The sequence below is a fragment of the Muscardinus avellanarius genome (assembly GCF_963383645.1).
Source record: "Muscardinus avellanarius genome assembly, chromosome: 20".
Taxonomy (NCBI): domain Eukaryota; kingdom Metazoa; phylum Chordata; class Mammalia; order Rodentia; family Gliridae; genus Muscardinus; species Muscardinus avellanarius.
In genome coordinates this window covers 46,136-190,314 of record NC_137806.1, presented here as the reverse complement: position 1 = coordinate 190,314, position 144,179 = coordinate 46,136, and the positions used below count along the sequence as shown (strand labels likewise).

The following is a 144,179-nucleotide window of genomic DNA, read 5'->3' as shown; positions in this document are numbered from 1 at the left end:
CAGCCAACATGGCTGAAGCCAGGTCAAGTTGGGCCCCTAGAGAGCCTTGGGCATCATGTGTGCATGTATGTATGAACGTATTACTTTGAATCTCACTATGTTGTATAATTACAATGCACCAATAAGAGTATAAGAAGGCAGTGGATTCAAAAAATTTTCATAAACGAGAAGAGGTGAACAAGATGAATCCAGAAAAGAAGGGGAAGTTCTTCTCTACATGGTGTGATAAAAATTATGATACATACTTTTGACATAATTTTGTGAAGTTTCTACCTAGAGAGTCCTGGGTATATTCTTGTATTTTTATATGTTAAAAGATAAAATGTTCCCAGTATTCGGGAGGCTGAGACAGGAAGATCACAGTTCACGGTCACCCTCAGCTATTTAGTAAAGCCCTTTGCAACCCAGTGAGACCCTGTTTCAAAATAAAGAACAAAAAATAGGGCTGGGATAAAGGTCTAGCTTGGAGGCAGAATGCCCCTGGGTTCCATTTCCAGTACTGCAAAAAAAAAAAAAAAAAAAAAAAGAAAAGAAAAAAAGAAAAAGAAAAGAAAAGACATAATGTGCCAGACACAGGGATGTGTGCCTACAATCCTAGTACTTAGGAGACTGAGACAGGAGGACCACATGTTGGAGGGCAGCCTCAGCAACTTAGCGAGATCTTGTTTCAAAACAAAAACAAATAAAATAAAAAAGGGCTGGAGAGTGTGGCTCAGAGGTAGATGTTTCTGAGTTCAATCAGAGAGAGAGAGAGAGAGAGAGAGAGAGAGAGAGAGAGAGAGAGAGAGAGAGAAGAATGAAGATGAAGATGGTGGGAGAGAAATCCAAAAGAGGAGAGAGAGCATATTGCTTTGAATCATAATGGGTTTATACATGGGAAGAAATCTCTTCTCTATGACGGTGGTAGTGAGAAGTTACTTAAAGGTTGTCTGAGTGGCATTTCCATTGTTGGCATCTGTAGCACAAACATCACCGAGAGTCTGGGTTTGACTTACTCTTGAATACCTTGTCCAAATGCCAAAGGCTTCCCTCCCTCACAAAGATAGCCAGGCAGACCATTCTCTGTAAGCACATTCCCTAGAAGATGCCCTTGTATGTGACCACTAACCCCAGCTCTAAATCTTTTCTTAGCCAGAGAAGACTGTGATCCCTCCCCTAAGGAACATTGGAAATATTTGCAGATAATTTGGTTGTCATAACTAGTAGGGCAGAGAGTACTACCACAGCGTCTAGGAGGTAGAGAACAGGGATAGTGCTAAACATCCTCTTCTCCAAAGAAGGACTGGCCCAAAAAGTTAGTAATACTGTGATTGAGAAACCTCGCTCAAAATGAGGTCATGCAAGATGTTACTCATTCTCAGAAACACCATGCCTGCAACTCAGCTCAAAACACCCCACCCAGTGACTGGGATGGGCACACCCCGAAGCACACTTGAGCATCCTGGGCAGATTATGGGCCAGGTGACACTGCCACTCCAAGCAGTGCCACTCCCCACTTTCCCACTGACTTCCATTTTAGAGTCTTACAATATGCGCCACTAAGAAATTATTTGCCACCAAGTTCAACTTCTCCTAGTCTTTCTCCTCTTTTCCTTCCAGTTTACCTGCTCAGCACCCACACCTGTTCCGTATCTAGCCTCCACTGCCATGGAGAACGGCCTCCTGAAGCTCCTCCAAGATCTTGTTCTACCAGTTATTCACTCTTCTGACGGCAGTCTCTCAGAATCTTTGGCTCCTTCCCTTGGTGTATAAATTATACATTTAGACTGCATTCTTTTAAAAAATTAAAGAGCAGAATGTTTTAATATTAATAAAGTCCAGCTTATCCTTACATGGTTTATGACTTTTGGTGTTGCATCTAAAATGTCATCACCAAACCCAAAGTCATCTAGATTTTCTCCTACATTATCTTCTAAAAGATAGTTTTGTATTTTATGTTTAGGTCTGTGATTTTTTAATAATTTTTATGAAGGGCATAAAACCTGTGGTTAGGTTCTGATTTTCATTTTGCACATAAACGTAGAGTCGCTTAGCACCATCTGTTTAAAAGACTATCTTTTCTCTATTGTAGTACCTGCATTCCTTTGCCACGAGAATGTCCACTGCCAAGGTGGCATTGTAAATGAGTATAACCACTGTAGAGATTGATCTGATGGCTCCATTTCTAGCTTTTGAGGAACCTCCATACTGATCTCCATAGTGTTTTGTTAATTTACAGTCTCACCTTGACAGTGGACATTCTGTGACAAGGGAGAATCTATCCTACTTCCTTAGTATCTTTCCAAAAAAATTAAAGTCAGAATACTATAGTGATACATGCATACCCTTGTGTATAGCAGCACCATTCACAGTAGCCAAATTAAGAAACCAACCCAGGTGTCCATCAACAAATGAACAGAAAACAAAAATGTGCTATATATACACAATGAAATTTTACTCAGCCACACAAAAAATGAAATATGTTATAAATGAATAGAATGCATAGAAAAGAAATGAGTAGAATAGGAAATAATAGAGCTAGAAATTATTATGCTAAGTGAGATCAGCCAGTTTCAGAAAGTCAAGGGTAGGGTGTTAAGTTTTCTCCCATATGAAAAAGCTAGGTAGAAAATAGAAAACAAAAGGGACTTCAGGTAAATAAGAAGAAATACCAGTAGTATAGTGGAAGAGGCTTGGGGAGATTGGTAGGGGAGTGAAAAAGGAGGACTGAAGAAGAAAATTTAAATAATGTTATGTCCATATATGAAGGTATCACCACCAACCTTACTAACAGGGAAGGGAAGGGAAAAAGGGCCAGTGGGGTGGAGTGCAAAGGGAACCAAACATGCATGTGTGTTTGTGTCACTCTGGTGTATAATTACAATGCACCACTAAAAGTATTAAAACAGAGAAGGGGAAGACATGCCACCAACTGGATATATTGGCAAAAGACATTTCATAGAAAGACAGGGCCTAATAACACACCAGGAGTTATTAAGGAAAGCAAAAATCACTATTCCTCTTATTTGGGAACTTCTCATAAACTCCACATAACAATTTTCTACCACAACCCTCCTAGGGTCTTTTATATTGAATGGTCAAATGACAGTTTGCTTTACATGGCCTGGAGCCCTTGAAGAGCCCTTCTGTGCTGAAAACAAAGCCACCACCTTCTGCGCATGTGACTGGAACATGTAGAGAGGTGCGGAATGTGAAAAAGCCCAAGACAATGAGACTTAGCACTTTTCTCCTTGTGTCAGAGGTGCAGGAGGCACCAATTAGTCTTTTAATATAGAAGGAAGGCTTTGGTATAAGCCAATGCCTGGACACCCCACATTTTTACCCCTGGATCTTTACAAAGGCTGGATCTTCACAAATGTTCAAGAGTTGGGAGCCAGCGCACCATGGAGTGTATCTTTGACAGCTGTGTCAGTGGTTTCGTGTGTCAAAACTCTGCTTGAGCTGGGCATAGTGCATACACTTGTAATCCCAGCATTTGGGAGGCTGAGACAGGAGGATTGTGGTTCATGGACAGCCTCAGCTACTTAGGCCCTCTGCAACTCAGTGAGACCCTGTTTCAAAAGAAGGAATAAAAAATAGGCTGGGGGGTGTAGCTCAGGGGTAGAATGCCCCTGTGTTCCGTCCCCAGTACCCACCTTCAAAAAAACCAAGAGGTGAAAAAGGAATAGTCGGAAGTCAAGAGCACCTCATCTGACTTCAGATATGATGGGAGAGAGACATTAGAAAAGCAAAGGAGAGCTCAAAGAGTGACCTGTGGGCCCACCCTCCTCCTCCAGCTTCTGGATGGGAAAGATAAATATCTTCTCTAAGAAACAGACAACTAGGCTGCACGCGGGTAGCAGAAAGAAACCATCAAGAAGTGGAGGGCTGCTGGTGCTTGACAAGTAGATGAACTTGTGCCTCTTGACAGCTGAGAGAGGCTGTGCTGGGAATGCCCTGCAGGGGTCCTGCCTCTCACCTGCAGCTCCACAAGCACACAAGTTTCTCTCATTATCTCTTTTTTTGTAGTTTATCACACTTTCAGCCAATTCATTTTTGACAAAGGGGCCAAAAACATACACCAGAAAAAAGATAGCCTGCTCAACAAATGGTGTTGGCAAAACTGGTTAACCATATGCAGAAAATTGGAAATTAATCCCACTTTCTCACCCTGTACAAAAGTCAACTCAAGATGGATTAAAGACTTGGAAATCAAACCAGAGACCTTGAACCTCCTTAAAGAGGGCATAGGTCCAACACTGCAACACATAGGCACAGATAAACAGTTTCTCAACAAGACCCCAAAGGCACAACAAATTAAAAGGCGAATCAATACATAGGATTGCATGAAACTGAAGAGCTTCTGTTCAGCAAAGGAAACTGTCAAGAACCTCAATCGAGAGCCAACAGAATGGGAGAAGATTTTTGCCACCTACCCCTCCGATAGAGGACTAATATCTAGAATATACAGAGAACTCAAGAAACTCAGCACTAAGAAAACAAAGCATCCAATAACAAAATGGGCAAGCGAACTAAATAGACACTTCACAAAAGAAGAAATTCAAATGGCCAATAAATGCATGAAAAAATGCTCAACATCACTGGCAATCAGAGAGATGCAAATCAAAACTACCCTGAGATTTCACCTAACTCCAACTAGAATGGCCATCATTCAAAACACAAACAACAACAGATGCTGGCGAGGATGTGGAGAAGTGGGAACTCTAAGACATTGTTGGTGGGATTGCAAATTAGTGCAACCACTTTGGAAAACAGTATGGAGAATCCTCAGAAGAATGGGAACAAACCTACCATTTGATCCAGCAATACCACTGTTGGGTATCTACCCAAAAGAAAAGAAACCAAACTACCAAACTAATGCATGTGTATCTATGTTCATAGCTGCACAATTCACCATAGCCAAACTATGGAACCAGCCAAGATGTCCATCAACAGATGAATGGATTACAAAACTGTGGGATATGTACATAGTGGAATTTTACTCAGCCATCAAAAAAACCCAACTCAATTACATCATCTTCAGGGAAATGGATGGAACTGGAGGACATTATGCTAAGTGGATTAGTCAGTCACAAAAAATAAGAAATCAGATGCTTTCCCTAATATGTGAGAGTTAGGGAGAAATGGGTCATAGGAGGAACTCTAGATGAAAAAGGAAATCCTATAGAGGAGCAAACAAGGCAACCTAAAGGAAGAGAAAGGAGGGGGGTGGGATCTCTAAAACACACAATGTACTTAAACATATCAAAGTCAACCACTAAGCCAAGCAGGGGAAAGAGGGACGGGGAGGGAAGGGGGTGGGAATTGGGTAGGGGTTAAATCAGTGATGTGTACATGTCTGTACACACAAGTTTTTTACCCCAATATGATGTATGAATATAATGCACCAATAAAAATTTTAAAAAAGTATTAATAGTTTAACAAATAAATACTTTAAGATATAAAATTGACTCTTTATCCTTTTTATTTATTTATTTTTTTATTTTTTGTACTAAGGATTGAACTTAAAGACATTCTACCTCTGAGCTATACCCACAGCCCTACTTTCTATTTATTTTGAAACAGGGTCTCACTAAGTTACTGAAGCTGGCCTCAAACCTGCAATCTTTCTGTCTCAGCCTCCTAAGTACTGGGATTATAGGCATGCGCCACTACACCAGCTGACCCCTCATGTTTTATAATTAAGTCACAAAAATCGGTAAATATGAAGAAAATAAATAAAAGACTAAAAGAATGCGTAGTCAGCTAAAACAAAGAAAACAAAGCAACACCCTTATCTCAAATGCGATTCCCTCTTTGAGTCATTTTCTGTTTCTCGAGGAGGACCCCAGCTGCTCTCTTTCCTGTTTCTAGACATCCCTTTGCTGACCACACAGCACACTGCCGAGTCACACTCGTGAAAATAATACAAATCTTATAGTTACAATTCAGATGCGGAGCTTTATATTATACAACCAAACTCGACTCATGACTGAACCACATATCTACACACAGAAGGGAACGCATATCGTGGTTACTTCGGAATCACTTCTGGACTAAAACAGTCCCTTCAGTAAATCCCTGCACCATTTTAAGCCCCTTTCCTTTTGCTCCTACCAGCCTTCTCTCTGTCTGCCCTCGGTTTCTGGGTGACTTCGCAATTCCCTGACACTGCGAGGCAGAGTCCTGAGCCTGTGCCTTTCTCCAGGGCTCACTGGCCTCTGATGCGGAGGGACACTTCCTCCTGGCTTTAGGTCCCGTATGAACACACGCTCTTGGCTGTGGCCTTTGTCAAAACCCCGGGGCTCACTCATTCTGTCTTCACCTAAGCGCCTGTGCTCTGCGCGCACCCTTCCTCTCAGCATCCGTCCTCCCGTCTCCACCGGCACAGGTGCTCTGCTCTCCATCAAGAGCGGGGTGCAGGATGACGCTACGAGGCCGCTCTCAGGCTCCTGTACCCGGATGGCACCTCGACCCTGGCTCATCTGCTGCTTTGCCACCCCTGTTCAGTGTGGGGCAGCCCTAGAGACTTGTCATCACCTGGAATGAAGAGCACGGACGTCCCCCCCAGGGTCCTCTTGAGTGCTGCTGCTGCTTCCCCAGGGGCTATAATCGTGGGGAGCACAGGTTTAACGAGGGTGGGGAGGTGCTTCTGCTCACCTGGCTTCCTCTAGCTTTAGCATTTTTATCTACATTTATCTCATTCTGCTTATGAAGACCTATTTTTTCTACCCTCATGATCAAGTTGATTTTTAATAAAACCCATTTTCCTGTCTTCCAGACTCTAGATCTCTGGTTTTCTAAGGCATGCATTTCTCCCTAAACCATCTCTACCTCTAGGAAATCAAAAGAGATTGGCTTGCAGCCAAGGAGTTTAAAATTCATATTTTGAAACTCAAAGCTAAATAATGATAGCTTTGTGTTGGTCTATTTCCACCCTTCTCCTGGGAATAGTGCTTTTTTTTTTTTTTTTTTTTTTTATTCGTAGAAAGATGGTAAAGTAGCCGGGCGTGGTGGCGCACGCTTGTAATCCCTGTGCTTGGGAGGCTGAGACAGGAGGATCGCGCAGGTTCGAAGCCAGACATGCTGGCTTAATAGACCCTGTTTCCAAATAAAAATATAAAATAGGTCTGGGAGTGTAGCCCGGAAGTAGAAGGGCTTCCAGGAACCCCAGTACCACAAAAAAAAAAAAAAAAAAAAGATGGTAAAGTAAAAGAATAGAAAAACATGATTGAAAAATAAGATTTCCTTTCAAAAAAAGATGGTAAAGTAAAAGAATAGAAAAACATGATTGAAAAATAAGATTTCCTTTCCATGCTTGTTTTCCCCACAAAACTACGTTTTCTGTGGCAAGGCCACATGCATAGAGCTGGAATGTTTGCAGGAGCTAGAAAGTAGCATATCTCTGGGGTGACTGATAACAAGAGTCAGAGTGTCAAAGTAGTGATAAGGCCCTGACCTATGAATAGCTGTGGGAAACCCACATACCATTTCCAAAAGCCTTCTCCTCTGCTCTCTACATAGAGACTGGAGATTTTAAATAAGTGATTTCCTAGCTTCCTTTGCTGCTAGAGGTGGGTGGCAAGATTATGGCAATAAGACATGAAGTGACATTATGCCAAATGAGATTAGCCAGTCACAGAAAGTGAAGGGTCATATGTTTTCTCTCATATGTGAAATCTAGGGAGAAATCAGGATGCCACAGGGACTCCAGATAAGGGAGGAGAAACCCCAGTGGAGCGACGGAGGGGCAGGGGCGTTAGAGGAGTGGGGCAAGAAGAATTGATAAGGAAACATTGTCCATGATGCTGTGTCCATACATGAAAACTATCAATGGCAACCATGTGCATGCACATGTTACTGGTGATTGAGCCTAGCAGAATTCTACCTCTGAGCTACACTCCCAGCTCCATTTTGTTTTATTTTATTTTTATTTTAAAACAGCATCTCACTAGGTTGCCGAGAGTCTCACTACATTGCTGAGGCTGACCACAGACTTGTGATCCTCCCGTTTCAGCCTCCCACGTACTTGGATTAAAGGCATGCACCGCCATGCCTGCTGCAATGCCGTTTTATGATCATGTTTGGGGAAGGGAAGGAAACTCACCGTGTATGTGTATAAGTGTGTCCCTGTCACTCAGAACTTCATTAAGATGCAAGGTTACAACATACCAGCCAAAGTATATTAAAAAGAAAAATTAAAAATTAAAAAAGAATGAATTATATTTTAACAAAACCATGGTGTGAAACTTGCTAAAAAGTGTCTGAACAAGTATTTTTTTAATTGAGGAGATAGATGTAGTTCATAACAAATCCTATCTCTTAGTCCTGCCATTAGCAATTGCGAAAATTCCCCATCACTTCTTGACCTGTAGAGTAAGAATAATTGTGATGAGAAGGGCCAAAAGGAAACCCTAGTCCTTCCTAACTGCTAAAAGATTAAATAAGCCGGGCGTGGTGGCACACACTTGTAATCCCAGCACTTGGGAGGCTGAGACAGGAGGATCACACAGGTTCAAAGCCAGCCTCAGTAACTTAGTGAGACCCTGTTTCCAAATAAAGTATAAAATAGGTCTGGGAGTATAGCCCGGAGGTAGAAAAGCCCCTGGGTTCCACCCTCAGTACCACAAAACAAAGATTAAATAAAAAGTAATAGCACACTCCTGAAGAACTGTAGAATAAACTTATTTTCCATAGTTTTGAAGATGAAGAGATGATTATTTCTATTAAAGCCCCACTGAATTCCTCCACAGAACATTTGAGAAAAAAGGATAGGTCTTGGAAAATGACAATAATTCATCTGAAGCCTAATGTGTAAGTGATCTGAATGGCAGCTGCCCTTCTGGATATGAGCTCTTTATTTGTAGCAAGGCAGCATGGGTACAGATACCTACTGTGCTGCTATTCATCTGACCCAATAAACAGAGAAAACCAAACACACCACCTAAAATTTTTCTTCTCTGGCCTATCCAAGGGAATCTTTTGGAAACTTGGTATTCTTATCATCTACACAATATCCTGTTTGACCACTATTTTTTTTTTTTTTTTTTTTTGGTGGTACTGGGGATGGAACCCACGGGCCATCTACCTCCGGGCTACACTCCCAGACCTATTTTATATTTTTTACTTGGAAACAGGGTCTCTTACACCAGGGAGGCTGGCTTCGAACCTGCGCGATCCTCCTGTCTCAGCCTCCCACGCGCGGGGATTACAAGCGTGCACCACCACTATTTTGATAACATTTATATGGATGAACTGAAATTATAAAATTCCTTGGGTACCTAAGACAATACCTCTGAAAGTATGAAAAGAAAATCCTTTGGAGAGATGAACCTCCTCCCATTAAGAAAGAAGCACAACACTCAATGGGCCTTCGTGTCTAGGGAGGCGAGGTGTTTCACATTTAGATCTTTTTCTGGAGAACATATATTGAATAAACAAAGGTTGCTGGTTGCCATCTTTAAGCGGGACTCAGAGAAAGAGAAGGCTGTATGGAACTGAAACTAGTTTTGATTTAAGATTAAGGTTTTAGAGCAAAATTATGCTGCACTATGTCAGTAACATCCATTTTTGAGAAAGAGTTCTTGGCTTGCTCCTGAACAGGATACCTGACAATGGGACCAGAGCCAACCACAGGACGGAGATGCCCAAGACAAAGATGACTGTTGTGTGACTCGCTTCTTCACACAGTTGAGGTACCCAGAAGTAATCCATTATCAAAATGAAGTACTGGATGCCTAATCCAGACTAAGTACATCCTGAAAGCACAAGAGAATTGCATGAGCTGATGGCACATTCTCCTAACAGGCTTACTTCTGCCCATTGTCCCTTCAATCTCAAACACTTATAGCCTTATGGGAAATACTTGAACTTGGATCACAGATGAGTCTGCATGGTGTGTTAGCAACAGCTGAGTAAGCACTGATATCACATTACAGCCCTATAGGAATTGGGTATAGACACTAAGCTAACAATCAGAATATGGTATTGGTGCTCCCAAAGCCAAAATATTTAGTCAATCCTCATCATTCAAGGATTCCAATTTGCAAATTTACATACTTGTTAACCTTTGTTGATATCCCCACATCAATACTTAGAGTACTCTCATCATCTGAGACATGTGCAAAGCTGCCCTGTGCACAAGTACATGTGTATGTTCAGATACAGCGGGCCATGATTTACCTTCTTGTTTCAGATCTCACGCTATAAATAAATCACTTTCATGGTCCACTTAGTGCCATGCTTTCCACATTTCTGTTTTCTGTTTTATGATTTTTGCTCTTTCAAATGCCCCCACGCAAAGGGCTGAAGTAATGGATGTTCCCCAGCACAAGAAGGCTGTGATGAGCCTTATGGAGAAATATGTGTTAGACAAGCTTTGTTCAGGCATGAGCTACAATGCTGTTGGTCATGAGTTAATGAATCAATAACAGAGTACAACCAGAAAAAGCATTCAGAAATCCAGTCATCTGAACATCAGACTGCTCCAGAAACACAAGGGTGGTCACATAACCTAGTGTATGAGTGCTCTCCAAAGAAAGACAACCAATAGGAAATATCTACACATCAGCTATCTACCTATCATCTACCTATCATCCGTATTATCTGACTTTTCCCTTTTGTTTATCTCTTGCTTCTGATTCAATATTCCAGCAGCATCTACCTCCAAACCTACAATCCCGGGAGCCCAGCCTGAAGCAGGTGAGAGAGGAGAGTGTCATGGACCCGTTCAAGCTTCTATAATCTCAGATTTGTGATGTTGGACATAAGAGATCATTTCTCCCTCACAACATTTATATAAAGTCCCAGAGAAGCGTCTGGATTTCGATCATTTGTCCATTATTTTAATAAGTCAGATGTAAAGAATGTCAAAAAAAAAAAACACCCTGCCTTTGTATGGAGTGGAGGCTGGTGGCCATGGCAATTTTGTTTTCTATACAGACAAGGACACGGAAGTAACTGACTCCTCCATTAATTATTATGACTCCAACACCACAAATTTTGAGGATTTCCTAGAATAGGTATTATATAGAATTTGCAAAGAAATGGAGCTCCCAGGGCTCTGAAAACACTCTATTAAATCTCGGTGAGTTCCTGGGTCTGGTAGAAATTTTTCATCTTTTTTGGTTTGTTTTTCTAACCTCTGGATGTTTCTAGCTCTGAGCTCTTTAGATTGGTAGGGCACTAAGATACATATATATTCAAATGCGTTCTGATCTTTGAGTTTTTTTATGTAACTGCTTTCAAATGCATGAGAAAACCTGGAGTGAGAGAATTAAACAGTGAGACGCAGACTAAGAGTAAAGCTGGGGTTCACTTCTGACCCATGTTGTATCTCTGAACACTCACATTATTTCCAATTAATCACATTCATCAAAACTCACATGTTTTTATTTAGCCTTTCTACAAAAAAAGATAATCACCTGGAAAATTTTCATTGGAATTTTAATTTAACTGAAATTTACCTGGAATTTCTTCATTGGAATTTTGATTTCCCAAAACAAAATCAAACAAAGAAAATCTCTCTCACAGGGGCAGAGAAAGACATTCTTATCATTCATGTTCTTCTTTTGAAAAACCAGCAGAGGGCGAACAAGATGGCAAATAAAATACGTGGAACCCACATAGCTGACTAGGGAGCTGAAAAGTTGATTCCCACTCCTCAAGGTCCAATGCGCAATTCCTAACTCAGGAACATAGAAGTGAGGCTTGACTTAACCCTGCCATTCCAAGTGGTTTCCATAATGTTGTAGTTTGTGATAGAGTTGTTTAGTGGATTCAGTTTTGTATGATAAAAGAGTTCTAGAGATTGATTGCACATAATATGTACTTAACACTACTGAACTGCACAGTTATAAGATGGTTAAGATTAGTATAATGCAATTTTATGCTATATTTACTTTATCACAATTAAAAATTAAAATTGTTCTTGCCGTTGTGCAGAGAAGTGTGTAGGCTACAAAGAGTAGATGCAGGCTGACCAGCTAGAAGGCTCCTGGGAAGCTTCCACTGAGGAGACCGTGACTTGGATCAGTGTGGCAATGGAGGTGGCAGTATCTGGATAGAGATATTTGGGGTCTGTTTTTAAGGTACAGATAAGACTCACTGACACTAGATCTTGGGCATGAATAAAAAGAAAGAAATGACGGAGGACTGCTGTGATCTTAGCCTGGTCAACTGAGCAACTGGCTATGCCAGTCAATGGCAGGAGGGAGCTGGGGGAGGGCCATCTGCAGGCAGCAGGTGGATGACACCAGACGGCTCCCGTCATGGTGGGCACAGTGATTTGTTTCCATTGGCACAGGTGCTTACTGTGGGTTTGGACTTGGTTTCCTTGGCTGTCACCATGCTGCTGCCAGCTCTCTGTCTCTCTGGACTTACTCAGTGGATGCTTATTCTTTATCATGGTCTCCCACACAGCGTTACTTCTGACAGAAATCCATTTTACAGAGAAAAAGGTAAGCCAATGAGCTCATTCCATGGGATTCCCTGATTTCCTTGCAGCATCCTGTCAGCGGAAGCAGGTGGCTCTGGAGAAAAGAGGGACAGTCAATTGGCAGCCGGTTCCTGGGCCAGCTGGAGAGACACCTTGCAGTGATGTAGCACATTCTCTGGCCAGTGCTGCTCCTTCTCCCCCAGCCAAGGTTCATTTGGCCTAGAATGTGAATCCAAAGGGTAGGAGTGATGGTAAATGGGGTGGGACAATCTTAAAATTGTACATACCGATTTACTCCAATTCATTTTTCTTCCTTTGCCCTAGAACCTCTTAGAGAAATGTGGATACACAGAATAGAAATGCTTTTACCTAGAGACAGTCTTCCAAAAATGACTGACTAGGATATGCTGCTAGTTAAGCTAATGAACACTGTGCCAGATACAATTTCATTGAAAGTGAAGAAATGGATGTTCTTGCACGTGGTTACTGTGGTGCTCTTCACGCCTGTCACATGCAGCCTGAGTTTTCAGGTCTCAGTGTCTTCCATGTGTATCCAGAAGCCCACCAAGCACTAGTTCCCATGGTTGCCAGGGCTCAGTCTTCCTGCCACCATGTTCTTCCTTCTGCCCCTCACTCTTTTTTGATATCTACTGCTTGTGAGGCTGCTTGGAGGAGGCTGTCTATTTCCTGAGCACCTGATCACCAGTGTGTCTGACAATCACCCTTTGACACAACACCTCCATGGTGCCAGAGAGGCACCGGATCCCCTCTCATACTGTCACCTGGGCTCACAGTGACATTGCCCGTTCCTAGGGTCTTCAGAGTCTCTCTCAAAGGCAGATACTCGCATGTTTCTCTTTTATTTGGGCCCCAAAACAACAGTCAAAACACGAATAAAACTTTTTTCTAGGGGAATGACCATTTTCCTCACTCACATAGCACCTCAACAGCTGCTTGGAATGTCTCTTCACCTACCTGGAGGCTATGATTAGACAGTTTAGAGTGTGGAGCTACAAGTGGCTGCCTTTTTAAAAAAAAAAAAAAGAGAGAGAGAGAGAGAGAATATGATTCAAGTGGACTCCTCACCCAGTGCCAGCCCTGTCTTCTACACCTCTTTGTCTCCCTCTTAGCCTTGGTTGTCTAGCATGACGAGGACGCCACAGTCAGGTTCAGCCCCACTCCTGCAGTTTGTACAGTTCTGTCCGGTTCAGATGCTTTCTGCACCCACTTAGCTTGCATGTGATGATCCACTACCACAGGTTCCATTTCCCACCGACCCACATGAGGGCATAGAAAGTATTTGCTCTACCTGAAATTCTCAGCAGTATCTCAAACACAAAACAAAGGCCTCATCCCTTCAGCATGGGAGGACTTCTCCCATCTGACCATGAAAACTTGAGCTTCCCTCCAAATCACAGCAACTCTGCAGTCACTCAAGAACCTCATGGCAGGTAAGGTCTAGGTTCTGTCCACCTGGATGGTCGGGGATGGGGTCTTTGACATGGAATCCAAAATTTTCCCTTTACGAAGTATATTTCACTCAGGAAGTTATGAAACAGCTTTTAAATTCTTCTTTCTCCTAATTGTTCTCCTTTTGCTAAGCGTCCTGTGTGTGTGTGTGTGTGTGTGTGTGTGTGTGTGTGTACACCCAGAAAACATTTTTTTTCAAATGCTGCTATACCAGAGCTACTAACATTTCAAAATCAACAAGAATTTCTGCTCATCTTTGCACAGTTTTCTCATGCCCTGGAGGGAGCTACCAAAAGTTTCACTCTAGGGTCTATCGTTGGTCTACAGGTCTCAGACTGGCATACTTTTAGCTTGGACACCTTTTCTTTCCTCTGTGACTTAGATTTCTTCTATAAGAGTTATAAGAGTGGACAGACAACAGTATCTATAATTAAGATAACAGAGCCCCACAGTAAGCAGTCAATCAATATCATCATTGCTATCATCATCGTCATCATCAATCTCACAAGTTTCTCCAGGCAGCAGGGGTGAGCATTAGGTCACAACTCAAGACATGCAAAATATTATTATGAAAAATAAAACACATTATATTTTATTTTCTATTTTGTCGGCCGGTTACACCGAGTGACAGAAACTTTTATTTCAGTGAATGCAGGGTAATCTCACTCAACAGAATATCTGCTTTCCTCGGTGCTGTGTCCAACTCCTGGACCTCTGAGGTAACTAAGGATCAGGATGGGCAGCTGGTCAGCTGTTGGCTAGAGTCATCCCAGATGGTCCTAGGACAGAAACCTACCCAGATCTTGCACACAGAGTTGGCCTTCCAAGGCTTCATTTGTTTATTTGGTACTGGGGATTGAACCATGGATGCTCTATCTCCAAGTGACACCCCTGTCCCTTTTAGTTTTTATCTGAAAATAAGTTCTTGCCAAGTTGCTGAGGGTGTCACTAAGTTGCTTAGGCAGGCCTCAAACTTGCAATCCTACTGTCTCAGTCTCCCACATCCTAGGATCACAGCTGTGTACTACCACACCTGGTCCTCGGCATCTTGCTTACAGTTAAGACTCAGTTCCCACCTCCTGGGAAGTGCAGTAACAAAGAATACTTAGTGAGGACTAAACTTTCTTTTAAGGGCAGTAGGAGAAACTGGGAGGTGAGCAATAGGATAAATATTTTTTGTTTGTTTAGGTTCTGGAGATTGAAACCAGGACCTCCTGCATGCAGAGCACAAAGTCTACAACTGAGCTACACCTGCAGCCCCAGGATAAGTTTTAAACTCCTGAGAAACATACTTTTCATTAGTGGTCATTTGTTTTCACCTCATGGCCCTTTAGCAGTCAGAGTAGACTATGAGGCATTCATTACACATCCCAGGAAAGGTGCGCCCCACTGAAAAAGCAGAAGAAAAAGCAGAAGAAAAGTGCGTGGAATTTCAAACTTCGGGGTATTTTTAATATTAAATGTCTGGCATCATAAGAGTCACAGCATTAATTTTGTTAAATAAACACTAGATCTGAAAGAGCAGAACCAAATGTGGTGGCGCACGCTTGTAACTCCAGCATTGGGAGGCTGAGACCAGAGGATCGCGGTTCACGGACAGCCGCAGCGACTTAGTGAGGCCCTCTGCAACTCAGTGAGACCCTGCTTCAAAATAAAAGAATAAAAACTAGGGCAGGGAGTGTAGCTCAGAGGTCAAATGCCCCTGGGTTCCATCCCCAGATCTGCAGAAGGAAAGAAAGAAAGAAAGAAAGAAAGAAAGAAAGAAAGGAAGGAAGGAAGGAAGGAAGGAAGGAAGGAAGGAAGGAAGAAAGGAAGGAAGGAAGGAAGGAAGGAAGAAAAGGAGTTTGATAGTAAACGTCAAGTTTTCAAAGCTGAAATGAGATACAGTTTCTCAAGGTTGGAAGAGAAAAGACTTAGAAAGGAAACACGTAAAACTAGATTCTGCATGGGTATAGGGAACTTACAGTTAACTGTTTAAACTGGGACACTGAAAGTAAAAGGTGGCACTATAGATAATTGTGTTTGGACCACAGGCATGACGAGCACTAACATGTTCACTCGAAATGTGAGTCCCCTTGCACACTCCCAGACCTGCCCCAAGACCAAGTGAAGCTGTGGGTTTGAACAAATCCTGGAAATCAGATGCCGGGGCTTCTGAGGTGACAGCTCCAGTCCCTTCGTGCTTGTGCGAAGCTCTGGCCTTGAGAGGGCTCTCAGACCCCCTAACCAGCTCTGAGATGCAGTGTGGGGTGGGAGGAGCCCAATGCAACTCCCTGCACACCCACCTGCCAAGAGGAAGTGTGGCCAAATGCTTTTGCAGCCTCCAACAGGTCACAGGCAGACCAGAAAGAGCCAGGCCTGGCAAGGCTATGCACTAGCGATGGATGGTGCAACAAGGGACAGATGGGAGGGTATGTGTCCTGCGGGGTGCAGGAGAGAAGCTTGCTGAAAGAACAAACCCACCCTCACCCCACTCCTGACTAGCGCCTCTCTGATTTCCATCACAACCGAGCAGCAATCCTCTGGGTGTAAGGGGGCCCCACACTAAGCAACACATGGAATTCACTGAAGTCCCCTGATTTGACTGAGCTTTTACTTCAAGTTCCAGATAGGTGGGAACATGACATACAAATGAAATGGTTATGAATATGGAAATATACATTTTTTGTTTGTTTAGCTTGGATTTTGGTACAGGAGACTAAAGCCAAAGTCCTTCTACCTCCAAGCTATATCCCTAACTCTTTTATCTTATTTTATTTTTTGTGGTACAGGAGGTTGAACCCAGGGGCATTCTATCTCTGAGCTACACCCTGAGCCCTATTTTTTATTTTTATTTAGAAATAAGGTCTCACTAGACTGATGAGAGTCTATCTCACTAGTTGCTGTGGCTGTCCTCAAATCTGTCTCAGGAGGAATAAAACATTTTAAAAACTTTATTTTGAAACAGAATCTTGCTAAGTTGACGAGAGCCTTGCAAAGTTGCTGAGGCTGGCTTGAACCTGCAGTCCTCCTGTGTCAGCTTCCCAAGTATTGGGACTACAGGCATGTGCATTACACTTAACTTGGTGTGATATTGTGAGGGCATGTTCCCACCAGTGGGAGCATGGCACAGAAGCCCTGAGTGGGAATACAATGCCCAACAAGTTTCCTCCATGTTCTTCCTGAACGCCTGACTTACTGGTGGCAGAATCCCTTTGTTTTTAGTTTATTTTTATTGTTGCTTCAATATCTTTGATTGCTATTAGTTGGTTTAAATTTTCTATATCTTCTTGACTCAATTTAGGAAGGTTATATGGATCTAGAAGTTTGTCAACTTTTATATTTTTCATTTTGTTGGAGTGTAGTCTTTTAAAGCAGTTTCTTATGATATTCTAGATTTTAATGCTGTCACTGATCATATCTCCTGTTTCATCTCTTATCTTTGTAATTTGAATTGATTCTCTTTTTATTTTGTTTAGGTTGGCTAGTGGCTTATCTAGTTTTTTTTTTTTTTTTACCCAAGAAACTAGCTAGGGGTGTAGTTCTGAGGTAGAATGTCCCCTGGTTCAATCTACAGCACCACATACACAAAAAAGTGACATAATCACCTGTGTCTTTTTAGACCACCATGGAATGAAACTAGAAATCAACTATAAGAAGACCCAGAGTAAACACATAAACACTTGGAGACTCAACGCCACCTGCTGAACGAGGAATGGGTCATAAAAGAAGAGGTAAAATTAAGAAATTCCTAGAAATAAAAAGAAATAGAGACCCAATATATCAAAACCTCTGGGACACCTTGAAGGCAGTATTAAGAGGAAAATTTATAGCACTGAGTGCTCACATAGAACAGAAAATCATCAAATAAATAACCTAATGACACAACTCAAAGCCCTTGAAAAACAGGAACAGTTTATCTAACCCCAAAGCCTTTAGAAAACAGGAAATTATTAAAATCTGAGCAGAAATCATTGAAGCAGAGAACTGAAAACAATGCAGAGACCCTGTTTCAAGATAAAGAATAAAAAATAGGGTGGAGGGGCAGTTCCAAGGTAAAATGCCCTGGGTTTATCTTATTTGTTTGTTTGTTTGTTTTTTGGTACTGGGGTTCCTGGAAGCCCTTCTACCTCCGGGCTACACTCCCTGACCTATTTTACATTTTTAAACGGGGTCTCTTAAACCATCGTGACTGGCTAGAACCTGCGCGATCCTCCTGTCTCCGCCTCCCAAGCTCAGGGATTACAAGCATGCGCCACCACGCCCGGCTTGCCCTGGGTTTTTTTTTTTTTTTTAAGGCTCTCACTAAGTAGCTGAGGCTGGCCTTGAACTTGGATCCTCCTGTCTCAGCCTCCCAAGTACTGGGATTACAAGCATGCACCATCATGCCCTGCTTATGTCACATTTTTTAAATTTGCTAATACTTGCTTTGTGGTCCGGGATGTGGTCTATTTTGGAGAAGTTTCTGTGAGCAGCTGAGAAAAATGAGAACTCAGTTGAGGTTGGGCGAGTAGTCTAATAGGTCCATTTAGTTTATGGTGTTCTTTAGGTCTGAGGCATCTTTACTGACCTTTTGTCTAAAAGATTGGTTTAGCACTGTGAAAGGAGTGTTGAAGTCTCCCAATATTATTATATTGGTATCTATGTGTGAATTAATGTCACAAGGCTTTCTCTGAACTGTTTTATGAAACTGGCTGCATCTATGTTTGGGGCATAAATGTTGACTATGGTTATTCTTGTATTGTTCCTTTTACAGGTATAAAATGTTCTGCTTTATCTCTTCTGATAAGCTTAGGCTTGAAGTCTAATTTTTCTGATATCATAGTTGCTATTCCTGCTTTTCTTCTTCAATTTTCATTGCATTGATTACCTCGCTCCAGCCCTTCATCTTTAGTTTGCTTATTTATATTTTCTAATCTTTCTATAATACTTATTGATTTAAATTTTGAAAAGCTATGCCCAATTGAGAAATTGTAAGTACTCAAGTGATTTCTGGAAATATGAACAAGAAGCACTGAGGTGGAGCTACTTTTGATGAAAGGGTACAGAAAAGGGAACGGAATTGAAAAGGGAAAGGAATTGATCAGCCGAGGTAGGAAAGTGTCTCAACCAAGTCTTCTGTTTGATAAGAAGAAGCAACAGGCCTTGGGAAAGACTAGTTTTTATAATAAGCATGCTGGCATAATTGACTATTCATATGGTGAGACATAAAATTGGACCCCCACCACATCAAACTAGATGAAAAATAAGTTTCTGGTGTATCAATGGCTAAAATGTGAACATTAAAACACTAAAAGAAGCCCAGAATTATGTCACACAACTGTAATCCTATTACTAGGGAAGCTTAGGTAGGAGGATCATAGATTCAAGGCCAGGATCAGCAACCTAGTGTCACCTTATTTCAAAATTAAAAAGTAAAACAGGGCTGGGGGTGTGGCTCAGAGGTAAAACTTCACAGGTTCAATCTCCCATTCCACCAAAACCAACCAGCCAAAGAAAAAACACTAAAAAATATTGTGAAATTCAAGATTTGGAGGTGATTGATGGTCAGAATTGCCCGAGCCAGCTGGGCATGATGACACATGCTTGTAATCCCAGCATTTGGGAGGCTGAGACAGGAGGATCATGGTTTGAGGACAGTCTCAGCTACTACTTAGTGAGGCTCTTTGAAACTCAGTGAGACCCTGTTTCAAAATAAAGAATAAAAAATAGGGCTGGGAGTGTATCTTGAGGGTAGAATGCCCCTGAGTTCTATCCCCAGTACTGCAAAAAAAAAAAAAAAAAAAAAAAAAAAAAATTGCCCAAGCCAGATAAGGATCACCAGAGAGCTCCAGGGTGGATATGGTATTCAGGCAGGAGGGACAAGGAGTGGGAGCAGAAAGACGCTGGGGTACGAACTGGTTAAGGCATAAGCTTTGATTCAGATCTTGATTCAAAGTCTGACTCCTCCTCTATGATGATGCCTGGATGTGTTAGTCAGTCTCTGTATCTGTCAGCATCCTTGAAGCCATAATTCAAAGACCTAACCATGTAACTTAGAGGAAAGAAGGCTTATTTTCTTATAGTTTCGGGTTAGTACGTGTAAAGCCGGGAACCATGAATTTCAAGGCATGGCAGCAGGAAGCAGAGAGGAGAGACATGAGCTCCCATCATGAAGGAGCAAGAGGAGAAGCCATGTTTTAATCCCAGGGCTGAACCTCCAGGGCCCCCCTCTAGCCACACCCTACCGGCCTAGGCCACCACCCAGATAAAGCCATTGTAATAGATCTATCCGCCACTGGGATTACAATTCTTATGATCAAGTACATAAATTCAAACACCAGTCGATGAGCTCTCCAATGAGTGATTCTATAGCTAACTAGATCAGTCTCCACGACAGCAGTTCTTCTTGGCTAGGATGGTGACCTTCCTCCCTCCCACCCAGGGAATATTTGACAATATCTAGAGACATTTTTGGTTGTCTGAACTGGGTGTTGGGAGAGTGAGGAGCTACTGACACCTGAGGGGAAGAGGCCAGGGGTATGACTCAATGTCTCACAAGGCACAGGACTGCTCTACAGCAGATACCCAGTGGTGTGCATTAATAGTGCCAAGACTGGGAAACTTGCTCCAAGACTTGTCTGTAAAGAGTTTTAATAATATCGGCCTTTTAGTGTATACAAAGCACCAACCCCTTTGTATATGAGCAAAAGAAAAACTAAAAAAAAAAAAAGGAGAGAGAGAGAAATGAAAAGGAATACTAAGATGGATAGAGGGAGGTGCTAAGGATAAATTTTTCTCTGCAGCTTTGGACCAAGCACTTATTTTCAGGGCATGGAAACTCATCTTTTGCTTCCATTGTTTATACTTACAGTATCCTGTCATACTGGGACTGGGTGCTGAGTTTGCTATATATCTGAATATAACCTTCCAGGAAAGACTGGTGTATTTAGGAATGTAGCTAAATTTCTAAAATCACCAGTGTTGTAAAGCTTTGCCTGGATAGCAGAAAAAGGAAACACTTTGAATGTTCCAGTTGGAAGAGACTTGGGGTTGTGGTGAGACCAACTCTGCCTGGATTTAGCACTGTAGTGTCTGTCTGCACTTAATGTGGGGGTGGGGAAAAGAGGAGGGACTTTTAGTTTTTTTCACTCTCTCATTTTATTTATTTATTTATTTATTTATTTATTTATTTATTTATTTATTTATTTTGGGCGGTACTGGGGTTCCTGGAAGCCCTTCTACCTCTGGGCTACACTCCCAGACCTATTTTATATTTTATTTGGAAACAGGGTCTCTTAAGCCAGCGCGGCTGGCTTCGAACCTGCGCGATCCTCCTGTCTCTGCCTCCCAAGCACGGGGATTACAAGTGTGCACCACCACGCCCGGCTTCACTCTCTCATTTTAATAGCTGTAAAATATTATAAACTCAAATCTGAAGAGAAGGAAACTGAATGTACTTATTGGCCAAAACAAAGTGCTTGAATATTTATCTTTTCAGTCAGTATGCAAGTCATTCCATGTTTATTATAGGAGAATAATTCTGAGAAACAAAAAGAAAAAAAACCTATAATCCTAGATAGAAATTCTTCTGGTATGCATTCTCTCCCAGCCCAGCCATAGGTAGCATTTAAATATACTTTGTAAAAATAAAAATGGAGCCTGGCACAATGTTGCTTATCTATTGCCTAGCTACTATAGAGGTTGAGGCAGGAGAGTTTGAGCCTCAGGTTGAGGGTCAACCTGAGCAACATAATGAGACTGTCTTTAAAAAAAGAAGAGAAAAGAAAAAAGCCTCAAACATTTCATTTCCTAGCACCAAAAATATAGAGAAACAAGATAAAATGAAGTTGGAGTAATTGCTTTCAAATTTTTATAACGTGTGTGTGTGTGTGTGTGTGTGTGTGTGTGTGTGTGTGTGTGTGTGTGTTATTGGGGGTTGGGGATTGATCCCAGGGACATTCTTCTATTGAGCGATACCCTCAGCCCCTTTTATTTTTTATTTTGAAACAGGGTCTCACTAGGTCACTGTGGCTGGCCTTGACCTCTGATCTTCCTGTAACAGCCTCCCAGCTACTGGATTACAGACATGCAGCACCATGCCCAGTTTATGGCCTTCTTTTAAATTTCATAACACCTCTTAAATAAGTTTCAGTGTTATTAAGTATCCTCCTGTGTTTACTTGTAGAATATAAACATCTTCAGCCAGTCCCAGTGGCTCTTGTCTGTAATCCCAGTACTTGAGAAGCTGAGACAGGAGGATCGCAGGCTTAGGGCCAGCCTCAGCAACTTAGCAAGCCCTTCTTTAAAATAAAAAATAATAAAAGAACTGGGGGTGAAACTAGGAAGTATATCACCCCTGGGTTCAATCCCTAGCATTTAAAATAAGAAATAAGAAAAGAAAAGAAAACTATCTTTTTTCAATGTATAGAAAGGGAAAGAAAAAAACCCACATTATTTAGGAGACCATGACTTTGGCTGGTATAAACAGTAAAATACCAGTAACAGTCACCAGGCCAGTGTGTGCGTGCATGCGTGTGTGTGTGTGTGTGTGTGTGTGTGTGTGTGCACGCACGTGTGCGTGTGTGTGTGTGTGGTATTAAGGATTGTACCCAGAAGCATTCTACCTCTGAGCTACACCCCCAGCCTCATATTATTTTATTTTATGCTTTTTTGGTTTTTGTTTTTTTGTTTTTGAGGAACTGAGGATTGAACCCAGAAGCATTCTACCTCTGAACTACACCTCCAGTCCTATTTTTTATTCTTATTTTGAAATGGGGTCTCACTAAGTAGCTGAGACTGGACATGAACCTGCAATCCTCCTGACTCAGCCTCCCAAGTACTGGGATTACAAGTGTGTCCCACCATGCCTGGTTTATGCTTTCTTTCTTTCTTTTTTTTTAATTTTTTTAAGAAAGTGTTGCTAAGTTGCTGAAACTAACCTCGGATATTTGTTTGTTTGTTTTTCTGTCTGTTTTATGATACTGGAGATTGAACCCAGGGGCATTCTACCTCCAAGCTATACTCCTAGCCCTATTATTTATTTATTTATTTATTTATTTATTTATTTATTTATTTATTTATTTATTTATTTATTGGCGGGTCTGGGGATGGAACCCAGGGGCATTTGACCTCCGAGCTACACCCCCTGCCCTATTTTTTATTCTTTATTTTGAAACTGGGTCTCACTGAGTTGCGGAGGGCCTCACTAAGTAGCTGAGGCTGTCCGTGAACTGCGATCCTCTGGTCTCAGCCTCCCGAATGCTGGGATTACTAGCGTGCGCCACCACGCCCGGCTTCTTTATTTTAAAACAAGGTCTCACTAAGTTGCGAGCACCTCACTAAGTAACTGGGGCTGGCCTCGAACCTGCGATCCTCCTGTCTCAGTCTCCCAAGTACTGGGATTACAAGCGTTCGCTACCAAGCCCAGCTAGCCCGAACCTCTGATCCTCCTGGCATTATAGATATGCACCATCACAACCAGAGGTTGTGCTGTTTACTCGTATTTACTGTGTTTACTGCTATTTGCTATGCTATTTACTGATAAGCTGGGACTGATCACTGTGCAGAATCTGGGGATGGAGTCTGCTCATTCTGAAGTGCATAGCTATGTGGAGGAAGGGCAGATGCCCAGATGCAGCAGGAATTCTGCTAGAACCCGGGGGCGGGGGGTGAGCAGTTAGCAATCAATAGCATCCATGTCTAGACGATGTGCCTATACCTGTCAATCAATAGCATCCACGGCTATACGATGTACCTATACCTGTCAGGGTTTAAATATGAGCATTCCCAGAAACTTCCATGGTCTGGCAACGCGACAGTGTTCAGAGGTGAAATCATTGAACCAGGGGGTGCTAACATCATCAGCGAATGGAAATGTTGATGGATTAATCATTTGAACAGATTGACTGAGTGGCAATGTAGGCAGGTGGGGCATGGCTGGAGGAAGCAGGAACAGCAGTGTGCCCTAGGGAGCAGTATCCCTCGTCCCTAACTCTCCTTCGCTCTGCCGCCTGGCTGCCATGGCCGAGCAGCTCTCCTCTGCACCTCTGGCACCATGATGCTTCTGCCTTGGAGCTGGCCAGCCGCAGACTGAACTGAAACCATGAACGAAAATGGACCTCCCCCTCTAAGTTGCTCTTGTCAGGTATTTTGGTCACAGCAAGGACAAGCTGACTAACACAGTAGCTTTCCCCCTGTATCTATTGAAAAACCATTCACAGCTTCATACATGTTCATAGCCCCTTCCTAAGAGAACAATGAGGCATCCCTTCCAACTCTTGAATACAGTGAAAGTCCTGGGTCTCTGGAACTGCTGTTGTCTGCATTCTTTTCTTTTGATCTTATGTCCCAATATATACATGTATGTACATATATAAGCTGGGGATACACGCGCACACACACACACACACACACACGCACACACACACACTGGGGATTGAGTTCCAGGGGGATTCTATCTCCTAGTTATACCCACAGCCCTTTTTTTGAAATGGAGTCTTCACTAGGTTGCTGACAGTCTCGCTAAATTGCTGCAGCTCGCCTCAAATCTACGCTCCTCCTACCTCAGTCTCCTAAGTACTGGGATTATAGGTGTGATCCACCACACAGGTTCACTTTATTCTAAGGTGAACTTTCTTTGTCCCGTATATTTTCTTTTTTCTTTTTTTGCAGTACTGGGAGTGAAACCCAGGGACATTCTACCTCCTAGCTACACTGCCAGTCCTATTTTTTATTCTTTATTTTGTAACCCAAATGCTGGATTACAAGTGTGTGCCACCAAGCCTGGCTTGTCCTATATGTTTTCAGCTTCTTCTTTGTTCTTTTTTGGGAAAAGGAAGCATAATTAGCGCATAGAAAACACACTGTATTCCTTATTGCTTAATCATTTTGAAATAGTGGCCTGGGCTTGCTACTCACTCCAAAATGATGCTTAAGAGTCTCTTTTTCTTATCTTCCTGTTCACCTGAGCAGGATCTGCATTTTCGCTATGGAATGTGAGCTATAGCTTGGATAAGCATTATTTGTGTCTATGGCCCCAAAGATATCTGAGAAGAGTAGAAGTAGAAGTGGTTCTATGAGCAATTAAAGCTGGGCACTCTACTGTTTGGGTTGTTTGGTATTTTTATTTTTCCTTTTATTTCTGATTTTGTCAAAAGCCTTGGCTGCAGGCCTGGTCCAATAAGCAGAGAATCTGCTTTTTTCCATGGATAGGTGGTAGGCCTGGAGATTTGGGGTTGTCTTTTCTCTGGCTGGTCAGATATGGAGTCAGCCAGGGCCGTGTGAAAGCCTTCTCTGTTGTGGCCACTTCTCTCCACCCAGATCACAGCTGCAAAGCTGTCCCTCAGAGACAATCGCTGCTAAAGCTTGTCCTGGCTCTTTCCCACCGCTGTGGCCTTGGACTGCCGTTTGGCTTTACAGTGGGGGGAAAGGGCCTCATGTGGAACATTCCAGATCTTTTCTCTTGCCAACTCAGGCCCCTATTTCCTGTCCCTCCAAAGAGAAAACTATTAGTGGGATTTTTCAGAAATTTAGCCTTTTCTTACTACAGTGTGGCTCACTCAAAAAAGGAGTAGATTGGCTCCCAGAATTTTACTTCAATTTGGCCTAATTGTTTTGTATTCAGATTTACTGGATGTTTTGTATTTGGAGTGGATTTCTTGAAATCTGTGGTATGAGGTTGGGAAAAGTTCCTGGTTTCACTGTTGGATGATATTTCCTTTGGTGTATCTTGCTTTATTCATTCCATTCGGTGTTGGAAAGAGATTTTAAACCTGCTAATACATTGCTACCCTTTCTGAATGTTCCAAACCTCTTTCAGTTTTTACATAGCAGCCTCTCAGATGGACAACACCTAATGGACTCAAACAATTTCTAACAGCATAGATCGAGATAATCTTTGTTGTCATTACAGAAGTGTTGCACCAGAAGTGGTGGTGCATGCCTATAATCTCAGTACTTAGGAGATAAGACAGGAAGATTGCAGGTTCGAGGAGAGCCTCGGCTACTTAGTGAGGCCCTTTGCAACTCAGTGAGACCCTGTTTCAAAACAAAAAAATTAAAAGGGCTTGGGGGTGTGGCTCAGAGGCAGAATGCTCCTGGGTTCAATCCCCAGTACCACACCAAAAATAAGATGCTGCAATAAATACTTATGCACATCTGTGATCATTTATTTAGTAAATCTTTATATTTTCAATTATGATAAGGAGTTCCTTGGTCCTTTACCCTTTTATTATCCCTGTCTTAGTTTTTCAGTTAACTGGTACTAAAAAAAAATCCAAAAAAATTTATTTGCCATATTGTGCATATTGTGGAACACTTTCAGCACCTTTTCTTTCCACCAGACCATATGTTGACCTAGATAAACTAATCGCTCTACTCAGTAACATGACCAGGAGTGTTCATTGCCTTCGTTTCTGTTCTTCCTGTGTACCCTTTCGTGGTTCTTGGGCCCTCCACAACTTCTTACACTGCACCTTCTACTTAATCTCTTTTGTTTCCAGCCACCTTTCTCCATGAGCCTCTGCAGTTTGGAATCTGTCTTCACCAAGGTTTTATCATAGGATGATCAGAGTGGTAGAAATATCAGCCATTTAATTCTCAGCAGTTTAGTTGTCGAAATAAAATCTCCCTCTCTCTCAAACTCTTTCTTTTTTGTTTATGCATTCATTCATTCATTCATTCATTCATTCATTATCTATTTATTCTCTGTATGTTATACTTGGGATTGAACCCAGAGGCATTTTACGTCTTAGCTGGCTACACCGCCAGCCCTAGTTATTTATTTTTATTCAATCATTCATTCGCTCATTTATTCATTCATTCATTTTTCATTCATTTATTTTTGAAACAGGGTCTCACTAGGTTACTGAGAGCCTTGCTAAATTGCTGAGGCTGATCTTGAACCTATGATCCTCTTGTCTCAGTGTCCCAAGTACTGGAACTACAAGTGTGCACCATGTCTGGTTTCTCTCTTTCCCTTACACACACACATAAACACACATTTGTAGAAACCCTAAGTGCCAATGTCAGAAGACAGAAGCCAATAGCATGTGTTTATTGAACCCTGAAGACCATGGCTGACACCCCCTCAGGTGCTTTTTAAAATTCAAATTCCTGAGCGGGGCGTGGTGGCGCACACTTGTAATCCCAGCGCTTGGGAGGCTGAGACAGGAGAATCACACAGGTTCAGAGCCAGCCTCAGCTACTGAGTGAGGCTCTCAGCAACTTAGTGAGACCCTGTTTCCAAATAAAGTATAAAATAGGTCTGGGAGTATAGCCTGGAGGTAGAAAATCCCCTGGTTTCCACCCGCAGTACCACCAATAAATAAATAAATTAATTAATTCCCAAGCCAGGCCTGGTAACACACTCATGTAATCCCAGTACTTGGGAGGCTGAGACAGGAGGATTGCAGATTCGAGGACAGCCTCAGCAACAAGTGAGATTCTCATTAACCTAGAGAGACTCTGTTTCTAAATAAAAAATAAAAATAGGCCTGAGAGTGTAGCTTAAAGGTAGAATTCCCCTGGCTTCGATTCCCAGTACCACAAATGCAATGCAATACAATACAAAACTTCAAACTCTCAAACTGCTCCTCAGAGTTCCTCCATTAAAATGCTTGGGACTAGAAACCTATTAATCTGTGCTTTACTGAGGTCTCTAATAATTCTGGTGCTCATAAAGCATAAACATTTGTATAGCTTTCACTAATTTTGTATCAAAGCTTAGCTCTGTACAAGCTGGCATTGCAGCTCCTTTTCATCATGTACTCTAAGCAAATCAATAGCAGTATTGATACAATGGGCACATAATGGATTCTTTCCCAGATAACATGGTGAGTGTAGATTACGAGAATCATCATATCTTGGATGCGTCTCTTTTGTAGCTCTTTGCTGATGGACTGGGGCCATGTGCTAGGTCTGGCCGCGGGGCTGTGAATAAGACTTAGTTTGTGAGCCTTTCACCCCTGAGCCATTTGCGGAGATGGTAGTATTACAAGATAGTGGATCCAGTGTCAGTTGGAATCTCTTATGGCCTGTGGAGCAAAACCCCTGTTAACTTTGAATGGACATGCAACACAAGCCACAAATAAGTCATGGAGAGTTCAAGGCTGTCATTGGAGCAGAACCTAGTCTAATTCTGACCAATCAACTGAAACCCCTATTTCTTATTTATGCATCAGTATATCTATGTATGCTATGTTAATTTAAAATTAAGTAAGAATAGATGTGTTTTTTATAAAGGGCTTTATTAAAATATTGATCTTCTAAAATCGGCTCTTTTTTAAAAATTATTTTTTATAATTTGCTCTTATTGGTACATTAGAGTCTCACATCATATGTAAATCGTGTTGACAGTGACGTAACATGCACACAAGCACTTGGTGCCCCACCTCCCCATTTCCTCCCTTCCCAACACAGAGCACTGAGGTCGATGTCGGTATATTCACATATGGTAGTATTTCTATTGATGAGCCTCGGTATTCCTCCACTCCTTCATTTGGACCACCTCCCTGGCTCCACTGAGGTTTCTCCTCCAATGTCTGGAGTCCCTCTGGTATCCCAATTACTCCCTGGCTTGCACATATTAAAGAACACATATGATCCTTCACTTTCTGTGACTGGCTAATCTCATTTAACATGATGTTCTCCAGGCCCTTCCATTTTCTTGCAAATGACATAATAATTTTGTTCTTTATTGCTGAGTAGTTTTATAATCCATTCATCTGTTCATAAACACCTAAGTTGGTTCCATAATTTGGCTATTGTGAATTGTGCTGCTATAAACGTAGGTATGCATATATTCTCAGAACTATATTCATAGTTCTCTGCTTTCGGCCCCTTTGGAAGTATACCCAGGAGTGGTATAGCTGGATCATATAGTGGATCTATTCCCAGATTTCTGAGGACTCTCTACACCGATCTCCATAGTGGCTGAACTGATTTACATTCCCACCAATAGGGTACACCAGGGAAATAGGAATTTCTATTTCCCCACATCCTCACCAACATTTATTGTTATTTGACTTCTTGATGATTGGGGTTAGATGGAATCTCAGTGTAGTTTTGATTTATCTCTCCCTGATGGCTAATGATACTGAACATTCTTTCATATATCTATTGGCCATTTGTACCTCTGCTTTTGTGAAATGTCAGTTGCCCATTTTTTGATTGGGTTATTTGATTTTTTAGTGTAATTTCTTTTAAGTTCTGTGTATATTCTAGATTGAGTCCTCTATTCTAAAATCATCTTTGTAATAATTTTGTCACATTTAAATTTGAGACAAAGTATTCTGTGTTTGAAGAAGAGTATTAGGAAACTTACAGTGACTCAGGTGGAGAAAGAACTTAGACCTTTCTCTGCTAACTGCTTCTACAAGAATAAACTTTTTTATTTATTCACATACCTGTCATGATAGAAAACCTGGAATTTCACTAAACTTCAAATCCCATACGTACTTCACATTTTATTATTATTTGGGGAAGGGTTGCTGATGATTGGACACTGAGCCTCATGAGTGGTAAGCGTGTATTCTACCACTGAGCTATACCACCAGCTCCCAAAAGCATATGTACTTTAAGCAAACTTGCTACACCGTTTATTACTGAGTCAGATGGAATGATCGTACTCAACTTTGGTGTGGCTCAGTCCCTCCACATTGGCTGTTCTAACTCTACGCAGATCTTAAGAATGGTGCTAGCAGTTCCACTGTCTGAGGTAGAAGAACCTTAACTAACATCTCAAATCTACTCCCAAGTCTGCAAGATGGAAAAGAAGGTCCCAGGTCTCTTTGGAATTTGGATATTACTTATTTGAGTCTCAAGGCTAGTAGGTGTTTTTTCAGCTCTGAGCTGACAAAAATGATGGGCAAAAAAGTGGAGACAATATTTAAAAAATAAATTAATTATGAAAGAAGCAGCAAGAACCACTTTGTTCTCCTTGGTTTCTTCTTCTACCTCTCTACCCACCCCCTTACTTTTGTTTCATTTGCCTTCCTTCCTTGTTTTCTCTGATTTCTACTTTCTGTCTGTTTTGCCTTCCATGCCTAATGACTTAGCACAAAAAATTAAACATTTTTGGTATCACAAACATCTTTCAAATTGGATGCAACCTATAAACTTTCTCCTTAGAAAATCGCACATAGGTTGTATTTGGGACCTCAAATTGCATATTCTTTTTAAGAATCCAATATTCTGTTCTCAACCAAAAGACTTCAGTTTCTTTCCCCTATGTATTCCTCTAAAATTCGGTTGCCCCACAAAAATATGACTGGCATTTTCTTTTATCTTTTTAATTCTCCCTTCTCAGCAACTAGTTCTTGATGTTTACACAGGAATCTCTTTTAGGAGTCAGGCTGGGGTGGTGGAAAGAACATGAACTCAGAGATCATGCCGGGCTGAGTTAGATACTGGCTTTCATGTCTGCTAGCTGCATGATAATGGAGACCAGATGGACTCGCTTGAGGATTTGTTAGTTCATCCGCCCATTGTTTCTTTTTTACAGTTAAGGTGAAATGTAGAGTAAGGATTTTAGCACTTGTATGTGTATGTAGCTGTATCTAAAGCATTCTCTTTAGAATAAATGAGCTTTTAACTGATTCCCTTTCTTTTTTATCTCTATTTCATACCATGCAGTGATTGTTCTGTGTACTTTTTTCTCTCTCATTATTTAAAAATTTCATTTAAGTTGGGCATGGTCACACATGCCTATAATCCCTATTTGGGAGGCTAACACAGGAGGATCCTAGGTTAGAAGCCAGCCTCAGGAACTTAAAGGAGGCTCTCAGCAATTTAACAAGACCCTGTTTCCAAACAAGAAATAAAATAAGACTGGGGTCTAGCTCAGAGCTAGAATGCCCCTGAGTCCAACTGCCAGCACCACAAAATAAATAAAATAAAAATTCCATTCAAAATAGAAGAAAACTTTCTGACTTCAACATTGTGTCTTGTATCTTACCAAAGGTCTATCAGCTACTCTAAATTTTGTATCTAATGCAATAAAGAATTTGAACTCTAACATTCAGCATCTTCTAACATGCTCATGCCAATTACTTGTCCATTGTACACAGAGAGCCCTATTTTATTCTAGTTAGACTAAAATGCCTGGCAGTGATTTATTGTTATTTGGTACACAAAACCAAAGATTTCAAGAAAAAGGTAAATGTAAAAGGTTCTTAAATCTAAACAAGTCACAGAATCTGACTTATGTTCTGATATGCATCTTTACAAAGCTAAACTCCAAAATAAAGCGTTGAAGGGAAAAATGAATATATTACCTGTCATACCATAAAAGGAGGTTATCACTCCTTTTATTTGAAAGTTTCTGCCTTATTCTTTGATTTATCTTTGTGGGTTTGACACAAATTATTCTATAATGTCAGAAGATGATATCAACTTTTGATATCTCACCTCCAAAAGCACACTAGAAGGAAATCCTTGAGACTTGTACTCCACTTAAAAGGTGTTGGGCTCAGGACCAAATGGCTACGGGGGAAGTAAAGGGAAATGGGCCGTATTTTCATATCATCACAGAAGGACAGTAAGTAAGACTTAACTATGAGCAAGAGAGAGGCTTTATTGGGTTGAAACTTGAGGGCAGGTATAAACTAGAAGATTATAAATGCTGGCATGATGTAGGGTTTGCTCAGTCCCAGCTGGAAAGCCAATTCTTTCTCTACTCTGAAGTGACTAGTGGGGTTATCTGAGTTCCAATCCAGAGACATCGAACGGTGATAGAGACTCGGAGGAGAGAGAAATGATCACAGACTTCCTTCTCAACTCTTTTTTCTCTGACTGCTACAGTCAGAGTTTGTCCATGGACAAGATGCGAGGTGCAAAGGTTTCTGTCTATGACACAAAGATGAATTTATCAGAATTTTGTGACTTCTCCCCTTTCAGGCTCACAGTTTTGTGTGTTCTGCTGGCAAAGGTCATTCTGATTGTGGTAGACATTGTACTCTACTGCCCAGAACCCCTTCTGGAATTAGGGCACTGTTTTAGTTAGCATTTTGTCACTGTGACTAAAATACCTGACAAGAACAACTTAGAGAAGAAAAAGTTTATTTGAATTCATGGTTTTAGAGGTTTAGTCCATGTTTGGCCAGCTCCAAGGCTGAAATACCATGGCAGCAGAGTGTGCAGAGAAAAGCTAGTTAGCTCATGAAAGCTGGGAAGCAGGGAGAGAGACAGAGAGACAGAGAGAGAGCAGAGACAGAGATTGTCCCTGAGGCCACACCCCCAGTGGCCTCCTCCAGCCACACCCCACTTGCCTCTAGTTACCATCCTGTGAGTCCATTAGAGTTCTTAATCCATCAGTGAACTTAGTCACTGATGAAATTAGATCCCTGAGTCAATCATTTAATCTCTGAACATTGCTACATTGCCGGTTTATGAACTTTTCCAGGAGGCATCCCATGTGAAAACCCTAACAGTCCCACAACTATGGGAGGCTGTAGGTGGATGGCTCCCAGCTCTTGGCTCCTTTGGGAATCTCCTCAGCTGAAAAGAAGCTCCTCACCCAAGATCATTCACCCTTTCCAAGTGGCCCATGTCCAGTGGCTAATTGACCTCACTTCTGACTCAACTGGGACAGCCCTGAAGTGACATTCTAGGTTTAGAGCGCTTTGTGGGGCTGATGGGAGCTTTTCTCAAAACCTTTTCCTTGCCCAACCTCTCCTTTTGCCTGATCCCAGGAGTACTCCTTAGTAAACATTCCATGAACTAGTGTTCATCTAAGTTTGTTTCCTGGGGGGGGGGGGAGCCCAACCTTAACAATAGTATTTGCCTCACTGTATTGAAAACAACTGTATACATTTTCAGAACTTTATTTCCATAGAAAAATCATGTATAGTGCAATTTCTTGATAGACTTCTGATTGTTGACTATGAACATAGAGCTAACATAAAATAAATGATAAATGGGTGATTATTGTTTGCTTTTGTTTTGAAAAAGGACAATCTTCTTATTTTTATTTTATTTTATTTTATTTTGGTACTGGGGTTCCTGGAAGCCCTTCTTCCTCCAGGCTACACTCCCAGACCTATTTTATATTTTTTTATTTGGAAACAGGGTCTCTTACACCAGTGAGGCTGGATCCGAACCAGCACGATCCTCCTGTCTCCGCCTCCCAAGGTTGGGGATTACAAGCGTGTGCCACCACGCCCGGCGAAAAAGGACAATCATTAAGAATCAAAAGCTCAGCATTTGGGAGGCTGGGAAAGAAAGACTCAGCTACTTAGTGAGGCTCTTTTATTTATTCATTCATTCATTTATTTATTTATTTTGAAATAAATGAATAAAAAATAGAGTTGGGGGTATAGCTCAGAGGTTGAATGCCCCTGGGTTCAATCTACAGTAACACACACACACACACACACACACACACACACACACACACGAATCAAAAGCTAAGCCAGGCATGATGTCACGCGCCTATAATCTGTAGTTTCAGTATTTGAGATGCTGTGACAGGAGGAGGTTTGAGGACAGTCTCAGCAAGCAGTGAGAATCTCATTATCCTAGCAATATCCTGTTTCAAAATAAAAATAAAAGAAGGTGCTGCAGTTAGCTCAGAGGTAGAATGCCCCAGTGTTAAATATGCAGGACCACAAAAGGTTAGAAGTATAGGAAAGTGCCAGGTGTGGTGGCACCTGGGATGCTGAGACAGGAGGGTCTCAGGTTTGAGGCCAGCCTCCGTACCTTAGTGAGACCCTGTTTCAAAATAAAAAATTAAAAGCCGGGCGTGGTGGTGCACACTTGTAATCCCAACATTTGGGAGGTTAAGATGGGAGGACTGCGGTTCAAGGACAGCTTCAACTACTTAATGAGGCCCTTTGCAACTCAGTGAAACTGGTTTCAAAATAGAATAAAAAATAGGACTGGGGGTGTAGCTTGGGAGTAGAATGTTCCTGGGTTCCATCCCCAGTACTACAAAAAAATTAAAAAATTAAAAATTAAAAATGGGCTGGAAATGTAGCTCAGAGGTAGAACGTCCCTGGGTTCAATCCTCAGTACAAACAAAAGAAGCCGGGCGTGGTGGCGCACGCTTGTAATCCCAGCATTTGGGAGACTGAAACAGGAGGATCACGGTTTGTGGACAGCTTCAGCTACTTAGTGAAGCCCTTTGCAACTCAATGAGACAGTTTCAAAATGAAGAATAAGAATAAAAAACAGGGCTGGGGGTGTAGCTCGAAGGCAGAATGCGCCTGGGTTTCATCCTCAGTACCAAAAAAAAAAAAAAAAAAAAGAATATAGGAAAGTAAATTTGGAGTCTGCAGGTTCCTTACTACAGGTCTCTCTCGTGCCAAGCAGGATCCTCTGCCTTGGCCTTCCCAGGAGCTGGCAGTTTTCATCTTTTATTTGTTTGTGGGTGCTGGAGATGGAACCCAGGACCGTAGGCATGCTAATGCACTCTGCCCGTGAGCATTCCCAGCCCTGCCAACAGTGAATTATAAACTTTCATTTGTTATTTATGTTAACTCCTATCTCCTCCTCCGCTAGAAAGGGAGTGAGAAAATACAGATAAGCAAACTTGCCTCAAATAAAACTCTTCCCAGCTGCCCCCACTCCTCCCGACCTAGAAGTACGTGCGCGTCCCTAGACATGGGAGGAGAAAGGAAGCTGCGTTTACTCCACAGCGAAACGCCCTTTGGTAGAATTAACGACCGCCACAGCTGGAAGTAAGAGCCTCAGTCCTTTAGCCCTGACAGAAAGAAGAACGGAGGGAGGGGAAGAAAAGGGAAGGAGAGGGAAGGAATCCCGAAAGAGAAGTGGTCCAAGAGAATATGCAATAGCAGGAGGCCCTGTAACAGCGACCTCAGCTTTGGTAAGTATTGGTGAACACATTCCTGGTGTGTGCCTGAAGTCAAATGGAGTACCCTCCATATATTATGCTCTTTTCTATACATACCTATGATAACATTTAGTTTATAAATTAGGCACAGTAAGAGATTAATAATAACTAATAATAAAGTAGAACAACTATAACTATAGACTGTAATAAATGTTTTATACATATGGTGTTTCTCCCGATCTTATTGTATCATAGCAAATTCAGCGTATGATTTTTTCCCTTTCCTTGCTAAGTCTAAAATTTTTCCTTTTCTTTTAAAGTACTTTGTGAATTCTCTTTGGCATATCCAAATTACCAGCATTACTAATGTTATGCTTCTGGAACTATTAATCAAAATAAGAATTATTTACACAAAAGTACTATAATACAGTGACTGTTATCTTAATAACCGAGGATGGACGGATGGATAGCATATATGCCATGGATACACTGCGCAAAAGGATGGCTCACATTCTGGGCAGGACAGGGAGGGGCAGTGCAATATTTCATCACACAGTTCAGGCCTGCAACTTGAAACTTGTGAATTACTTCTGAAATTTTCCATTTACTATATTCAGTCCACAAGTAACTAAAGCCACAGAAAATAAGACTGAAAATAAGGGAGGACTGTTTTATTTGTAATAAAGTATATATTAGGAAAAGAAAGCAGAATTAGATAGTAGCGTTTTGACATTTTCAAATTTCTTTTCAGGTACTTAAACCTCTGATAAGTTTCATAAAGACATTTCTAGATTATTTCTTTAAATGACCTTAATCCTCTACTTAGCAAGTTTCGTGGAGAGTTACCTTTTATTAATAAGCTTAATTGCTTTTTTATTTTTCCTGTTAAATTTTCTTTCCTCCAAAACTTGGGCCAGGAGATGCATAATACAGCAAGCAAGCCTTTGGTGGAGGGACGTACTGGAAACTTTAACCCAGGGGCACTCGACCTCCAAGCTATAGCTATCTTTTTTAATTTTTTATTTTGAAAAAGGACCTCTCTAAGTTGCTCTCATTAAATTGCTGTCTCATTAAATTGCTGAGGCTGGCCTCAAACCTTCAATCCTCCTGTCTCAGCCTTTGAAATACTGGATTACTTGGGAGGCATATGCTATCACAACTAAGCCTATGATTTTTAAGAAAAAAAAATTTAAAAGAGAAAACTTAAGGCTTTCTATTTAAGTTATCATTAAATTAAGTATATAGGGGAAATTATTACATTATTATATTTAAGACTAGATCATGGAAATTCAGGATGTAGGGCCAATTATACTGCTTTTATGTTTCATACATTTTACCTTTCTTCCTACCATGTAAAAAAATTATAGTAGTATAATCTGGTTATACTATAAGCTATCAGCCTGGCATGGTGGCACATACCTGTAATCCCAGTACTTAGGAGTCTGAGACAAGAGGATCATAGGTTCAAGGCCAGCCTCAGTAACTAGTGAGATGTAGCAACCTACTGAGCCTTGTTTCAAAACAAAAATAATAAAATAAAATAAAATGGGCTGGGAGTATATCACAGAGGTAGAATGCCTCCGAATTTAATTCCTTAGTAACACACACACACACACACACACACACACACACACACACACACGCACAATCACAATCATTGGGAATGCTGATGGGGAAAGAAATAGAGAAGATGAGCCGGGCGTGGTTGCCCATGCTTGTAATCCCCGCGCTTGGGAGGCGGAGACAGGAGGATCATGCTGGTTCAGAGCCAGCCTTGCTGGCTTAAGAGACCCTGTTTCCAAATAAAAAAATATAAAACAGGTCTGGGAGTGTAGCCCGGAGGTAGAAGGGCTTCCAGGAACCCCAGTACCACAAAAAGAAAAAAGAAAAAGAAATAGAAAAGATGAAAAAATTTTGAGTGATAAGCAGAGAGAAGACAGGCAGCATGGCTTCACAGAGACTGCGAATCCACAATGTAGGATGCCTTTATTTACATATGTGTATTGTAGCTTCAAGTCCTTTTGTAGTGAGTTGGCTAAGCCACACCCCTTCTCCCACGATGCTACCTTTAGGAGTCTCCCTGGGAGACTGGGATCTACAAGTTCAAGACACCATGTGATCTGATTCACTGAGAGGTAGCTCTGCACACAAGTGTTTTCTAGTAAGTCTGGCTTTTCCCAGGGCCTCTCTTACTGTCACCAATCACAAATCATGCTGATGGCTAGGACAGGGAATTGTATTTTAGTGAGATAGGAACCACTTAGTTTCTAGTTGTGTTATCATAGTCAAATCTCTTAATCCTGTGCTGAGTTTTCTTATTACTAAAACAAAGAGCTTGACTTGGTAGCATCCAGTTTCAAATGTTGTCTATATATCCTTTATTGGTAAGACAGGTGTCTACTAGAGGTTATTCTACTTGAAGCTATGCTGATGAAAATAATGCATAGCAGTGAGTACATTAAAAGATACCCCAACACCGGCGCAGTGGCACACACCTGTAAGTCCAGTACTTGGCAGGCTGAGACAGGAGGATTGCAGATTAGTTCAAGGACAGAACCGAGCAAGTAGTGAGCGACCTAGAGAGACCCTGTTTCCAAATAAAAACTAAAAAATGGGGCTGGAGGTGTAGCTTGGAGGTAGAAGCCCACTGGGTTCAATTCCCAGTACTACCACCGTAAAACACACACACACACACACACACACACACACACACACACACACACACACACACCTTAAACTGGGCATGGTGACTCACACTTATAATCCTAGTACTTGGGAGGCTAAGACAGGAGGGTCACAGGTTCAAGGACAGACTTAGTAAATAGTGAGACTCTCATCAACCTAGGGAGACCCTGTTTCAAAGTAAAAACTAAAAAATAGAGCTACGTCTGTAGCTCAAAAGTAGAATGCCCTGCATTCAATCCCCAGTACCACCACCACCAAAAAAAAAAAAAAAAAAAAAAAGATACCCTAAGCTAAGTGTAGTGGCATATGCCTATAATCCTTGTACTTGGCAGGCTGAGACAGGAGGATCTTAGGTTCATGGCCAGTCTCAGCAACTTGGCAAGGCCCTTCTCAACTTAGTGAGACCCTGTTTCAAAATAAAAACAGGGATGGGAATGTAGCTCAGAGGCAGAATGCCCAATCACCAGTACTACATACACACACACACACACACACACACACACACACACACACGTTAGGAGTTGATGCTTTAAATTTGAAGAGAGATAATAAGAATACTTCCATGGATTCATTTAAACTCAATTCAGAGCTCATATACTTTAATTCTATTCTGCCATTAGTTATTTTTTAATTCTATGAGCCATTTATGAAATGAATATGCAAAATCAGCTAACCTCTTCAGTTCTTTCATTTTTTTCTGTACTGGGGATAGAACCCAGGGGCATTCTACCTCTGAGATATACTCTCAGCCCTATTTTGTATCCTTTATTTTGAAACTGGGTCTCATTAGGCTGCAAAGGGCCTCACTAAGTAGCTGAGGCTGTCTTTGAACCGCGATTCTTCTATCTCAGCCCCCCAAATGCTGCAATTACAAGCGTGCGCCACTATATCTGGCTCCCAGATTATTGTTTTTTGATAGAGAATAAACTACCATAAATTGTAGGGGTGTGTGTGTGTGTGTGTGCGTGTGTGTGTGTGCGCGTGTGTGTGTGTGTGTTTTGCTGGAAATTGAACCCAGGGTCTTATAACCACTCTACCACTCAGCTGTACCCCCAGCCTCGGTGTCTGCTCTGTAATCAAGAGAAAATTCTTTTCCACCTGTATCTTCTGGTCTGCAATAACAGTGATGATGATGATGATGTTGGTGTATGAAGGCGATGACTAACATTTACTGAATTATATATAGTGCTAGGTATTAGAGTGGGACTTAGCATCCTTTTTCTGTTAAGGGACAGATAATAAATATTTTAGACTTTATTGTCATCTAGTCTTTGTCTCAACTACTCTGATGTTTTAGTACAAAGAAAGTGCAAGAGAAAACAAGAGTAAACTTGAAGCCTCAGCCCTTTTATAATATGCCTTAATCCACTTATAAGATTTTGCCCTCCGGAGCTAACACTTCCCACTGGGCTCTACTTCCTAACACTGTTGCGCTGGGGATTAAGTTTCCGACACAGGATTCTTGTGGGACGCATTCAAACCATAGCAACCTTGAAGCCTACATGTTTGCTAAAGCCTTGTAACAAATTTTGTTTGAGCAATAATAATTGGTATCTATTGTAATCCCAGCATTTGGGAGGCTGAGACAGGAGGATCTCAGTTCGAGGCAGCCTCTGCAACTACTTAGTGAGGCCTTTTGCAACTCAGTGAGACCCCGTTTCAAAATCAAGAATAAAAAATAGGGCTGGGGGTGTAGCTCAGAGGTAGAATGTCCTTGGGTTCCATTCCTAGGCATTGGCATCTACTGTTTAGTAATACAGTTTCATTTTGCTACATAACAAATCACTCCCCAAATATAGCAGTGATCAGTGATACACTCATAATTCTGGGAGTCAGGAATTTGAGGGTCTTCACCCCACACAGAGTCACAAGATGAGGCTCAGACTTATCTGGAGAGGCTGGATTGACTGTGATGGCTCTTTCACCCCTCGGAGACCAGCAGGGGTGGCAGAGTCCCCAGCTGCAAGAAAGACAAGCCCAGAACATGCGTTTGTCAAGCTTTCTCACATCTCATTTGCTAATGCCTGTTACAGAGAGGAAAATTTGGCAGTAACTTTTTACTGTCAACAAGATGGTGGCGTACCTGCCAAACTGAAAGGGGACAGAATGCACTGGAGCTGGGCAGGGTTTATTCCTTTATTAACAAATCTTTGTTGAGGACTCAGACCTGCAGAGCTCACACTCTGCTCCCAGGACAGTCATGAGTCCTGTTCTTTGCACTCTTTTATTCCAGATTTATTTAGGGTCCATATAGGGTGTACAAACTAGTTTACTGTAGTCCAGGCCAATCATTAGGAGCAAACTATGTACAAAGGAAGCCAATAAACATACATGTCACTTAAAGCTGTCTAACTCATCTTCCCACACAAATGACTTTTTAAATGGTTTCCAGTTTCTATTCTCCTTACTTCCTTCCTCTGAAAGGCTGAGACCACTGATATAGTTAACTTAGGCAGAAACCCTGCTTGCTACTGAGAAGGACCAAAAGCAGCTGCGGTGGTTCTTTTTCTCAGTTCCCTGGAGTACTAATGAAGTACATTCCTTTCCATTTGGGCCCTAAGTCTGACCTTTCAGTAAAAAAAAAAAAAAAGCATTTTCAATAGCCAAATAAACCCTTATCCATTTGAAGGCTCATTTTTAAAAATTTTTTTAAACTCCAGTTTTTTGTTTCATTTTAGAAATTCAGAGCCACACTTATCTGTGCTAGGCTGTTCTGCTTTAAAGTTCTTACATTCATAAAGAAAGCATGATTTCTCTGAAACCTAAAAGGACTTTGATTTCTCATCTCAACTTTTTATTTATTTGTGTGTGTGTGTGTGTGTGTGTGTGTGTGTGTGTGTGTGTGTGTGCTACTAGGGATGGAACCCAGGAACATTCTACCTCTGAGCTATCCCCCAGCCTGATTTTATTCTTTTATTTTGAAACAGGGTCCCACTAAGTTGCAGAGGGCCTCACTAAGATGCTGAGGCCAGCTGTGAACCTGTAATCCTCCTGTCTCAGCCTCCTGAGTGCTGGAATTACAAGTGTGCGCCACCGCGCCCGGCTCCCTTCTCAACGTTCACCAGGCACTCCCACAAAGCTCATATGATGATTTTCTTACAAATCATTGTCTTCTGTGCTAAACATTACTATATGCCTACTATACCCAACTGCTAGAATAGCTTCTAAGTATAGAACTGCTTTACTTTTATGCTGTTTTTCTAAAAAACTACATGCTATAAATGAAGCCTAAATTGACTTATTATTCTTCCTTAAGTCTTAGCCCTGAAGCACTTATTCCTTTTTTTTAACATTTTCTCTCTATATATATTATCCATAAAATATATAATATTCATAAAATATATATCATGATATATATATTAGAAAATATGTATATTTATTTATTTTTGGTATGCTAGGAATTGAACCCCAGGAACATTCGACCTCTAAGCTACATCCCCAGCCCTATTTTATTTTTTATTTTTTATTTATTTATTTATTTTTTATTGGTGCACTGTATTCATACATCATAATGGTATAAAGAAAATACATTTGTAGACATACATGCACACATCGCCCAGTTAGCCCCTACCCGATCCCCACCCCGTTCCCTCCCCATCCCTCCTTCCCATGCTTGGCTTAGTGGTTGACATCTAGTTTTATAGCAATTTATCCAATATTAACGATGATAATCTCACAAAACAGTTTCATTTGTCTGATACCAAGCTTTTGATGACTAAAAGATAACAGTTCAATATTTTTTTTTTTGCTTTCTTTCTTACCAGAGAATATTTTTTTCTTTTCTTTTTTTTTTTTTAGGTGAAGCTATCATACATTTATTTATTTATTTTTCAGAAAAAAATCTATCGTGATATGGAATATGGACTCTAGATACCCAAAACAATCTCAAAGAAGAACAAAGCTAGAAGATGTATATTTTCTGATTTCAAACCATATAAAGCTATAATAATTGAAAAAGTGTAGTACTGTTCCAGAGGGAGATATATAAACCATTGGAGTTAAATAAAAGCCTAGAGATAAATTCTTCCATATATTGTCAAGTTATTTTTGACAAGGTTTCCACGAACATTTGGTGGAGGAAATAATAATCTTTTAACTAAATATTGTTGAAAAATAATAATTACATGAAAAAGAATAAAATTGGACCCTTACCTAACATATTTACAAATATTAACTCAAAATAGATAAAAGACCTAAGTATAAATCTTAAGACTATAAACTTTTAGAAGAAAATCTGGGTCATAAAACCTCACAACATTGAAATTGGCAGTGATTTTTTGGATATGATTTCAATGGCACAGGCAACAAAAGGGTAAATAAACTCCCTAAAAAATAAAAAAATATTGTATATCCAAAGACAATGTAAACAGAGTTAAAAGTTACTGATAGAATGGGATAAAATATTTCCAAATGCTATATCTGAAGGTATATTAATATTCCAACTAGAAATCCTAAAAATTAACAACAATAAAAGCAAACAATACAATTTAGAGATAGGTAAAAGACTAACATAAATAATGAATCTCCACAGATAACCAATCTTAGTTGTCTGTTGGATTGAAAATCTTGTTTCTCTGTTTCTGGTGTGTGTTACCTATTTCTTCTTTGTAGTTAATCTCTTTGAGTATTTTCTCTAGCGCTGGTTTTGAAGACATAAATTCCTTCAGTTTCTGTTTGTCGTGGAAGCTTCTTATTTCCCCATCTAATTTGATAGAAAGTTTTGCTGGGTAGGAAATTTTTGGCTGGAACTTGTTTTCTTTCAGAGTTTGGAATATGTTACTCCAAGCCCTTCTAGCTCTCATGACTTGGTTTGGGAAGTCTGGAGTGATTCTAATTGGTTTGCCTCTGAATGTCACTTGGCCCTTTGTTTTTGTTGCCTTTAAGATTCTCTGCTTGGCTTCTACAGTGGTCATTTTGACAATTATGTGGTGTAGGGATCCTCTTCTCTGATCCTCTCTAATGGGAGTTCTATAAGTTTCCTGGACCTGTGTATCGACCTCTTGCTCTATGTTTGGAAATTTTTCTGCTATTATTTCCTTGAAAAGATTGTTAATCCCTTTGGTTTCACCTTCTTTTCTCTCCTCTATTCCAATTATTCTTAGGTTAGCTCTCTTAAAATGGGCCCATATTTCTTCAATGTCAGATTCCTGCTGTCAGATTTTTTTTTCTAAATTAGAAACTATGCGTTCATTTTTTGAATGATCATCTTCTAGGAGCGAAATTCTATTCTCCATGTGGTCTAATCGGTTGTTTGTGCTTTGAGTTGAAGCCTTTACTTCATTAATTGCATCCTTTATCTCTTTTTGGCTCTCTCTGAATTCTTTTCAAAACACCTCTATTATTTCTACAGTTATTTTCCTGATTTGATCTTCTATAAATCTCTGCATTTCTGTTTTATCAGGTTCTGATGTTGTGGGGTTGTGGGCATTCATTGCTCCATTGTTATTCCTCTTTCCCATGATTTTGGAAGTTTGTGCCTTCTCTGGGTTCTTCCCTGGGTCACTACAATTTCACATAAGGTGCTGTGGATCTCGAGACTATGGTATCTCAGTTCCCACTACTCCTCTACTGGGTTGTATCGCAGAGTCTCAGATCCAGGGAGTCAATCGAGGCTGCTTTAGACCTTGGGGGGTGCCAGGTTGGGCATTTTCCTATGGTGTAATATCTCTGCCACCACCACTCCCCCACTGGGTCAAGTCCCTGGGAGTACAGTACTGGGATTTCTCCTCTAGGGGCCCCAATTTGACTCACTGTTGAGTGTGCAGATGGAGCTGTCGTGGACTCGGTGAATTCGCTGCTGCTGCTGCCGGTAGCAATATGGCGCCACTGCCGCGCCCTCGGCCATGAGGCTGGCGTATTTCTTTTCTGTTTTTGAACTCCACTCTGGGTCCCTGCAGGGTGCACTGAGCCCAGTCCATGGGAGCTTTAGGTGCTCTCTGCGCCGAGAAATCTGCCAAATCCCGCCCGGCTGTTCCGCAGCGGCTCACCTCAGCTCGCTGTCCGCCGCTCCGCTCTGGAGCTTGGTAGGCTGTTGAGTGTGTTGGTCTGGTGCCGTCCGGTGAACTCGCCGCTGCCGCCAGCAGTAAGGCACTGCTGCCGCTTTCTCGGGCGTGAGGCCGGTGTATCTCCACTCTGGTTTCTGAGCTCTGTTATGAGTTCCCTTCCTCTCTGGAGTCTGGTGCTGCAAGGCAAAATGGCGCCCGTATTTTTTATTTTGAAACAGGGACCACAGGCTGGCCTGGAACTTGAGATCCCCTTGCTCCAGCCTCGCAAGTATTACAGGTGTGTACCACTGCATCCTGCCATGATTGCCATATTTATTTACTCATTCAGTGGTGTTGGGGATTAAACCCAGGGGCATGTACTTCTGAGCTGCAACCCTAGACCTATTTTATTTAATTACCAGTACCACAGACACAAAAACATTATTTACCAATAAAGAAAAACTTAGCCACAGTTGAGATACTATTTAACAAGAAAGAAGCTTAACAGAGTGACTCCTAAAGAAAGGAAAAAGAAAAATGTTAGTTTGAGAAAACCTGGAGTGGGAAGCTTTTTATCACAATCTATCAAAAATTATCAAAATCTTGCCGGGCGTGGTGGCACATGCTTGTAATCTCTGCGCTTGGGAGGCTGAGACAGGAGGATCACACAGGTTCGAAGCCAGCCTCAACTACTTAGTGAGGCTCTCAGCAACTTAGTGAGACCCTGTTTTCAAATAAAATAGAAATAGGTCTGGGAGTATAGCCTGGAGGTAGAAAGCCTCTGGGTTCCACCCTCAGTACCACCCAAAAAAAAAATTATCAAAATCTTAGATATGTATACAAATATGCTACTCCTAGAATTTGTTCTTTTGTCTAATAGTTACTCATTTTCAAAGTAAACTATAACATAGGGGCTATGTGGACTCTTCAAGATTTTACCCCGTGATTATGTTGCTGCAGGTTTTGAGTCAGAGTCCCTTTTGCTTAAGCTCATCAGAGAAAATTGTGAAAATGAATCAGCTAAACCTAAGATCCCGTTTCAAGCTGAGCATGAGGGAGATTGTGATGGATGATCACGAAGTACTTCTCAGCAGATGGGCTTTGGCAGCTTCCCAGGGGGTCACGGGCTGCCACTGGGGTGGTGACCGCTGGTTCCCTTTCCTGGGCTCCAATAGAAGTTGCTTTTTTTTTTTTTTTTGAGAAACTTGAGAGACTGCAGAAGAAAAAGTGAGTGGTCACTATTGTCACCTCTATCCAACAGGCTGCTGTTCAAGCCCACCCTTGCTGCTGCTGCGGGCACATAGCCTTGTAGAGCTCCTGCCGTGATGGCACCAGGGAAGCCGTAGCTAGTAGGAGTTAGTTCTCCTGGTTTCCTGGGATCTGAATGAACTCTTCAATCTATAAGGGGCTTAGAATAGTGTTTGTTCCCGGTTTACAGAGAACTCACTAGTACAGATATCAATGATGGTGAAAACAGGGGAAGAAGGGGGAAGGATGAGGAGAGCTACATGTGGCAAGTGAAGAGAGGCTGCAGTGAGAAGAAACAGCGCAAGGCGGGTGCCTGCCTTTCTTCTTACTTTCTCCCTTGTGGTCACATCTCTTCACGTTTTGTATTGTTTCTATCTATCTCTCCTTTTAACTATGCACAAATTCTTTTTATTTTCTTTATTGCACCTCCTTTAGTATAATCATCTTTGTGTGTGTGTGTGTGTGTGTGTGCGTGTGTGTGTGCTTATGTCTTACTGGTGATTGAACACAGGGACATTCTACCTCTGAACTACACCTCTAGCCCTATTTAATTTCTTATTTTGAAGCAAGGCCTCGCTATGTTACTGAGGGTTTTGCTAAGTTGCTAAGATGCAATTGCACGGCAGATTCTGAAGCTGAACTCTTGGGTTCAGATGCCAGTTTCTCCTTTTCACTAGCTGTGTAATCTGAGGTATTTTATATGAGCTTCCTGCTTCTTAGATTTCCTATTTGCACAAAGGAAATTAGAATATCTGCCTTCAGGGGGAATGTGAAGATGAAAGATGTAAGAAATGGTTAGCCTAATGATTCAGCCATCTGTCATGTGTGGGTCCTCTCCTGTGCATGTGTCGTGTATGTTAAATATGAAGCACACTGCCGCCAGTACTAAACATGGAGGGAAGGTTAATACCCAAGTCCATGGTTTTTCTCCCCTTGCCTTAAATCAGAATTTCTTAACTTGTTTCCCCCTCAAAGACCCTTTTGAGACCAAATATAGATATGAACCAACTAGGGGAAAAAATCACAAAAGGAGCTTCAATTTTTGTATACAATTTTATGAGTCTCAGATACCTGAAAGAACTCCTGCTTTCAGTCAGGTGGCTTCCTTTCAAGGGCTCCTAAAATGTTCTCCCTCAGTTCTGGGGCCTGAGATGATTCCTAGCTCCATGAAAGAGAAAGAGAAAGCATCAAGAACTTCACAGGCTTGGACTAATAGTATCATATGTCCCCCTCTTCAGTCCTGTTCACATGCACCCTGTAGAGGGGATGGATCATAGAAGTAGCTTTGACCAGAGAGGACTGAAGGAGAACTAAGGGGATCCACCAGACACAGTGGGTTCTGATTAGATGAAGGAACAAGTTGTGTGTGTGGCAGGGGAGAATCCTGGGGATTTAACCCAAGGATAATCTGCCTATGAACTGCATCCCTACCTCATTAAATTTTATTTACTTATTTTATCTATTTTATTTATTTGTGGTACCGGGGATTGAAACCAGGGACATTCTGCCTCCAAGCTACATTCCATCCCTATTTTTACTTTTATATTTTGAAACAAGGTCTTCCTAAGTTGCTGAGCACCTCAATAAGTTGCCAAGGTGACTTTGAACCTGTGATCCTCCTGTCTCACTCTCCCAAGTACTGGGACTACAAGCATTGTCACCATGCCTGGTCTTGTTTTTTATTTTGAACGGAGACTGGTCTCACTAAGTTGCTGAGTCTGGCCTTGAACCTGTGATCCTTCTGTTTCAGCCACGCAAGTAGTGGAATTACAGGTTTTCACTACCAAGCCCAGCCAGTCTTGTTTTTTGTTTTAATTCACTGATAAGTCAGGTTTGACTACTAAAGCAGAGAGCTTTGCTTTTCCCAACTAAGATATTTCCTTTACTGATATATAATTTTGAATAACCTGGATTAATCTGGACAGGGAAATATTAATTCAAATATATATGTTAACAATAATGGGTTTTGTAAAGTGCTTCTTCAAAGGTCTTTTGCATACCTCAGTGTATTTTTCAACTTTGTGAGACAGGAGAGCAGGGATAACTGCACATCTTTCACAGGCAGAATGAGCTAAAGCTCAGGGCTGTGTGCACCTCATGTAAGCATAGTAGCAGGCACCACAGCTTCTTCTACTGTTATGTTTCCTATGCAATGATGACTTGGAATTTTTCTAAGGCTTTTAAAGGTTGATCTATCAAGCCATTTATTCTAACCTTGTCCTACAAAAGATTTGAGGTGGTTGCATTTCAACTAGTAACTATATTATGATTTTAGCTAAAGTACTTGCTACCTATTGAAAGTCTGATAATTTTCTGAAATTATCCTTCATTTAACTACTTGATAGCTAGGCATGATAGAGCATGTCTATAATCCCAGTCCTTGAGAGGCTGAGATAGGAGGATCAGATCTGCTTCAGCAATTTAGTGAGACCCTTAGCAACTTAGCAAGATCCTGTTTCAAAATAAAAATGAAAACCCAGCATGGTAGCACATGCTTGTAATCCCAATACTTGGGAGACTGAGACAGGAAGATTGCAGGTTCACAGCCAGCCTCAGCAACTTGTGAGGTCCTCTGCAACTTAGTGAGACCCTGTTTCAAAATAAAGAATACAAAATTGGGCTAAGGGTGAAGCTCAGAGGTAAAATGTTCCTGGGTTCAATCCCTAGTACCACAAAATGAATAAATAAGTAAATAAAAATAAAAAGGGCTAGGGGTGTGGTTCAGAGGTAGAATGTCTCTGGGTTTGATTTCCAGGACCAAAAACAAGAACAAGAACAAGAACAAAAACAAACAAACAAACAAACAAAAAAACCCAGAAAACAACCAAATTAGAAAAAAACTACTGGATAAGCCAGGTGAAGTAGCACATGCCTATAATCCTAACTCTGAAGCTTGAGGCAGAAGGATCATAAATTCAAGGACAGCTTAGGGCAATTTAGCAAAATTCTGTTTCAAAATAAGACATAAAAAGGAATGGAGATGCAGCTCAGTGGCTGGGCACCACTGGGCTCAATCCCAGTACCACACACACCACAGAGTTAATAAGTTAGATGAAAACAGCTGAGGATGTAGCTCAGAGGAAGAGCATTTGTTTCCCATCCATGAACCCCTAGGTTGGTCCCTATGCTGGGAGAAGGGGCTGGGGACTCTACTAGAGGTTTACAACAAAAATAACACATATATTTGATAAAAATTTGTTAATTTGTATTTTTACTTATAATAATTTTTATTAGAAAATTTATTTACAATAATATGAGTTTTGTATTTTATATTTTTTGTCAAAAACAAAATATTTGCTTCAAAACAAGAGAAAGTTATAGTGGGGGGGTACTGGGGCTGGTTATCCCCAGCCCTATTTTTTTTTTAAACAGGGTCTCACTGAATTATAAAGGGCCCCTCTAAGTAGCTGAGGCTGTTTGCGAACCACAGTCCTCCTGTCTCAGCCTCCCAAATGCTAGGATAACAAGTGTGTGCCACCATGCCCGGTATAGCAAGAAAAATTTGAGTAAACTGTATTATTATTATTTGCTATGGGGACATTATTCAGTTTATTTATTTATTTATTTATTTATTTATTTAGTGGTACTGAGGGTAGAACCCAGAGGCTTCCTATGTCTAGGCTATACTCCCAGACCTATTTTATATTTTATTTGGAAACAGGCTCTCGCTAAGTTGCTGAGAGCCTCACTAAGTAGCTGAGGCTGGCTTTGAACCTGCGTGACCCTCCTGTCTCAGCCTCCCAAGCGCAGGGACTCCAAGCATGTGCCACCACGCCCGGCTTATTATTCAGTTTATTATATAAAGATGTCACCATTCATTGGAGTTAAACAATTTAGAGTACAACAAGGTGTTTTCAAAAGGGTACAATTGATCTCTATATTTGAGAGCTTGACAATTTGTATTAGGTTCAACTATGAGTGCCATAAAATCCAAAATTACAGCTGAGAGACCTTCAGTACACTAGTAAGATCCCTTTCAAAACAAAAAAGTAAAAGATCTGGGGATATCAGAAGTACAATGCCTCTAGGTTCAATCCCAAAGATATCTCTCTCTCTCTCTCTCTCTCTCTCTCTCTCTCTCTCTCTCTCTCTCACACACACACACACACACACACACACACACACACACACACAAAATTACAGTAGTTTAACAAAATAGCAGATTATTTCTCCCTGACATTAAAAGATCTGGAATAGTCTCTCTGGAGCTGCTACACCATTCCATGGTATTCAGAAATCAGGTTTCTATTTCCTGCTCTATCATGGCTTCTACTTCATTGTGCAAGATGGCTATTCAAGCTCTAGCTATCATATTCACACTGCAGCCAAAAGGACGAAGAAAATAGAACAGCCTTTTCTCTATAAGCACATTTCCTGGTAGTCGCACGAACTAATTCTGCCTATTATACTGGACAAACATGGCTACATCAAAGTACAAGGGAAGTGAAGAAATACAATGATTTTCTGAACAGAAGTAAGGCCACTGAAAATCAAGGATTCCACTATGAAAGAAAAGGAAAGATAGGGATTATGGAAAGTGACTGTAATCCCAGCACTTGGGAGGCTGAGACAGGAAGATTGCAGGTTCGAGGCCAGCCTCAGCAATTTAGCAAGATGACTTAGTAAGACCCTAGATTCTGTTCTGTCATTACAAAAAAATAAAAAACAAAAGAAAGATACTGGGAGAATGCCTCTTTGTGAAAGGGCCTTTTATGTTTGTGTTATTCTACAAGTAAATCTATTCACCATATAAACAAGTCACTATTCCTCCAAACATAAAAGTAATTATGGGAAAAATGTCAAAATTTTATTTTAGAAGTTTGTAAATTATATCTGATTTTTTAATGTTGTTTTAAGACGGCTAACTTTAACCCATGTGACAAATACTTGTAATCCCAGTACTTGGGAGGCTGAGACAGGAGGATTACAGGTTTCAGACCTGACTCAGCTACTTAGTGAGGCCCTGCAAATCTCAGGGAGATGGGGTTTCAAACTAAAGAATAAAAAATAGGGCTGGATCCCACTATGATGTATGAATACAGTGCACCAATAAAAAAAAAAAAAGAAGAAGAAAAAATAGGGCTAGGGGTGTAGGTCGAAGGTAGAATGCCCCTGGGTTCAATCCCCAGTACCGCAAAAAAAAAAAAAAAAAAAAAAAAAAAGATAGCTTGTTTTCTCTACATAGTTAATATATATTCCTTTTTCTAGAGGTAAACTTTGTAATGATAGGAAGTAGAAAACAAGATGGAGAGTGACATTTTAAAAGTAAAGAATTCTGTACTAACGTACAGTTTGGGATCACCTGGCAAGAAGACAATACTATACAAATTTGGAGCCGGATCAATGCAGTCATATACCCCTGCTGTGCTGTGCTACAAGGGCACACACCAGCCTGCCTGTGCCCTGTAGGGCCTCCGCTGCCAGCTCTGAACGCATCATAAAGTACGTAATATATGCCAAGAGTGGGCTTACAAAAATATTCCTACAAAAGTCACATCATCCCCAAATGACAAGATCTTGATTAATTAGCAAATACTGAACATTTGTGAGCAGAGCTATCATATTTCTTCCAACCTTGCATGAAAAACCAGTACCTGAAAATTTCATTGTAACTTGAATTATAGCCCAAACTCCTGAAGTGCCTGTTTAGAAGTTTCTGCAAAATAGGATCCTAGGATAATTGTATGGAACTTTAGAGTCCATAAAGAAAGAAGAGCTAATGATGGATAATAATAGCTGCAAGAACCAAAGAAACCCTATATTATTTATTTATTTATGTGTGTGTGTGTGTGTGTGTGTGTGTGTGGTGCTGAGAATTGGACCCAGGGGCATTTCTACCCAGAGGCAAGCTCTACCTCCGAGCTACATCCCCAGCCCTATTTCTTATTCTTTATTTTGAAACAGGTTTGTGAAGGACCTCACTAAGTAGCTGAGGCTGGCTGTGAACCTGGATCCTCCTGTCTCAGCCTCCCTAAGTACTGGGATTACAAGTATACACCATCACTCCCGGCTGAGAAACCCTATTTAAACAAGACATAGTAGAGAATATTAGAAATCTCTAGGATTCTACACACACACACACACACACACACACACACACACACACACTATTGATAAGCAAATTTTGCTTTAACAAAGACCTCTAAATAGGTATGATCTGTAAAAGTTTGCAGAATAAAAGGGCCCCCAAGAAACCATGTGCAGGCCTTTCTTTTGCCTTTCCTTAAAAGGCTGTGATAAGCACTTAGAAGCTGGAAAGTTGTATAACCTAGTGACACTGTTCATTGGCAAAACAATTCAAGAATAAAAAAAACAAAATTAGGGTTCGGTGATAGAGCACTTGTCTAACATGCTTACGTTCTTAGCTTCCAGACCCAGCAGGAGAGGGGGATCCTAAAGGAGAAGGTAATCAAAGGCACTCTCCCTGAGACAGTTTCCTCCCAATGCTCTCTGAGGCTGGAAAAGTGCAGCTGTTCCAGGTCTCAATCAAGGACAAAGGCTCCCTCAGTGGGTGTGGCATTTGGGACAGAAGACAGCATGTTGGGGAGCAGTGAGGAACAGCAAGAGACACCAAACCCGGAAAGATTAAAGAGCTGCTTCCATATCTAAACTCTTTCTTAAGAAATGTTGCCGGTTTTGCAGGTTCGAATGAATATTATAAAAATAGTAATCAAGCAAGCAAATAAACATTTGCTCACAAGAAAAGAGTAATTAATTGCAAAATCTTGGTAAAAAGTAAATAAAAATATAAAAAATTCCAGGCCGGGCATGGTGTGGTGATATACTCCTATAATCCCAGTACTTGGGAAGTTGAGACAGAAGGATCACAAGTTTCAAACTAGCCTCAGAAACTTAGGCCCTCAGCAACTTAGTCCGATCCTGTTTCAAAATTGAAAAAAAAAATACATATATATGGCTGAGGGGTGTAGAAAGTCTCTGGATTCAGTCCTCAGTAGGGCTAAAAAAGAAATTAATTAAAAATCAGCATAAAAATCATCTTTCCTGGACTGAGAGTGTAACTCAGTGGTAGAATGTGTTCTTAGTATGCACAATTCTCTGGGTTCAATCCTAAAAGAAAATAAATATTTTTTTTTAAAAATCACTTTCCATTGACTTAAGGTTTTTTATAGCCCCAACAATTATTTTGCAAAAATAAGTTTACGGAGGTAAGTCTGCATTGTAAAATGATCAGGCTAAGCCAGGAATCTGAATAAGTAGGGTCTGATCAGTGTCCTTGTAGCACTGCAATTCTCTGGTCCTGTGCAGTCACGTCATTGTGTAGGTGGATAACTGATATTTCTGTTTTGGAGTAACTTCCTGGCACAACAGGGCCCCAGTTCTTCCTTTTTGGCTTCAGCCCACTCTCTTGAAGTATTATCAGGATGGCAAAAGAAAAGCATAAAATGGGAACCTAGAAGAATATTCCATCAGTCTAATTCTTACTGTTTGAGTAATACAACTATCATGTGTTGTATTATACATAGAATATGAGGGTTTGTGAACAGGGACTGGTTAGTATCTCTTTGTTTTTGTGGTAATGGGGATGAAACTCAAGGGCATTCTACCCCTGAGCTATAATCCCAGCCCTATTTTTTATTCTTTATTTTGAATTAGGGTCTTCCTAATTTGCCCAGAGCCTCACTAAGTAGCTGAGGCTGGCTGTGAACCTTTGATCCTCCTGTCTCAGCCTCCCAAAGACTGGGATCACAAGCGTGTGCCACCACGCCCTGCTACTGGCTAGTATCTTGCGTGTTAATGGTAATGTATATCTAATTTTCCATTTTACAATGTGATATATAGTCAGATTGTTAGCAGATGATGATTTCTGCTGAGTATTTGCTACTCTGAAAAAATTCATACAAAAAATGGAGGATTTATAAGAGTTTTATCTAGAAAAGTGACGTCTGCATGTAAAGAAGGCCCTGATATTAGTCCTCTGTCAGGGGTAGCTGGCAAACATCTCCTATTCTGGAGGCTCTCTTTAGACTCTTGATGGTTTCCTTTGCTGTACACAGCTTTTTAATTTAATGCTATACCATTTATTAATTCTCATTTTAATTGCCTAAACTTTTGAGGTCTTATTGAGGAAGTTTCTACCAGTGCCTATATGTTGGAGTCCTATGCCCTTTTCTAGTAATTGCAAAGTTTCTCATCTAATTTCCAGGTCTTTGATCCATCTTGAGTTGACCTTGTGCAGGTTGAGAGGTTGAAGTTTAATTCCATTCTTCTACAAATGGATAACCAGTATTCCTAACACCATTTGTTGAAAAGACTGATTTTTTCCAGTGTATGCTTTTAGTACCTTTGTCAAAAAAGTAGTAGTGTTTCTAAATGGAGTTATAGAGAGAGTTTAGTGCAGGAGGGCGAACAGAGATGTAATGAAGGTAACAGTTTAAATAATGTTATGTATGTATATGAAGTTATCAATACCAATCTCAATGACATGTATGGAGAAGGGGAGGGAGGAGGTAGGATCTGGAGGGAAACACACCAGGTGTTGTATGAACATATATTCCTAACACTCTATATCTCAGTATGATGTATAATTACAATGCACTAATAAAAGTATATTTTATTATTTATTTATTTATCTATTATTTTTTGGTGGTACTGAGGGTGGAACCCAGAGGCTTTCTACCTCCGGGCTATAATCCCAGACCTATTTTATACTTTATTTGGAAACAAAGTCTCACTAAGTTGCTGAGAGCCTCACTAAGTAGCTGAGGCTGGCTTCGAACCTTTGCAATCCTCCTATCTCAGTCTTCCAAGCACGGGGATTACAAGCACGCACCACCATGCTCGGCAAAAAAGTATATTTTAAAAAGTAAAGAAGCCCTTGATTAAAAAAAAAAAAAGGAGAGGGGAAGAGCTTACATTTCAGAGAATAAGGGCCACTTTCTGAAGTCAAAAACCAGTGGAGTTTTACACATGTAGTAGTGAGTCTTGCACTTCCTCTGGACGGTTTCTTCTTTCCTCATGCACATTTTGCTTGTGGTATTTGTCTTTTCTGTGGAACACCCTACCAACTCAGCTTGTCCTGCCTCTTCCCACAGGGCGAGGGTCTAAGTGAGGCCCACAGAGGGTTTAGCCTTCTGATAGCTCTGCTTCAAGTCCACCCCAGCCTACCCTATCTGCTTGTCTCTAACTAGGTAACAGGACTATATTTTAAAGTATGTGGATAATAATTCCTCACATGGCTTTTTTTTTTATTCTGCTGAATGAAAACCATTTTTAACTGTACAGTTCAGGAGATTATGTGCATTTACATTGTTGTGTAAATATTATCACCATCCATCTAAGGGTCAGACTGGAGTTACCTGAATTCGGACTAATTTTTTTAAGACCCCGTCCATACCTGCATCAAAGACTGACCCCAGAAGATCAACGATTTGCCTTAGAGCAGTGTTTCTCATATTTTTCCAATTTAATTTTTTGCAGTACTCAGGTATCTAACACTTTTGTAATACCTTTCTTTAAATCAACTCAATTTTGACAATTAAATTTATTTTAAAGGGAAACTTAAAAGTCAGTATTGTAAGATAGATGTGGTGGCACACATCTATAATCCCAGTAATTGGGGACTGAGACGGGAATCGCAAGTTCAAAGCCAGCCTCAGCAACTTAGCAAGGCCCTTAGAAACTTAGTGAGACCATGTTTCAAAATAAAAGATAAAATAGTGTTGGGGGTGGAGTTTAGAGGTAGAATGTCCCTAGGTTCAATCCCTAGTACCAAACACACAAAAGAATCAGTATTTTTAAATGGAAACCAGAATCAGGTGGTTCAGCAGGCACCTCAGACTACAAACACCAATTTCTCCTTTGTCATCCAGGACATTCCTCCTGCTGGCCCTAGATAAGCATGTCCTCCCTGTCTCTAGCAGAAAGAAGCCTGTTACATCTTCAGACTTTCTGGGGGGAGGGGGAGGCTTTAAACAAGCCAGGGTTGTGCTTAGCGACTGGAGATGGGCGGTCACTCATGTTCTTCCATACCAAATGTTCATACCATCTCAAATGTTCTTCCAAATCATACTTTGGAAAACATTGCTCTAGTCTAGAGAACCCTTCTTGAGATTTTATTCTTGGAGAAAAAGCCACAGATTCCCACAGAGTATGCTGTATGCTCTGAGTATGTGAAGGAAATAGAAAAGGGGGTAGATGCCTAATTGACCCAGATCTCAGTTCTCTGAAGGTAAGTAATTCTTTAATTAAGTGGCTCTCAAACTTTGTACGTGTATGTGTGTGTGTGTGTGTGTGTGTGTGTGTGTGTGTGTGTGTGTGTTCTCAGTGAGGATACTGGGAATTGAACCCAAGGAGTATTCTACCTCCAAGCTGAGGCTAGCCTCAAATCTAATCCTCCTGTTTCCGCCTCCCAAGTACTGGGATTAGAGGTTTGTGCCAGCCTTTTAGCATTCTTAAAAACTACTGAAGACTCCAAGGAGCTTTTGATTAAGTAGGTTTTATCTATTGGTATTTATCATATTAGAAATTAAATCTGAGAAAAATTTAAATGATTCATTTAAAAGGACAATAATTATACATTAACATATTTTGTAAAAATAGCTATATCTTTCAAAAAAGAGTGGCTTTGTTCACATGTTTTATAATCCTGTTTAATATCTGACTTAATAGAATTCAGCTGGATTCTCCTATCTGCTTCTGCATTTAGTCTCTTGCAACATTACATACCATGTAGCCTCAGGAAGACTATACTGTGTACTCATGAAAAAGTGTGAAAATACTAAATGATGCATTATTATTCTAATGAAAAATTCTGACTTCATAGTTCCTTTGAAAAGGTCTTGACTATTCCGAGATTATACTTGAAAACTATTTTAATTAATTTAGAAGTATTGTAGTATAGTACTTCTGTGAAGTACTATACTACAATACTTCTAAGTTTCCTAGAAACAGGCTGCTGAATTCATACTAGCTCTGTGGCTTTTACTATTTGTTTGGCTTTGGCCTAGTACTCTATTTATTTATTTATTTATTTATTTATTTATTTATATTTGTGGGTCTGGGGATGGAACCCAGAGGCATTCGACCTCTGAGCTACATCCCCTACCCAATTTTTTATTCTTTATTTTGAAACAGGGTTTCACGGAGTTGCGGAGGGCCTCACTAAGTAGCTGAGGCTGTCCGCAAACCGCGATCCTCAGGTCTCAGCCTCCCGAATGCTGGGATTACAAGCGTGCGCCACCACGCCCGGCTTGGCCTAGTAATTTAACTACTTTGTGCGTTAGTCCTCCTCCTCCTCCTCCTCCTCCTCCTCCTCCTCCTCCTCCTCCTCCTCCTCCTCCTCCTCCTCCTTCTCTTCCTCCTCCTTCTTCTCTTTCTCCTCTTCCTCTGAATTGAACCTCGGGGCATTCTACCTCCAAGCTACACCCCAGCCCTTTTTTTAAATTTTATTTTAAAGAGGATCTAAGTTTCTGCAAGTCTTGCTAAGTTGCTAAAGCTAGCCTTAAATTTACAATGCTCCTGTCTTGACCTCCTAACTACTGGGATTACAGGCAAGTACCACGGCTGGCCTTAGTTTTTTTCTTGGTAAAATAAAGATAATATTGATGGGATGTACAAAAGGTATGTACTTAGAAATAAATTTCAGGGAAGCTGCAAATAAAGAAAGAAAAAACTCAGGAAACCAAAAGAAACTCAGCAAGGCAGGCAATTTACTTCTGCATAGAAAGATGCACGCAAACTGGGCAGGCAGCCTCTCAGCCTCTATCTCCTAACCCCACCAACACTATGCAGTTGCTATTGTCTGGAGTATGGCTTTTACAATCTAATCTGGTTGGCTAGTTTTTACTGGGCAGATTTTACAAAAGAAACATAAAATCAGAACATCCAGGAGTGGAACATATAGACACATGTACAAAAATCACAGACTGGAAGTCTGCCATCTCTATGTGATCATGTAACTTTCATAGAAAAGATTGTTTTCCTTTTTTACACTGTGGAAATAGAAAAATAAAAGGAGACCTTACAAAAGAGGTAAATAGCCGGGTGTGGTGAAGCACGCTTGTAATCCCCTGGCTTGAGAAGCAGAGACAGGAGGATGGCGCTGGTTGGAAGCCAGCCTCGCTGGCTTAAGAGACTCTGTTTCCAAATAAAAATATAAAGTAGGTCTGGGAGTGTAACCCGGAGGTAGATGAGTTTCCAGGAACCCCAGTACTACCAAAAAAAAATTAAAAATAAAAAAGAGGTAAATATAGGTACTCAGTCTATCCTAAAGCTGACTTTCATTTTCATTTTATTTCTTATTTTATTTTGTTATCGGGAATTGATTCCAAAGGTACTCTACTTCCAAGTCAAATCCTCCACCCTATTTCTTTTTTTTTATTTTTAAACGAGTTCTTGCTAAGTTGTTGAGAGTCTCGTTAAGTTCCTAAGGCTGTCCTGGAATCTGGGATCCTTCTGTCTCAGCTCCCAACTACTGGGATTGCAGGCATTCACCAACACTCCTGGCCATTTGTTTTATATGTGAGGCTGAACACTTATTATTGGCCATTTGTATTTTTTCTCTTTCTTTTTTGTGTTACTGAGGGTTGAATCCAGATAATCTATTATATATTTTACCAATTTTTCTATTGAGTTATTGGTCTTTTGGGGGAACATTTTTGTTTGTTTTTGTTTGTTTGTTTGTTTGGTGGTACTGGGGTTCCTGAACCCTTCTACCTCCGGGCTACACTCCCAGACCTATTTTTTATACTTTTTTATTTGGAAACAGTGTCTCTTAAGCCAGTGCAGCTGGCTTTGAACCTGCGTGATCCTCCTGTCTCCGCATCCCAAGCGCGGGGATTACATGCTTGCGCCACCACGCCCGGCTTGTTTGTTTTTTATAAAACTTTATTATAATGACACTTTGTAAAAATTTGACAATTAAAAGGTTTAAGACTTGAGCTAGTTGTAATGACACATGCCGATAATACTAGTGCTTGAGAAGTTGAGACAGAAAAATCACAGATTTGAGACTCTCAGTAACCTAGTAAGACCCTGTTTCAAATATAAAAAATGAAAAGTGCTGGTGGTGTAGCTCAGAGATAGAATGTCTCTAGGTTAAGTCTCTAGTACCACACACACACAAATACACACACTAAAAAGTTTTAAGACCATTTTTTTTTTTCAGTTCTGGGGCTCAAATCCAGGACCTTGTGTATGCTAGCAAGTGTTCTACTACTGAACAACACCTTAATTTTAGAAGCTCTTAATATAGCCTACATATTCATTTCACTCTTGTTTTGTGTGTTATAATTCTTTTCTCTAAATCTAGAACTTTATACTTTTTATATTATAGTTCATAATTCTACAATCTTTTGTTTGTGTGTGTGTGATAATGAGGATTGAACCCAGGGACGTTCTACCTCTGAGTTACACTCCCATCCTTATTTTATTTTTTATTTTGAAACAGGGTCTCACTGAATTGTGGAAAACCTGCTAAATTGCTGAGGCTGTGTGTTAACCTGTTGACCTCCTAAGTACTGGGATTGAAAGGGTACACCATCACATCCAGCTTCTGTAATCTTTTAACTTTTGTGTTTGTGTGTGTGGTGCTGGGGATTGAACTCAGGGGCATCCTACCTCTGATCTACACCCGAGCACGGGAGATCTTTCCATCTTCCAAGGTCTTCTTCAATTTCTTTCTTTAATGTTTATAGTTTTCATTTTAGAGGTCTTTTACATCTTTGGTTAGGTTTATTTCTAGGTATTTTATTGGTTTTGAAGTTATAGTGAATGGAATTGTTTTCTTTATTTCTTTCATTGTGGATTCATTGTTGGCATACAGAAAAGCAACTGATTTCTTTAGATTGGTTTTGTATCCTGCAACTTTGCTGAATTGCTTAATCAGCTCCAGTAGTATTTTGGTCGAGATCTTTGGGTCTTCTAGATAAAGGATCATGCCATCTGCAAATAAGGATAGTTTTAATGCCTCTCTTTCTATTTGACTTTCTTTGATTTTCTTCTATTGTCTTATTGCTGTGGCAAGAGTCTTGAGGACTATATTGAAATGGAGTGGTGATAGTGGGCATTCTTGTCTTGTTACTGATTTCAGAGGAAATTCTTGCAGTTTTTCCCCATTCAATAGGATGTTGTCTTTGGGGTTATTGTTTATTTTATATTGCCTTAAATGATGTTGAAATATGTTTCTTCCAACCCAATTTTCTCTAGTGTTTTTTAACATGGATGGGTGTTGGATTTTGTCGAATGCTTTTTCAGCATCTATTGGTATGATCGTGTGGTTTTTGTTCTCAGTTCTATTTATGTGGTAAATAATGTGTATTGATTGAACTTTCCCCTGGGATCAGGTTGCATTCACAACTCATACGTTTTTGCACAAAGTCTTCTAGTTTTTTAATTTGTATACAATCTTTAATCTGAAGTTTGGCTTTTCTCTGCTCTAGTAATTATTTTATTGTGGGGCTCATATTGGTAGATCATATTTAGCAAGTGTGAGATCCTGGGTTCAATCTCCAGAATGCATGCCTGTGAATGTGTGCACACACACACACACACACACACACACACACACAAACACACACAAACACATAGAATTATTTCATAGTAACTAAAAAATTGACAAGCTAAATTTTTCATTCACTTGTTTGTTCATTCAGTCAACAAATATTTATTAGCCTTCAATGATGAGTTGCATGCTTGAGATATTCCTTTGCTTATGGACCGTATGTTTGCAGACAGGAGATAGACAGTAAATATAATATGTAAATGATGTATTACACTTATATATGAATGTATTACACTTATTACACTTATATCTGAATTTCGGGAAAAAAGTTGAGGTTATATATAAACTTGAGAGTTGTCAGCAAATAGGTATATTTTAAAGATATGAAATGATAAAGACCATAAGATGGATAAAGTCAGACTGAGCCATAGAGTAAAGAGGGTATGAGCAGGGCAAAGAAAACAGTGTGGCAATCTAGAAATTAAGTGAGAAAAATACATTAAAGAAAGGGAGCGATTCATTTTGTCAAATTCTGCTGATAGGTCAATAATAATAGACTTGAAGACCACCCATTAGAAAGACCATATGGAAGCTATTAATGGCCCTGACAAGGGCAGTTATTTTGGTAATGGGGGAAAGCCTAGTTGGAATAGGTTCAAGTAAGAATTAGAAGGGAGGAATTCAAAACACCAACTGAAGACTATTATCTAAAGGCACTGGGTTGCAATGGGGAACAAAAAAATCAAATGATAATTAGCAAGAGAAGTGGCTCAGAGTTTTACCACCCATTTCTAAAACTGGGAGAAATGATGTTTAAATGCTGGTATAAATGCTCTAGTAAGGAGGCAATATTGGTGAATGTAGGAGAGAGAGAAGGAAAATTTGCTGTGTCAATACCAAGTAGGTAAAAGAAGAATCAGCAAAGTTTATATATATATATATATATATATATATATATATATATATATATATATGGGCATATAGTGAATATTTTAGGCTTTGTGGGTAGTACATTGTCTCTATTTCTTCCACTCAACAATTTAAAAATGTCAAAACTATTGTTGGCTCATGGGCCATGCAAAAACAAAGCAGGATTTTCCTCACAGGCTGCAGTCCGCAGACAAGCAAAGATGTTGATTTTAGATAAGAACCTAGAGTATGCATGGCCAGTGTCTATTAATAGGCTGGGAAATACAGTATATGAGTCCAGATGCTGATCAGGAGATACATGTAGGAGCAGAAGGTCTTTCCTAATTGCTTTACTTTCCTCCAGGAAAAAAAAAAAAAAGAATCATCACTGAGGGTAAGACTGGGAGTCAAAGTGTTGGTTATTTGGAGGAGAGACTTATATAAAATAGTCCAATGTTTATGTCCCCCCAGATTCATAGATTGAAATTCTGATGCCAAGAGATGTTCTTAGAAGGTGGGGCCTGTGTGAGGTGATTACTTCATAGGGTGGAGTGCCTCATGATTGGCATTAGTGTCTTTGTAAAAGAGGTATGAAGGTACTGTGTGTATTCCAGAAAGCAGGCCCTTGAAATAATCTGTGGTATCTTAATCATGGACCTCCCAGACTCAAGAACTGTAAGGAACAAATTTATATTGTTTATAAGCTATCCAGTTTATGATATTTTGATATAAGAGCCCAAGCAGACTAATACAGGAAGAGTTAATAAACTTGGAGAACATACCATTTTATTGCCTGCCTGCCTGCCTGCCTTCCTTTTCTTTCTTTCTTTCTCTTTCTTTCTTTCTTTCTTTCTTTCTTTCTTTCTTTCTTTCTTTCTTTCTTTCTTTCAACTTTTGTACTCAAGGTTGAACCCAGAGGCATTCGATCTTCAATCTATACCCCCAGCCCTATTTTATTTTTTGTTTTGAAACAGGATCTCTTGAAGTTGCTGAGGCTGGCCTCAACCCTGTGATCCTCCTGTCTCATCCTCCTAAGTACAAAGATTACAGGTGCATGCAACCATGTCCAGGTTACCTGGCAGTATTTTGAAATCACATGATACATATGTTCATGAATTTAGCATGCATTTTTTTCTTCTGGTCCAGTTCAGATACATAGGAGCAAAAGTGGAATAGATAAACACTAATTTGGACAATGATGTTCCTGGTTAGTATATTAAATCAGGAGAAGAAATCAAGGGACTATGGAATGGAATGATCATTGACTGGCTATGAAATTTAAAGCAGTGTGAGAGAGGAAATAAAGGCAGGTGACAGTGAAACAATGAATGGATAAACATATCGGAATTTCTGATGAAATTGAAGAATTATTATGAAATAGGGATCTGGAGGGGTAAGCCACACAGTAGGAGGTGAAGGTCAGAGAAGGGGAGATATACAATTGACGTTTTCCTGTAACTAGTAAGAAGCTCTAACCTTAGAGACAGTGAAAGTGGCCAAAAAGCTAAAGGTCAAGATATTGGAAACATCATTGACATACATATTAAGATCATTAGGAAATTAAGGCAAGTGTGTTAGAGAGACTGAGCAGTTAAAAGCATAAAACAAACAAATAAAAACCATCTAGAAATAAAGGTTGCTTTCAGGTTTTATCACACTGAGATATGAAGAATATTTTTACCAATTTCTCCTTTTTAAAGTTCATTAAAGACTTCTATGTGGCCATAATATTTGAAAGCATTCCTTGGGCATAAGAGAATAATATAAATTACTTGTTTTTGAGATATAAAATTATATTTAAGAATTTTTTTCATTAGGCTGTTCTCAGTGAATATGGAAAACTCAATTTAGAGGTCACTGTGGCTTGGGTAAGGCTGGTGGTAGCAGATAAGAGCAACTGGATGGAGTGTTTAGGAAGCTGAATTAACAGAACCTAATGATGAACTGGATAAGGTGTATAAAAGAGCAAAGTGACAGGGATGACTCCTAGGTGTTTTTAATAAGGTAGATGGTATTGCCACATCATTAAGAACACACACAGGCTCTGAGCTGAGCCTGGTGGCACACACCTGTAATTCCAGTACTTGGAAGGCTGAGACAGGAAAATCATAAGTTCGAGGCCAACATCAGCAACTTGGCAAGACCCTGAGAAATTTAGTAAGGCTCTGTTTGGAAATAAAAAGTAAAATAGAGCTTGTGTAGAATTCAGAGGTAGAATGAGTACCAAAAAAATTTAGGCTCTGAGAAGTCAGGACACTTTGTTCAATGTCAACCTTACTTACCAGGTGTGTGATTCCCACAGTTATTTACCTTTCAGTTTTCTCACTGTAAAAGAAGATAATAATGTTTGAAGTTTTGTGAGGATTAAATGAATTAATGGATGTAGCACTTATTTTAGTTCTAACACGCAGTAATTCCTCAATGATTCCTTAGTCTTTAACAAAATAGGAAACATTTAACACAATCAAGTTTGAAAGGCAAGGAAATGAGCTCAGTTTTTGTTTCAAGTAGGCATTTGAAACACATATGTGGAGTGTTAGGCAAGTAGGCAGTAAGATACTCAGGCCTGGTACTCTGAGAAAAAGATGAGAGCTGGAGATAATCATTGCTTCCAGGGAGTCCCATACCTATCCAGAGGAGCCATGGGGAAGTAGTCAAGAGAGCAATTGATTTTGTTGCTTTCTAAACAGAGGTAAAATTCACATAACATAAAAGTCACCAATCTTTTTCATTTATTTTTTATTTTTATGTGGAACATACTAAAAATGGCATACATTCAGACTGTGCTTGGTGCCCTCTCCTCCCCCTGCTTCCCCCCCCCCCAACAATGAATGTCCAGGTTGACCATGCTATATTCATACTTTTACACATTTGAATGTAGCTCCTCCATTACTCAACCTCAGCCTTCTTCCTCTCCTATCCTTCCATTCTAGCTTCGCTGAGGTTTCCCCTCCATTATCTGGAGTCCCTCTGGTATTCCTAACACTCCCTAGTTTGTGCATATTACAGAAAACATAGGTCCCTTCTCTTTCTGTGCCTGGCTGATCTCACTTAACAAAATTTTCTCCAGGTCTTTCCGTCTTCTTGTGAATGACATGATTTTCTTCTTTATAGCTGAGTAGAATTCCATTGTGTGTATTTCCCATAATTTTGCAATCCATTCATCTGTTGATGGAGACAGGTTGGTTCCATATTTTGGCTATTACAATTTGTGCTGATACATATGTGACTTCAATAGCTTTGGACAAATACCCAGGAGTGGTACAGCCAGATCATATGGTGGATCTATTTCCAGTTTTGTAAGGAATCTCCACAGTGGAGCTATATCTTCAGCCCTAGATCTTTTCTTGGGGGAGGGAGGCATTTGAAACTATAGGTTTTCCTTTGAGCACTGCTTTCTGCATTCTGTGTTGTTTTATTTATTTATTTTTTGTTTTATTTTTCATTCATCTCAAGGTATTTTATAATTTATGAGATTTATTCTTTTACTTATTGGTTACATTTTTTTTTCTTTCTTTCTTTTTGTCTTGTTGGTACCGGAGATTGGAACCCAAGGGCAGCCTACCTCCAAGCTATACCCCCAGCACTGCCCCCCCCCCTTTTGGTACTAGAGTACTCTGCCTCTGAGCTACACCCCCAGAACTATTTATTTTATTTTTTAATTAATTATTTTTCTCAGTACTGGGTATGGAACCCAGGGGCATTCTACCTCCGAGGTACACCCCCAACCCTATTTTTTATTATTTTGAAACAGGGTCTCACTGAGTTGCAAAAGGCCTCACTAAGTAGTAGCTGAGGCTGTTCATGAACTGCAATCTTCATTGGGATTTGTAATCCCAAATGCTGGGATTACAAGCGTGTGCTACCATGCTTGGTTTATTTTTTAAGTTTTGAAATAGGGTATCCCTAAGTTACTGTAGTTGGCCACAAACCTGCAATCCTCCTGTGTCAGCCTCCTAAGAACTAGGATTAGAGGCATGTCCCACTACACCAAGCTAGAGTAGGACAATTCTTTTATGTAAAGGAGTGTCTTGCACATTGTTGTATGTTTTGTATCTTTGACCTTTGACAACTAAAACATATACAGCACCCCTCAACCTCAAGTCATACCAAAAATACATAAGTGAACACCGGGCGTGGTGGCGCACGCTTGTAATCCCCACACTTGGGAGGCGGAGATGGGAGGATCGCGCAGGTTCGAAGCTAGCCGCGCTGGCTTAAGAGACCCTGTTTCAAAAATATAAAATAGGTCTGGGAGTGTAGCCTGGAGGTAGAAGGGCTTCCAGGAACCCCAGTACCACAAAAAAAAAAAAAAGAAAAAACATAAGTGATAACCAAAAAGTATTGCCTTGCATTTTCAAATTCCCAAATGTCCACTGAAGAATTAGTCCTTCCTCTTGAAGAACCACCATATTGGGAAAATCTATTTTGGCAATGGATTGGAGCAGACGGCAGAGTTCAGTCATTTGAAATTTGAATGGGGCAGTGAGGAAAAAACCAGTGAGGTACCACAGACAAAACTTAGACCTAGCAGTTTCAGTGGAGCAAGCAAGGAGATAGAGCAGTAACTTGGGAAATACATGTTTAAGAGAGTTTTTTGTTTTAGTATTTTTAGTATTAATTTTTTGGTTTTGTTTTTGGGATTGAACCCAGGGACATTCTGCCTCTGAGCTCCATCCCCAGCTCGATTTTTTATTATTTATTTTGAAACAGGGTCTCACTAAGTTGTGGAGGACTTCCCAAATTGCTGAGGCTAGCTGAGAACCTGTAATCCTCTTGTCTCAGCCTCCTAAGTACTGGGATTACAAGGGTGTACCACCATGCCTGGGCTCAAGAAAGGTTTCTTAAAAGACTGGATTCAGATATGTTTAGGAAACAGTGAGAGTGATGCAGATGAAAGGGAGAGTTTAAATATAAAAAGGAAGGGATAATTGATAATTTGATGTAACTGGAAGGGTGGGAAGAAAGTCCTGGTGAAGAAAATGGCCTTTGATATGAGACCTAACTCTAGCCTAACAGTGACCTTTAAGACACGGATGGTGTAGTGGCATCCTAACTATTCTTTTAAATTCTTCCTTCCCATATAGATTATTCTCAACACAGTTGTCAGCATTCTCTCTGCTCATAACTCTCCAATAGATTCCCATCTCACTTAGAATAAAAGTTGACCTTTTAATGGCCCATAAGCTCCTTCATGATGTGTTTGCCCACCCTCTCCTGTAGCCTATCTGACCTGATTTCCTAACATTATTCCCCTTAGTCACTGTCCTTCAACCATTGCTTTTTTTTTTTTTTTTTTTTTTTTTCTTTTGTAGCACTGGGATTGAACCCAGGGGCATTCTACCTCCAAAATATGACCCTGGCCCCATTTTTATTTTTATTTTTAAGCAGGGTCTCACTAGGTTGATAAGAGTCTCAGTACTTGCTGAGGCTGTCCTCAAACCTGTGATCAACCTGTCTCAGCGTCCCAAGTCCTGGGATTATAGGCGTGTGCCACTGTGCTCCGTTCATAGATTTCCTTACTGATTTTCAACACACCATTCCTGGCTCAAGACCTTTGTGCTTGCTGCTTTCTTTACCAGAAACACTTCTCTCCAGACACCAATACAGCTTGCTTTTTCTTCACAAGTCTTTGTTCAAATGTCACCTGCTTGATGATCTATTTAAAAATATTACCCCTCAGTCCAGCAGTTCTGTTTACCCCACTGTCCTCTGTAGCCTTTACGGTTTTCAAAATTATGTCAGATACTTATTTTATGCCTATCTTTTCCTACTAGAATATATAATCCAGGAGGACAGAGACTTTGTTTGTATTATTCACCAATATATTCTCGGCACATATTGGGTGCTCAATCACGAATGTTTACTGAGTAAATAGAAGGATTAGTAGATTTGCATCGCTGGAAGTAGAAAAAAAAATTTCACTTGGTGTCTTCAGCTAGGGAGGAAGGGTATAATATTATCTTCTGAAAGTGAAGGGAAGGTGGTACAGTGAAGGAGACAGGTTTGAGGAGAATGAAAGTTTGTAAAACTTGCTGGAATGGGTAGCAAGAGTTAAGAAAGATGTTAAGATTGCCTGGCTCTACCAAGGGTTCATCTGATTTTGTTGATCATAGACTGTAGTAGAATTAGTCTGATCTATGATTTTAGTCTGCAGCCGAGTATAATTATTTAGAGGTACTGAAAAAGTGAAAAGTGGGGTTAATTTATGTTGAAATTTTGTTGGAGGCAAAGGAGTTAGGGTATAGATTTCACTCTTGGCTAAACATTAGTGTCCATTCCTTGGAAGGACTTTTAAAAAATGGCCAGTTTAACTGGGTATGATGGTTTACACTTTTAATCCCAGTACTTGAGAGGCTGAGATAGGAGGATTGAAGGTTCTTGGTCAGTCTCAGCTACTTAGTGAGGCCCTCTGCAATTTAGTGAGACCCTGTTTCAAAATAAAAAATAAGAAAATAGGACTGGGGGAGTGTAGCTCGGAGGTAGAATGCCGCTGGGTTCAATCTCTAGTAACACACACACACACACTCCAGTTTGGTAAATCTAGCACTTGTTTCTACTACCAGTATATGAGTCAGTAAGTTACTTTCACACAATCTCTTGTTGATTACATTACTTGCATTACTTCTGCCTAGAAAGACACATCATATAGTGATATCATGGTATCCTGGAGGTTTTTACTCCCTTTCTAAATAGTAATTTCTTTCTGTAGTCCTATTTTTCCTCGAGAACACCATACATCCACAAACCTGAGAATCCCAAACCTCTCATTTTAGTTAGGTACTGTAATTAGTTAAAACATAAATTCCATAAGAATAGGGCCCAAATAATTTTGCTTAATACTATGCTCCTATGAGCTGCTCAGTAATGTTTGTTTTTTTGAATAAATGAATAATCATCACCAGTAATGGAGCATATATGTGCCAGGTGCCATTAAATTATTTACAAAATTTCATTTACTTTTCACAAATAACACTATACCCTATCAGGCAAAGTTAGGAAGCAGTACCTCTGACAGTTTGCCAAAGCTCCCACTACTAGTCTGTCAGTGATGTAGCTAGTGTTCTATATTATGGAATTTATTATTATTATTATTATTATTATTAGTAGTAGTAGTAGTAGTAGTAGTAGTACTGGGGACTGAACCCAGAAGCATTCTTCCTCTGAACTACACCCACAACCATTTTTTTTTCTTTTTTTTAAATAGGGTCTCACTAAGTTACTGAGGCTGGCCTTGAGCCTGGGATTTTCTGTCTCAGCCTCCCAAGTACTAGAATTACAAGCATGCACCACCATACCCGGTCCGACTCTTTAACTTTATTTATTTATTTATTTATTTATTTATTTATTATTTTGGGTGGTACTGGGGGTGGATTCCAGGGGCTTTTCTACCTCTGGGCTATAATCCTAGACCTATTTTATATTTTATTTGGAAACAGCATCTCACTAAGTTGCTGAGAGCATAAGTAGCTGAGGCTGGCTTTGAAGCTGTGTGATCCTGTCTCAGCTTCCCAAGTGCTGAGATTACAACCGTGCGCCACCATGCCCAGCTTTTAATTTTTTAAAAATTTTTATTGGTGCATTGTACTCACACATCTTAATCGGGTACAAGATTAAACCCATACTTTGAACAATGTACTATACTGTGTGAGAGGAAGGCAAAGCGAGAAAAAAAGAGAAATGAAAAGAGGTTGGTGAAATGTTCAGGGAATACAACCTTATTCTGAAGCTCTTTGGAAATTGCCACAAAGCTTTTGAAGTCCTTTTCACAACCATAGACTTGCTTGAAGGCTTCACTTTTTTTGGGGGGTGGTAATGGGGATTGAACTAAGAGACACTGTGCCTCTAAGCTACACTCTCAGCCTGTATTATTTTGAAAGAGGGCCTCACTAAGTTGCTGAGGCTGGCCTCAAAGCTGCGACACTCCTGTCTCAGCCTCCCAAATATTGGGATTATAGGCACACACCACGCCTGCGTAGCATTCTTGACTTAGTGGGAAGCCATTGGTAGATGTTAAGATAGGAATGATACTGACTTAAAGGGATCACTCTGTGAGAGAAGACTGAGGAATCAAGAGCAGAAGTGAAAGATTAGCTAGCAAGACTTTGCCATGGTCTAGGTGTAAGATGATGGAGTTGGTAAGCAGTCGTACTGTGGATATGTTTTGAAGGTAATGCCAGCACACTTGCTAATGGAGTTGATGTGAAGAATGAAAGAACTAAGATGCTCCAAAGATTTTAGTCTTGAGTAGAAGAACGTCACCACTTCACGGGAGGGGACTTGAGCAGGAGAAAGGTATGTTTTTTGTGGGTTTTTTTTTTTTTTTATGGTACTGGGGGTGGAACCCAGAGGCTTTCTACCTCGGGCTATACTCTCAGACCTTTTTTATATTTTATTTGGAAACAGGGTCTCACTAAGTTGCTGAGAGCCTCACTAAGCAGCTGAGGCTGGCTTCGAACCTGTGTGATCTCCTGTCTCAGCCTCCCACGCACGGGGATGACAAGCGTGCGCCACCACGCCCGGCTATGGTTTTGGATAAAGTCTGTGATGCCTGTTACAGATCAGGCAGTACTATACAGATTAGTTAAATATGAGTCTGGTGTGTAAGGGGCTGATGTGGACTGGAGAGTCAAGTGTGTGTTTCATTCAGCTGGAGATCCAGATGGTTTGGGTTAAGGAGAAGGACAGAGCACAGGTTGTGACATTTGAATCTTGGGGCACTCCAGGACTGAGAGGCTGGTAAATGAGGAACTGGCCAGGAGACTAAGGAACTGTCATTAGGAAGGAAGAGAAGCAAGAAAGAATAGATCCTGGCAAGGATCTTATGGATGATGAGAAGATAAACCATGCGGGAAACAAAAGGAAAAAAAGCTAAGTAAATGTATTAGGGGAATGTAGCCTGTGGAAAGACGCACATTAACTAATTTCAAAGTTAGCATGGCTGTATTTTTCTCCAGTTAGGTTCAACTGCTCTGTTGCTGATATATACTGTAGTGAACTAAGGTTGTAGTTTAGACAGGTAAGGAGGAGAGGATCAAATGTATTTTCAAAGGACCTACCTAGACGAGTCATTTTAAAAACCAAGTATAACAAAGGTGTGTATTTTAGTATGCAGAGGATTCTTGTTATATGTGGTAGTTATATTTAGTAGTCATCTTGATTATATAACTGCCCCTAGGATAGATACAAGGTTAAGTTCCTGTTACCGTTTCATCGATCATGCGTAAGCTTGTTTTATGTGTTTGTTTGGAGATACCATTTTAATATATTGATACTGATTTTAATATACTGATATATTGAGATACAATATAATATATTGACTCATTTCTACGGAGCTTCATGGCCAAGAGTACAAACATTGCTGAGACTAACCTAGCATATGTGTTTCCTCAAGACGTGCCACAGACTTGTCTCTAAAACTGCAAAAAGCACACAAATATGATAAACATGGCACTAAATATTCGGTGAAAAGTTTGAGCTGAAGTAAGGCAAAGTATTGTCTTGCTCAATTTCAGCTGGGAACACAGGCCTTAGGCAAGTTGGAATTCTGCTGCTTGGCCCATGTCTGTGAATGCTGGGAGTGTGTATTGACCTTGGGGTTACAAGTTTTGTGTAGGTGAATTTGCAGACATGGAATAGTGAGAATCAACTGGATAACACCCGAAATGTTTCCTCAGAGCCCAGCCCGTTTGCTGCTTGTGATCAAATGGGATATGGCTATTTCAGTAGACATCTGGTTATTAAACAAGAAATAGAATATTGCTACCAGTCTTCAAAGTTACTTAATAGGACTTACATACTACTTTTTGAAATCTTCTAATCTAACCTGGGTGTGTGTCTGTGCTGAGGATTGAACCCAGGGTGTTCTACATGCTAAGCACCTCCTCTACCACTGAGCTACATCCACATTCCTGAAATCTGATGGTTGTCTTTCGTTATTTGATATAAAAATGTATAAACTGCACTTAAGACACTAGTTTTTGGTAATTTCAGACACTGTCCATTTTTTCTTGGTCACAGCTTAAGTGGGCACTCAGGAGACTTCAGTCTTCACAAATATTAATAATCCTAACGATTGACAGGTGGATATGACAAAGCTATGTAATTTTTTTTAATCAGATGTATTTTCAGGGCTTTCCCCTCCCCCCACCATTCTATCTTCTATGGCCTAGGTACAATGCAGTTAGTTAAATACCAAATAATTACCTTTTGGTAATTGTTTTCTGAAGGGGTAGTTTCTTTGGACTTGTATTGTCTTTCTTTTCTTTTTTCGGTACTGGGAACTGAACCCAGGGACATTCTACCTCTGAGCTTTACCCCCAGCCCTATTTTATTCTGTTTTTGGAAACAGGCTCTCACTAAGTTGCGGAGCGTCTCACTGCTTGCTGAGGCTGTCCTCGAACCTGTGATCCTGTCTCAGCTTCCCAAGTAGTAGGACTTCAAGCGTGCGCCACCACGCCCGGCTGTATCTTGCCTTTTTCTGATAAGCACATAAATATAGTAAACTTTGTTTACTGTATTAAAAAAAATAAGTGTTCCCTTACAAAGAATCCAGGGCAGAAATAAACTACCCTGCCACCACCGTCAAGGCTCAGTATGTACGAGCGGGGTTCCACAGTGCCGACCGCGGCGCACAAGGTCACATTTGCAGCAATAATGATCTTGCACACCCTATGCCTTTATTCACACCCAGAGCCTCCACGTGAATTTTTCCCGCACTGGGGGACGCCTGCCTGTAAGTGGAACTAAAAGAAAAACGGAACCAGAGAGGGCGAGGAGAGCGCGGCGGGGGGGGAAAATACTTAAAAAGGTGGAAGGCTCGAGCGGGGTCCCGGGCGCCCCTCCTGCCCGCTCGGCCCGCCGCGGCGGCTCCCGGCCCGCGCGGCCGCCAACCGGCTCGCAGCCTCCGGGGCCGCCGTCCCGCGCGCTCGAGCCCGCGCCGGGCGCACGCGCGGCCGCAGCCTGGGCCGGCCGGCGATGGCGCCCCTCACGCCCCGCGGCCCGCGCGGAGCCCGCCGCCAGCCTGCGCCGCCCGGGGCCGCCGGGACCAGCCTCGCCCGGGCGCCCGCGCGCGGCCGCCCCTGAGCGCCCGCGGCCGCCCGCGCGAGAGCCTGCGGCGGCGGAGGCCGCGCCGCGGAGGCCGGAGGCCGCGAGCGAGGTTCGCCGGGCGGCGGGCGGCGGGCGGGCCGCGGGGGCGGGGCGGCGGAAACTGCCGAGCGCGCCCGAAGGCGCCCGCCGAGGTCCCGGATGTAGTTGGTGGAGCGGCGGCGGCACCGGCGGCGGCGGCGGCGGGCGGCGGACCAGGCGGCGGCGGGCGGCGGGCGGCGGGCGGCGGCGGCGGCGGCGGCGGCGAGCGCAGGAAGGGAAGCGGGGGGCGCCGGGCTCCGGGGCGGCCGGGCGGACGCGTCTGCGGCCCCTCCCCGGGTCCGCGCTGCCGCCGGGCCGTGGGCGCCGCGGGCCGGCCGGGGTGAGCGCCGTGCGGCGGAGGGAGATGGCCCGGGAGCGCCGGCGCCAGTAACGGGAGGCGCTGAGCGTGGCCGAGGCGCCGGGCCGAGAGCCGGGGCCGCCGCCGCCGCGCGCCCGCCCGCCGCCGCCGCTCGCGGCCGCCTCCGCGCCCCTCCGCGCCGCGCGCTCACAGCCGGGCATTGATGGTAATGTATGCGAGGAAACAGCAGAGACTCAGTGATGGGTAAATCGTCTTTTCGTTTCGGCGGGCCGCGGCGCAGGCGGGGCGCGGGGGGTGCTGCTGCTCGTCGGAGCTGGCCGAGCCGCCATTTTTGTTGTGAGCTGCTGGGGCCCGGGCTCGGGCTGGGCCCGGGCTCGGCGGGCGGCGGGCCGGGCCGGGCGGGGGGCGGCGGGCCGGGGCCGGGCCGGGGCCGGGGGCGGGCGCGCTGCCCTCGGAGCCGGCCGCGGGCGCGTGGGGGCCGCCGGTACGTTTGGACCCTCCGCGGGGAGGGGCGGCGAGCGCACCGATTTCTTCTCCCCTCCCCGCCATGTCTCACGTCGCTGCCTTTCTTCCTGTTTTTCAGCTGTCACGACCGGAGGGGGGACTCGCAGCCCTACCAGGTACCGGCCGAGGCCGGGGCGGAGGGATGGAAGAGGCCGAGGGGGAAGGGAGGGACTGCTACGCGAGCGCAGGCTTCGGAAGTCCCTGCAGGCCCTTCGGGGCAACACGCCCGAAACCAGCCCCGCGGGCCCCCAGAATATGTGATGTTGGGTTCCATTAGCGCTCTCCAGCAAGGTTCAGTGACTTAATTTGACAGGTGACCGGAGGAAGTTCCATCTTTTTTTTAGGGAAAATCATTCGCACCCCGGAAGACCTGACTCGGTTATTTAAGTGTGAAGGAATCGATGGGATGCAGTGATAGGTGACTTCGGAGGCATATTTATCTATCGTATTGGGAAACTGAAAATTAATGTAAAAAGTATCTAAAATTAGGTGAGAGGCCTAGGAAAGATAGCTGAGTCGTTCACAGCCTTTAAGTCAGTTGTAAACTTTCTTCCTATATTGTTTTTGGGGCAATTAATTACAAGTGAAAGATGTTGAGTAAGAATTAAATCTTCAGGTTGTGGCCAATTCATTCTAACATAGGTCTAGGCATATAGCTTCCTTTTTATTGCTGCACTTGTTGATTGTAAAGTTTTAAAAATTGAAGCCTCATAAATGGTTAGTAACTATCAGATAACAGAAGCAAAAACTTTCTGCATATAATCCCTTTGGTAAGAGAGCAGGGTTCTAACCTGATCTATCTCTGCTTAGCATAAATTGTGTATAGCTTTGCCTTTTTTTTTTTTTTTTTTTGTACTGGGATTTCTACCTCTGAGCTACACTTTTAGCTCTTTTATTTTTGAAAAAGGGTTTCACTAGGTTGATGAGAATCTCAGTACTTATTGAAGCTTTCTTTGAACCTGTGATCTTCCTGTCTCAGCCTTCCAAGTACTAGGATTACAAGCTTAAGCCACTATGTCAGACTTAAAGCCCCAGTGCATTACATGTCCTCATGCATTTATACATATTAAAGATTAAACCCACCCAGGCCAGCATGTGTGGAGCAGACTGTAATCCCCTTGGGAGCTTGAGGTAGGAAAATCATAGGTTCAAGGCCAGTACCGAGTAATTTAGCAAGATTCTGTTTCAAAATAAAATAGGGCTGGGGGTATAGCTTACTACTTAGTGAGGCTCTCAGCAATTTAGACCTTATTTCCAAATAAAATATAAAATATAGGGCTGGGGGTGCCGCCTGGAGGTAGAAAGCCCCTGGGTCCGCCCCACCATCACTACCAAAAAAAAAAAAAAAAGTGGAATAACCTTGGGTTCAATTTTTAGTAAAATTCTAAGGAATCTGCCTCTAAAACATAATTATCCATTGTGAAAGACTGGTATATTCTGGTTGTCTTTAGATGGGCGTAGAATAAAACTGAATCTTTTTTTTTTTTTTAGGCATTTCAGTAACTTCTGTTATGGTATATTAAAAACATTGCTTATCAGTTTATTTTGACTAATATTATAGCTTAAAATTTTAATCTCACACACTTGAAAGAGCTGTATCTGAAATGCTTTATTTGAATCAGAGCAATGAAGAAACTGCCTGTTTTATCCATAGGTTTGTAGCTACAGTGATGTATGTGCATGTGGAACAGAAGTTGGTTGAGTAGTAATAAGTTCCTAGTTTATTTTTCACTAAACTTCAGTTAGTCTCAGAAAAAGTTTTAGTTGTTTGTGGTACTGGGGATTGAACCCAGGGGCGTTCTACCTCAGAGCTACACCCCAGCCCAATTTTTTATTCTTTATTTTGAAACAGGGTCTCACGAAGTTGCAGAGGGCTTTACTAAGTAGCTGGGCTAGCCAAGAAACTGATCCTCCTTTCTCAAATGCTGGGATTATAAGCGTGTGCCACCACGCCTGGCTTTTTATTTTTTAAGTTTGATATTATCACAAGTCTTACAGTAACTTTTAAAGCACTTAGGTCTTTCCTGAATAAGGGCAGAATTGAAAATAGAAGTTTCAACTTTAATGATAAATTTATAAAACAGTAAATACTCCAAATTTGTTTTTAAATTAGTTTAAGGAATTGCGCTTAAAGTTTTAATTCTTTATTCTTTGGGGGGGGTGATGTTTTACAGGCACTTAAGTATTCATCAAAGAGTCACCCCAGTAGTGGTGATCACAGACATGAAAAGATGCGAGACGCCGCAGATCCTTCACCACCAAACAAAATGCTGCGGAGATCTGATAGCCCTGAAAACAAATACAGTGACACAGGTCACAATAAGGCCAAAAATGTGCACACTCACAGAGTTAGAGAGAGGGAAGGTGGTAAGTGCTTTGCCTTTGAAAGTTTCACTAATATTATTAAATAAACCATAGCTCTCTCAAACAGTAGATGTAGTGACATTTCCAACCTTAGGAAATTACTATGTGGTCATGTCAAGTGTTTATATTAGTTTTTTTTCCATTCATAAAGAAGTGAGTAAAGAAATAAGATACTGACATGAGCATGAACTCTAGTGTTCATATGATAATATGGAATGCGTTTATGTATAGTCTACCAAATGTTAATGATGACATTTTTCTAAGGAAATTATACTTTTTTAAGACTTCACTTTACTCTGTGATCCTTGTTGCTGCTTCAGTTTATTTTCTAAGGGGCTCAGAATCTGTTTCCTAATAAAAGTGATAATTCAAAAAACTATTGGGAGGCTGAGACAGGAGGATCTCAAGTTCTCGCCCAGCCTCAGCTACTTAGTGAGGTCCTCTACTTCAGGAGACCCTGTTGCAAAATAAATAATTAAAATTAGGGCTAGGGGTGTAGCTCAGAGGTAGAATGTCCCTGGGTTCCATTCTCAAAGGCAAAAATAAAAAATAAAAACTTAGGTTTTTCATGTTAGTTCCCAGGTAGCCTTTTGTAATTCATAAACTTCATTTTTGGCTTTTATATAAACAGTTAAAGTTTTATTTTCACATCTTCCAAGGTTTTGTTAATTTTAATTCTATACTGTGGTCATTGAAGTAGTCAACTTTTTTTGTGTGTGTGTGGTACTGGGAATGGAACCCAAGGGCTTTTCTACCTCCGGGCTATACTCCCAGACCTATTTTATACTTAATTTGGAACTGGGGTCTCACTAAGTTGCTGAGAGCCTCATTCAGCAGTTGGGCATGGTGGTGCATGCTTGTAATTCCAGTGCTTAGGAGGCTGAGACAGGAGGATCTCGCAGGTTGGAAATTGGAAATACTCAACTTTTTAAAAGCCTCATTGTTTTTGGACAGTGCTGATACCTTCTCCTGCTTCAAGGTCTTTGTGGTTTGAGGCTGAGAAGTGAATTTTCAAACTGACTGTTAAAAATCTACCAGCATAACATTTCATTTCTCAAGCATACATTTAAGAACAAATTAATTTCCTCAAGGCTATTAACATGTTTATTTTTCCACTGTAAGTTCTCATTGTCCAAGTCAATGACGTTTGAGCTTATTAATTGAAAGCTTCCAAGGAAGCGCAATACATTACAGTATGACTTTTTGCCACCATTGACTTTTAGCTTTTCAATGCTTGTCTTAAAATATCTTGCATCTTCTGATATCCCTCCCCTTTAAGCCTCTTAGGGTTGAACCAGCTTTATTCAGTGTGATTATATGTTGAGAAATATTGGCCTTTATGTACAGGATTGAGGAAATTATTAATGGTCAGAAGATCCTTGGGATGGAGTAGTTTGGATGGTTGGATGGGAGGAAAATATTTCTTTTTTGAATATAGGAATGCAGATGTAGCTTTGAGCTACTTGGTGCAGATAAAACCATATTTGAAAGAATGCCAAGTAGGTTTTTTTTTAAAGGTATTAGAAGTTCTTTGGGTGGCAAAATTAAACTATTGTTTTTGGTTCTGTAATTTAATTTTCTATAGTGTTGCTTATGGCTCAAGATGATACTGTTTATCAAACCACTATTCTGTAGTGCAGTTCATATTGGGCTCTAGCTCTTAAAGGGCAGGTGCTTGTTGTACTATATTGTGCTTATTTGGAAGTTTTGGTGATTCTGACAAAATAGGATATGGTACCTTCTAATGGATAGAGATTCTCAAGATCTTATTTTAGTACTGACCCATTTAATTTTTCCATCCCCAAATCTAGGAGTTTAGATGCTAAAGGAAACTAACTTCTGTAAATGCTTTTCATCCATTTACAGTGAACCATGCCTACAAGTGACATAATCCCAAGGACATTCTGTTGCTTATTTATCACAAATGTTGAGTATCTACTGAGTGCCAGCAGTTGTGTGACACTACTGAGAATTAGGATGAGATTGTTTCTTGGTCTTGAAACTGTTTTTAAGTACTTTGCAGTCTTGCGAGCTAGTGGTGATTGAGCTCGGCTTGCTTTTTCTGCACTTTTTTCTTCAACTTGATTTTCCTTTTATGTACTCAAGGTATTTGTTGGCTTTTATTTTCCTCTTAGATCTTTGCTAAAGTAATACTTTAGCTCCATTTGTAAGAAACGTGTATTTTTCTAGTGTAGTTATTTGCTAAGTTAGGCTCTGCTTTTTTGGTGGTATTGGGGTTCCTGGAAACCCTTCTGCCTCCAGTCTACACTCCCAGACCTATTTTATACTTTTTTTTTTTTTTTTTTTTGAAACAGGGTCTCTTAAGCCAGTGTGACTGGCTTCCAACCTACGTGATCCTCCTGTCTCCGCTTCCCAAGCACAGAGACTACAAGCGTGCACCACCACGCCCGGCTAGGCCCCACTTTTTAAATTTTATTTCAAGATACTTATCTTGTCTTCCTCTGGAACCTTACTAATACTGTACTCCATTCTTGTTTACAGGAATATTTTTATCTCTAATATACCTAGCTGCCACAGTCCTTCATAGTATGAAAGAAAAATATATGATATCTTTAAAGTTCAGGGTATATCTTTTATGTGAACTCTTTACTTAAAATCATAAAATGGAGATTCTTCTCATTAATACTTGGATATTTAAGCTGGGCATAGTGGTACACACTTGTACTTCTAGTACTTGGGAGGCTGAGACAGGAGCATCACAGTTTCATGGCCAGTCTCAGCTACTTAGTGAGGCCCTTGCAACTTAGTGAGACCCTGTTTCAAAATAAAGAATTAAAAAATAGGGCTGGGGTCATAGTTCAAAGGTAGAATGCCCCTGGATTCCATCCCCAGTTCTTTAAAAAAAAAAAAAAATTGGATATGTTGTTGTTGTCATAGCTTGAGGCATATATGTGTGTACTTATGTATGTATGTATCTACAGTTTTGTTGCTAATATGTATTTGGAACTTCAGTTTTTTGAAGTGTATATATTTTATTTTATTGAAGGCATTATGAATTTATATTTTTGCCTTTAAATCCAAATTTGAATACAAGTATTTATATGTATATATAATCAAAGCCACTATAAAAAATCAAATTCAGGTGAGTTGGATTATCTATCTTGGGTATGCATAAGTAGCAACTTATTATTAAAAACATACTATATCATTCGTTGAACTAAAAATTTCTGTTTTTTGTTTTGTTTTTTCAGTACTAGGGATGGAACCCAGGGCCATTCTACCTCCGAGCTGCATCCCCAGCTCTATTTTTTATTTTTTATTTTGAAACAGGGTCTCACTGAATTGCAGAGGACCTAACTAAATAGTAGCTGAGGCTGTCCGTGAACCATGTTCCTCCTGTCTCAGCCTCCCAAATGCTGGGATTGTAAGTGTGCCCCACCACACCCGGCTATTAAAAATTTCTTACTGTTTTCACTTTAGGGTTTTTTAAATTTAATGACTAGTAAATAACTTAATATACTTGCTATGATTCGTAACTTTTTTTGTGGTACTGGGGATATAACCCCAGCTGCATTCTACCTCTGAGCTACACCCCCAGCCCTATCTATTTTATTTTGAAACAGGGTCTAAGTTGTGGTGAACCTGCGATCTTCTGTCTCAGCCTCCCAAATACTGGGATTACAAGTGTGTGGCACCACACCTGGCTTATAACATTAATTTTAAGAGGCAAGGGAGGTCTTATCCCGTAGGATTTATTAAAGGAAACAGATTAATTATAAATTAAAAGATATGTGAAGATGTGAATTACATAAAATGTTTCTTGGTGAAATACGTTTTTATGTACTTTGACCTATTAATTGTTTTAGAGGTTTTTATTTTTATTTTTTTTACAGTACTGAGGATGGAGCCCAGAGGCGTTCTATGTCTGAGCCACACCCCTAGACCTATTTTTTATTCTTATTTTGAAACAGGGTCTCACTAAGTTGTGGCGGGTCTCAGAAGTAGCTGTCCACAAACCGAGATCCTTCTGTATCAGCCTCCCAAGTACTGGGATTATAAGCACGCACCATGTCTGGTTTTTCTCTTACACACACACACACACACACACACACACACACACACACACACACACTCTCTCTCTCTCTCTCTCTCTCTTCTCTCTCTCTCTCTCTCTCTCTCACTCACTCACTCACTCACATTTGTAGAAAACCTGAAGTGCTAATGTCAGAAGACAGAAGCCAATAACATGTGTTTGTTTACCCTGAAGACCATGGCTGACACCCCCTTAGTTGCTTTTTAGAATTCAAATTCCCAAGTCACTCCAGGTTTGTTGTTAGAGATTTTTTTTTAATGCTTTTGTATATTAGAGTCTCACATCATAATGTAGCTCATAGTGAACATATAACCCTTTGTTTAACCAGAAGCCAAAATTTTAAGGTGTAGTCATTTAACTTAAATATAAATATATGTATTTTGCATGTGTGTGTCTTAAGTGGTACTGAGGAATGAATCCAGGTATGTTCTGCCTCCAGTCTACATCCCTGGCCCTTATTTATTTATTTATTTATTTATTTTTTATTTTATTTGTTTATTTATTTATTATTATTATTTTTTTTGATGGTACTGGGGTTCCTGGAAGCCCTTCTACCTCCGGGCTACACTCCCAGGCCTATTTTTATTTTTTTATTTTGAAACAGGGTCTCCTAAGCCAGTGCACGCGGCTGGCTTCAAACCTGTGCGATCCTCCTGTCTCTGCCTCCCAAGCACGGGGATTACAAGCGTGCGGCACCACGCCCGGCCTTATTATTTTTTATTTTGAAATAGGGTCTCACTGAGTTGCTGAGGATCTTATTAAATTGCTAAGGTTGGCCTTGAACCTGCTATCCAGTCTCATCCTCCCATGTCCTGGGATTATAGACATGTACCACAATAACACACTGTTGAGATATATTTTTAAAGACCCATCTGCTATCCAGACTTTAAAAATATAAATATACAGTATAGGTTGAACCTTTGCTTTTATGGGTTTTTACTTTTATTTTCATTTGCAAAATAAGGCAGTAGGGAATCTTTTTAGAGTTTTCCTAGTTCCTACTAAGAATAAAGGGAAATTGCTTTTAGGGAGTTGGTAAGACTATTTTTAAAGATTTTGAAGATTATAGGTATGTAGTGAAGTTTTTGTCTTTAGAGAGATATGGAAATTATTTTTAAACAATTTTTATAGGTTAAACATCCCTAATTTGAGTATCTGAAGTTATGTTGTGTCAGACTAAGGTGCTTATTAGAAAGTTAGATTTGAGATTTTGGATGAGGGATGTTCTACTGGTCTATGGAGATATTCCCCAGATTTCAGAGTCTTGCAAAATCTAGAACACTTCTAATCTAGAACACTTCTGAGTATTTTATATAACATTTGTGTTAACATTTTGAAGGAATTACTCAGTATGGTCCAGTTGGTGATACATTGCAGTTTTTAGTATACCTGTTCACATTGTATAGCAGATGGACAAATTATATGGCTATTCAGATAACTGCATTTTTTATATATTTGCTTTGTTGATAATATTACAAAGTACAATAAAAAAGTTATTTTATCCTCATGTTGACAGTGGAAGGTAGGTAGAACCAATTTTTACAGGTTTACAAAGGGAAAATTTGCTTATAAAAGATGGAACAAAAAGTCAGCTGAGTCTAGAACTTAGTTCTCTATGCTGGTAAATTGCGTAAACTTTAGGTGTATTTAAAGCTTTTGTGGTAGTGTTTATTCACAAATTATAAAGGTATTTTTGCTTTTATCCTCTTTAATATTTTCATTTTCCTCATTGGTTACATCTTGTCTAATTATAATATCAGAGCCAGGGTATAGACATTGGTACCACCTATAGTTCTAGTCAAAATTGTCACATGGTAGGATTTTGAATAAAATTTTTAATATGAAGGCATGCCAAAAATTTCACTTAAGAAGAAGCTCATTCTCTTAGGTACTTGTTCACAAAGAAAGAAACTTGGAAGTTTTCTATAGAATCTAATATTTGGGTTTCAGTAATACTATTGAGTAAATTAAATTTTTTTTTTTTTTAAGGTTGGCTGTGAACCTGCAATCCTTTTTTCTCAGTCTTCCAAGTAGTAGGATTACAAGTGTGTGCCACTATGTTGGGCTGAAAATAGAAAGTAACCTTTCTGTTTGATTCTTGCTTTCTAGTAAGATAAGTAAGCAGAGAGGTTTGCATTGAATTTTTAGTCAGTTTAAAAATTGCAGGAAACAGATACTTAATTTCAAGAGAAACAGTAAGATTGGAAGATTAGCAGTCTTAGCATTTTTCTTAATTTTAGAAAACAGTGTATATGATTTAAACATCTGTGCATGTAAATTGACATTTGAGCATTTGTATCGGGTCACCTATCTTTGAGCTTCTCATCATTACATTTTAGCAGTTTTTAAGACAGTTGTGTTAGATGTAAAATTTCCTGTCTAACATTGCTAGTGGTTTTGGTTCATAAATCACAAAAAGTTTATATATTCTAGTTTGCATCTGTCAGAAGTGTATGATGTTAGTTCATTGTGCAGAAAGGCTGTGGGGTAGTGCATCATTAGGCAGTAATGTTAGTGAAAATGCCAATGAGCTGGCTCATCTGGGACACTGAACTAAGTGGTGGAGCCTCTTATTACAACACAACTTATTTAGGGTTTGATAATCCTATGACAGTTTCCCTTTTAGGGTTTATATAATTTGTAATTTTCAGAGCCCCATTGCATTGTTTCTCATCTTGTCCCTTGGAAATAGAGGAATGAGCATTATTCCTGATATACTGGTGAGATTAAAATCCATTTAAAGATTTTAGTATTTATTTGGAAAGCAGTAGCTTCGTGTAACATTTTGTTTCTACCTTCAAATTAAAGTTCAAAGTATAGCCACTATTCAGTACTTGAAATATAACTATTTTAGTCCTGGCTGCCACCTTACCTTATCTGGATTTTCCAAGAGATCTCTGAATGGTGTTCCTGCTTCCTTTTTGTTTCATACATTTGTTTTCCCTGCACAGTAACCAGTGATCTAATTAAATGTCAGTCAGCCCACATCACTCAGGCTTACAGCCCTCCAGTGACCCCTGGTTACTTAAGTCCCATGAACGGCTTTGTGTAGTCTGGTGTCTATTTCTTCAACATCTTCTACCACTCCTCACCTTGTTTGTGCTTTTATTTGTCCCTGCAGGGAAAAGTTCATTATTGTCTTAAGGCTTATACATTTTGCTTCCCCTTTCTAGGGTCACCTATCTGTATTTCTCTTGGTGTACTCTTTTTTTAAGGTGTACTCATTTTCACTTACCTGCTTAAATGTCACCCTGTCTTGAAGGCCTTCTCTGCTCTGTCTCACCACTCTGAAACAGCCACCCCCATAATTGGCTGTTTTGTCTTCTGCTTTGTTTCTTTTACTCCACTTGGTGTTATTTAGTCATTCTGCTAATGTAATGTGATATTCTTAGTATATTCATAAAATTCACCGTGCTATGAGAACTGCACCATGTGATTTTATGAGAAATGGGATTCGGAAGCTCAGTACTCAAAAAATGTCAGTGAGGAACCTGTTAAAATTATAGCATGGTTTTATTTATGTCAGCTAGTTAAACAATATATTAATATAATAAGTGGCACTTCTTTTTTGGGGGGTACTGGAAATGGAACCCAGGGGCATTCTACCTCCGAGCTATACTCCCAGCCCTATTTTTTATTCTTTATTTTGGAACAGAGTCTCACTGAGTTGCAAAAGGGCCTCACTAAGTAGCTGAGGCTGTCCACAAACAGCGATCCTCCTGTCTCTGCCTCCTAAATGCTGGGATTACAAGCGTGTGCCACCATGCCTGGCCATAAATGGCACTTCTGACGGAGACTAGAGCTTTATTTGTGGAGATGGGCATCCATCGGAAGGGTGATAGCCCCGAAATCAGCTGTAAAGTGATGGAGGGAGGATTGTCTAAAATCAGATGAAAGTCATAACGCTATGAGGATGGATTGACTCATAGTTCATTTGATGAATTGAGATCGCTGGTAGATGTTTGAGTTATATTATCTGTATGCATAGTAAATCCCTGTGCAGTTTGGTTCAGCTGGTATATCTCACAGGTAAAATTGCTTAGAAGTAAGTGGAATTTTGGCATTTTCCTGATAAAACAGTAGTGTTGGAACAGATTTGCACTTTTTAAAATGTGAGAACTGACTACTTTAGTTTTTGTTTGCCTTTTGTGGAATATAAGCTCCACTAGAAAAAGTAGTGAGTTTTTCTATTTTTACCCATGTTTTATTCTTGCTGTCTATAAATAGGCGCTTAACACCTTGTAGCATTATAATAAATGGATAAAGGGGTAGTGAAAAATTATTAGTAGGGAAGGGCTAAATGAGTGATGTGAGGCATGTATGTCTCTACCAACTTTTACCCCATTAAGATATATGACTACAGTGTACCAGTTTTTTAAAACTATTAATAGGATACGTTGTTGTTTCTTATTTCATACATAGTCACATTTTGTGTGTCTAATTGCAACATGTGATTGATGGCTGAATCAGAAACTGCTGTTCAGGAGAATAGAACCACTTTGTTGTCTGTTAGGCTTTACACATGTTCCTCTTTCTTAAAAGAATATATGTTTATGCAATACTGGATCAAAGCCAAGGCCTTGTACATGCTAGGCAAGTGCTCCGCTACTGAGCTGTATCCCCAGCCCTAAAGAAAATTATGTGCCTGATAATCTGCAAAGCAAGGTTGGAATTATTGGATCCTTGAGCCATGGAGTGCTTCTTGTACTAAAATTTTTGTTGGTACTGGTTCATTAGAAAAGCTTAGGGAAGCTGGCATGGTGGCACGTGCTTGTAATCCGCATTTGGGAGACTTGTATTATTTATGAAACAGTTCATCCAGATTTTCAGAAAAATGTGAACCATTGGCTTATAAACTTTTTAAAGAATTGTGAGCATATTTCTGTTAATTTCAAACTAGTATTACCAATTCCTTAGTTAGCCTTCCTTATTAAACCAGTATTATACTTCATAGCAAATCCTAAAACATTATAATCTGAATAATGAAATCACATTTAAAATAATACAGCTCAAACTTATTGATTTCTTACTGTTCTTAAATCATTTCTCAAGCCCCCCTAAATTCTGTCGCGTACATAAAACCTGTACAACCATAAAACCTCTTACATTTGTACTTTCTGTAGTATATTAAACAGAAAAATGAGATTTTTTTTGAGGTGGTGGTTGATGGTCTGTTTACAAAACACATTTAGTATTCTTTTGCCTTTATTAGTCACTCTTAATTATTTTGAATTAGTGGTTCTTTTGTATTGTGATTTTATTCCTAAAGTAACTAGAAGTAACAAAGTCATTTAGTGTCAGGAAAACAATTACCTGGTCAGAGCTTCAACTTATTTTGATAGTTAACTCATTTTGACAGCACTCCATTGCTGTGACCCAAAACACCTGATGATCATAACTTATTGGAAGTTTTATTTGATCACATTTCTGGGTGTTTGAGGTCTCAGTCCATGTTAGGACGGGTCAAATCTGTAGAGTTCAGGGCATGGTGTCAGGAAGCAAAGAGAGCAAGGGGAGAGGAAAGGGGAGCATATATACTCTCCAAGACCAGTGACACCCCCTCATCCCCCCGCCCATCTTTATGACATATTAGATATTACCTCTCTTTAATCCTTTCAGCAACATTTATCAGTGTTAGGCAAGGAAATACATAGCTTCTGTTTTGTTTTAATGATAATGGCAAAAGAATACTACATTGTGTTTTGTAAACAGACCACCCACCACCTCAAAAAATTAAGAAGCTTTTGCTGGTTGGTATTTTTGGTTTTACTGTGCATGTCAAGCATTATATTAAGGGACTACCAGATAAAATTTAAAACTTTTTATAGAAAATGTTGAAGGGCTGGTGTTGCTGCTCAGTGGCTAATACTTTTCTAGCATGCCTGAGGCCCTGATTCATTCTCCTGCACTGGGGGAATAGGAAAAGAAGAAAATGTTACATTTTACAGTCAGAAGTTTGAGAAGGTTCCTTTTTGAGTTTGGCTGTGTATATCTTTCAGAATTGTATGCTGCTTAGAGAATCATTAACTAGACAACAAAAATTTAAAGTTAGAAAATGCCAACTAGAAGAAGTGCTAGATTATTCTTGAGACCTGGATATTTTATTTTGCTGGTTTTTGGAATTTATTACCTCTTGGTTGCTCTGGTTTTTTTTTTTGGGGGGGTTGGGGTAGGGATTGTTTTTCCTTCCTAAAGAACAAAGGTGAATTTTGATAATTTCTACTTTCCTTTCCCAGTAAATGGCATGGGACCCATATAGGAGAAACTTCTAAGTTTTGTACTTTTTCTTTTCAAATATTTGCTTGTGTGTTCTGCCAACCTGTGGTAGCTAAAACTGTCTCTGCCAGAGGCATAGTATAGTATTATGGCATTATTTGGGTAAAAACCTTGGACAAACTTCCTACCAGTGGTCACTTAGTATAAATGCGTATAGGGATAAGGATAGAATAGCAAATAATTCTCTCTGGATTTATTATTAAGCTTTATTAATAAATTGTAGTTAATTAAGATATGAGGTTGAAAATTTTAAGACTTTTAAATGGGGTTTTCATAGTTTAGTGTTTGTATTATGTATGCTTTAAAAATAATATTAGTTATATAAAAAGTGATTTAGTTTGTAACCTTGTAAACCTGAGGTTTGCAAAACTTACTGGTTCTCTTTGTATCTTGGTTTCACTTTATACTCTCTTTTTGTGTTACAGGGGATTGAACTCAGGGGTAGTCTACCTCGGAGCTGTACTCCCAGTCCTATTTTATTTTAAAAATTTTTGAAATGGGTTTGTTAGATGAGGCTGGCCTTGACCCTGCCATTTTTCTTTCTTAGCCTCCCAAGTACTGGGATTACAGGTGTGAGCCACCATGCATGGCTACTCTGCATTATCATCCCTTGTCCTCAGTATTGAGTTTCTTAGATCCTCTCTCTGAAATAGCTCGTGAATCTGCTTGCTTTTTCTAGCTCAGATGATGGTTCTTCTTTGGCATGAATTAAAGAAGTGATATTGTCTTTCCTTTCACAGTTCATTCACGCTACAGCCAGAATGTGTGTGTGTGTGTGTGTGTGTGTGTGTGTGTGCGCGCACACGCGTGGTTTCATGCTCACGCTACTAGGGAATGAACTCAGACATTCTCCCTCTGAGTTATAACTGCATCCCCCACTTTATTGTGATACTGGGGGCTGAGCCCAGAGGCATTTATTTTGAAATAGGGTCTCACTGCCGGGCGTGGTGGCACACGCTTGTAATCCCAGCATTTGGGAGGCTGAGACTGGAGGATCGTGGTTTGCAGACAGCCTCAGCTACTTAGGCCCTCTGCAACTCAGTGAGACCCGGTTTCAAAATAAAGAATAAAAAATAGGGTATGGCTGTAGCTCGGAGGTTGAATGCCCCTGGATTCCATCCCCAGACCCACAAGAAAAAGAAAAAGAAATAGGGTCTCACTAAGTTGCAGAGGGCCTCACTAAGTAGCTGATGCTGGCTGCAAACCTGAGATCATCTTTCTGTCTCAGCCTCCCAAGTATTGTGATTATAAGCATGTGCCATCATGCCTGGCTTTTATATTTTATATTGAAACGATCTTGCTAAGTTATTTTTTGCTTGTTGGCTTTGAACTTGGGATCTTCCTGGCTCAGCTTCCCAGATACTGAGATTACAGGAGAGAACTACTGTGCCCAGTTCAGAATCACCTTTTAGAAAAGCACATTTGTTCATTGTCTTTCCATTGCTCTTAACCTGAAATACAAATATGTCAATATATATTTCTTAACCTGAAATACAAATATGTCAATGCCATCTCCATCTTTTTAAACATTTCCGGCTTTTCTATATGCTTCAGTTCTTTGAAGATGACTTACCTTAGGTATTTGATACATGCTGTTTTCCATCTCCTCTCGTCTCTTTTGCCTGCTATTTCTTGGGCTTCATTTCACAAGTTACTTTTTCCCAGTCCCAGCCTAGGTTGTCTAGCACATCCATTAACTGTTACTGTGGTGATAGTATTACCGTGTCTAAAATTGAGCTGCTTGTTTTTCTCTTCCAAACCTATTTTTCTCAGTCGTCTTCATTTGGCTAAATAGGAACTATAGCCTCCCACTTGTTCAGGTCAGTAATCTGAAAGTCGACCTTCTTTACTAGTCTTTTGCTTTTCTTCCTTCAGTTTTTAAGTCTGTAGGTAGCAGTCAGAGCACACTACTCATCTGCTCAAGCCCTTCTCACATGCTTTCACAGTACTGCCCATAAGTTCTTATGTCAGTTGCCCTTGCCCTATTTCCTCTTTGACCTCAGAGTTCTCTTGGTTGCACTTACTTGCTGAGCAGTTAGTGAGCATTTCAGGTGCCTTCCTACCTCAGTTTTTTTCCTTCTTATTGGATGTCTCAGATATATTCCATCATTTAAGTGTTTTGAAAATGATAAATTTAAATGATGAATAATTATTAAGGAGCAATAAGCTATTGAAGTGGACTAAACAAAAGGATTACAGTGACAAAATGTAACTACATTTTGTATCCAGGGCAGGAACAGACTGTTAAAAATCTTGAGTTCTAAATCTTTATACCCTTCAGAGGTCTTAGTTTATATAAGATACTGAATCTACTGCAGTTACTTAGTGTCTATAGAATTTTTGTGTGCGTTTTTAACAAAAAGAGAATACATACTGTAAAATATACCGCCATTAATCTTATCAATTTTTCAGTGATTTTAGGAAAATTTAGTTCACTCAATATCATAGAAATATTCCCCCCACACACACACACATGAACAGAAACATTGTACCATTGTTCAGAATTTGACATATATGGGTACTTACCTTAGAATGACTTGAGAGACTTAGGAATTTCACACAAAACCAACTGGATGAGAAAACCTCTGGGCAATGGGCCTTAAATGTCTGCACATTTGTCATACTTTCAAACTTGTGTTGATGTATGTAGAAATTTGATAGCTACTTTTTGCTATTATGTGATTGAAATATATAGTAGGATTGAGGAACTAAGAATTGAAACCCACCATGTGAATTGTGGCAGGAGGTCTGGATGGATCAAGTAAAAACTTAAAAAAAACACACAAAATATATTTATACTTTACAAACTAGTTTGTACCCTTGATAAGGAAATATGGGCCCTTGAGGTATTGAGGGATGTGCATTCAACTCTTGATTTGCCTGGAGGACTGGTTCCAGGACATTTCCAGATAACCGCTTAAAACCCTTATATAAAATGGCATAATATTTACATATAATCCGCACACATCCTCCCATGGACTTCAGATAATTTCTTAAGTTACTTTCACTATGTAATAAGCTGTAAAATGCCCTGTAAATATTTGTTTTGCTCTATTGCTTAGGGAGTAATAGCAAGAAAAGTCAGCACATTTAGTGCAGACAGAGTTATCTTTCAACACTTCTCAAATATTTTTAGTCTGTGATTGGTTGAATTCTCAGTTTTGGAGCCCATTTTTTTCTTGAAGCAAGTATAACATTTTTTATTGGACCCACTTGAAGCTCTTAGTATTCATGTGCTTATTAATTCTTAGTGACATCTTGTCACTTGGGGGTTATTCTAGAGAACCTTGGGAATACTCTTTGATTCATACCATAGAAGCACACCTGATCGTACACATTTGTATGAACCCCTGCCTTCTAGGGAAATACCCCTTTGCTACACCTGATTTTTTTAATGTGTTTGTCACAATAATTTTGAACTTTTCTACTTAGTTTTTAGCCTGGAACTGAATTGGGCTATTTTGGGTTACCGAATGTGGTATTTTTTCCCCTACTAGCAATCCTTATGCTCAGCAAAAATTTTGCAACTTTAATTCATTTAATGTATACTGTTTTAGAGTGGAGGTTGCACTAAACATTTGTGGTAATTGTATACTGATTATATTCCAGAAAAGGTGCTAAATCAACACTAGTGTTTGGCTGGAAATGTTTTCATTAACTAGAATAATTACATAAAAGCAGAATGGTGGCTGGGTGTGTTGGTGAACGCTTGTAATCCCAGTACTTGGGAGGCTGAGACAGGAGGATTGCGTAGGTTTGGAGCCAGTCTCAGCTACTTACCTACTTAGTAAGGCTCTTAGCAACTTAGTGAGACCCTGTTTTCAGATAAGATATAAAATAAGTATGGGAGGGTATCCTGGAGGTAGAAAGCCCCCCTGGGTTCCATCCCTAGAACCACCAAAAAAAAAAAAAAAGAAGAAGAAAATAGTGGCTTACTATTCCTGTAGTCCCAGTACTTTGGAAGGGGGCTGAAAAGGAGGATCAGAGGTTTGATGAGAGCTTTAGCAATGTAATGAGACTCTCAGAAATCTAGCAAGACCCTGTTTCAAAAAAGGGCTGAGGGTATATAGCTCAGAGGTAGAATGTCCTTGGGTTCAATCCTCAGTACCACATGAGGAAAAATTTGTTTCCATCTTATTTCAAAATCTTTAAGGTTTACTAAAATACCTGTAGCTTTTTAAATTTTAAATGACTAAGTGAAAAATATCAAATACACTGAAGGTGGTGTGTCCAATGTGATGATTTGATAAATATACACCTTTTTTTTGGGTGGTACTGGGGTTCCTGGAAGCCCTTCTACCTCCGGGCTACACTCCCAGACCTATTTTTGTACTTTTTTTTAATGTGGAAACAGGGTCTCTTAAGCCAGCACGGCTGGCTTCGAACCTGCACGATCCTCTTGTCTCTGCCTCCCAAGCACAGGGATTACAAGCGTGCGCCACCACGCCCAGCTCCAATATATATATATATATATATATATATATATATATATATATATATAATATAAATAAAATTTTGGTACTGGGGGGGTGGAACCCAGGGGCTTTCTACCTCCAGGCTATACTCTCAGACTTCTTTTTTATTTGGAAACAGGGTCTCAGTAAGTTTCTGAGAGCCTCACTAAGTAGCTGAGGCTGGCTTTGAACCTGTGTGATCCTACTGTCTCTGCCTCCCAAGTGCTAAGAGTACAAGCATGCGCCACCACGCCTGGCTAAATGTACACCTTATGTAGTAAACAGAATGCATCAGTCACCTCCTATGCTGTGCATTAGGTCCCCCAGAACTTCATCTTATAACTGAAAGATTGTATCTTTTAATCAACATCCCCCAGCCCAGCCTTCAACCTCCATTCTATTCTCTGCCTCCATGAGCTGAGCTTTAAATTCTGTGAAATAGTGAGATCATACAGTATTTTTTCTGTTATTTTATCATAATGTTCTTCAGGGTCATCAATGTTATGAACAGTAGGATTTTTTTGTGTGTTTTATTTTTATTTTTTTCCAGTGCTGGAGATGGAACCCAGGGGCACCCCCGGCCCTATTTTTTCTTCTTTATTTTGAAAGAGGGTCTCACTAAGTTGCAGAGGGCCTCACTAAGTAGCTGAGGCTGTCAATGAACCTCAGTGCTCCGGTCTCAGCCTCCCCAATGCTGGGATTACAAGTGTGCACCACCACACCTATCCTTTTTTGGTCTGAATATCCAATGTTTCATTGTGTGTGTGCATTACAGTTTATCCATTCACCCATCAGTGAATATTTAGATTGTTTTGTAGTTTGGCTATTGTGAATACATGTGTCCGTGACATGATGTACAAGATAGCTCTTTGAGATTCTGATTGACTTTCATTATATATGTATAAGTGAGATTACTGGGTGGTATGGTACTTCTATTATAGTTTTTTTAGGGGCTTTCATACTATTTCTTGTAAAATATTAATTTATATTTCTATCAACAGAGTATAGTTTTTTCCTTTTCTCTATGGCCTCACCATGGCTTATCTTTAGTCTTTTTCATAATAGCCATCTTAAACATTTGTGAGATAATCATTGTTGTTTTGATTTGCATTTCTAATGATTAGTGATGCTAAGCACCTTTTCATATAGCTGCTGAGTATTTATATCTTTGGAAAAACGTCTATTCAAGCTTTCTAGAAGTTGCCTTTTCATTTATTTGTTTCCTTTGCTGTGCAGAAGCTATTTAGTTTTTGTTTGTTTTTTTAATACGATTGAACCAAGGGCATTCTACCTCCATGCTATACACCCATTTTTATTATTTTAAAACAGTCTTGCTGTGTTGCTGAGGCTGCCCTTTAACCTGCCATTCCCTCGTCATAGCCCCTCAGGTACAGAGATTACAGATATGTTCTACAATGTATGGCCAGAAGCCTTTTGGTGTAATGCAATCTCACTTACTTTTGCTTTTGTTGCCATATCCACAAGATTATTTTGCCAAGGCCAATAGCATGGGATTTTCTTCTATGTTTTCTTTTAGGAAGAAAACCTTACATTTAAGCCTTTAATCCAGAATCCATTTGAGTTAAATTTTGTATATGTTAGAATACAAGGGTCCAATTTCATTCTTCTGCATGTGGATATCCAGTTTTCCCATATAATTTATTGAAGAAACTTTCATTCCCCATTGTGTGCTTTTGGCACCTTTGCCCAAGATCAGTTGACTAGATATTTGTGAATTTGTTTATGCACTATTTTGTTCAATTCATCTTTGTCTCCGTGTAGTTGATAATAGTGTTAAATTAGGGAATGTGGTAGCACCAGCTTTGTTCTTGCTCAGAATGTATTTGGCATCTTTTGTAGTTCCTTGAAAGCTTTAGAATTGTATTTTTCTATTTATTTTGTGAAAAGTACCCTTGGATGTTTGATAGGAATGTCAAGATTATTTAAGTCATAAGTTTGTATCTACTGTAGGTATCTGGCTAGCATTTTTTAGGGAGGATCATATCTGCCCCTAATCTGTTGACACTCTTATCACCTGCTTGCAAGTGTCATAATTGTGTCAGCAGCAGCCAAGGCTTGCAGTTAGAGTGGCAGAGGCCTCCCTAAATGTCCTTCGAGTCTAGCCTCACTCGCTCCTATTCACCCTAGTCTCTCTTTGCCCAGTTCCCTGGTCCCATTTTGCCTGCCGTGTTTTTATCATACTCTCAGGTTCTAGACTCAGAGTGTGGCCTGATCGTGTAAGGAAATACTCCAGGCTCATTCAGGGGCATGGGAAATCTAGGAGTACCCTTCCCTATTAGACTCTAAACCCCATTTGACAACTACCCTATCCCTAACATCTGAAACCTATCCATGTTTTTAGAAATGAACCTGAGTACCTTGTATAATTGAAGAAACACTCTAGTAGGAATAATTTATTTTAGTGCCAGTAAAATCATATATTAGCCAGTGTAATAGCAAAATTATAAAATTGTTAATATTACACAGTATTATTGTTATCACTAGCTGTATACAAAGGATATTTCTAAATGACAGAAATTAGAAAGTAAAGGAATAGCTTCAAATGGTGACAGAATTTAGAAAACTTTCTTTGAGTATGTGTGTTGATTTTTTTTTTTGTTTTGTTTTTTGCAGTACAAGGGGGTTAAACCAGGGCTTTGGGCTTCGTAGGCAAGCTCTCTATTGCTGAGCTAAAACCCAGCTTTTCTTTGGGTGCTTTTTTTTTTTTTTTTTTTTTTGGTGGTACTGGAGATTGAACCCTTTTACCTCCAGGCTATACTCCCAGACCTATTTTTATTTTATTTTATTTGGAAACAGGGTCTCTTTAAGCCAGCAAGGCTGGCTTCGAACCTGCGCGATCCTCTTGTCTCTGCCTCCCAAGTGCGGGGATTACAAGCGTGTGCCACTACGCCCGGCAAGGGTAACTTTTTGATAGATGTTAATACTTTTATGAACATTTGAATCACTTTCTAAGAAACACCTGGGTTTTGGTTTCCTTGTTAAATTTCTACAAGCAAATTCAGTCTTTAGAGGTAAACTTTATGAGGTTATAATCTGCCTTTTCCCCTACTTTCCACTCTGCTTTGTTCTTAATGCTATTTACATGATAGACTTTAGCTGGGTATGGTGATAACATACCTGTAATATCAGTGCTTGAGAGGCTTAGAAAGGAGGATTGCAGGTTTGCAGCCTGCCTCAGCAACTTAATGAGGCCCTGTTTCAAAATAAAAAAATAAAGATGAAATAGGGCTGGGGATGTAGCTCAAACATAGAATATCCCTGGGCTCAATCCCCAGTACCCTACTCCCCCAACTTGTAAAGTGCTTGTTTGAGCAAATGGCTAGTTATGATCAGCCACAAGCAATTAGGGGGCTACACCAGAGGTAGTTGAAGGGAAAAGCACAAGCAGCACAACAAAACAAAATTGATTAAAGTGTGAGCAGTTGCTTTAAACTATCCCTGTGGGAAGTTGAAGACAATATAACTGTTAGTGGCCGTTGAGTTTAATTTTGCCTAAGCAGGAAGCCAGAGTGTTTGAGCCACCATAAGCTAACAGCCTCTATTTTAATCTAAGTTATGTCTAACAATTTACTTTCAGAAATACAAGTTGTAAAAGAAAAGAAAATAGCTGGGCTCTTATGATGGCTCACACCTGTAATCCCAGTCCTTGGTAGGCTGAGACAGAAGGATCCAGGCATGAGGCCAGCCACAACAATTTAGCTAGGCCTGCCATAATTTAGTGAGATCCTGTTTAAAAAAATATAGAAAGGACGAGCCGGGCGTGGTGGCTCATGCTTGTAATCCCTGCACTTGGGAGGCTGAGACAGGAGGATCGCACAGGTTCGAAGCCAACCTCAGCTACTTAGTGAGGCTCTCAGCAATTTAGTGAGACCCTGTTTCCAAATAAAAGTAGAAAATAGGTCTAGGAGTATAGCCCAGAGGTAGAAGGCCTCTGGGTTCCACCCCCATTACCACCAAAAAATAAAAAAATAAATAAAAAATAAAAATATAGAAAGGAGTTGGGAGGTATAGCTCAAAAGTAGAATGTCCCAGTGTTCAATCCTGAGAAACACAAAAAACAGTAGTTTTATTTAAGTAAACCAACCTGTATATGTTCAGTAGTTTTCACCTTGTCCCTCATTGTTGTATTTCAATATGTCAACTTAAAATTTTATTCATGAAAGCAAGGAAAAAATCTGAGATTGCTTCAGAATTAATAAATCCGGTACACCCAAGAAGTTTAAAGAATCCCATCTCGGTAAAGATGCTTTCCTGCTGGGCATGATGGTGCATATATAATCCCAGTACATGGGAAGCTGAAACAGGAGAATTACGGGTTCGAGGACAGTGTTGGCAACGTTGAGAGAGTCTGCAGTGTAGTGAGACCCAGTTTCAAAAACAAAAAATAAAAAGAATTGGGAATGTAGTTTAGAAGTAGGATGCCCCTGGGTTCAATCCTTTCTCCCAAGATTGGAGCATATATTTTTGTGTATTTGTAGGCATTTTAGTTGATGGAATTTGCAAGTACTTGGAAATCAAGTATTGTAGAAGTCAAGTACTACTTCAGGTCCTTTTAAAAAGTTAGTGATGAAAAAAATCCTAGGATGACAAATGTACTTCATACAAATCAACTCAGCTGAAATTGTTAATATAGTGAGGTGTGTAATATACCAGTTTTCGAGGACATGTGGTGGTTTTCATGAGATACTGATATAGCACAGAGGTACCAATTTTTGCCAGACACTTAGTTTTTGTAGACAACTTTGTCCTCAGGAAGGAATCTTGATATTTTTTTGGGAGAGACAGTAAAATTTAATAATATAATAAAAGGGTTGGAGATAAGTGCTGCCTTAAAAAAAACTGAGTAAGCAGAAATATGGTATTCTTGGGAATTGAAGTTAGGAGTTTCTATTTTCTTTTTTTCTTTTGAGGTACTGGGGCTCCTGGAAGCCCTTCTACCTCTGGGCTGCACTCCCAGACCTATTTTTATATTTTTATTTGGAAACAGGGTCTCTTAAGCCAGCGCGCTGGCTTCGAACCTGCGCGATCCTCCTGTCTCCGCCTCCTAAGCGCGGGGATTACAAGCGTGCGCCACCATGCCCGGCAGGAGTTTCTATTTTCTACAGAAATGGTAAATTAGGTAGTTTGGTATTGGGGGTGAAGGAAGTGTGTTCTAGGCAGAGAATACTAAGCCTGACTTGGTGTGCGATAAGATAGCCACCAGTGATTATTAGAGCGGGGAGTGATGAAAAATGAGGGGCAACAGAGGACATATTATGCAGGGCTCTCTCTCAGAAGTAAAGGATTTAGGCCTTTTCTTTGAGTAGGATTTTTTATCTTTGGAGGTTGAGTGACTAAATCTTCATTCATTAAAAGAGCAATTGGGCCAGACGTGGTGGTGCAGCCTTGTAATCCCCACGCTTGGGAGGCTGAGACAGGAGGATCGCACGGGTTTAAAGCTAGCCTCAGCTACTTAGTGAGACCCTGTTTCCAAGTAAAGTATTTTTTTAAAAAAAGCATTTGTCACTTTGGGAGATTATTGTATTAGTCAAAACTGAGACTAGTAACTTGGATTAAGGTGATAGCAATAAAAGCGGTGGGATTGTGGATGTATTTTGAAAATCAGTGATAAACTAGTGGTTTCCAAATAATTTATTGAGATTACCATCTCTCCCCTCATACCCACAACCCTGTTGCATTTATTTTGAAATAAAGTCTTGATAAGTTGCTGAGACTGTCTTCGAACCTACAAACGTGGATCCTTCTATCTCAGTCTGCCAAGTACTGGGATTACAGGTGTGTGCCACCAGGTTTGGCAGTTACTGCCCTTTTAAAGTGAATGAACAGAAAGATACAATGACAGATTTGCATACTGTTATGTATCTGTATTTTGTTTCAGCATTCTTTGGGAGGTGGTATCACCCAATTTGGGGATCTATGATCTAGATGTTAAGAATGACTCCTGAAAGTTTTATCGTAAACAGTTTCAGCAGAAATTGTCATTTCTTGGGATGAAGAACAGATTTGAGACATAGGAAGAATCAGGGTTTTGTTGTTGTTGTTGGGTATGGTGAGTAGGCAGATGAGTATGTAGAGTCTGGAGTTAAAGGCTGGGATTAGGGCTAGAGTCATTAGCATATAAATGGAATTTAAAACAATATAGATTCTACCTGGACTCTTCACAAAGTGAATAAAGAGTTTTCAGACTTTCTGTAAAGGCTAGAGAGTGGATATTTTTCACTTTGCAGTCATAAGTCTTGCAAAGACATCTGCTTCTAGACTTATGGTAGGGTTACATCCTGATAAACCCATTCTAAGATAAACAATAGTCGAAAATGCATGTAATACACAACATACTAAATTTCACAGCTTAGCAGCCACGGTACTCTGTAAACTATAGATCTTTATTTGGTGTGGCTGATGGATTTACATCTCGTTACCACTGCCAACTATCATGAGAGAGTGCCTACCTGTTGGTAGCCTTGGAAAAGGTTGAAATTTGGAGTGTAAATTCTCCTGGATGTATATTGCACACCGTGGTAAAACTGAAAAATTAAGTAGAACCAGTATTAGTTGGGGAGCATCTGTACTCTTACAGTGTAGTACAAAAGCAGCCATAGACAATATGGTAAATAAGTGGATTTGAACTGTGGGAAATTTGTCCTCATCGATTGCACATTGAGTTAATCTTTGTGTTACTGTGATGGTAAGAAGTTAGGGATGTGAGGAGAGACTAGTAAAGGAAACTGAAAAATGGCCAGCAGAATAAGAAAAGAACCCAGAGGGGGCTGAGACAAGATCATCCAAGGTTCACAGCCAGCCTCATCTACTTAGTCGAGGTCCTCCGCAACTTAGACCCTGTTTGAAAATAAAGAATAAAAAATAAGGTTGGAGGTGTAGCTTAGGGGTAGAATGCCCCCAGGTTAAGTCCTCAGTACTGCCTCCCAAAAAATAACCCTAGAGTTTTGTGGGAGCTAAGTGAAGAAAGTTTTGAGAATGTCTGATCACTTGTGTCTAAGTCTCCTGGTAGTGTTGGATTAATGTGAGAAGTGAGATTTAGTAACCTAGAGAATACTGATCTTGATGAGGCTAGTATCAGTGGATTTGAGGGAATGAAGGCCTGAGTGAAGTGGGTGTAAGAAATTAGGAGGCATCTGGGCATGGTAGCACACACCTATGGTCCCAGAACTTGGGAGGCTGAGATAGGATCACAGGTTGGAAGCCAGCCTCAGCAACTTTTAGCAAGGCCCTGTTTCAAAATATAAAATACAACAAATGGGAGTGTAGCTCAGAGGTAGGATGCCCCTCAGTTCAGTTCCCAGTACCACAAAAAGAAAACCATCAAAGAAGGCAAAGAAAGCTAATATAGCAAATGATGAGCAGTTTGCTATGAAAGGTGAATAGGGACTAAGACAATGGCTAGAGTAGAATATGGGTTAAAGATAAAAAATTATTCTTTTTTAAGGATGGGAACTACTACAGTGTATTGATAAAGTGGAAGAATTAATTTAGTAGAGAGAAAATTTGTAGGGGAGTAATGTCATTGGAGTAATATCATTGAGGTTTAGTGTAAAAGGTTGGCCTGGAGAATTAACAAGTTTATTCATAATGAGTAAAAAGACATTATAGTGTATGTACAGATGGGTTTTTGTAAACACTTTATTAGTGAATTTTAATTATATAGAATAGCAGGTTTTATTGTGATACATTCATATATACAGGTAGCATGGTTTGATTTATAGTTGGATAGATAACTGTAGTTCCATTTGTTTTTTTTAAGTTACATACGAAGGTTTGTTTGAGTTTGTAGTGGCTAAATGCATATCTCCTTTAATGTTTTCAAATTGCAGTTTTGAATCCTACCATTGTTCTGCAAACATTCCTTACAGGCCACCAATCCGAGTAGGTGAAGAAAGACCAGTTCTGCTCTTCTGCTTATGTCTTTTCTATGTCTGTTCTGGGGAGGCTTTTCTTTTACTGTATTTTAAGGTTTTTAAAACAATTTTAAAGAACTTTAGTTTGTGTTCTATTTTATAACATGAAATTAAGGAAGTCCTTTATCTACTATACTTTCTTAATCATGTGCCCTCTGACTCCTCTCTTCCGGAACTATTGTAATTTGGGTTCTTGATTTGAGTGTGTTATTTTCATGATTTTGACTTTTGGTTTTATCTTATCAAAATTTCAAGATTTTCTTTTGGCAGAATCTTAATAAAAAATGAGAAATTCACTTTTTAAATGGTGTTCCTTTTTCAGGGAATTAGCCAGCCAGGAACCATGATATGCAATATGTTGCAGATACTTAGGATGAAATTTTTTTCTAATAGATGTTCTTAAATTTCTTGCCCATTTTCTTAAGGGAATGACATTAAAATTTATTTTGAAATAGCAATCTATTTGACTTTTACAATAAATTTTTGTTCTGGTAAATGTTTTTATATAGAGTAGATGCTGAGTAATATAGTGAGTTTTTAAGAAAACACATCTAGGAGGTAAAGGTAACAAAACAAAATTTCATAAAGTTGAGAGTAAGGCATTTCATTTCATGTCTTAATTGAAGAGGTTAGATAATTGGGTTTTGGATATCCTTTAGCTGAGTGTCAGATGTCATAGAGGTACATTAATGCCAGCGTGACATAATAAAAGTAACGAGTTAACATTGGAATAGTGACTCTAGCCCATTCTTGTTTTCCACTTATTGGGATTCCACTAGGGGTTGTTTTTAAAAAATTATTTTTTTTCTATTTTCTGATCTGTAAGAAAAAAAATCACTTCTAAAAACTTTCAGGATTGAAGGAATTAATGTGTTCAAAATTTGTAGTAATTCTTAGCATGTACGAGCCAATCACATTTTTTTTCAAGTAATTTGATTTTATTTTTATTGTACTTGGAATGTGGAGTTGCAAAGTACTTAGTATCTGTCATTCTGTAATTTTGGTTTATTTATTTATTTTATTTTTTGGTGGTACTGGGGTTCCTGGAAGCCCTTCTACCTCTGGGCTACATTCCCAGACCTATTTTTTATTTTGAAACAGGGTCTCACTAAGTGGTGGAGTGCCTCACTTTGCTAAGTAGCTGAGGCTCTTCATGAACTGCGATCCTTTGGTCTGAGCCTCCCGAATGCTGGGATTACAAGCATAGACCATCATGCCCGGCTTCCCCAAGCCCTTTTTATTTTAAAACAGGGTCTTAAGCCAGGCATGTTGGCGCACACTTGTAATCCCTGCACTTGTGAGGCGGAGACAGGAGGGTCGCGCAGGTTCGAAGCCAGCCGCACTGGCTTAAGACACCCTGTTTCCAAATAAAAATATATAAAAAATAGGTCTGATAGTGTAGCCCGGACGTAGAAGGGCTTCCAGGAACCCCAGTACCACCAAAAAATAAAAAAAATTTAAAAAATAAAACTGGGTCTTGTTAAATTGCTGAGGTTTGCCTTGTTTGAACTTGTGGTTCTCCTGTTTCAGCCTCCAAAAATACTGGGATTATAAGCGTGGGCCAAATGTCTGGTTCTAACCTTGAATGATTACTGTTTTTGTTGTAATTATTATCGTTGCTATTTGTGGTGTTGGGGGTTCAGCCTCAGGGCAGTCTACCTCTGAGCTACACCCCTAGTCCTATTTTAATTTTTGTTGTTTTTGAAACAAAATCTCACTAAGTTGCTCAGGGCTTCAGTAAGTTGGCTGAGGCTGGCTGGCTCCAAACCTGCCATTCTCTGTCTCAGCCTCCTATGTGCTGAGATTACAGGCATGTTCCACCATACTCAGCTTTTAATTTCTTAATGTTGGTTTAAATATGCATCATTATCTTACTGATCCACTTCTGATCCTCTGTTTCTTGGGCATATTTTAAAGTAGTGAGCTTTTTATTGGTTATGTACAGAGAACATAGAGGGCACCAGACCATTCTATAAACAGTTTTCTTTCATTTGTTTCATTGGGTCAAACATTAGTGAATCTGTCTCTTCTTAATAGCATATATAGTTAACATTCTTTGTGCATTGACTAATCCCTGGATTTATGACTTTAATTCTGAGTCCTTTGTAATGTTCAAGTATCATTTATGGTTTATTCTTTGGATATGTTATCATCCAGAAGTAATCTTTTCCATAATTTTGGATTCTGAGTTATGTAGAAATATCAAACTTATGTTTTTACCCTGGAATTTCACAAATTGACCATGAGATGAAATCAGAAATTAATGTGGACTTTTAAAATAAAATAGGCTTTATAAGCATTTTGTGCTATGGCACTTTTGGATATGATTAAGAAATTATCACCCCTGTAACCCCAGTCTTGAAGAGGTATGCATGATCACTTTGCTCTTCTACCTCTTATCTGTACAAGAAAGTATAAAACTCCAATGCAAAACCCTCTCCTGCTTTGTAAGGTCATGCAAATTATAGCTTTTATTATTAGAGCTTTAATTTTGTTTAGCTTGCTCACTGTTGTCATATTATTTGGGGACACCTTTGACCTACCTTCGGTTCTTACTACCTTCAGTTTCTAAGTGTGTCCTGGCTGGAATCCAAAGAGCTACCTTATACTTTACTTTCCATAAAGCCTCTTTTATTTTGATTTGAATTTTACGTAACAAGGTTTATTCATAACTTTTACTTAAAACACTTAATCTTCATCCATTGCCTTTTTAAAGGTGATGGTGTTTCATTTTTGTTAATAGTCTAGATAAATTCTATAGAATTGGAATCCTTATCAGAAACCTCCTGACTCTGAAAAATTAGGGTTTTGTTTGTTTTTTGTGGTACTGGGATTCCTGGAAATCCTTTTACCTCCGGGCTACACTCCCAGACCTATTTTTATATTATTTTTATTTGGAAATGGGGTCTCTTAAGCCAGCAAGGCTGACTTTGAACCTGCACAATCCTCCTGTCTCTGCCTCCCAAGCACGGGGACTACAAGCGTGCGCCACCACGCCCGGCTTGAGTTTCTTTTTAATAGCTGATTTAGTTAAATTCTTAAGCTAATGTGTCTTGATGCTTATGTGTTTTGATTACTATGCCTTGCCCTCTCATAACGCATATTATAGACCTAAAAGCTAACTGATAGATTTTCTATGAGGCTGGTAGAAAATTTACCATTTCTTCAGAGGTAAGAGCTTATTAATTGAAATGCTAGTTGAATTTTCATTGCTAATTATCACTACAGTGAGCAGATTCTTGGACCTTAAACCGTGAGAGGTCTCTGGACCTCATCCATAAGTCCACAGGGTGTTTTACCTGTTATTTTCTTTTGCCTTTTTCTTTTGCCTGTTTTATTTCATAGATTTTAGCATGGGTAGTTTTGTTCAAGAATGTGTGCAAATAAATACCAGAAGAGGACATCTAGCCCGGGCTTCTTTAAAAAAGATTACCCTGGAGTTCATTTTAGTCATTAACATTTCCTTGCCTCTCTTATTGTTGATACTATCTTATGGAGTTTCCCATGGAAATAGCAGCTCATCGAGTAAGAGTATAATTGAAATTCTAGTACTCTACTAGTTCTATTTCTTTCATATTCAGGCTATAATTTTTCTTTACTTTTTTGCGGGTCTGGGGATGGAACCCAGGGGCATTTGACCTCCGAGCTATACCCCCTGCCCTATTTTTTTGTTCTTTTTTTTTTTTTTAAACTGGGTCTCACTGAGTTGCAGGTGGCCTCACTAAGTAGCTGAGGCTATCCCTGAACCATGATCCTCCGGTCCACTCTCAGCCTCCCGAATGCTGGGATTACAAGAGTGTGCCACAATGCCCGGTGTAATTTTTATTACTATGCATTTGTGGATCCTAAGATCACCACATACCTATGTTCAGTGATTCTCTGAACAGTGACTATGATTTACTACAGTAAGAAGGTAGAAAGAAAATGAGCAATGGTAAAAGGCACACGAGGCAAAATCCAGGGGCAGGTTTCCAAGAGTCACCAGTATCCTGGGATAAAGAATACACTTCATTCTTTGAGCAAATGTTTTCTATCAGTGAAGTTCAGGGCTTTTAAATTGGATTTGTCTTAGTTTTCTAGATACCCTCTTCCTAAAAGCTCTGACTCCTGTCAGGAAAGCAAGTGTTTAACACAGACTATATTTTAAACACAAAAAGCTTAAGAGAGCTTCCAGAATTGTGCCAGCTCTCCTGAAATCCAGGTTCCCATGTGCCCAACAAAGGCAAACTAAGCAACTATGCCTTTGTAAAGGTAACATTTTCTGTGTCTGCTCTGTTAACTTTTCTGTACACTGGAGCTTATTTATGATGGATTTCTTTCTTTCTTTCCTTTTTTTTTTTTTTTTTTTTGGTACTAATTAAGGATTGAACCTAGGACATTCTTCTTCCAAGTTACAACCTTAACCCTTTTTATTTGGAAACGGGCAGGTGCTGAGGCCGGCCTTGAACCTCTAATCCTCCTGAATTACTGGGATTACAGGTGTGCATCACCATACCCAGCTGGATTTCTTTATTGTGTCCATTCTTAAAGCATTATTGAAGGGTTTTGTTGTTGTTGCTTACTGTATCAAAAGTTTTTTTGAGTGTTTTACATAGAATAAGTAGATGAAGAAATCATGAGGCTTCTCCAGCATCAAGCTTCTTAAGAAATTACTTGTTATACCATCTACATTGTCTTTAAGTAACAAGTTCTGTACTTTAATAACCTGTTTTTACTTTTTGTGGCATCAGTATCATTTTTAGGTATTTGAATATACCTTTAGCTCCCCTTATAAGATGGTTCTTACCCAGGGTTAAATCTTGGCCATTGCCATTTTTCTTGCCATCCTCATAGCTACAAGTTCCTAACAGATGTTTATCACAAAAAGCCCATCTAAGTGGTTTTCTTCTGAATTACAGTTCCTATAGATCTGCTATTTCCACTTGAATGTGAAACCTTGTAATTATTGCCATATCTCTCAGTTCACTTTTTTTTTAATTCATTTTGTTTTTGCTGTTGATTGAAGTCGTTCTTTTTCATTTCTACTCTTACTATCAGTCTAATTGATGGCCCACTGAACAATTTAAATTTACTTTCCTTTACCTTCAGTCTTAGAGCATTTAAACAGTGAGTAGTTTATGTAAGTTAGGCTTTTATACTTTGTCTTTTCTTAATACCCTGGTGGTTGGATGAAATTAGAGTTGGTCTTGTTAGGAGACATTTGATGATGTCATCTTTACCATCTCGAATGGATGTCTCTCTCTCTCTCTCTTTTTTTTTTTTTTTTCCTCTTTTCTCGTGGTACTGGGGTTCCTGGAAGCCCTTCTACCTCCGGGCTACACTCCCAGGCCTATTTTATACTATTTTATTTGGAAACAGGGTCTCTTAAGCCAGCACAGCTGGCTTCAAACCTGCACTATCCTCCTTTCTCCGCCTCTCAAGCATGGGGATTATAAGTGTGCGCCACCACGCCTGGCAGATGTCTCTTTCTTGAGACTTTTAAACATTTTGAAAAGTTGAGATGCTGGTTCATTTTTTTTTTTTTTTTTTAATGGCAAGACTCTTAAAAAGTTGTTTAGAATTACTTGAGAAATGGAAATATGACTAAAAATAATGATAAAAGTGACTTACTTGAATTTTTGTGTTTTTTCTTGGTATACATTGTGTATTTTGTTTTTCTCCAATAAAAGATTTTTTTTTTTTTTTATGCTACTGGGAATTGAACATGGGCATTCTACCTGCAAACTATACCCCCACCCCTTTGTGTTTTTAATTTTGAAACACAGTCTCACTAAGTTGCCAAGGCTGGCTTTGAACCTGCTGTTCTCCTGTCTCAGCCTCCCAAAAATGTAATTACAGGCATGTGTCATCACCCAGCTCTAAAGAACTTTAAAAATATGCTAGGTAAAATATATTTTGATGATGTAGTTATATAAACATTGTTTCAAATGTTGTCAGCTGTGTAATATGTTTTTAAGCCACATCTATAGTGGGTAATATTTTACATAGCATACATACATAAACAGTATGAATTATTTATATTTCTGATGCTCATGTAAAATGTTGGATTTGAAGATACACAATGGTGGTGTAGTATAAAAACCAAATAAAATACAATTCTTATTTAATTTGTTCTTTATTTTTTTAGGGACCAGTTACTCTCCCCAAGAAAATTCACACAACCACAGTGCTCTTCATAGTTCAAATTCACATACTTCTAATCCAAGCAATAATCCAAGCAAAACTTCAGATATAGTAAGTACAAATATACCAAAAATTTTTTTTTAATTACTGGGGAAAACCCTATAGCAAATTGTCTTTGATCTATTGTCTTTTTGTTTTATTTTTTTAATTTTTGTGGTACTGGGAATGGAACCCAGAAGCATTCTGCCTTTGAGCTACACCCCCAGTCCTATTTTATTTCTTATTTCAAAACCAGGTTTTGCTAGGTTGATGAGAGTCTCACTGCTTGCTGAGGCTTCTCTTGAGCCTGTATCCTCCTGTCGATGGGGAACTTGAAAGAGATATTCAGTAAAATCATATCAATTTGCAATTGAAAAAATTACCTCAGGTAACTCTGTGGAAAATAAATAATTAAAAGGAAGACTGCCAAAGTTCAGGCAATAGATTTTGCCTTTGATATTTGGGTGATTATCATACCTAATTAATTGATGTCAAAAAACTTTCAGATTTTATTATTCATTCATTTTTGAGGCAGTGTGGATGCCACATTTTTACAGAGAATTGGGTCATGAAGGATAATATTTGAGAATCAGAATGAGTCTACAATAGTTTGGAGGGTGTGTTTTGTTTTGCTTTGTTGTACTGGGTCTTGAACCCAAGGACATTCTACCTGCAAGCTACATCCCAGTGCCCCCATCTCTCAATTTTTTATTTTTATTTTTTACTCTTTTTGGTGGTGCCGGGGACAGAACCTAGGGGTGTTCTACCTTCAAGCTACACCCCCATCCCTTTTTTTTTTTCTTTTTTTTTTTTTTTTTTGGCGGGTCTGTTGATGGGACCCAGGGGCATTCAACCTCCTGAGCTACACCTTATGCCCAATTTGTATTCTTTATTTTGAAACAGGGTCTCACTGAATTGCAAAGGGTCTCACCAAGTAGCTGAGGCTGTCTGTGAACTGTGATCCTCTTATATCAGCCTCCCAAGTGCTAGGATTAAAATTGTGGGCCACCCTGCCCAGCCCCACCTTTAATTTTGAAACAGGGTCTCAGTGACCCTGGTTCTGGAGGTTGGGGTGATAGTAAAGTAGCCATGCAATGAAAACTGGAACCAGCTGTGGCTGCCAGGTTTCAAATAGGAAGCCAGCTGGCTAAAAGAAATGTGGCTTGCATTTTCCCAGCCCCAGCCACCACAGAGCTGACAATAAGAAGGTAGGATTGCGGCCGACACATTTACTGGGGCTTAAGATTTTAGAAGGAATCTCCCTCTTTTCCTATACATTAGGCCATTAATTTACAAAGCAACATTAACCTAAAGTTTCATTTATCCTTTAAAATTTAGAAATAGTATTTGTCTGTCTTTTGGACAGTGGCAGCTCATGTAGCTTTTACTTTGTGTGAAAATCCCATATTTCCAATAAAAAATTAAAAAAAAAAGAAAATCCCATATTTAGGGAAACAGTTTGGGGAAAGCACTGGGATTGAAGGGACACGCTCCCTTTGAGCTATACATCCAGCCTTATTTTTTATTTTGAAACTGGTCTCCCTAAGTTGTTGAGGCTGGTCTCGAACCTGTGTTCCTCCAGTCTTAGGTTCCCTGGGGGGGTGGGGGTAAATATTTTGTTTGGATTATTATATTCGTGAAATCAGAAAGAATAAATAATGGGTATCAGATAAGCTTGACATATCCATACTTTGTGGAATGCCAGGGAATTTCATTATGAGTAGAAACTGAAAACTTTACCAGAATGAACTGAAAAATCTCCTTGAAAATTACCAGCAGTATTATTTAGTTATCAACACAACTTTTCAGTATGTAGATGCATTTTAATTTTTCATGAAGCTAACTGTTGGAAGTTGAGTTAAAGTTACTTATTTTTTTTCATTAATAAGAGATTATCAGGCCGGGCGTGGTGGCGCATGCTTGTAATCCCCGTGCTTGGGAGGCAGAGACAGGAGGATCTCGCTGGTTTGGAGCCAGCTGTGCTGGCTTAAGAGACCCTGTTTCCAAATAAAAAAGTATAAAATAGGTCTGGGAGTGTAGCCTGGAGATAGAAGGGTTTCCAGGAATCCCAGTACCACCAAAAAAAAAAAAAAAAGATCCGCTACATGTTAACATATATAACATTTTAATGAAAAGTGTTTTCTAGAACAAACGACAGATATCATTTTTTAAATGCCTGACTCAGTAGGAAAATGCTTAGAAATTTATATTTGTTCCTTTATCTGATGTTTTGTGTTATCAGATGACCTAAATAGCCCCTGGGTAAATACGACCAAATATTTTCGTGTGTGTGTGTGTGTGTGTGTGTGTGTGTGTGTGTGTGTGTATAGTATTACAGTCATACACCATTACTTGTAAGAGAAAGCAGAAGAAAAGGGCAAAATAATGTTAGTAATATAAAAAGAGTTTCAGTTTTGTGAAAGGCTCTCAGGTTTCCCTGGGGTTTTTGGTATAATACTTGAAGAATAGCTTTAGAACAAATGTTGCCTACCATCCTAAGTCTAATTTAGAAAACTTTTTAAAGTGTATACAGACCTTTTGTTTTAAGTTTTGTTCTAATTTTAGGTCTTATTTTTGTAAATCAAGAAATTAGATATCTTACCATTGTGCATCAGCGTTTTAAAAAATCAGCCAGTTATTTGGGTTACAGGGTAGTTATTTTTCCTTAACTCCTTGAGAATGGGAAATAGGGTAGAGAAGATAGGCTATAGTTATTGGTATGCAATTGTAATGCTGTATCCTGAAACATATTTTGTCAGGTGTGATATTAGCTTGGAACAAATCTAGGATTTGATAGTAGTGTAACAGACCTCTTCAAGGTTCTGGTTTGTGAACTTTCAACTGTCTGAGAGATTATATGTGAAGATAGTTATTTAGTTTAACTGGTTCTACCCCCAAACACATGCACACACACACATACACACACATCTTAAAACAAAACTTCTGATTTAAAAAAGAGCTGGGTGAATATGCTTATGCAAACTCCTTATTTCCTTCAGGACAAGTGACAGTTTTCAAAGCATTGCATTGCTTTGAAGAGTACTGGGTTGTAACACAACAGGCTGTTCTATTATATTGTAGTGTCCTTTGCTAGCCTCAGATCTCATTCTGCCTTTCTAACCAGTCTAATAACCACTTGCCAAGCAAACCAAGTCTTCCTGATTATATCCACAAAAGAGATAATTTTGCATAATTTAGATACAGGTGATAAATATTTTCAGAATTTGATCCTAAAGCTTGGTTGTAGCTTACCTTGGAAAGCTGAGAAATTGAGAAATAATTCTCCACTGGTTTTAAAGGTCTAGACACACAGGGCTGGCTGATGTTCAGTACTCTCATTATTTTAAAATGTGAACCTGAGAGTGTAAGCATATAGCAACTTCCCACAGAATTAATGAGGGTATTTCCAGAGTTTGTGTTGAATTAGTAGAGAAAGTCATCATTTGGAAACTCAGGTTTTTGAGCACTTTAGATACCACTGTTATCTGTATTTTGACCTGTGGATAACTCTTAAACTTTCTCAGGTTTTTTTCCTAAATGATAAGTTAAAGCTGCATGGAGACAAGGCAGTGAATGAGTTAATATCCTTAAGCTTTAGAATTGTGTCCCTCTTTCCGGGTGTGGTGGTGCAAGCTTGTAATCCCAGCATTTGGGAGTCTGAGACCAGAGGATTGTGGTTTACAGACAGCCTCAGCTACTTAGTGAGGCGCTCTGCAACCTAGTGAGACCCTGTTTCAAACTAAAAAATGAAAAATAGGGCAGGAGGTAAAGCTCGAGGTCGAATGCCCCTGGGTTTCATCTCCAGACCCCCCCACACACACACACACACACAAATTGTGTCCCTCTGCACTGTTAGCCAAAATAGGATACCATAGTTTCATTTTAAGCTCAAGCTCCTCTGGAAAAAAATAGTTAATGAATTCAACTAGAATAACAGTTAAAATTTTGCCACATTTCCTGGGGCCAGCATAGACATTTAAATGTTTTATTTTTAGAGATTAGCTCCATGAAACCGGACCTTTCAGATTTTTCTAATTTTTTAATGATTTTACATTGCCTATAAAATAGCTGTAAGACTGTTTTTGAGACTCTTTGAAAGATCAGTTATAGTTATTGCAAAATGAATGATATGGCGTGTCCTGTGTGGGATAAAGTTCTAATTAATGTCTTTGTGGATTTTGAAGGTGAAGCAAGTTTATGGCTTTTGCTTTCTGTTTAATAATTTCTGAAGTCAAGATATTATTAAATTCACACTTTTCTTCCTGTGCTTAATAACACATTTATTAATCTATTTGAGTCTGATACTTTAAATGGTTTTGTTATCATTGGAAGTTTTCATCCACTGGCAGTTATTTTCTAGATCAGGGTAAATTCATCTTATCAATCTTTTCCTATATGTATGCTTTAGGAACTGTTGACATTTTAAGTATTTTATATGAAATAATACTAACATTTTCTAATTTTAAAAAAATTTATTTTTAAGCCTTATGATTCTGCAGATGACTGGTCTGAGCACATTAGCTCTTCTGGGAAAAAATATTACTACAATTGTCGAACAGAAGTGTCACAGTGGGAAAAACCAAAAGAATGGCTTGAAAGGTATCTGTTTTAATCTAATTAAATAATATTTTTATTAACAGATTATCAAGGGGCATTGAGCATTCTAATTTTTTTTAGGTTTTTTCTGTCCTTCTCCCCCCCGCCCCCAGTACTTAGGGATACCTGCAAGCTACACCCCCGCAGCTCTACTTTTTCTTTATTTTGAAACAGGGCTTAAATTACAGAGGACCTCACTAAGTAGCTGAGGCTGGCTGCAAACCTGTGATCCTTCTGTTCCAGCCTCGCAAGTGCTGGGATTATAAGCATGTGTCACCATGCGTGGCTAATTTTAGCTTCTTTAAAACTACCACTTTCCTTATTAATTTCAGTGATTGGCAAATTATCTTTGTTTACCATATTTTCTCTGCTTAAAGTAAATCTATGATAGATGGGCAACTGTGGGAGCCTTGAAGCCGTCCATATATTTAATAAATATTTATCTGCATTTATGTATCTTATAGTTTATAATAGAAGTTTTATGATTTTTATATCATTACATTTTTAAAACCATATACAGAACTAATATATTGTAGAGTTATTGTTTTGTGGGATTAGTAGTATGAATAATTGGTATATTCACCATCAGAAACATGAATACTTATTTTTGTTGTTGTTGTTGTTGTTGTTTTTTGCTACATACCATCTTTCATACCAGTTAAGTTATAGTGATGTTCAGTTCCTTTGTTTTCTGTACACCATTTTGTTCAAAAAATTATATACACTCAAGTCCTCAATGTGGTTTTTATGAGTGTATTTTTATTCTTTTAGAGAACAGAGACAAAAAGAAGCAAATAAGGTGGCAGTTAATAGCTTCCCAAAAGATAGGGATTACCGAAGAGAGGTGATTCAAGCAACAGCCACTAGTGGATTTGCCAGTGGAAGTGAGTATTCATTTTTTTTTCTTTGAAACAGTATGTTTGGTTGATTCCTATCATTTGTTTACTTTGCAAAATTATATGTTGACATCTACATGTGTTGATTAAAATAGAGACATACATGACTTCTTTAATGTTGGATCTGACTCAGTTTCTGAAAAGGAAAGGATATGCAGAATAGTGCACATGTATATTTCTCACTACTCATAATGGCTATAATGCAGTTGAATTGGTAAACGAGTAGGAGAGGTACCCTTCTCTCCATAGTTGTGTCTTGTTTTCGCACTGGGTACGGTGAGAAAACTCTCTGGGTTTCCTCTAATAATTGAATCATAGCCACACACAGTGATGCCAAAGCATGCACTTTTTGTGTTGTTAGGGTGAAACTTGTTTAATCTCTATGTTGATTGATTTTTTTTTTTTTTCCCAGGTCTGGGGATGGAACCCAGGGGCATTTGACCTCTGAGCTACACCCCCTGCCCTATTTTTTATTCTTTATTTTGAAACCAGGTCTCACTGAGTTGCAGAGGGCCTCACTAAGTAGCTGAGGCTGTCCGCGAACTGCGATCCTCAGGTCTCAGCCTCCCAAATGCTGGGATTACAAGCATGTGCCACCACGCCCGGCTTGATGGTTTTCTGATTTAAGCTTTCTTAGCTTCTCTATGCAAGCATTCTGTTACTCATTTTCAGTACAGTGTTCAATAAATTTCATGAACTACTCACCACTTAATTATAAAATAAACTTTGTGTCATATGTGGTGGCACACACTTGTAATCCCAGCATTTGGAAGGCTGAAGGCAGGAGGATCACGGTTCCCGTTAGTAGCCTCAGCTACTAATTAGTGAGCCCCTTTGCAACTCAGTGAGATCCTGTTTCAGAATAAAGAATAAAAAATAGGGATGGGGGTTTAGCTTGAAGATAGAATGCCCCTGGGTTCCATTCCCAGTACCACAAAAAAAATAAACTTTGTGTTAGATGATTTTACCCAAATGCAGGTTAGTTAATTAATTGTATTGAGCATATATAAGGGTAGGTAAGGCTTAACTGAATTTTTTTTTTCCAGTAATGGGGATGGAACCCAGGGGCATTTTACCTCCTAGCTACACCCCAGCTCTGTTTTTTATTTATTCTTCGTTTTGAAACAGGGTCTCACTGAGTTGCAGAGAGCCTCACTAAGTAGCTGAGGCTGGCCGTGAACTGCGATCCTCCTGTCTCAGCCTCCCAAATGCTGGGATTACAAGTGTGCACCACCACGCCCAGATTTGCTGATTTTTTTTATTAGGTTATGTGTATTAAATATATTTTCAACATGTATTTCCAACTTAAAATATGTTTATTGGGACTTAATCTTTCTAAGTTAAAGAGCATGTGTATTTGGGCTTTACCATGACTATAAATTTACAGTACAGCTCTGTACTGGTATCCGAAAACAATTATTGAGATGCTTACCAGAAACTATTTCAGAACCTTTTGTTTTAAGGTGTTCTTCATACCTTAACGATTTTCGAGGCCAAAGTGTGCCTAAGTGGCACAGTTTGGGTATCTTTTTTTTTTTTTTTTTAATTCTCCATATTTAACGTTTTAGTAAAGCTTTTTGGTTGTTTCCCTTTCCTCAAATAAATAAAATTTAAGACAATATGTTTTAGGAATTCTCAGTCAGTCATAAATTGCTAGATACTTGAATACTGTTTCTGTAAATTGGCTTTGAGCAAACAATTAAAAATTTGATAGAAGAAGTTTTCCTCTTGAAGTAAATAATGTTTAGCTTATGGCCCTGAGCATATAGAAGTAGGGGAGTATAGGAGAGGCATCACAGATGGATAGTTAAATAGCCTTTTTTAGAAAATAAAGATAAGGTTGGGAGATACCCTGTATTGTACTAGCTCAATATAGCCTAGAGTTAGTCAGCACTGGATTAGGCCAGTTTTCTCCATTTGGACTAATGACTTTTAAAGAGGAAAAAGAACAAAGTCTAGCATGTCTCCAATAATCTATCCAAAATGACCTCTTATTTAAGTCACCCTTACCTAGGGCCAGAGTAAGTAAAGAGAAACTAGAGAATTGGATTTAGGAAAGTTGATGGGAAGGAGAATGTGTTTGGGGGGAGAAGTTGTGTGTTGGTGTCTGTGTTTTTCAATTGTATGTCTATATAAAACCAAAGTTTAAATAGTTTTTAAAAATGTGTTCACTAATTCAAAAATAAGGCATGTTAATTTTTAAAAATTAGAATCTTTGATTGCTAAACATTTTTTATTTTGGTGACCCTGGACTATTGAGATTGATGCTTTTTATTCTGTATGCATATATAAATATGTATAGAACATAGAACCTGCATACACGTAAAATGGATTGTCTACTACCAGTTTTAACCTATTCTTCGGTTAAATGATATTTCAGAGGCATATTTCCATGCCAGTCTATAATTGTAAATTTTGTTGTTTGGATGTGCCTTCATTTATAAATAACCCACTATTCATGGATACTCAGGTGGTTTTCAGCTTTTTCCTACCATAAACAAGATGTGATTCATATTTGCCTGCTTTTATAAAGCTGAATTCCTAGATGTGCGAGTGATGAGTAATGTGTTGACTGTTTTGAAATGTACTAATCTCTCCGTTTTGAATGTTTAGGTAATGTTTGAGGAATGACTTTATTGGTCAGCTGAGCTATATACATTATTGTACTAATAAAATCAGTTAGTGCTATTTAATATGGTCTATCCAAAAAATGTTAGCAGCTTTCCTGTAGGCCTAGTAGTTGGTGTGCCTGCAGGGTAAGATTTTTATATGTAAAGAGCTAATGTGCTCTGTGACCTGGTACTGAAAATCATAAGAATTTTAATTTGGTATTATAGTGCTGGATTAATTTTTCTCATCCCTGCCTTACAGGGTGATTGCTCTTAGTTGAAAGAAACCTTACCTGGGATTTCTCGTAGTAAAAATTAGGGTTAGGTAATTCTTTGTTGTGGGAGACTGTCTTGGATTGTAGGTTGTTGAGCACCATACCTACTAGGTGCCAGCAGCATACCTCTCGTCATAACGTGCAAAAATATCTTGGGGAGGGTGTGTATGGTAGGGTCGCTTTTTTAACTGTTCAATCTAGAACTGTAATCAAAGCTATTGTAGTTTCAACCTCCAAGTTCTGTAATGATGCTAATTAGCTCCCTTTTCACATATAAATATTTGAAGTATCATTTTCAAATTTTCATCTGGGCACATTTACTTGATGTAGTTTGTATCCATACAGAACTAAATGAATGGGAGTTTTCTCAGTTAAGGAAATTAGAGTTCTAGGTAGTCAAGTGTTAATGTTGAGCATGATATTATTCCTGTTACATCTGTCCTTAATGTTTTCTATTGTTTAAGTATTCTTTTTGCATGAAGGAACTAGAATGAGATTCCAAAAGTCGTATGTCATCATGCAACTGATAGTTTGTATTCTGATGTAATAGTTCAATCTATTTTTGATCTTTTTTCTAAGATAATGTACCATATAATGTATAACCCCAAGTTCATTGTCAAAAGATTCTGTGTCTTTTTATACGATGGTAGTTTTTTGGCAGTACTCCAGTACTGTTTGTTGAGGTATTACATGTGATAGTTGTGTACAGTCAACCTTAGAGTTTAAGAGTACTTTCAACTCTAAGAGTACTTTCAAACTCTAAGTCAAGACTTAGAGTTTAAGAGTACTTTCTTCTTTGTTGTCTTTGCTTTTAAGTTAGAGGACCTATGAATCTCAGGCTGTTTCATTATTAAGGGTTACTTTCTTTGGTTACTTAGATTGGAATACTACAGTTCAAGTTAAAGACTTTGATAAGTAATAAACTGATCAATGTGATGGTTGAAGTTTTCATTCATGCTGTTTTATGAAAGCATATTGCTGGAATTTAAGTTTTTAATAGAATTTAACTGTTTTTGTGCTTCTGAGTTTAAAATATATTTTTGTGCTTTTAAATTTAAAGAAGGTGTGTTTTATATATAACTGATTGTCAATTTCATGCTGAGGATGGAGGGCATGTATGTCATTTAAATCCCAGGGTAAGCCGGGCGTGGTGGCGCACGCTTGTAATCCCAGCATTCGGGAGGCTGAGACCTGGAGGATCGCGGTTTGCGGACAGCCTCAGCTACTTAGTGAGGCCCTCTGCAACTCAGTGAGACCCGGTTTCAAAAATAAAGAAAAAAAAATAGGGCAGGGGGTGTGGCTCAGAGGTCAAATGCCCCTGGGTTCCATCCCCAGACCTGCAATAAATAAATAAATAAATAAATAAATAAATAAATAAATAAATAAATAAATCAATCAATCCCAGGGTAAATAGTTTGGAGCCCACATTCAATTATGTTAGTTTTCAGAGAAATCAGACTAAAAACATTACTGTTCCTTTGCAGTTGGGCCACAGTGAATGATGCAGGCAGTTATTAGAATCTGATTGATATCATTAAAGAATGAGACTTTTACTTTTTTAAAACCATAAATTTTTTTGAGTACGATGGTATAACTCCACTTACTGGTTTTTCAAAAACGTTTTGTTTGAACTACAGCATGTTTCTAAAAAAAACCCTAAGAAACTATTAGCCCACTTTGAAATCTGAGTATAGGTTAATGTTTAAAGTTGTTAAATTCCTTGTACTCCAATATTTGAATATTTGTATGCCAGTGATAAAACTGCAGTCACTTAACTGGGCTTGCAGTCTTATAAAAAGATATGTATATATAAAGTACAAGTATGTTGCTCAATTAGCTGATGTTAAAGACAGGATTCTAACGTAATCTTTTTTCTTCCCCCCTCTGTCATTCTTACATCTTTTTTCCAACTGTGAACTAAAGTGGAAGACAAGCATTCCAGTGATGCCAGTAGTTTGCTCCCACAGAATATTTTGTCTCAAACAAGCAGACACAATGACAGAGACTACAGACTGCCAAGAGCAGAGACGCACAGTAGTTCTACGCCAGTACAGCACCCCATCAAACCAGTGGTTCATCCAACTGCTACCCCAAGCACTGTTCCTTCTAGTCCATTTACGCTACAGTCTGATCACCAGCCAAAGAAATCATTTGATGCTAATGGAGCATCTACTTTATCAAAACTGCCTACACCCACATCTTCTGTCCCTGCACAGAAAACAGAAAGAAAAGGTATGCCATTATTACTAGATGCTGCACGTTGAACTATAGTTTCTGATGAAGTACATTTTTTTCTTTTGACTTAAATAAGACTCTTAATTATAAATCTTTTTAAGTCTTTTAGAATGTTACTGCATAGACTTAGATGTAGTTAGGAATTAGTCATATTTCGCTTTTTCTTTTCATTTATGATTGTGAAAATTCAAAACTGATTTTTGCCTTTGACCCTGACATTAAGTGCTTACATATAACATTTGGCAATGGTTTAAATAACTTCAAAGTCAATGACTGTCCTTCATAGTTGCATAAAATATTTTTTCAGTTTTTGTGATAATTATCTTGATAGCATAGTTGAGAAATTGTCAGCTTTTTCTTAATAAATTTGATGTGAATATAAACAAAATTTCACAAAAACGTGCAATTATTGAATTCAGTTTGAATTATAAACAAAATTTCACAAAAACGTGCAATTATTGAATTCAGTTTGAATTAGAAAACTAAATTTTAAGGGCCCACAAGATAAGGATTGTTAATGTCTGAATTAGACCCTAAGGAATAGAAATAAACATTGTAACACAAATTGTGTTAAGACTCAATGTTAATAACAGAATGTTAAAAAAAGAAATGTCAGCAGCTACTTGGAAGGTGACACACAACATAAACAAGTGTGATAAGTGTATTGGCATTGGCCTTTCCCACTTCCAAACCTATGCTATAACCATGTTTTTTAAGAGTCAAAAGAAATTAAAAAGCAAATTGAATAAACAAATTATTTTTTGTAGGTGAGCCTGCTAGTGGACCATTAGCATGTGTCGTGTTTTTTAATGACCTGTGGATTTAAGAGACGACGAATCTTTAAGTCAGATCTGTTGCTCGCTTTTGTTACTTCATGTGGATTTGAGTTTTTGATAAATGAACCAAATAATTGCTTTTCTTACATCTGCTTTTTCCTCTCTTTTTATGCATGCTATATGAATGTCCCTTGTTGTGGTGAGAGTTTGTTATATCACCGAAACGTACTTTTTACTGTATAATGCAAAATGTGTCAAGCAGGGTTAGGGCTTGTTCCAAGTACTGCAAAATTCCTTAGAGATAGTTAGCCCCCAGGTTTATACATACACATCCTTTATCTTGGTGCGGAGTAAAACTTGGAAAGATAGTTCTTGAGAGATGAAATCTGAATTAATACACCGTGCATTTTTATTTGATTATTTGGACACAGATTTGTTTTGACACCTTTGTCAGCTAAATAGATTCCCAGTTGGGTACAATGGCATCTGCCTATAGTCTCAGCTACTTACTTGGGATGCTGAGATGAGAGGATCTTTATCTCTGACATTCACATTTGTATATTCAGTACTTTTTTCGAGTGGGCAGGAATACTGGGAATTGACGTAGAAAGATTCTACCTCCTAGCTACACCTCCATCTCTTTTTAAAAATTTGTTTTGAAACAGTCTCACTAAATTGTTGCGGCTGGTCTTGAACTTGAGATCCTGTCTCGGTGTCCCAAGTTCTTGGATTATAGACATGTAGGAACAGGCCCCATTTAACACTTAAAACTTCTTTTGAAATTCTCTCCTTGTTTTCTGTATAAATACTTCAATTTCCTAGTTATGTTCTCTTTCTATATTTATTTATTTATTTATTTTGTGTGTGTGTGGTGCTGGGGATTGAACCAAGGGGCATTCCACTTCCATGCTACCCCTAGCTCTGTTTATTTTGTATTTGGAAACAGGGTCTTGCTAAATTGCTGAGGCTAGCCTCAAACCTGTGATCTTCCTGACTCATACTCCCAAGTACTAGAAGTATGCATCACTGTTCCTGTCTCTATTTTTATTAGTCAGTCATTTTAACAGTTGATTTGAAACTTCTGATGGTTTCCTTTTAGCTAAAAACATAAAATCCATATTCCTTAATAAGGACAATCATGTGACAGTCTGGTTGTAGTCTGTCTTGCTAGCTTAATCAGCAGTTGTTCTTCTCTTAACATTCCCTTTAATTCATCTGTTGCAAATTTAACATATTTTTTAGAACACGTTATGTTCTTCCATGTTCTTGAACCTTTGTTAAGTTATATTTTATATTAGTTAGTCATTTGCTCCTTTTCCTGTTTTGTTCTTTTTCTTGTTCAGTATGTCTTCTTCTTCTTTTTTTTTTTTTTCTTGGTAGTTATTCTTTGTGATTATCGTGACACCCAAATCATGAATTTCACTTCATACTCATCTACTTCCTTCTATAAAAACTCTTGGTATTTGTTAATTTTCTCAAATACAAAGTGCTTCAATTTTATCCTTTACGATTTTTCTTAGAATCTTAGTACTTGACATCACTTTCCAGCTTCCTTGTTCTTCAGCATTTTTACTCACTTAACCCTTTTCTAACTTCTCTTACCTTATGACAGATCTTTAGGGCTCTTCCTATATCTCATTTGTGTATATTTCTTCTGTTATTACTGCCAGTCAGCTCCCTCTTTTGTGTGTGTGTGTGTGTGTGTGTGTGTGTGTGTGTGTGTGTGTGTGTGTTATTGGCCATTGAACCCAGGGATCTTCAACCTCTGAGCCATACCCTAAGCCCTGTTTTATTTTTATTTTGAAACTATATCACTAAATTGTGCACATGATAAGTTGCTGAGGCTGACCATGAACCTGTGATCCTCCTGTTTCAGCCTCCCAAGTACTGGGGGTGATTACTGCTTTGCTTCTGTATTACTCAGCTTTTATGCTCTTAATGTGGCATTACTATAAAATTTAAATTGGATTATGCCATTTCCTTGCTTTGAAACTTCTGATGGTTTCCATGTAGCTAAAAACATAAACTCCATACTCCTTAATAAGATCAGAATAATCACGTGACAGTCTGGTTGTAGTCTGTCTTCTTGCTAGCTTAATCAGCAGTTGTTCTCTTAACATTCCTTTAATTCATCTGTTGCAAACTTAACACATTTTGTGTGTATGTGGTACTGGGGGTGGAACCGAGGGGCTTTTCTACCTCCGGTATATACTCCCAGGGCCTCAATAAGTTGCTGAGAGCCTCACTGAGTAGCTGACTCTGGCTTCAAACCTGTGCAGTCCTCCTGTCTCATCCTCCCAAGCACTGGGTTTACAAGTGTGAGCCACCACACCCAGCTTAACTTAACACAGGTTTTAGAACATGTTATCTTCTTCATGTTCTTGAACCTTTATATTATTGCACTTAAAAACTTGATTTGAAAGATCACAGGTTCGATACTAACCTTTAGCAACTTCATGAGACTCAGCAGCCTATTGAAATCCTCCTGGTGGTGTAGCTTGGAGGTAGAATGCTCTGGGTTCAATCTACAGTGCCACCAAGGGGGAGGGGGCAGTGTTTTGATTACATTATAGCCTTTTAGGGTTAGATATTGTGGGTTACTGCGTTTTGAACTTTGTTCACCTTCTATCCTCTCCATGCTTTCAGCACCCATCTTAAGATAATTGAAAATTAGAGTAATTTAAAACTTAATAGGAAGAAACTAACAGTTTAGATCTCTTTACATTATTCTCCAGTTAGTTTAAATTTGTGAAATATCCTTTAATTTGTTAAATGTTTGTGCCTTGTTTAGAAAAGCAAATATACTTTTCTAAATGGTTACATCATTTAGGATTGGGAATGTAGCTTAGTGGTAGAGTACTTATTATAATACTGTGAGTGAGCTTCTGGGTTAGATCCCAGCATTGAAGAAACACAAACCAAACAGCAAAAAATAGTTACTGTTTAAGGGTGTCGGTGTGTGTGTTAAATCATACAAGAGCAGGATCTTTGTCTTACCTGCTGCTCTATTCCTAGTGTGGTGTGTAAGTATTGGTTGGAGATGAATGAAAAGCACCTGCATTGGTCATGGTCTAAAACATGAATTTAGACTAAGAAGAGTATATGTGTGTTGTACATCTAATTGAAGGGTCCTGGCAGTGAACTGAGTTCTCGTTAATGTCATTTGAGAGAAACAAACTATGACAAGCTCAACATTTATGCTACTTGAGGGATCAAAGTGTAGAGATTTTTTTGTTTTTGTTTTTTTGTTTTTTTGGTACTGGCTATGAACCTTAAAAGTTTTCATGTAGAACTGTTAATTAGCCGGGCATGGTGGTGCACACTTGTAATCCCAGCATTCAGGAGGCTGAGACTGGAGGATCGCGGTTCGCGGACAGCCTCAACTACTTCTTAGTGAGGCCCTCTGCAACTTAGTGAGACCCTGTTTCAAAATAAAGAATTAAAAATAGAGCAGGGGGTGTAGCTCGGAGGTTGAATGCACACGCACACACACACACACACACACACACACACACACACACAACTGTTAATTAGATTTCTATTGAAAAGCACAACATAACCTAAGAATAATTGGAATAGAGGAGGGAAAAGAAGGTGAAACCAAGGACTCAACGATCTTTTCAAAGAAGTAATAGTAGAAAATTTTCCAAACATAGAGCAAGAGATCAACTCACAGGTACAGGAAATTTATAGAACCTCCTTTAGACAATATCAGAGAAAAGGTTCTCCACACCACATAATAGTCAAAATGACCAATGTAGAAGCTAAGGAGAGAATCTTTTTTTTTTTTTTTTTTTTTTTTGGCGGGTTTGGGGTGGAACCCAGGGGCATTTGACCTCCAAGCTACACCCTCTGCCCTATTTTTTTTATTCTTTATTTTCAAACAGGGTCTCACTAAGTTGTGGAGGGCCTCACTAAGTAGCTGAGGCTATCTGCAAACTGTGATCCTCTGGTCTCAGCTTCCAGAATGCTGGGATTACAAGCGTACGCCACCACGCTCAGTTTAAGGAGAGAATCTTAAAGGCAACAAAAACAAAAGACAAAGTGACATTCAGAGGGAAACCAATTAGAATCACTCTGGACTTCCCAAACCAAGTCATGAAAGCCAGAAGAAGGGCCTACAGTAACATATTCCAAACTGTGAAAGAAAAAACTTGCAGCCAAAAATTTTCTACCCAGCAAAACTATTGCTTAAATTAGATGAGGAAATAAAAATCTTCCATGACAAACAGAAGCTGAAGGAGTTTATCTTCAAAACCAGCACTAGAGAAAATACTCAAAGAGATTAACTACAGAGAAGAAACAAGTAATACATTCCAGAACCAGAGAAACAAGAATTTCCATCCACCAGACAACTAAGCAAAGAAGAAAAAACAGTATTTCAAACTGAAGTAAAATCTCAACATGTTAGGAATTAAAATCATCTCTCAATAATCACGCTGAATGTAAATGGCCTCAACTCCCCAATATAATGTGGCAAAATGGATTAAAAACCAGAATCCATCCATATGCTGCTTGCATATAGATGATATTGAGCATTTTTTCATGCATTTATTGGCCATTTGAATTTCTTCTTTTGCGAAGTCTATTTAATTCACTTGCCCATTTTTTTTATTAGGTTTTGTGTTTGTGGGTTTTTTTTTTTTTTTTTTTTTTTTTTTTTTAGTGTTGAGTTTCTTGAGTTCTCTGTATATTCTAGATATTAGTCTTCTATCGGAGGAGTATCTGGCAGTCAGAGAGATGCAAATCAAAACTAACCTGAGATTCCACCTAACTCCAACTAGAATGGCAGTCATTTGAAACACAAAAAACAACAAATGCTGGCAAGGATGTGGAGAAGTGGGAACTCTAAAACATTGCTGGTGGGATTGCAAATTAGTGCAACCACTTTGGAAGACTATGGAGGATCTTCTGCAGAATGGGAACAAATTTACCATTTGACCCAGTAATGCCACTTCTGGGTATCTACCAGCCAGGATGTCCATCAACAGATAAATCGATTACAAACGTGTGGGATATGTTCACAATAGAATTTTACTCAGCCAAAAAAAAACAAATCCCACAATTACATCATTCTTAGCAAAATGGATGGAACTGAAGGACATTGTGCTAAGCGAGATTAGTCAGTCACAAAAAAGAAATCAGATGCTTTTCCTAATATGTGAAAGCTAAGGAGAAATGGGTCATAGGAGGAACTCTAGATGAAAAAGGAGATCCTATTGAGGAGCAAATAAGGCGACCTAACTGAGGGGATGGGAGGGGGAAGAAGGAAACTCTAAAGCACAGGATGTACTTAAGAACATACTGATGGCAACCACTAAGCCAAGTGTGGGAAGGAGGGATGGGGTAGGGATTGGGTAGGGGCCAACTGGGCGATGTGTGCATGTATGTCTACACAAGTGTTTTTATCCCATTATGATGTATGAATACAGTACACCCTTAGAAAAAAACAATTACTGAAGAAAAAGAAAAGCACAACAATTAACTTATACTTAATATAGATGTATGTGGGGAAAGTATCTTCATATGAGTATTTATTTATTATTATTATTTTTGGTGGTACTGGGGTTCCTGGAAACCCTTCTACATGCCCAGACCTATTTTGTACTTTTTTTTTTTTTTTTGGAAACAGGGTCTCTTAAGCCAGCATGGCTGGCTTCGAACCTGCGCGATCCTCCTGTCTCCACCTCCCAAGCGCAGGGATTACAAGCCTGTGCCACCACCCCCTGCCATAAGAGTATTTAAGTCTAAGGAAATTAATTTGTCTTTAAATGACGTAATGTTGCAAGACTTAAGAATGTAGCAGAAAATGTTCTATTTATAAACTCCTTTCAGTTATTGGTGGAGACCTGGGCCTTTTCTCCCCAGCATCATCATTTTTTTGAGGCTACAAGTTAACAGAATGTGCTTAAACCTACACCTGTCCCTTCATAGTAGAATCCATTGAACAGACACATGTTGATGCTGAGTGCTATTTTGCATGAGGACTACTGAGATCAACATGACAGTTCCTTTCCTGGAGGAGAATAATGAATAGAACATTATTATAAAATTTCAAGGCACTAAGTTAGGAATGATCATATAATAAACACCTTAAATATGAAATTTGTACCTTTGATAATATTTTAATTATAAGATAAAGACTGTTTAGAATAGTATTTGCAGCTGGGCATAGTGGTACATGCTTGTAATTCCCCAATTACTTGTACTTGGTTTACATCCCTCAGTTACTTGTAATCCTCTAGTTACTTGTACATGGTAGTGCATGTTTATAATCCTCCAATGTATTTGGGAGGCTGAGACAGGAGCGTTGCTTTTTTGTTTGTTTGTTTGTTTGTTTGTTTGTTTGTTTTGGTGTTACTGGCGGTGGAACCCAGGGGCTTTCTACCTCCAGGCTACACTCCCAGACCTATTTTATATTTTATTTGGAAACAGGGTCTCACTAAGTTGCTGAGAGCCTCACTAAGTAGCTGAGGCTGGCTTCAAACCCGTGCAGTCCTCCTGTCTCAGCCTCCCAAGTGCAGGGATTACAAGCGTGCGCCGCCACCATGCCCGGCTTGAGACAGGAGCATTGCAAGTTCAAGGACAGCCTGAGCAACTTAGCAAGACCCTGTTTCAAAATTTAAAAAGAGGGCCGAGAATGTAGCTCAGAGGTAGAATGCCCCGCCCCCGTTCAGTCCCAAGTTAAAAAAAAAAAAAAAGACTAGTCTTTGCATTATATTTGTTGTTTTATTTATTAAACTCATTATTAGTTTCCAGTTAGGTTGAGGCACATAATGCATAAGTGTTTAAATAACCTGTAACATACATTTGTGTGTCTTAGAAGGGTGAATACTACCAAATAGTATAAAAATAATAGGCTGATGATAAGCCTGGAAAACAGATTTGGCTTTCTTGTCTTTGCTCTCATCCTTACTATGATTCATTTCCCTATGTTTTGCTCTATTTATAAATTTTGTTTTGGGTATATTTCCTTTCGTTTTCAAAGTTAAAAGGGACCTTGGTGGTTCTTCAGTCTATTTTTTGGTAACCAGGAAGAGGTGTCAATATCAAACATAGATGGAGCTTTGACAGATGGTGCATATGTTTAGGCCTCCCCAGGCTCATTGGAGCCCAAATATCTATATTTTTAAAGCTTTAGGTGTTTTTTTTTCTGATAAACAGTCTATTTTTAATCCCTATGTTAACTTTTCAAGTTTGAATAGATTTGGCTGCACCAGATCAGAGTTGAAAACACTTTCCTTGCATTACCCCCTTTAGCTTGTTTCTACCTGTCATTGAAAACAAAAGCAAATCCACAAAAGTGACAGGGAAGATAATTTCAGAGGTTTATAATTACTAGTTTATTAATGTATTAAATAAAAATATAGATTTTATTTCATTTTGAATATGAATCAAGATGCCCATGAATTATATATGAAAGAACCTTTAAGGAATATGGAGCTGGAGAAAACTAATGTAATTGCCTCTTAAAATGTAATGGCTGGCAAAATTTCACCAAAGAAATTTTACTTCAGTCAAGTTTTATATTTGTCTATGTAGCTAGACTATTTTGTATCTAGTAACCATCAGCATATTCCTAAAAGGTACTTAAAGCAGCTTTGTGGTTCATACTTTACTGAGCTCTTACCCCTCATTCTTTGATCATGATGGTAATGTTGGTTTAAAAAAAAAAAACTGGTAAAGGGAGTCCCTACCTAGTATTTGGAAATGATTCCAGTATTAAAAAGATTTAGCAATTATTAGGTAACTATAATGCTCAAATACAGTCCTCCTATAACATATATAACAACATTCTTAATTCATTCATAAGATTATTTATACATATTTGAACAGCTTCAAAAATGAATATATATATATATATATATATATATATATATATAAATTAAAAATTCCATAGCAAATGCTCATAGTTAGACTTTAGGGTCAGTATTGTAAGCGAATATATTTAAATGTCTTATGTAGTCCTGTCTGAATGTTGTTACCTTGTCCATATTTTTTGCATCGAAGTTACAATAAAAAAATTGTTATGATAATATTAATTAGTATTTTTCTTGTTAGTAGACGTTTATTTAAAGTTTTCGCCTAAAATAATGTTGAATTGTTGGATGTTTCTCTAGATGGATGGATGTTTCTTAAGTGTATATAACCAAGGGCAGCTCCTGGATCATGTAATGTTTTTATTTTCGCCTGTTCTAGATAATGTCGAAATACTTTTTCGTGTGGTAGTATCAGTGTAGTCTCTGCCAGAAATGTTAGCTAGATACTTCCATTATTCCTTGACAGCATTTAGTATTGTCACACTTAGGTTTTGCTAATGTGATGAGTATAAATGAGGGTACCTTGCTTTGTTTTACATTTTTTCTAATTATTAATGAAGTTAAGCTTTTTTGTGCATATATGTTTTAGCCATTCACATTTCTTTATTTTTATGCCTTTTTATTGGGTAGTTTGTCTTAGGAATTAATAAAAATTCCTTGGAATAGTCGGCTTACTAATATTTTGGACTGTTTGGCTTTTCTAACTTTAGAAATTTTGTACTTCCTAATGGCAAAGATAGCTTTTTATGTTTCCTTTTGAATTTTTTAAAAGACCTGTAAATGTAACTACAGAGTTCAATCTACCTCTAATTGTTTATCTGGCAGGGTATGTCCTGCTTGCTGTGTTCTTCACCCCCCCCCACCCCCCATTTGTATAGTATTGGAGATTAATTCCAGAGGCATTTAAAGGGCCCTTTTTGTGTTACTAATCTTGACTATGTAGTTCTATTAACTCAGTTATTGTCATAAATGTAAAATCAAAACAGCCGCCTCTCATTCATATCTTTTGCCCATTTTGAGGTTGGCCACCATGGTGCCCATCCTGTGTGTGTGTGTGTGTGTGTGTGTGTGTGTGTGTGTGTGTGTGTGTGTGTGTGAAGACCATTGTCTCAGGTTATTGCTGTGGCCCTAAACATTTTCGACCTTGTAAGATGTGTTACAGGATGGTAATTTTCTTTTATCCTAATAGTAGCTGTTGGCATGATTAATGCATAGTAACTGTGCTTGAGATGGCATTGCTTATAGATGGTGTGGTGCTTCTCAAATCCAATACATGATTTACCTGCTTGCTTTTTTTTTTTTTTTTTTTTTTTTTTCCAGGTCTGGGGATGGAACCCAGGGGCATTTGACCTCCGAGCTACAACCACTGCCCTATTTTTAATTCTTTATTTTGAAACAGGGTCTCACTAAGTGGCGGAAGGCCTCACTTATGTAGCCGAGGCTGTCTACAAACGGTGATCCTCTGGTCTTAGCCTCCCAAATGCTGGAATTACAAGTGTGCGCCACCACACCTGGCTTCACCTGCTTTTGTAACTTCAAGTTACATACTCTTTTCTTGTCCATTTTCTTACCGGCGAATGATACATGAAAATACCTGCCTCCTTATTCTAGTCAGACATTTACTGGGTGCCTGTGTGAGTGTTTAATGAGACTTCTTGTATTAAATGGAGGATGTTTTTGTGATGTTCAGTTTACTGTATTGAGATACTCTTTTTCAGCCTTATTTTTATCGGTGCATACATCTTACATACAGTCACACATCTTAGTGGAGTACACGATGATAGCAGCATACCAGCACACATCACTCATTTAGCCCTACCTCAGTTCCCCTCATCCCCTCTTCCCCCATCATGTTTTTGTTTGGTTGGTTGATTGTTTTGTTTTTTATTCAGCCTTCTTACCTTCTTTTTGTTCAGAATCAACGTCAGGAGACAAATTGGTATCACATTCTTGCACAACTCCTTCCACGTCTTCTGCCTCTGGACTGAATCCCACATCTGCACCTCCAACATCTGTTTCAGCAGTCCCTGTTTCTCCCGTTCCACAGTCAACAATACCTCCATTACTTCAGGACCCAAATCTTCTTAGACAGTTGCTTCCTGCTTTGCAAGCCACGCTGCAGCTTAATAATTCTAATGTGGACATATCTAAAATCAATGAAGGTAAGTTTTTGTAATTAATGATTTTTGGGGAAAAAATTCATTTGCAATGAGCAAAATTACATTATCAGTAATATTTTAAATTATGTATGATTTTTTTTTATTTCCTGTTGAAATTCATGTTTGAGCCTAGGTATGGTTGCACATACATGTAATCCCAGGATTTGTGGATACTGAAAAAGGTTTGTGGCCAGTCTCAGCATCTTAGGCCCTCTACAACTTAGTGAGACACTTTTTCAAAGTAAAAGAACAAAATGGGACTGGGATGTAGCTTGGAGATAGAATGCCTCTGGGGTCCATCCCCAGTACTGCACAAGGACAAGAAAAAGAGAGATTCAGGTCTGAACTCATTCATTCATTCATTCATTCATTCATTCATTCATTTAATTTTTGCAATACTGGGGATTGAACCCAGGGCCAATACTGGGAATTGAACCCAGGGCCATTCTACCTGTGAGCTACATGTACCCCAACCCTACATTTTATTCTTTATTTTGAAACAGGGTCTCACTACATTGTGGGGGGGCCTCACCAAATAGCTGAGGCGGGCTGCAGATCTGCTATCCTCCTGTCTCAGCCTCCCAAGTACTGGGATTAAAAGCGTTCACCACCATGCCTGGCTTTAATAATATTTTTTAAAACTTGGTGCATATCTGGTAGTTATTGGATATTCTGTGCTTAGTGTAGAAACCAAATAAGGAACGCTTGTAAAAATTTGTACAAAAACTTGATATTTTTAAAAACTTATATGTGAATAATTATCTTAAAATACTATTTTTATTTGGAAATATTTAAATAAGCTGCACACTAGAAAATGAGGAATTTGGGTAGTTAATGAAAATACTTGAACTGGGTGAAATTTTACCATATTTTCCTGGATAATTGGGTAACTTAATTCTAGCCTTGCTTTTCATTATGCTAGTGTTTGGGCAGTCACCTTGAAGAAGTTTGAACCAAAGTTAATTGTAGTTTTAATTTGGAAACTCTTCTGATTCAGTCATTAAATCCTAAGAGCAATGTGTAATTTTGTGATTAGTAAGTTTCTGTTTGTATTTTTGTATAATATACTTAGACTGGCATTAGGTGATTTGATTTTTTATTTTGCCCTAAAAATGAAGCTACCTCAGGCTTATTTGCCATCAGCTTTCTAGTATTGCCCTCAGCTTTTCTTTATTTTTATTCTTTATGATAATTATGTAATTCTTTCATAGGTAAATATTTTTCTTAGGCAAAGTAGAGCTTTTAAACAATATGTGGAAACAGCATGAGGATATAGCAATAATAAAATAAAAAGATCGTTTTTCTTTTTGTGTGTGTGTGTGGTACTGGGGGTGGAACCCAGGGTCTTGTTTTACTTCAGGGCTGCACTTCCATACCTATTTTATGTTTTATTTGGAAATAAGGTCTCACTAAGTAGCTGAGACTATCTTCTTTCTCAGCCTCCCAAGTACTGGGATTACAAGCATAAATCACAACTGTCTCTTTTTTCTTTTTTAAATATACTTTTTATTGATATATTGTAATTATACATCATAGTGATAGGAATATACATACACGTAATACTTGAAATCTGTTGGAACAGAAATTAATGTTCGAGGTGAGTTTGCCCTCGAACAGATTAATTTCTTTTCATGGCATAAAGCAATGTGAAAAGATCTTATGTAGTAAAAATTGACAGTATTTCTGGCTTCTTTCCATTCATTATGAAATATTGAGTGGTCAGTTCTTCAAAAAAGCAGTCACGAAACCATTTATTCAGTTAATTTCAAGTAAAGTACTGAGCATTGAATACTGAAGAGTTTTATTAGTGTAAAGGGAACTGTTTGTTTTATTGTAAACCCATTTTTTTTTTTTTTTTCCTCTCCCTTAGATTTAAAATCTTTTCTTTTAGGCTTTTTTTTTTTTTTTTTTACATTCTAGTAGAAACACTCAACTTTTTTTCTCAGTTTTCTTTTGAGTTTTCAAGTTGTCACTAATTCCACATGTCTATGCTTTTATTTGAATTTAGGAAATAATGTGTTTTTAGTTCTTACAGCAGCTGTGACGCAGGCTTCACTGCAGTCTATAATTCATAAATTTCTTACTGCTGGACCCTCTGCTTTCAACATAACATCTCTGATTTCTCAAGCTGCTCAGCTCTCTACACAAGGTATTAAAAATTGTATTTTTGTTTTGTTTTGGAATTAATAGCATATTTGTTTTTAGATCTTGAAGAAATTAGCTATAATAAATTAGTGGTTTTATTTTATATTTATTTTATGTAATGGCGTATACTATAGTATTTTTTAAATAAAGGAAACCTTGACATATACCTTAATGTATTCCATTAAACCTGCAATATATATTTCACTCATAATTTAAGTTGCTAATAAGGCGTTGTACTCCAAAGCTAAAAATTAAGTATGGTACGCTCTGTCTTTGTGAAACATTGCATATATTGGAAGAGCTAGATTTTGATTGAGATTGATTTTAGATAAGTTTTTTACTATGGAATGCAGAAATACTCAATTCCTATCTTGAATGAGCTATCCTTCCACTTCATGAAGGTATCGATAGTAAGGGATTCACACAAGAGCACATATATTACAGTGGTTTGGGGGTTATTTGAAATTGATTACTTCACTCTTTTACAGCCCCGCCATCTAATCAGTCTCCAATGTCTTTAACGTCTGATGCTTCATCCCCAAGATCCTATGTTTCTCCAAGAATAAGCACACCTCAGACTAACCCAGTCCCTATCAAACCTTTGATTAGTACTCCCCCTGTTTCATCACAGCCAAAGGTATGTCAACTTTGAGTGAAATGTAGAAAAGAATCTTCTCACTTTAGGGAAATTGATGTCATTTTAGAAATCTATATTGTAGAAAAAGCCTCTGAAAATGACAATGTTAGAATGAAGGGCATGTGGATAGGAGAATATGTTTTCTGGTGACTTGTCTTATGCTTTTATTTCAAAAAATGAGTCATTTTGTCTGCTACGAGTTTATGTATATTACAGTCAGTTATCACATCATGGGATCTAGTATTTATTCATTTAATAAATTAAACTTCTAGTTAAGTCTGGTTTTTGTGGTAGAGTCAATTTGAAACCTAGTTCTTAACACAGAACACACTTTACTAAGTAGTACTTCCTGTATTTTCTAAACAAAATACTTACATAGACAACTCCATAGAATACAGTTACAAAATTGCTCCTCTGTTCTTACTGGATCATAAACAGGATTGCAACAGTGTCATCATTAAGTTTTGTGTCCCATCGTTTGTGTCTCCATCACAATTCTTAAATAAATGCCAGTTATACTCACTCTTTGTTGCTTAACATACCACCAACGAAACATTAAATTTAGAGTTAACTAAAGTTGTGAATACAGGCAGAAATTCTTCTTAGTAGTTGTGAAACAGTGGGCTGTTTCAGACCTTTTTTTCTTTCTTTTATTTTTTTCCTTTTCCTTTTTTCTTTCTTTTTTTGGGTGGTACTGGGGTTCCTGGAAACCCTTCCAACTCTAGGCTACACTCCCAGACCTATTTTTATACTTTTTTTATTTGAAAATAGGGTCTCTTAAGCCAGCGTGGCTGGCTTTGAACCATGTGTGATCCTCCTGTCTCTGCCTCCCAAGTGTGGGGATTACAACGTGTGCCACCACACCCGGCTTGTTTCAGACTTTTTAATGCCAAAGATCTTATTCAGATAATATCTTTAGCAGAAGCCTAAAAATAAAAACACGTTGAAACGTATGTTGTAGGTGGTAGTGCAACATTCTTAGGTCTTGGATTTGTTCATCCCCAGCCTTTCTCAGCCAGTGATCTTCACATGTTTTTAGGGCCTAGGTTTTTAAAATTCCAGGTAATGATATTTTATTATGTATTTTCTTATACTATACCTGCATTTTGATTACATGTGTGTTTCAGCAAAGCATTCCTTAAAGTTTAGGATTTATCTTAATGATGTTACTTTAAGAATGGTAATAAGTGGAAATACTAATTTTATAGTCACAAAATTAGAGTTTTAAGCCCTTTAAGCAGATGGCTATCACTTTTTATTTAGAAAAGTTTGGGTTTCAACTAATAGATAATAATCAGCACTAACAGAACTGATCCAGATTTGGGAGGGAGAATTTCTTTATTCTCAGTGTTAAGTGAGGCGCCCTTGCCTGATAAGTCATTCCCAGTTTGTTATGTTGTTTTTTTCTTTTATTTCTTTTATATATTAGTAAACCAACTAGGGAATAAAAGGTGATCTTGCAGGTTTCTTTGTATTGTGACTTTTAGACATTTATTTCTCACATAAAGCACAGGTGAGGTGGGTTTGGGGATGGAGTTAGGTAGGTCTCTGCTGTTTAGGGAAGAACAAAGCTCTAGGATGTGGCTTGATTATTAAGACTCTCTGCCAGTCTCGTTGCCTTCGTTTGGCAAGGGTTTATATGTTAAATTGCTGTTAAATATCTGAATTTAAATCACATTTGTCTCCCTGTTGCCAGTTAAATCTGTGTCAGAACTTGACTGTTCTTATTGTGTGACCTTTGGCAGGTCTTCTTTCGTTTCTACTTTGTGTGAAAACTTACGGTTTTATGATGTTTCAAGATGTATAGATCTGATTTGGGTCCTACTTGGTAAATTTGTTTGTGTCACTAGTATTAATCTTTGGAAACAAAATTTAGAAAATTCTTATCTTGCCGGGTGTGGTGGCACACACACACTTGTAACTCCCATGCTTGGGAGGCTGAAACAGGAGGATCACGCAGGTTCAAAGCCAGCCTCAGCTGGCTTAAGAGACCCCTTTTCCAAATAAAATATAAAATAGGTCTAAGAGTGTAGCCTGGAGGTAGAAGGCCCCTGGGTTCCATCCCCAGTACCAAAAAATAAAAATTAAAAAGAAATAAAAGAAAATTCTTATCTTAATCACTGGAGAGAAGAAGTAATAGGGAAGTTTTGTTGATAGTGAAGCTAGTTTCTGTGCTCTAAGCCTATGTGATAGAACCCTTGTATCTCATCAGATTTTGGCATTTCAGGTTAGTACTCCAGTAGTTAAGCAAGGACCAGTGTCACAACCTATCACACAGCAACCTGTAACTGCTGAAAAACAGCAAGTTCATGAACCTGTCTCTCCTCGAAGTCTTCAGCGCTCAAGGTAAGTTGATGTGTATTGAGACTGCATTATTGTGCATCCCCCTAACTCCCCGAGAGACATAGAAATTTAAGAAAGTAAGAAATACCCATTTAAAGGAGAATGTGGGCCACCCCAAAAGTAAAAGAGACCTATTGTTTTTTTAATATGGCATGCTTTATTGTTTGGATATTAATATATGTATATGATAGAATTTAATTTTGGAAGAGTCCATGGATGGCCTAGTATAATTTTAGGTGTTGTGAAATTTATAAACATTCTGGGCATGACGATGCATGCCTGTTTTCTTAGCTGTTTTGGGAGGTTGAGGACTGAAAATTGCATGTTTGAGAACAGCCTGTGTGACTTAGTGACTCCTGTCTCAGAATAGAAATTGTCAAGGTGCTGAAATATATTTCACTGTTAGAGTAACCGTAGGTTTAATTCCTAGTACTGCAATTTTTTTTTTAACAAATTATCAAGGTCTTTTATGTCTAAGAAGATTTTGGAAGTCATGAGGTCTGGGTTATTTTGAAGGAAGTAGCTTTTTTTTTTTTTTTTTTTTACTATTTTATGATGGGATTAAAACTATATGTGGTCTTTGTGCAAAAAAGGCACAAAATTTTACAATACTTTATTTGTTGGTATTAAACCACTTTTCAACTTCCTCATAGCAGTTTTGATTTTGATTTTATTTTTGAAGCTGCAAATCTCACATCTAAAACTTGGGCAGTATTTCCCAACTGATGCATGTCAAACTTTAGTAATAGCTTCAACTCTGACCCTATACACATTGCTTTTCAAACACCTATGTAACACTGTATTGTATTTTCACTTTTCTTTGTTCATTAACAATAACACTTTAAATAAAATTTATAGAATTAATGGTTTTTACTTGATTGACTTTCCTATTTTTATTTTATGCTACAAGGTGGCAAAATAATTCAACTGTTGTTTTTATTGTTGTTTTCTAAACAAGCATTTCAGAACTTAAACATCCAAATGAGAGTTGTTCCCTTCAAAATAACCACCTTGGGAAGCTGTCTACTTACTCCAGCAATGTTGCCATTGCTCAGGACATTTTTGGGAAATTCTTTTAAATTGTCTTTAGAGGCTGCAGTATTATTTTAAATATCCTCAGTGATGAAAACTCTTCATCTTTTGGGAGATTTAGTTTTTGGAAATAACTGAAATTCATTCAGAGCCAAGTCTGGTGAAGCAGGTAGGAAATCAACTTGGGTGATTAAATCTTTGGTTCTTGCACCATATCCCCAAACCCTGGCCCAAACCATTCAGTTTTAAAAGAAAATAACCAGTTTCAGAGTATAACTTTTTTGGTGTTATTTTGCCACAGTATTCATTTAGTGCTGTCCTGTAAAATGCTTGTGTTTTGCTTCACATTATTTCACCCTCTGATTCAGCACTTTGTGTTTTGATGTTGAACAGAATAGAGAGACCTCCTTTACCTGGATATATGAAATAGAGTATTCAGATGTGCTTTCTATCTAGCGTTCTTAAAATAATGTTTGTAATTTGTTTTCATTAGTGTTTGTGGTATACAAATTTCCTGTGTGATTCTGCTATCAAATTTGGAGGATACGATTATTTTTTTTAAAGTAATGTTTAAAGAGCTGTTTTTCTCCCCCCAAAGTGTATTGAGGAATATATGACACACATATACTTTGGACTAGGTCTAGTGTCCTGCACCTGTCATCCCAGTACTGGGGAGGCTGAGACAGTAGGATTACAGGTTCTAAGACAACCTTGGCAACTTAGCAAGACCCTGTTTCAAACTAAAAATTAAGAAGAGCAAGGGGTGGAGCTCGGAGGTAGAATGCCCCTGGGTTCAGCTCCAGTACCATACTAAATATTTAGTTTGGATTGCTGATTCTATTTATTTGATAATAAAATAAGATTTTTTATAGGACTTTGGCTATCATTAAATTGGGTATATTACCAGGCAGTTTCTAGATAATATTTTTAAAGATACATTTTAAACATTTCTCTTCCAGTAGCCAGAGAAGTCCGTCACCTGGTCCAAATCATACTTCTAGTAGTAATGCATCAAATGCAGCAGTTGTACCACAGAATTCGTCTGCCCGACCTGCATGTTCATTGACACCTACACTGGCAGCACACTTCAATGAAAATCTCATAAAACACGTTCAAGGATGGCCTGCAGATCATGCAGAGAAGCAGGTATATTGGAAATCCATAGCCAGTGTTCTACCATTGACTAGTAAATTGTATTTTCTTTTAGAAAATATAATTTGGACTCCTAAATTTGAGGTGTATTTATTGTAACCAGTTTCTAGTTATATATTCTATAGCTTAACAGAATACAGAGTGTAGTTTATGGGCTTTTTGTAATTTTAGCATGCACAAAATATTTTAATTTTGTAGCTACCACTAACAGGTGCTCAGCATATATCTTGTATTTATTTTCTTTGCTGCTTTTATGAAAATTGCTGATCCAGGGTTATATGATTTTTAGCATCAAAGCCTGATAACATTCCCACGGTTGTGTGGTAATCCAGAAATGTGGTTCAAAGCTGATGTGCCACTTTGGTAATTTCAGAATCTGATAACACTGTTAATTTCACAGCTCTCCCACGTGATGTTAGGGAATATTTTTGCTTACAGAAGAAAGACTTTAGGGGATTCCAATTAGTGCAGTAATGTTCTGAAGGTTCACAGAAACTGTTGTGTGTCATGACATAGGAATATAGTAAGGCTCCTTTTCTTGGTATTATAGCTGAACTTATATATTGACAGTCTCATTGCTTGGCCCAGCATCTTTCATAAACCACAAATTGCAAGTCCTTCTAAGTGCTGTATACTACCCTGAGAAGTGCTCTTAAACCTGAAGGAGAAGTCAAAATAACTACCTTCATTAATATCATTGGAAGCAGTTTTCTTTTTAAAAAAAAAAAAATCTATTTTTTTTTCTTTCTTTCTTTAGATTTACCAGCATTTTGTGTTTTTGAGGAAAATCTTAGTATAAAGTTCTTCTTGGGAGTATGTTTTTTTAATTTTGTGCATGCTAATATTTACAGTGTATTTTGTGTGATCTTTCTTCCTCTCTTTAATTTTAGGCCTCAAGGTTGCGTGAAGAAGCCCATAACATGGGAAGTGTTCACATGTCAGAAATATGTACTGAATTAAAAAATTTAAGATCTTTAGTCCGAGTATGTGAAATCCAGGCAACTTTGCGAGAGCAAAGGTAAGTTTTTCATTGAAATATTTGTTTCTTAGAATTGTGTACAGTATTCCCTTCTATCTGGAGGGAGTGTGTTCCAAGACCTCAATTGACTGCCTCAAACCATATAGTACCAAATCCTATAATATCTTTCCCATCTTAACTAAGCATGTGTCATACACTCTGGCCATAATTTTTTCCCAGTTTGAGGTACAACATCAAAACTAGCATAGATGTCTTTTCCCTGCCTCATGAATAAAAATTTCATTCTTACTACAGATCTTGGCAATATCCAATACCCCCCCTACCTTGTGGCTTATTGGAATTGCCAGCATTATTACTCTTATGCTTTGAGGCCATTATTTCATTAAAGAAAGGACTACTTGAACCACAAACATTGTGATGCTTTAAAGGTCAAATCTGATTTAACCTTTAAACAAGATGGCTGTTAAGTGACAGGCAGGTTGAATAGACTGCACATGTATACTGAACAAAGGAATGGCTTATGTTCTGGGCAAGATGGAACGGAACGTGGGAGGTTTCATCATTCTACTCAGATTAATGTTCAGTTGGGAATTATGAATTTAGTATTTTTGGACTATAGGTAGTGAAAGGACAGGAAAAAATAACTAAGGGGGAGGAATTGTATCTTATAACAAGCTAAAGAACTTTAAGACTTCTGATATATCAATAACTGTTCTTGAAATAATACTCCTGATGAATTCCTGATGAGTGGTAAGGCATCTTGATTTCTCCTCACCTATGATAAATGCTTTATTAGCCTTTTTTTCCTTTGTTTGAAGTTAGCACTGTATTGCTGAGGGTATTTCTTTGACATGAAATCCCACAATACTATTATTATTGTATCACCTATAGATCTCTTGGAATTTCAGAAAGAATTTTGCTATCTAGCAAGTTTAGTAATGTGTAGTCTATTTGCTTTCTTAATTTTTCCCTTCTATAAACACATTTCTTTGGTATTTCACTTAAGTAAGATATCTAAGTCACACTAAACAGCCTAAGTATTTCTTTAAATGCCAGTTTTAAAAGTTGAAGGCAGCCGGGCGTGGTGGCGCAGAGAGACGTGCTTGGGAGGCAGAGGCAGGAGGATCGCGCAGGTTCGAAGGAGACCCTGTTTCCAAATTTTAAAAAAATGTAAAAATAGGTCCGGGAGTGTAGCCCGGAGGAAGAAGGGCTTCCAGGAACCCCAGTACCACAAAAAAAAAAAAAAAAAAAAAAAAAAAAGGCACACTCTCAGTGGCTATATATCCTGCCTATATATCACTGGATCTTAGGGAAGAGTTAATCTTGTCATGAAACCATAATCATTTAAGTACCAAATCGAGATTGATAGTAAACTTGGAAAAGTGAGCTTTTATTTTAATATCTGGCAGTACTGTGTGAATCAACTGGGATTCTTTTACTCTAGGATTGATTGCCTAAAAAAGTAGTTCTAACCTACATAAATTTATTTTTGGCTTGCTGAACAGATCATTTGACTTGAGGAAATTATACTGTTCTTTATTGCATCTTAGGAAAAAAGTGTGCATGGCCAGATGCCATGCCAATGTGTGATTGTACCTGCTTGACCAGTAAATACAAAGTTGACAGAAGAGAGGGGTCAGAAGAGGGAAAATTTCTGTGGAGTCTCTGGGAATCTAGTTAACCTGTGGGATTTGTGGAGTTTGTGTTTTACTTTTTAAGTTATATAACATGCATTTGAGTTTGATTTGGTTGCATTAAAACAAACTGGATATGAATTGAAACCAGAGCCTCGGGTATGTTCAACATGTACTTTACTATAGATCTCCCTATTTTTAATTTTTATTTGACAAATGATTATATTTCTGGGGTACAGTGTGATATTTCAATACTATGTATACATAAAATACAATGATCAGATTAGGATAATGGGCATATCTATCACCTCAGACATTTAGCAGGTCTATGTATAAGGAACTCAAAATTGAACCATCTATTTTGAAATACACAGTTAACTGTTGTCAACCGCAGTTTTCTTGGGACTTTTATTTACCTAGCTCGATGTTTGAGTACTGTTCTTCAAATTGATCTGCCTCTTACACCAAGTAAATTGTAGTCTTATACTCTCCTGAGTCAGAAAAGAGCAGTATAGGTTAATCTCATGTTAATATTCTTTTGCTTTTCTTTATGCGATGCTATAATGTATGGAAGAATAAACTTAAAATCAATCTTCATATTTAGAGTAACTACTGAGAAGCTGTTTGGAAAACTAAGAAACATTCATTCTGTCATCTTATACTTTAATGAATGTCATTTAAATACAGATTTAATTATTAGTAAGTGCTGCTTTTATAAGATAGTGGTTTTGTTTATAACTTTGTATGTTCTAATGTCTGTTTTTATATTTCAGGATTCTATTTTTGAGACAACAAATTAAGGAACTCGAAAAGCTGAAAAATCAGAATTCCTTTATGGTCTGAAGATCTGAATAATTGCACATGGTTTTGAGTACAGGAACTGTAAATCTGTTGCCCAGTCTTAACATTTTTGAGCTGCATTTAAGTAGACTTTGGACTGTTAGGCTGAGCAAAGGAAATGACAAGGGGACGGGTCTGTGAGAGTCAATTCAGGGGAAAGATGCAAGACTGACTTGTGAAGCCCTTGAAATGTAGATTTCTTGTAGATGTATTCTTCACATTGTAAATACGTTTTGTAGAGTGAAGCCATGGGAAGCCATGTGTAACAGAGCTTAGACATCCAAAACTAATCATTGCTGAGGTGGCTAAATACCTAGCCTTTTACACGTAAACCTGTCTGCAAAATTAGCTTTTTTAAAAAAAAATTGGGGGGGTTAATTTATCATTCTGAAATCTTGCATTTTCAAGCTTCAGTGCGAGCGCCAGGTGACCTGTGTCTAAGGATGCAATGCTGAACTATACAGGCAGTGTACAAAGTAGCCGTGACCACCTGTCTCCACCCTCGCATCTGGTCAAGAGCAGTGCTGCTCCACGCGTTTTGCAGGAAATATTTTTCATTTCCCATGCGTTTCATTTTCCTCTAAAACCCTTGATCTGATTTCACCCATTTTTTAAGGCTCCTCTTTTTCTCCTTTCTTACGGCACTGTTGCTATGGCACTTTTCTATAACCTTTTCATTCCTGTGTACAGTAGCTTAAAATTGCAGTGATTGAGCATAACCCACTTGTTTGTATAAATTATTGAAATCCATTTGCACCCTCTAAGAATGGACTTAAAAGTACTACTGGGCATGTGTGCTGAAAGTACATTGATTGCTCGAATATAAGGAAATGGCCCAATGAACATGGTTGTGGGAGGGAAAGAGGAAACCGAGCTAGTCAGATGTGAATTGTATCTGTTGTAATAAACATGTTAAAACAAACAAAAAATTGTTATTTTTCTTTTCCTTCGGTCAATGCATATTACAATTTGAACTACCTGGGATTCTTTATCAAAACTATTCTTGTTGAATATTTATACGTAATTGATATAATTCCTTCAAGGAGGTTTTGTTTAAAACATTAACAGGAAAATGTGTATACGAAATTTAATGAAATATGAAATTCAACAAGAATGATTAAGTCATTTCCCACGTGGTTGTCATTTGTTAAACCCTGGTTTACCTGTCTTGCTATTATGACATTTCATTTGAAGGATGTTTGTGTTGTGGCTAACTGTTCAAGTCTGGTGCTGACTGCTGTTCTTAGCCATCACAAAACGCTCAATTTGTGTAACTGGAGCTTCCTGCTGTTATCTGGAAATGGTGGAAAGCTCAGCTTTGTATATTGTTTCCTAAAGTATATTAAAATAAAAAAAGAAACTATTGCTACTATAAAATTACTTTGACTTTTTTTTCCTTTGCTAAAGATATTAGTCACATGGCCTTAGCTTGACACTGCCAGTAGTGTATCAAATCTCAAGAGTTTCTGTATGCAGAAAAAAACTTTTTAACTTCAAAACTTTAACATCTCATTTACAGGATTTTGTTGTTGAAGCAGATTCATGCTTCCAGAACTGCCAGCACAAGGGCTTGTTTATGCTGTTTAATGTCAATATGAACATTCTTGCTCCCTGAGACACGGAACTTCAAAATTGCTCTTGTGCCTTTTTTTTTTTTTTTTTTTAATATATATGTGTGGTACTTGGGATTGAATCCAGGGGCATTCTACCTCCAGGCTACACCCCCAGTCCTAAGTTACTTTTATTTTGAAATGGTCTTGCTAACTTGAGAGTCTCAATACTTTTTGAGGCTGTCCTCAAACCTGGGATCCTCTTGTCTCAGCCTCCCAGGTACTAAGATTACAGGTGTGTACCACTGCGCCCAGCTGCTCTTGTGCTTTAATTATATTTAAACTATAGAAGCTAAAATTCAGGCTTTTAAATAAGTAGACAAAGTCAGCAATAGTATTTTTGGTGTTTTCTGGAATTTATAAAAAATATTCCAATGTAATTGAGAATTAAAATCATATACTGGAAGCTGATTTTTTTTTTCCCTTGTAACTTAAGAATAGTTTTCAAATGTTAAGACAACTGTCATTAATTCTTTTGTCATGAAATGTTCAATACCTGTAAGATTGTTAACCATTTGCTGAACTTCATTGGTGCATGTACACCAAACCCCAAAGAGCTGGAATCCCAATTGTATCTTTTCTGGGGAAAAGTGAGTCATTTGTATTGTATTGTAAAGGCAATGTTTCCTGATCATATGATGACTTGTGATCTAGGTCAATTTGACTTGCTAATAGTTTATGCCACAATTTATTTTAAAAAGTTGTTTACATCTCTAGATGAATTTGTCACATATATCCAGGAGATGCCTACTTTGAAATATGTTAGTGTTGAATTTTTGAACAGAAAAATTTTCTTGTAGAAATACTTTTATAATCTACTTGTGATTTCATGGTAAATTTTTTCTCATGCTCAAAAATGATTTACTGGAGTACAAAATCATCTTCAAATACATATAGTAAATTATTTTAAACATTACACTTAATATAGACATAATGTTCAGCTTCTTACCTTGCTTGGGTAGCTAGGGGATATTTATAAAAATAGGCACAATATCCTGGGATATTATTTTATCTAGTTGTTCTTTTGCCATGGATTTGAACCTAAGGAACCTTAGCTATCAGTTTAAGATTTGTTTCTGTTTTAAAAGACCAGTAGTATGCTCAAATCGTAAGAAACTGCTGTTGTAACAAAATATATTTTATGATGGTAGGTCTGTAGAAAGTCCTTTCCCTGAAATAACAGCTTCTGTACTTTTTTCCTTTAGTCCAGCTTGATTTTGAAGTTTATGTCAGATTTAAGCACACTGAAAACCCAACCACATACTCCAGCCCCTTTCAAGACCTTGTTTCTTTTAATAGCCTAAGTGTGAGTGGCTTTGTCCTATAAGTCTTTTCTCTGTTTTTATACTTGTAAAATCTTGGAAAGGAGTTGTCTAAAACTGTGAAGAATGGATTGTTACCCCATTTTAAAAACATGTTATTTTCAAGACCCTTAGCTTTAAAGGGGAGGGTGAACAGTACATTCTTTACAGCAGACTCTCATAGTTCAGGACTTAAAACTTCTGTATCTAGATGTTGGGTTTGGATATATAGATTTCTTTCAATACCTGTAAATATGGCTATATTCTTGTATTTGTATGGGAGTGTACAGAATGACTAAAAAGTAATAAATATGTTTTGGTTATTTTGTGCAGTTATTTCAGAACTGTGTTTGGAAACTATACAAGATTTGAGTTAAGGATTTTTTTTTTTTTTTTTTTTTTTTTTGGGTACTAGGGAATGGAACCCAGGGGCTTTCTACCTCCGAGTACACCACCTCCAGTCCAAAGTTTTCTTTAAACAGGACCTCACTCAGTAGCTGAAGCTGTCCGTGAACCACAGTCCTCTCTCCGACTCAAGTGCTGGAATTACAGATGTGTGCCACCACACGGGGCTGGGCTATGTTAAGGAAATTTAATATATTACTGCTAAAGGGTTAATGTTTGTTTTTCAATAGTCTGCAACTTCTTGAGCTGTTGTAATGAAAATTCAGAGCAGTGTAGGGCTCAGTCGTTGCCTAGTGGGTGTGATACCCTGGGTTTGATGTCTACCACCACCAAAGTAAGACAACCTTTGGCTTAACATTGGGATTCTTGGTCTTGCTTTATTTTGCTGTATGCTGCTTTGCATGGTCCTTGAGTTTGGGCAGAGCTGTGAAGTGCAGTCTGCTAGGTGATCTCCATCCTACTTGTGACAACCCCATCCCATGCCACCTAGATTAACCCTTATCTCTGTGTTTCCAACAGTGGGCAGGTTAAGGCATTTTCCACAAACTGGCAGTTGTCTAAAAGGAGATGCCTTATTTGTGCTTTAGAGTTGTATGCTAAGTGCTCCCATTTGCAGGAGTCAAGATCATTGTTTCCCAGGTGGCTCAGGACTCCTAAGTGATTTTAATAATTTTTTAACACCCACATTTAATATTTTACCTACAAGCCCTGCCTTCAGGAGTGCATTCCAGATCTGAGAGCATTTCTGAGTTGTGTCTCCAGCTGGTGGGAAGGAGCTGGCTGGCCCTGGGTGGAGAGCAGGACCCGGCCAGAGAAGCAGAGCCCCACGGCAGCACTGATGGGAACTTCCCTTTTGTTTACTTCTGGACACCCAACAGGCCCTTTGAGCCTCTTTGGGACAGGAACAGGATAGGACTTGCACTCTTGGGGTGTGTCACTAGGAGAATATTTAGCCTGCACATACCCATCTTAAAGGAAGATGGATGGGTGTGGGGATCACTTTCCTGCAGCAGAAGTTGAGTAATTAAGATGAGACGCTCACTGCCCTTGCACGTACTTCATAGATGGGCGTCTTCCATTTTCAAGGTACCTGCCAATTGCTCGATGTGGTCAGCTTATTTGGGGTCTTAGGATCAGAATAAGCTGTTTACAGTTTTGGCAGTTCTAAGGTGTTTCCCTTCAGTGAGGGGCAAAACATAGCGCAGTCATTTTTGTCCTGTGTAGTGATGTTTCTGTCCCTAAGGAGAATGGGCAGGTTGAGCAGCAACAGATACTTTAGCACAAATGGGTGAAGTTTATGTTTGAAGTGTTTCCCTTTATGTGCTCAATTTTTGTTTTATTTTGAAACAGTTTTGCTAGGTTGCTGAGGGCCTTGCTAAATTGCTGAGGCTGGCCTTGAACCTCTGATCCTCCTGTTCCTGCCTCCAAAGTTCTGGCGTGTGCTGAATTTTTAAAGAAATGTTTTTAAAATGTATGATTAGGCCGGGCGTGGTGGCGCACGCTTGTAATCCCCGTGCTTGGGAGGCGGAGACTGGAGGATCCCCGTTCGCAGACAGCCTCAGCTACTTAGTGAGGCCCTCTGCAACTCAGTGAGACCCAGTTTCAAAATAAAGAATAAAAAATAGGGCAGGGGGTGTAGCTTGGAAGTCGAATGCCCCTGGGTTCCATCCCTAGACCCGGAAAATAAATAAAATAAAATGTATGATTAAGTGTGCTTGAGCGGAGAATCCTGTGAAGTCAACAACCCTTAAATTCCACTCCCCTCTCCCCACATTTTGAATCTTGTCTTTGATCATCTTTAAGCTTAGACAGAAATGTTTCCATTCTGGAAAGATACCTAGCTTTTAAAATCTCAAGGCGGTTTCAGGCTACATTTCTATGTACCTGTCTCAAAGCAAAAGGTTTCCAAAGGTACTATCTAAATATAATGAAATTGAAGATGGCAGGTGAAATATTCCCCCCACAGTTTTTTTTAAAGACCCCAAAATATTTCTTCACAAACACCAAAATGGAAGGCACAGCCCTGTTCCATAATATGAAAAACAATGACCAGAAAGAGGTGTAGCAAATTTGGGTATAGATTAGCACAACTCCGAATCTCCCCTGAATTACTCAGGCTCCAGTCAATGGAAGGAAGGAATCTGAGGCTGGGACTATTGATAGAGCAGCTCCTCCAGGGAGCTGGTTCCCAGGAGAAGAAAAGCAAAGCCACAGAGAAGGGACTGGATCCGGCAGCCCCTCCTCACTGGTCTCCCTGTTTCCTGTGACTGAGAAGGGAGAAAAGACTGCTGGCAGATCCTGGGGCTAGCAAGGACGCCCATTTGAGCAGCGCTTCTTGACAAAGGAGCATTGTCTAAAGTTTTAAGAAATATCCAACAAAGTATATCATGCTCCCCAATTATAAGTTCAAATAAGACTCCCAGCCATGAAAGTGCCCGAGGCTATTACCACACTCTGGAGACCCTGAAGAAAAAGCAATAGCACTGTTGGTGAAAATAAAGCAATTTACATGTACAGCTACAGACTGCAGGAAATGGGGCATGAGTAGTAAAATGGCAATACTGAAATAATATCAAAATGGAAGGCAAAGCCGGACTTGGAGGCGCAGGCTTGTAATCCCCGCACTTGGGAGGCGGAGACAGGAGGATCACACAGGTTCGAAGCCAGCCCCGCTGGCTTAAGAGACCCTGTTTCCAAATAAAAAAGTATAAAATAGGTCTGGGAGTGTAGCCCGGAGGTAGAAGGGTTTCCAGGAACCCCAGTACCCCCCCCCAAAAAAAAGAAAAAGGTACTTATGTACTAGATGTTCTTGTTTTCAGGGTGTCTTTTTTTTTTTTTTTTTTTTTTTTTTTTGTCTTTTTGGAACTTGGGGATTGAACTCAAAGTGCTACACCTGCAAAGTGGGCACTTTGCCACTGAGCCGCATCCCAGCCCCTCGTACTAGATGTTCTTGCTATGGTGAAGCTTGTATTTAAGTAAAAGAAAAAAAAAAGGCATCTGTACTAGTATTGGGAAGAGGTTTTAAAATTTATTAATGTATCCGTATTGGGAAAGATTTCCAATTTTAAAATATATCTTCTTTACTAAGAAAGCCAGGGTTAGCTAACAGGAAGAGACTTGTAATTTCCATTTGTAAAGGAAGGAAGGCTGGAGCCAGGAAAAAATGTGTCTTTACATTCCTAAGAACAATTTCACACATTTTGGGGGATAAGACAAAAGGTAAAAGCCTGTGTCTGGAGACAGAAATGCCTGCCCCTCTGGCCCTAAATCCGGCTGGAGAGATAGCAGAAGCAGAGCCGGGGCTGGAGATAAGAGGTAGCATTATCTCCAAAATCAAAGGGACCTGCTGGACTTGGGCGGGATAAAAACACTCAGCGTACTGGGGTTCTATGGCATTTTCATTTGAATTGCCCCCCTGTGCCCCGCTCCGGCACAGGGCTGTAACTATCTCTATATTTCTATCTTTTTAATAAACTTCTTTAAATCTGCAGCAGCTGTCCAAGCGATGAATACTTATATCTTAGCTTAGGACAAGAATCCATGGTTTTTCTGTTTGTCTGTTTGTGTGGTGGTGGTGGGGGAATTACTTCTCCCCACACACACACCACTCACATTTCACCCCACAACAGCATCAAAATAAATTCAGGATTCATTGCACAATGCAGGAATTATCACTGAGGATAAAGTAAATCTATGTAATAAGGGTAACTGAAAAAGGAGTGAAGTGGGAGTTTACACTTTTTTTGGTACTGGGGATTTAACCCTAAGGGCATTCTCCAGGCTAAGTCCCCAGCCCTATTTTATTTTTTATTTTGAAACAGGGTCTGCTAGGTCATCGAGAATCTCACTAAGTTGCTGAGACTATCCTTCAATGTATGTGTACTCCTTCTGTCTTAGGCTCCCAAGTATTGGGATGACAGGTGTATGTCACCATGCCTGGCTGGGATTTTAGATTGTTAGCTAGGCAAAGCCTTCCTGAGAATGTGACTGTTGGGCTGAAACCTGAAAAATGAAAAAATGTGACCACAAAATGTGAAGTTTACCATTGTCTCATCTTTAAGGACAAAACCGTACAACTGTCCCATAAAATCCATGGGCAAGAAACAGCTATCTCCACTATTCCTTAGTGCCATTAGGAAATGCTGGCCAAGGAAAGAGATGAGCAGTAAATGAAGAAGGGGTAACTAAAGAATCTGGTCAGTGATGTCTGCTTGGAAAACAACTACTAAAGAAAAAACCCAAAGAGAGGGCTAGTTACAAACTTAACCTGCAGAAAAATCAATAGCTTTGTTATATAAAAAATAAAGTTGAAGTGGGTGCTTAATAATAATAAAGTTTAGGCATGGATAGGGTCTATTAAAAATTCTTGAAGGCTTGAGATGTAGAAAACAGTGAATGAAACATGCATATTCTTAGGAAAAAATACTTTAAATAGTATCAAGGTTCTCAGTAGATGGTGGGCATGGTGGTACCCGCCTGTAAGTGAAAGTGAAGGGCAGGGATTTTACACACACACACACACACACACACACACACACAAAGCATACACAGAAATAGGAATAAAAATCATTTTAATATACTCACCAATGTCAAAACAGGAATTAAAAACCATTTTAGTAGACTCAGCAATCTCAATGTCTCTGAAGTCTCCTTGTTTGATCACCAAATTTTCTATGACTCAGGAAACAGCCTCTCTGCCTGCTGTCGGTGGCCTCAGGCCACCATCCCTTCCTCAAACACGATCCCTCCCCAAAAGGCACTGGAGGAAGGGGTCACTGCAGGGAGAGAGCTGGCCAGTTGTCAAAATCTGCCCAGAGGGCTGCTTAGCGCCCCCACCTCTGTCCAGGGCTTACTTCCCCCCCACCCCCGCCAACCCTTGGTGCCTCATTATCTCCTCAGTATAAAGGGCCAGGCAGATGCTGTGCAGGACACCTTGGCAGCTCCGTGAGCTCCCACTTTCTCAGAGATGTGGGTGCAGCTCCTGGGGACTTTGGCTGCAGGGTTCTAGCTGTGCTGACCCCAGAGCTCTGTTCCTTGGGGGTCCCCGACTCTCCCAGCCCTACCTTTGTGTACATGTCTTGGGGTGGGAGGAACTGTCCTTGACTTGAGGAGGGGTTCTGGGAGCCTGAGGGTCCCTAGATTTGGGGCAGGGCCGGGGTCTGAGGGGGGCTTAGGTTTGGGCCAGCAAATGCTCCTCCCTCTGGGGACCTGTTCCCTGTTTTCACAACCTGTCCAGCTGCCCCAAAGGGCTTCTGGTGTCTAGGAGCCTGAGCCAGCGCCCAGGGGTGCAGAGGTCCTCCAAGCCGCGGGGGTCCCCCCCGTTGGTCCTGCTGGAGCTGCTGTCCCTGTGGCCAGCAGGGTCCTGGGGCGCAGACCCTCCACTCCAGCCAGCCCTGTCCGAGTCCTCAGCCTGGGGCGTCCCTCTGGTGGTATCTGGAGCATCCTCAGGTCCCCTGCCGGTGTGTGTCCCCGGGGCTTCCACCTGGGGGGCCCTTTGTGTGCCTTCCCTCTCCAAAGGGCCTGAGAATTTGAGGATCCCCAGACAAAGCTCCTCCCTCCCCTGGAAAACCCAACTTCAGCGAGGTGCACTTACCCAATCCAGAGGTAGACCGTGCCCCGG

The 144,179-nt window shown here is 39.2% G+C and overlaps 1 protein-coding gene across 3 annotated transcripts; it reads left to right on the top strand.

Moving 5' to 3' along the window:
* Positions 1–71,569: 71,569 nt before the first annotated feature.
* WAC (WW domain containing adaptor with coiled-coil) lies at positions 71,570–135,246 on the top strand (the record flags this gene model as incomplete). 3 transcript variants are annotated; one of them, XM_080716922.1, is made up of 14 exons in its annotated part: positions 71,570–71,610; positions 71,951–71,987; positions 74,046–74,238; positions 103,081–103,187; positions 107,599–107,714; positions 108,483–108,595; positions 113,415–113,723; positions 124,239–124,484; positions 126,508–126,630; positions 127,115–127,263; positions 129,491–129,609; positions 131,598–131,784; positions 132,681–132,808; positions 135,177–135,246. In XM_080716922.1, 14 exons carry the CDS (start codon positions 71,570–71,572, stop codon positions 135,244–135,246), a joined length of 1,938 nt encoding a protein of 645 aa, XP_080573048.1. The 3 variants fall into 3 exon arrangements, with proteins under 3 accessions (XP_080573048.1, XP_080573047.1, XP_080573049.1); XM_080716921.1 differs by having other exon boundaries at positions 74,028–74,238; XM_080716923.1 differs by lacking the exon at positions 113,415–113,723.
* Between the last annotated feature and the right edge of the window lie 8,933 nt (positions 135,247–144,179).